Consider the following 132,642-nt stretch of genomic DNA (forward strand, 5'->3'; position numbering starts at 1 on the left):
TTTTGATTTTAGGGGAAACACACTGCAAGTAGAAAACATCATCTTCGAGATATATTTCTGTCGTGTTTTACTTTAGAAGGTAAACCCCGTATTAGGGACAAAAGTCATAAAATAAATATATAAACCGGCGAAACAACACACCCAAAACGCCTTTGCATATGGTTTGTTTTGTAAAAATATGAGGTTTAGATTAAAATTCGTAATACTCAAGGTGTCAAAGTAGTTATAATCAGTGGCGGCGCCAGCATTCCGAGACTTGGGATACAAATAGGGGGCAGACTGACTCAATGGGGGGGACAACTGCTGTGCTCAGGCTGTATTCAAATTGTAGCTATTCTGTGGCGGTGTCATAGTCGCAAGCCTCTCATAATGCATCTTAGAGGGCTCTCTCATGAAGATTTTTAAAAAAAATGGATTGATTTTGTGCATTCTGAGAAAACATTTTGGAGAAAAAAGATAGACATTTAGATTTGTTGAAAATTAAGTGGGGGTACTATTGAGGGTGCAAACTACTTTTTCTGTACCCCCCACTGATGCTGCCACTGTTTATAAGTTTTCTACGTACATTGATATGAAATGTCACCATTATAATAACATTCTAATTGTTGCCTATCTGTTATTATCGCTATAGATTTAATTGACTCGATGGCAATCAATTAATTCGTAATGTTTCTGTAATAATCTTCACAATGCCAATTTATTACGAACTTCGTCTAATACCTTGACTGCAATAGTCACTATTTCCTTTATCATAGAATACAATTATTGGATTGGTTGGCAGCCAATCAGAGCTAAGAATGTAATCATTTTGGTTTATTGTTTATAAACTTGTCAAGAGCTCTGATTGTCACTAGCATACAAACTTCCGTGACACACGATAGGTGGCTGTTGCTGTCAAGGTATAAGATGAAGTTTGTAATAGTTAGAAATTGTGAAGATGCTATAATATGTTCCTTAATATTTCTCTCACTTAAAAAATACTACAATAAAAAAAATGTATAAAAAAATAAAATGAAAATTCTAACCTGAATCTGATATGTTAACTGTATCGCAAACAGAAAAGATTTCGCTTCAATTCAATGGACTGATCCATGCTCGAAATCAAACTTAATGTTAAGGTAAATTTAAGTTCGAATATCCATTTACCAAAGCTTTATGTCAGTGACAAAGGACATCAATATAAAGGTATTTTATTGTCAGTTGTGAAATTTAATATTATTACCAGCTGATTAAATAAGAGACGTAGCAGATGCCTTTGTGTGGGTGTTTATATCTAAATAAAGTCTACAGAGGGGTGAGTTAAAAACATTACAAGAAACAGGTCGGTTTCTGCCAAGACTAAGTAATCGCCCAGATTACGTCGGATTCTCAATCTGAACAGTTACATCAGCTGGTAAATCAAATTAAAAAGGATGCTAAGATCTACCTTTCAACAGATTCTGGTTTTTCAACTATGTCCATTTAACTGTTGCTTTCTACTTCCAGAACTGGACTTTTTCCAGAAAGTGCCCCATTGAATGTTTTTATCAACTTTTCGATATGGAAGACCATTGGGAGGAATTATTGCCACAGAAATAATTAATGATTACATTGAACTTTCTTGATATGCGGAGTAAGATTAAATATACATTAATGGCTAATCGTTGAATACATTTTTCAAGTGAAATGCATTTCAGTATATTTTTGGGGGGAATAGATTTGAAAGAACTATTCCGGGAAGGAATGATGTCATTGGGGTTGAGAAGCACTGGTCTAATAAAACAACTCATTGAAACTAACGAACTTCGGAAATACACTGATATAGGGACATTGATAGTTATACAGCCTTAATAAGTGTTATTGAAAAATATTATACAATATAGCCCAATACAAATAATCACAATAGAAAAGTCAATAATATGAAATTTGAAATATTGACATAACTTTGATTGATGGAGTTTGGTCACTAACAGAAGCAATCCATTTTATAATATTTTGAATAGATTTGACAGGTGAGACAGCACTAGGTCAAATAAAAATAAAAATCAATTCTTTAAGTACAGTTTAAAGAATGAATGAATATAATTTATTGTTTATTTAATGACCTACATATCTGTTCCTGTTCTTGTAGGAGATCAGCAATGTGCAATTAAATGGAATGGCCCCTGAATGTGCACAAAATATCGTCCCTGTAATTATCTTTATAATGTGGGTAACCTCTTAAAGGTTGTTATCTTTATAATGTGGGTAACATCGTATAGGAAGTTACCTTTAAAATACGGGTTTTATCTTAAACTAAAGTATGTTAAAGTATGTTATCTTTAACATGCGGGTAACATCTTAAAGGAATTTATCTTTGAAATGTGGGTAACATTCTAAATGAGGTTATCTTTATAATACAGGTAACATCTTAAATGAGGTTATCTTTACATTACAGGTAACATTTTAAATGATGTTTTCTTCAAAAATGGTGGTAACATTTTATAGTACGTTACCTGAAGGATATTTACATCTTAAAAGGTGCTATCTTTAATTTGTGGGTAACATCTTAAAGGAAGTTATCTTTAAAGACAGGGTAACATATATGTTATCTTTAAAACATCCTTTTAGAAGTTTGTTTTGAAGTTTCGACAACACAAACAAAACTATTAAATACCTTATGGTAAGTACGTGAACTTCGGTATAAGTGCTTATTTATAATAAATACGGTAATAAAATGATGACCAATAAGCGACAAACATATTAATCTATTGTAATGAACTGCAAACCAATTAGCAATTTAACAAACAGAAACCGCAGCAATAGCCGCATTAATAGGACTTTTAATAACTTACGGTGGCTATTTTATCCAAACCAACAAACGGAGCAAAACTAATAATTTATAAATTTATTTTGAAATCTTTTTATATCATTACTATGAATGCGTAAGAACGTTGATGTATTTTGTCATAAAGTATCTTTCGGCAACCTATAGAATAATGGATTAAATCATCCTTTTGTGTGGTTGGTTTGCTGATGTGTAAAACTATCCTACCCATAATTTGTTATTAATTGAAGTTGGAGATGGTTTTATCTAATTATGAGATTTCCCGAAGGATGCTCACCATCGAACTACTAATTAAATTGTAGATTTCAGCCAATTATGTGACCTTCGGGCGTAAACCGGGATTTTGGGCGTGCGTAGTCGCCGGATAATTAGGTTCTTGAAGCATCGGCGGCGACATCAAGGTGGTAGGTTACTAGAGTTTAGATGATATTTGATCATTTGGTCGTATCAAACAGTTTTAGTTACAGACCTTGGGCAATGGATGATGATAATGAACGTTTCAAATTGATACTTATCATTTACGTGGTGATAGAAATACTATGATGTCGCATACGTGCAAATATAATTCCGTGAAACGACCTGACACCAAAAGTTTCAAAAAGTAACGTCGTTCACTTTGCTGATCAGTCAAAAGCTCCAATTTTGTAATATTAACTATCATTTTCAAACCGGTTGTTCTGATGAAGCAGCATGAGATCTTGTCAACTAGAGATAGGATAATCTTAATTTAATCATTAGTTCAGAAATACATGGAGTCACTCCACTAAAACATTTTATGCAAATGATTGTAATCCAGGCTATTTTTAGAAATCTTCTTTCTCTCCCCCTTTTGGGGTTTTTGCATGCCTATTTTTGAGTAATTTTTGGTCTAGATTTGGAATTTGATGTCTGAAATGGCATTATCTTTAAGATTTGGTGAGATAATGAGAGACCTAAAGGCGGAAGGCTTATTCTAAAAATAGTCGTTTTGTGAAGTGCCAAAGTCTAGCGGATGAGTATAACCGGTAGTAGTCTACTTTCAATTTTAGTAGCTCCAAATTTTCATGGTCATCATATATTGAATTTTTTAGGAGACTTTGAGAATTGGTCAGGCTTTCATTCGACATATTGGAAGGCTTTCAACGAGATTTCTGGAAAAAGTTGTAGAAGGTTGAATTTCGTGTTTTAACATGGGAAGAGATGGCAAATGAATAAGTGGAGTGAGTCCAACATAGAGTGAATCAAGGGGAATAACTAGCTTCGATTGAGACTTTAAACTGAAAAATGAAATGAAATGAATGGAGTTTTACGTCCTACTTTTCTGCACCATGTGGGCTAATGAAGACGGGCAACGCCATGCTGGGTGCGATGAGGGAAATTTTGCCAGGACAGCGGCATTAGCCTGCTCTTTTTCAATTTCCAACTGTCTCTAAACTGAAGCATTTAGTCTGAAACATATGGACTCACTCCACTAAAACATTTATATTCTTTCTCTCTCTCTTTTGGGGTTTTTGCATGCCTATTTTTAGTCTAGATTTGGAATTTGGAGTCTGAATTTGCATTATCTTTAAGATTTGGTGAGATGATGAGAGACCTAAAGGCGGGAGGCTAATTCTAAAAATAGTCGTTTTGTGAACTGCCAATATCTTGCGGATGAGTATAACCGGTAGTAGTCTACTTTCAATTTTAGTAGGTCATCATATAATGAATTTTTTAGGAGACATTGAGAATTGGTCAGGCTTTCATTCGACATATTGGAAAACTTTCAACGAGATTTCTGGAAAAAGTTGTAGAAGGTTGAATTTCGTGTTTTAACATGGGAAGAGATGGCAAATGGCAAAAGTCCATATAAGAAAAGGCTGATGGTATAGCGGATCACAGATATTTTTCCGCATCAGGGGAGATTCAAGACATAGACATGGAATTTTTGTCTTTTGTGTGGGTAGTCTATGGGTAATAATGGCTTCAATTTCAAATTGACTATAATGAATCAGCCTCGTAAGGGCACAAATGATTCATATGGCTTTTATTAGAGGCAATTTAGTCCATAAAATCTTTGGGTAGGTTTTTAAAAGAGAGCTAGATGCATGGTGACGCCGGAAGACATTCTGTGTAGTGCGTTGTAACTGCGCTTAATCGAGCAAGTGCTCATATAACAAATAACCCAACATATTGATATACATGTATAGTTTTTAATTCAATTGTCTTCAAGAAATCCATTATCTTTTATAATCTTTTGATATGCAGAAACGGATTTTCTCGGTGTACGAGGTCGATTGGGATCTGAGAAATTGACTTGATGGACACCAAATTTTATAGTATAACCATAATCCCATTCAAAGTTGTCCAATAAACTCCATGCTACATAACCTTTAAGATTGACACCGTCATTCACAGCTGAAATCGTACAAATCGTTAAATTTGTTAATAAAACGGAAAGACAATGTATTGATCAAGAGGTATTGGTACTCTATAGTGCGCTAAGGTCGCCTGGCAATTCACGTCATACCATTGTGAGTGGGGTACATATCGAAATTTTGACTGACAACCAGCAAGTTGCGTCAAATGAATGTTTTCAGATTCCTACCTCTCAGATCAAAATATCAGTTTCACTTTTTGATACAATCCTAATTTTTGATAGCATCCTATCTAATTAAAATAAGAAGACAATTCTGTTTCTTTTTTATGTCCTTATATTTCTCGCCTCCATTATTATGAACTTTTTGGTACCATTATCTAAACGTATAATGTTGAACCCAATTTCTTGATTGTGATTTGTGGGGCCCAATTCTTAGTAGATTTTGATGAAACTTGGTAATATTATTAAGTATCGCCCAAAAGTTCAAAAGAAGTATATGACTGAAGGTCGAATATTCCATACTGGTAATTGTTGCTATACTGGCAAATATTTTTATTTAAAATCAAAGCTGCCAGTGGGCGTATATTACCTTGCCTGGCTAGTTATCTTAAAGAAACGGGTTCAACATGATTTTTTTATCGGTTAGAAATTACATCACTAGAGCGGGGCTGTGGTAGAAAATTGGTAAGATTAAAATGGAGACGAACATGTTAAAAACTAAAAAGAAACACTAATTTGAATTATTTTCGGTGGCATCTCAACTGAACCATATAAGGTGTTGCTTTAATTATGAAAAATATTAATGTAATTGAATACACCAACACAGCAATCACACGAAAGCTTTACCTTTCAAGGCTTCATTCATATATCGTCTGTAGAAACTGATCCTTGTTTCATCATCTAATTCATTATCAGGTATACCATTCTCAGTGATATAAATAGGCGGATTATTATATCTTGTTTTAACATAGTTTAATATCTTTCTCATTCCCCATGGATTTACTGTTTCCCAATCAGCTAGTGTTCTAAAGACAATAAGGATGCATATCATCTAAACCTGTATGAGGAAGGACCTACATAGGTAATCTTGTTTACTATGTATTTTATCCAAAAGAGGTGTTTCAACGCATCCATTAGCTCTCCTGGACATAATATTAAAGTGAAAGTGAGTGAAGCTTGCTTATTCCAATGGGAAAGATCATTTCGAACCGTCTTAAAGAATCAAGGTAGCCTAATATTTGTCCAAATGGTTGCCAAGGAACGAATATGCTGAAGACTAGGTCATCTTGCTGAAAAAAGGTTATTTCTAATTAGTAAGAATGCAAACTTACGTTGGCCAACATAGATCATCAATAGCTTTAGTATCGGCATCAACTAAATAACCTGGTTTGGAATAAGGATCAGGGTGATCTGATATCAAAGAACTGCCATAATGGTTGATTCCAACAAAATCAAAGGTTCCTGAAATCATATAGAACGTTATCCTGCTTAAAGAAATTATAGCATGTATGACCTAAAATTGTTTCTTTTCAAGGAATTGATATATTCTACTGGTTCCCTGTTAGGATTGTCAAACTGTCAGCCAGTTCAGGAGTTTTTGTAATCAAAATAACACTTATCAATTTGATCATCAACCAAATGTTCAAAATTAAAAGGCCAGAGCTTTGGGCAGTACTAAACAAAAAACCCCAAAAACTGAAAAGACACATGTTAGTTTTCATTTTTATCTGATGAACAAATTTACCTTTATTATAAGCCTTTTCTGTTTCTGTGAATTCAGGCAGACGAGATTTAGTGTATCCTTGACGACGGCTTTTCTCACCAATATATTGTTTCATAACATCAGGATAATCACCATTATCTAAAATGGCGTTACCATGCCATCCCAGCATAAATTCTAGAGCTCTATATGAAGCATCGAGATCTACTGAGGATTCTGTCATAGGTTCCATCCAGTTTATATTCAGAGTGATACCGACTTGACCTGTAAAGCAAAATTATATTTATGACTTCATAAAATCAACGTGTTTCTCTCTAAAACGAATATTGTGCGCATGGTATTACCTTTCCTTTTTTGACCTGCTAAATTCTCTGTTTCAATGGGGTAAGCCCACGGCCACAACGATTTTCACGGACTTTATTTTCTATTTTCTCAATACAAATGGCTACAGAATAGGAGTAAATTGCCAATGTTATGAAAAGTTACACTCTGGCATGTGTCTCCCTGAATAGAATCGAAAACCAATGACCAAATCGCTCATGCGGTTGAGTAAGAGCTTCATCGACAATTGGTTGTAAGGTAAATCGTTTCCCCTGTCAGTGTTGCAGGTAAGAGGGACTGACATGGAAAAAGAGTCAAGTCGTTCGGATGGGACAATAAATCGAGGCCCCGTGTGCAACAGGCTGTGCACGTTAATTAACCACCGACAGATGGAAATCGAAAAAAAGCAGTTTAATGGCCCTGTCCTTGCAAATGTTATCGCTCATTGCAAACTGCAAGCCGTTGCCCGTCTTCATTAGCCCACATGGTGCAGAAAAACTATATTCATTTTATTTTTCATTTTTGAAAGTATATCAATTTGATTCTCTCGCTACAAAGAAAATTTACACTCTACCTCCTTGTGTTGCTCTGTATTTACTATCATAAGTATGATACACAGCAGCGTGCGATTTAATAATATTATGAGAACACATATATCCACCAAAACCAGTATAATTTATTCCTGGGGCAAATGTACCATATTCATAACCATTAGAACACGTAACATGGGGTTCATTATGAGTTATCCAGCTCTTCACCTACAGAGATCAAACAGAAATCTTTCATGATATGACTATCAAAATGTATTGATAAATTAATCAAAAATAAACCAAACGAAGTGCAAAGTGAAGTTATTGGGCTGAACACTACCATTCAGTGGAATTAATGATAGGGCAGCGGCTGTAGCCTATTACAAAATGTGGGGATCTGTAAAATTAACAAAATGAACATAATACATACCGAAAAATGAAGATATCACTAAAACCAATCACATGAAAACAAGTACCAAAACATGGAAATGTACATTCCAAGATTATTATTTAGTGTTTTGCAAAAGCTATCATTATACGACAAATCATGATGAAATTGTTTGCTCTGATTTGCAGAAATAGTCCACCTCCGAGTTGTTTAACATATAAAGTCTACACTATAGTTACAAGAAGTTTCTTTGATTCACCTTAACCAAACCAACTACCGGAACGTTCTTACCGAATTCTCATTGGCTCAAAATTATCAATATCGAATTACGTTCGGCTATTGGACACTGAGTTAAAGTTCAACCTGATTGACACTGAATGGTGATTATTGGTTTAATTAGGCGGCACATTCTGAGGCTAAGAGTTTTTTTTTCGTAATTACTCGTATCTAACACGACAAAAATAAATAATTTGGGACCAAACAAATTTTTGTTTTCAGAAGTGCAATTTCTGTTGAAGAATTGATTTACATTAGTTTGAAGAGTCCTTAAAAATTTAAAAATTGAGCCTCTTGTATTTTTATTTCATGACCTATTGGAAAAAATGGACTGTTTAGTTGTCGAATTTTGCGGAAGACCATGTTCAATTACTTGTACGGAGTGACCACGATTGAACAGCTCAATATAATACAGAGCTTATGTTTTAAATGGTGATAGTCGCTATCGCCTAGTCTGAAATTTTTGTTCATGTCGTTTAATTTCTCTACCCAAAGCAAAAAGTTTTAAATATAATCAGTTGATATAATAAACAACTGAGGTCTTGCATGACAACTTACTTTGGCGTATACTCAAAAAGTATACAAATTTGACAGGTGTCACGAGCAGAACCGAAAGGCTCATTCCTAACAGAGCATCTGGTAATCTTTGGTTAATGTGTGAAGACAATGATTGTAGCTTTCTTGGGCAGGAATCGTTTCGATTCAGGTCTCTCTCTGGTACTAAGGGGCGTATGCAGCGCTCTTACCTTGACTAAAGTTGAACTTTGGCTAAAGTCGAACTTTACAAAGTTAGGATTAAGGCTTTTATTTTCTATATTTTGATAGAAAAATTTAAGCACGACTTTCGTAAAGATCGACCGGTGCATACTTTAAGTATAGGTAAAGTTTAGGTAAAGTACGAGCGCTGCATATGACCATAAGGTACGACGTATTGGGTAGGTATCAAACATTAATGGAATGAATTGTTCAAGGATTCAGAAATTTGGAGAAAAGTCTCCAGTTGGTTAATCAGATACAAGTAGTACAACACCTCCCATATCCAAAGGCAGCTCAAAACACTTATACTTTATCAGATACAAATTGTACAACATTTACCCTATAACAAGACATCTCATAGTCATACACTTTAACTTTATCAGATACAAAATGTAAAACACTTACCCAGACCCAAGACAGCTCAACAGACTTATACTTTATCAGATACAAATTGTACAACACTCACCATGATTCAAGACAGCTCAACAGACTTATACTTTATCAGATACAAATTGTACAACACTCACCATGATTCAAGACAGCTGAACAGACTTATACTTTATCAGATACAAATTGTACAACACCCACCTTGATTCAAGGCAGCTCAACAGACTTATACGTTATCAGATACAAATTGTACAACACTCACTCTGATCCAAGGCAGATCATAACAGTTAAGGATTATGAAAAACAATTTGTACACTCACTCACCCTATCTCCGAACAGCTCAAAGCACTTATCAGCATAATTACGGAAATCGTCCACGACTGATTCATTCAACCAACCACCATATTTGGCTTGAAGAGCTTGTGGTAGATCCCAGTGGTATAAAGTAACTAATGGTTTGATGTTGTACTTGATGAGCTCGTTAATCAAATTATTATAATAGTCTACACCGGCTTGATTTAAACTTGCAGGAGTTCCATCAGGCATTAACCTTGGCCACGAGATTGACAATCTGTAGACAGCTACCTGAAAATATCAGACATTCACGTCAACACGTTTCCAATGCTTCAGTGTCGATGTAATTGAAGAACATATCCCAAAACAAAAGTTATTAGTTAGTTTTATCCGAAACGTCCAACCACACCAACCGACAATACCGGAAGTTAAACATTCTGCGAATTTTAGTAGTGTTGATAGTTTGGTGCGGACAATTTCACATAGCGGTCTGTAACTATTAAATTTCAAGTGATAATCGGTGGTGTCGTTATCATGAATATTTGCTATAATATAGCATCTTCAACTTGTCCAACCCGATTGTCCAGGGTTCAATCCTTCAAACCCGGCAAAGGTCGAGATAATACCTTCAGATTTTTTTTTCACCCCCACCTCTCTGTCAGTCAGTGATGCTGGTAAGAGGGACTGACATGGAAAAAGCGTATAGCCGTTTGGATGGGAAAATAAACCGAGGCCCCGTGTGCTACAGGCTGTGCACGTTAAAGATCCCTCGAAAGTTGGAAATTGGAAAAGAGCAGGCTAATTCCACTGGCCTGGCAAAATGTACCTCATTACGCCCTGCATGGCATTGCCCTTCTTCCTTAGTCCACAAGGTACAGAAAAATAGGACGTAAAACGTCATTCATATCATTGCTTTTTCAAATTGTCTGTAAAGTCTTAAACAAGGGAGGTCATGATCAACCTTCCGTCTTTTCGTAATTATCAGAACTCCAATGATAACAGTATGTATCAGTTACAGAATGAATACTTAATGATGAACTTACACCAACATTGCGTAACAACTGTACATCTTCTTTATAATTATGATAACTATCACAAGTAACATCAGCTGTTTCATTCATATAGATCTGACCTGATGTATGTACAAATATATCCCAGATACTGGGACCTTTACCTGTAGAGAAAAAATATTTTCATAGTTCCAAATTTAATGAAGTACTACTGCTAATATGATGGTATTTGCATGAAAATATATTGATAAAAAACGGTATCAGTATGCAGAATGCTTAAAAAATAAATGTTAGATTATTCCATTAAGAGAAAGGTCTGCCTCAGTTGATGAGTTAAAGACAGATGTCGTACTTATTCTGTCTCGATGTAGGTGATTATTCATTTTCTTAGATTTGACATGTGATCTATTCTTATTCGATTGTGAATTGTGCATGCGGACCAGATCAACCGAATTTAGATCCGAAGATTTTGTTTACTTACCATCTTCGTTCCAAGCACCCTCAACCTGGTATGCTGATGTAGCTAAACCCCATTCAAATCCCTGTGGAAACTGACCATACACAAAATCATCTCTTCCTTTTGGATCTAAAAAGTAAATTATTAATTGATACTAATTGAGACTGAGAGTGGTTTTGTATTTAATCTGCCCAGTACCTCACAATTGTGGGTGTTTACTATATACTTAACCAAAATCTTAAGTAACTATAGCATTACTGTTTTAAATATATACAATAGAAAGTCTTATTAACTTTATTTCTATGGATGTATGTGCTATCTGTCATGTGTCATGTACCATTGGTATGTTTAACGATCTTTACAATTTTCAAGTTATTACGAACTTCGTCTTATACATTGACTACAATAACTACTGTTCTTGTATCTGTAAAATTGTAAATGCAGCGATTTAATTAGATTATACGATTGCCACCAATCAAGAGCCCTCCACAGTAAATAATAAGCCAACATTCTTTCCGTCGAGGGCTCCGATTGGCTGTATTCTCTAACGTACAATCCAATCAAATAGCCGTATTCTGTGATACAAGAACAGTGGCTATTGATTTACTATATAAGTCTTACATGATCTGAAGTCCAAAACAGCCTGATCAAATCCCCGTGTTCTGATCAATGTGGCGTAGAAGAATGCTGAAGATCGTGGATATCTTGAAAGATTCGGATCAGTGAAGTCGACGTAAAACAGACCAAATCTGTCTTTATAACCCAACCACTCAAAATCATCAATAAGAGTCCAAACAAAATAACCTTTAACGTTACATCCATTATTAATAGCTGAAAAGGTTTGAAAATAAAGTGTTAGTGTTCGCCGGGAAGTCCTTGGTAGGAGCAGGACCAAAAGCATCACCAGAAATGATTATAGTATTGTCATGCAAATAGATAATAGAAGGAATATTAAAGGCCAAACCAGCCCAAACAAAAGTTCAAACTTCCGGGTACTTATGGCAGTGTACTTATTTATGCTATTTATGCACGTAAAAAGTTAATTAAGTACAATCACAAATACCATTCGAGTCAAAAGGTATTGCAAAAATCACGTCATGATCTAAACAATTTATTCTAGAACAAGGAAAACGTGAGTCATTAGACAATTAGACATGGTACATATACAAACTATAAACGTATTTAATACACCACTTATAAATCTCTTTAATGCAAAGAGTAACAATACCTTGCAAAACATTGTTACTGTAGCCTTTAATATAATCTATTCTGCCTTGATCTAACATAGTACCACAGCCATCAAAACCATTTTCTGTAACGTAGACTTCTGGGTTTTTATACATATCTTTGATATATTCTAATATATATCTCATACCCCATGGTACTGTCGCGAAATAACTTGTAGGTATACCCCTATAAGAAGAATAATGGTCGCTAAATTAAGATACCAGAGAAACATTGAGCATGATTTACCATAGATCTAAAAATCCTCATCTACTCGATTTTGTGGCGACATCCGGACGAGACAGACAGCTCAACATTATGTTTAAGATGAATTATCCAATTTAAAAGAATATCATGTTATTATAATGTTCATTTCATTAGGTTATACCTTATAATATAAAACCACAGTAAACAGTCGTAGTAATCTGATGCCAATGAGTTTTGCAACTTAGCCGACATAGTATCTGGAGTGTCAGCTGGTCACAGTAATCACAACAATTTGCTTACAGTTCGATTCATGTATTTTTGGTTTAGCAGCATACTCTAGCGCTAAAGTGTTACTACCATATTAGATGATTAAGTATAAACTACCCCAATTGCTTTGGATTGACACGAGCAATAAGGCGTCCTTGAGCTTGTATGTACCCACAGAACAAACACAAAATAATTCCTACTTGGGCCATTTTGGATCTAAACTGAAAACAGCATCCTGATCATTATAATAGCCTGGTACAGTATCTGATAACTTCTTGTATTCTACTATATTGGTCGTATAGTGGTTGATACCAATAAAATCATAGGCTCCTGAAAATATATTTAATTATTACATGGTCACAATGCAGCAAAAGATCGGCTTTTTGGTTAAAAGCATGTGACACATTCTGCGTGGCATGTTTAATTGGAATTTATCAATGATTATATGAACTTAACGTTCAATTTGGTTCGGACACTATTTCTGTATTCACTTTCATTTTTCGTGTACATGTATATTGAGCAGCAATGGTTTTTGTAGCGAGAGACTCTTCAGAAACCTGATACCATTTTTCATCTAAAGACGGGATAGTTGAGAAATGGTGAGCAACGACAGACGAGATGGAAAAAGCACACAGGAAGACTAAAGGAGAAGTGAAGAGGCTTCTGTAGGGAAGAAGTGTCAGACGGAGATCATTGCATGAGTAGATAAAACATGGAATGGAGAGACCGTGATCAGTAGAAAGAGAGAAAAAAATGGATGTGGGAGGAAATGGTCCCCTTCGCAATGGGTGTACAGGGCAGAGTGTAGAGGTATTATGATAATGAGGAACAGAATGGAGAAGACATATTAAACAGTTTAAGGGAAGAAAATGTAAGTGGAACAGGACATATATCAATAAGAGTAAGACAAACAGAGAATGGAGGAAAGGTAGTAAGAAATGGAGAAGAAGATCAGATAGTAGTGGCAGAAATAGCATGTTACTAGTTGGTGGGACTATGGGGTATTCTCTTATATTGAGAGGTACTCTTTGTACCTGCGTGCAATGCTTCGGATTACAGTACTCCGAAGACTTATTATGTACCAACCGATTTGATCTTATCTTAATCTACCGACAAAAATTAGATATACAAAGTTTTCATAAGTAGCCAGAGTGGTCAAATAAAATTGCACAGAATTCCCTCCCTTTAAATGAAACGTTTACAAAACGTTACTATCAAAATAAATTCCACAGTGGGGGGTTTGATTGTCTGAAATGTTAAAACCGAATAAAATATTGGATCGCAAAAAAGGATTATTTTGACTCGCAAATTACGATGCGATACCTTTTAAATTGAACGCTGCAAGGATACCCAGTCATCATGTAACTTTGGATACCACATACTTAGCCATCCATCAAGAATTATCCCTGAACACAGTAAACAGAAAATACGGAGCTACCGTGAAGGCATTTTGTGGACTACACATACGCCGGTTGGTAAAGAGAAATGGCTTGATCAGATGTTAAAAGTGTTCTCGATACACAAACTGAGTCTAGAAACGTCTTATGAAATCGTTAAAAGAAATTATATTTATATGGGCTTTCTCATGCCTTCATTTACCTGTGATCATTTGTCGCTCAGCCATAGTAAAATTGGGTAATCGAGAATGTGGAAAACCTTGTAGTTTACTTTTCCTATCTACAGCTGACCTCATAGATGGTGGATACTCCCCATACACAATAGGATGTAGGAACCAACCAAATTTAAAATCTATAGCTCTGTATGCAGCATCTACATCTTCTGTTGAGTTGGTTTTTGGATACTCCCAAAGGACATCGAGGGTGATACCTACCTTACCTACATGAGAAAAATATACATTAGTTCACAAGTTCTTGAATTTTTGTCACGTGGTTCTTATTTGATTCCAGATAGAAGTGATGTTCCTTAGCTTTCCACGTGGTTAGTTCCGAAAATCCATTTTCTATGTCCATCAGCAACTAGACAATGCTTAATTAACCTCATCTGGTCTTGCTTCGAATGTGGAGATTGATCAGTTTAGCAAAAGAAAAGAAAGCAATGAAACGGAAACTTCAGCAATCAACAACTGCGTTCAAAAAATATCCTTAAAAAGATTTTCAAAAAACATCTATGGAAATAAGGCAATGTCATAAGTAACTACTTTCTCGAAAGTGAAATATTTACCTTGTCCAGGATAACTATTTTGAAACAATCTGTAAGCAGCTGTATGTGATAAGAGTACATTATGTCCAGCTATGTAGACTGCTGTATTATTCTTTATTCCAGGGGCATGTACTCCACTTTCATAACCAAGATATGATATACAGAACGGTTCATTGAATGTGATCCAATGTTTCACCTGAAACGGACATATTCTTTCACTAGTTTGTAGTACCTTACTTTTAGGGACCTATGCAGCTTTCAAATCGCAATAGTTTAATACCACAAGGTTAAAAATCGAAGTGACATGAAGAGTTCAATAACAATTCCATCAAGCTAAAAGAAAAGGAATACTAAAACCAGGTTTTGAAATAGAAACCATGGACTTCCGCACAATACATAAGAAAGCAAACTTATGCAGCTTCAGAATACAAAAGCACTTAAAATATGTTTACGCTGGTATCGAATAGAAGACATTAATAAGATCACACTTACCCGATCTCCAAAACTCTTAAAACAAAGGTTGGCATAGTCGTGATATCTCTGAACAATAGTTCTGTTTAACCATCCACCATCATCTTGTAGTTTTTGTGGTAAATCCCAGTGGTAAAGTGTTACAAACGGTGTTATACCATTAGCTATCAGTTCATTAATAACTTTATTATAATGATCTATACCGGCCTGATTTATATTATCGATTGTACCGTCTGGTAACAATCTGGTCCAGGAAATGGATATTCGAATAGTTTTTATCTGCAAAGAAAATAAAGTAAAACACGTAGACGAATAGAATCACTTTGTTTTCAACTTGCCAGATTTTGCCAATCTGATAAAATATATAGATAAAAATTTACTTTTATTTTATCACGAGATCAGTGAGTGGCGAATGAGAATTGTTTTCAGCACGAACAAGTCGACCAGCCTTTGTGTCTTGGAGAGGTGCTCATGGGATCCTTATAACTTTAGCGTTCATTTCATTTCTAAGCAGCTTCAATGAAAATTCCTGCTGGCTTATTCCGTTGATCCCAGCTCATTGTTATGTTATCATTAACAAAGATGACATGGTACTCGTGTAATTGGGTTTGTGGTTGAGGGTAGTAGTGGTGGTGGGTGGCTCTTACCAATCGCTGGATAAGGGGCAATCCCACGGCGACAAACTCACAGTTGTCGAAACGTTTCCACCATTAACTATGGTCGGACTCTGTGAATGCAGCTGCAAGTAATCTGCCCTAAAGTATATTATTGCCCTAAGCATACTGCTATGGATTGGTCCGATAAGATGCTTTGAACATCAAAGATTCAGCCAACGAAAACTAGTCGACAGTATAAATGAAATGGAGGCCGTTTCTTACCCCTAAATCTTTAAGTAGCTGTATATCTTGTGAATATTTATAGTAACTATCATCAGCAACATCTCCAGTACCGTGTGTTTTACCCGGTGTGTGGGTGAAATTATCCCATATACTCACTCCTTTACCTATAATAAACAATCGATTCCAATTTAATGGAAACATACCGACTGAAGTTAATATGTTTCGGTTTTGGGCACTGTCATCCTTCCATCACGTAGAAATTGATAATATTCGTTGTATGAATCATTTTTGCATATTTACCCGAGGATCCATTTAGGCCGGGAAATTCAGGCAGGCTTATTTGGATTTTGGGAGTCATTTTTAAGGTGCCAAGATTGCAGTTGCATGTCACCGAAAATGTTATTATATGAGTTCATGTGAACCACAGTGAAAAATGTACCATCCGACCCTTTGTCCCACCCCAACAACTACACCGGAACTGCATGACAATGAGACCATTCCCAAGATTGATAAGCACTTTTCCAACGAAGCTAACTTACCATCCACATTCCAAGCACCTTCTATCTGATAAGCCGCTGTTGATACCCCGAACATAAAATCAGAAGGGAATTTCCCTTGTATCAAATTATCTTCGGGATATGTCGACACTCGGCCACATATCAGCAAGATGACAAAAATCCCAGCGTTCATCTGGAACGGAAAAGCATGAAGCAATGATTTTGATACAGGTTAATCGGTCGAAGATTTCGCTTTTCAGTTGCACATTGTGTTTAGCAACGGAAATGAGTTCTTTTATTTTGTACTGAAAATTGCAAGTTTTATCCACTTGAAGCGTATGAAATCAATATATTTTCTTTATAAGCAAGGGAGAAAAAAATGCCATAAGCTCACCTTCACTCCTGTCTATCAGATAGACACTAACTTCAACATAAAGATGATAACAAGTTTTATCGGGGATTATTTGATTAGGTTATTTTAGGTACTGGACTAGTTAAGGATTTGGTGAATATCGTTTTCATATCTTTATCTCAAGGTCAAACTGGCCACATATCATTGTATCTAATGTAGTTTAATTTGTAATATATCGACTAAAATATATCAGGCCAAGGTTATAATTGAGTGATATATCAAAGTCAAAATGAGACTGAGAAATTGACCCAAGCAATCTTCTTTGCGAACTGACATTAAAGGCGTAAAAATATTTGCATGAATTGTCCCTCGTTGATTATGAAGTCACTGCGCGACTACTCGTTGACCCAACTTGTAAAATTTATCTGGATGTTGTCTACAGTCTAGGACAGGAATGAACATTGTCGCTATTGGGCTATAAGTATGCCCTATACATATTAAAATGCTTAAATTGTTTAAATCCTCGGCATTATACATTCTTTATTAAATCCTCTGCCCGTGGGAGGTCGGTATCTTTTCAAATTTAATACGATTCAGCATAGTATATGAATAGCTAGATTAGTTTGATTATTCTGAAGCATGCGGACCCTTATCAACCTTTTATTAATTGTTTGACGCTTATCGGTTCCATTAATTTTTTTTACATCTACGATGGACGTTGAACTATCTTTCAATGGCTGGTGAGTCACGAAGTTTTGCACATGATTTTCGTCGCATCTGATTTGTGGGTCTCAGACATGTTCAATAATGCAGCATTTCTCATTCCATATTCAATAGTGTCATTCCAGGATCACCATTCCATTATCAGGCGTGTTGATATCCTGGTCTATTATACTGTACGGCAATGATCCATTTACCTCCGAGTGATATGAATAATACACAGCAATATCAGTATACAGAAATACCGAATGTGATTTATTAAAAACAATAGTCCACAGAAGAATTACATAAGTAATAGACGAACTTATTATGACACCACAAAATTCTTAATAAATTCAAAAAAAAATATTTGTTAAAACTTTGGCCCGGTGCTAAGGGAGGATGTATAACTTGCCCTTCTAAACAATTAAGTCAGACTACGGGCCTGGTTAAAACTATGATAAAATTAACCAATCAGTGTCTCTTTTTTTGGTTTATGATTCTGATTTGCTTCAGCTACAAAGCCGTTGTCCTTGATTATCTTTGTATACATTGCTACCGACTTTCGCGGGGTACGAGCTCTGTTTGGGTCATTAAAGTCGACTTGGTGCATCCCAAACTTGATACTATATCCAAAATCCCATTCAAAATTATCCATTAAACTCCACGCCATGTAACCTTTCAAATTAACGCCGTCTTGTACAGCTGAAAAAATATAGGATAGATTCAGATCAGTTCTTCAGATTCAGACATCAAAACTGTGTAACAAGGGACATTACTCTTTACAATCAATTCGTTAAATGGTTATTTTGAAAATCCCTCTCTACAGCAGTATTACCATTTTCTAAGAGGTCCAAATATTCTGTCGGAATGAATTCTTTCGCTTGGGTACCTGAAATCTCCCAGACATGGAAAATATTACAACTGTTAAATTGGCAAACAGTCATCAAACCAATTATCATAAAGAGAATTAAATTCAGTTTAACGTTCAGTGTTGATGTAAGTTTCAAGAAAAATGCAACCAACATCTCGAATTCTAATTTTTCAGAGGTTACAAGAGGGGAATTGATTCGTACTTCGCACCACGTGTATAACAATTAAGCCCGACCTCGTGTTTTACTAAAGGTATATTTGCACATATACGGGTACGATTTTTCCTCAAATTCAACTATACTGTTCGTGTATTATTGATTCATCCGTTATGTCCGCCGATAAAGACAATAGATATGTCGGCTATTCTAATATATTGGTGCATCTATTTACTTACCCTTTAAAGCTTCATTAAGGTAACGTTGATAGTAGTTAATTCTCTGTTCATCATCCAATTGATCATCAGGTATACCATTCTCAGTGATATAAATAGGTGGATTATTATATCTTGTTTTAACATAGTTTAATATCTTTCTCATTCCCCATGGATTTACTGCTAACCAATTGGAATTTGATCTGAAAATAGACATCAGTTCGTTTTGTTTTTGTCGTTTGCATTGTTATTTTTGTAAGCAATTTGAGCACATTTCGCCAATCGAAAGACTAAATAAATTATCTTGAATCATGTGGTAAAAGGGAAGGGAAGTGAACGCCATAAGCTAAATATTTTAGTCCATTAGAATGCACTACTGCATTGTTCCCAACTTTTTCAGAATTTTACCCTGCCTATACCGATACCCCTTCCCATTTGTCTAACCGAAGGATTGAACCTCCAGCTTTAAACTAACCTTGGCCAACTCAGATCCTTGAAACTTTTAATATCTTTATCATTTTCTAGTCCTGGTTTGGAATACGGATTAGGATGATTAGAAATTAGGTTACTTGTATAATGATTGATTCCAACAAAGTCAAAAGTTCCTGTAAATACGAAAATTTCAATTCAGTTCATACAATCGTTCAATCTCCCCAACAAACAGATCTGCGATATGGAACTGATTCAGACCCTGTGTACTTATCGAACAATTTATTTGCTTATGATGGCCAAAAGGGTCATAAGCCAAGACATTCCATTACGTGGAATTTCAGACATAGTAATTGAACATGCACTATCATAAGTTCCACATGCTCGACCTAGGCTCGGAGTACTCCGCGTATACTCCCAGACGCTATCCGGGATATACCCAGATGGTCCGGGTCTGATCCGTGGCGAAAATCAAGTGCAGTACAGGCTCGTCCCCGGACAAATAATTTCGTGTCATCCGGGGTTGAACCGGGGAAAGATTAAAACTGGGTCTTTATTTCTACGTCCGTGTGTACACATTGACTTCTCCGTGTATGCTTCGGAGTCTTCGACCATAATCTGGGTCCACTCCTTGCCTCATCCGCGTCTTGCCTGGTCTGGTATATACCTGTGTATTTTGTCCGGGGCTACTCCGGGCTGAAGTCCGAGCATGTGGGGCTGGGGCTTTATCAGGTACGATTCACGTACACCGAACGTTATATCATATAGTTGTTACTAAATCCTAACCTTTATTATATTGTTTTTCTTGCTCAGTAAATTCTGGTAGTCTCGACTGAGAGTACCCTTGTCTGCGACTCTTTTCACCAACATACATCTTCATAACGTCTGGGTAATCGCCATTATCTAATATGGCGTTAGCAAACCATCCCAACAAAAAATCTAATGCTCTGTAAGAAGCATACAAGTCGTCTGGAGATTCTGTCATTGGTTCCATCCAATCAACGTTAAGTGTGATTCCAATATGCCCTGAAACATTTTCCAGTAACAATCAAATGGTATCTTATAGTTCATAAGACACAATTAACATGTGCTCTAGATGTTGTTTAACCAGCCAACCGTTTGCGAAGCTACATTTTATAATGAAAAGAGTTGAACTGGGCTCTGTGAAATGATTACAATAATAAGACGATCATATAGAAGGGAAATAGTAGCCTATAATAACATTTCGATTTGGCCACACTAAAGTAAATAGGACAGTCAGCTAATTGGAATTTTCATATCGACTTCAGCGAGTGCAATTTTGAAAAATCAGAACAATTCATTTTAATGTAATTCAAACATCTAACTATCAAAACGGGAAACATATTTCAATGTGTATGATGGATTATAAGATTTCAATTACAAATATCAACCGAAAGTCAAATTACCTCCCTGTTTAGCTCTATATTTACTATCATAGGTATGGTAAGCGGCTGCATGAGATTTGATAAGATTATACGAGCACCGATAGGCACCAAAACCCGGTTGATGTATTCCAGGAGCAAAATTGCCATATTCATAACCACTGCTACATGTTACTGGTGGTTCATTATGGGTTAACCACATCTTGACCTGAAATTTGAAAAGCGCAATGACACATTCAGACCACAGGAACTTTTCACGGTGCTAGCACAATTCTCCGCAAAGTGCAGAACACAATAGTTTCTTGGATTTTTCGAGTGTTTGTCGTGTGCAGTAAACGTTAAAGATCCCTCGACAGCTAAAAATCGAAAGCAGTGGGCTTTTATCATTGTCCAGATAAAACTTCTCCTTTACCACACAATAGAGAATTTTGTTATTTGGGGTATTTGAAGAAACCATGAAGTTCCACTTTGTTGTATTTTAAGGCATGTTAATTTCATTTAACAGTTTCAAAACTTTCAAAAATGAAACACCCCAGTTCACAAAAAAGAGACATTTATTTTGTGAAGCCTTCATGCTTGTAGAACTTGAGGCATCGGATACTTACACGATCTCCAAATAGTTCAAAGCATTTATCAGCATAATTTCGGAAATCATCTACAACGGAATCATTCAGCCAGCCACCATATTTGGTTTGAAGAGCTTGTGGTAGATCCCAGTGGTATAAAGTGACAAAAGGTTTAATATTGTACTTGATGAGCTCATTAATCAAATTATTATAATAGTCTACACCGGCTTGATTTAAACTTGCAGGAGTACCATCAGGCATTAACCGTGGCCACGAGATTGAAAACCTGTAGACAGCTACCTGGAATAGAAAATATATTCGTGAGTCCTATGATTGAGCAGCTTATAGCATCGATGTGTAACAATTTTCCAAACAAATGTCCTAGTATTGTATAATATATATCAGCATTGCAAGCACTGTACATCATATTTCCAAATGAAGCCAACAGCTTACAAAGTAATGTAAAGATGTACACATACCACAGCATTAAACCCAGAGGCGTATCTAGAAAATACCTGTGAAGGGTGCCAAACATGATAGTTGCATCTCCCGAAAGGCCGAAGCCCCTTGAGGCCAGGGTCAATGCCTACCGATTATACCCCCAAGTTACCCTGTCATCGTAATAAAATTTATATAACAAATGTACATCAACATAAGCAAATATAATGTAATAAATGTTCACTAGCTTACCAAAATACTGTTAAAAGGAATTGAAATATACCACGACACAATATAGAATTTGACTCACATCGGCATTATTACAATTGTACATAATCTTTATATAATATTTGTACATCAACTTACTCCAACATTGTGTAACAATTGTACATCAGCTTTATATTGATGGTAGCTATCACATGATACGTCTCCGGTTTGATTTTGGTTGATCTTACCAGATGAATGAACGAAGACATCCCAAATACTTGGACCTTTTCCTTAAAATATATACTTATAATTATCAGCCGGTATATATTTTTGGGATCTGTGAACATGCAGAAGGTTGGAAAGGAGAAATTGCTGGATTTAAAAAAATAAACCAAAAAGTAATTCTCGATTCTTTCCAGTTAGTATGACGGCTTTACTCAAGTCTTAAAGTCAAATGCATGGCATTTTACTTCACCGGATCAAACTTCAATTGAAGAATTTCTACCCTTTTTTGTCTATCTGCATCATGTAAAGATTTGATAATGACTTACCATCAGCATTCCACCCACCCTCTATTTGATAAGCTGATGTAGCCAAACCCCATTCAAACCCTGGTGGAAACGTGCCATAAACAAATTCGTCTCTTCCCTTAGGATCTACAATATAATAATTGTTTGATTGAAATCATATTTCTCGTTTAAGGTATCACACAAAAAAGGAATGCGTCATAAAGGTATAATGGCAAGACAAACAATATGAAAGAATCATTCTAACGACTAAAATTCCTGAAACATATTTGCAAATTTCTTAAAAGATTATAGCTGCTTCGAACTTTCCACAAAAGTATTTTGTCTACATCACTGGGATTGTGGCTAACAGAAAACATTTTGGAAGGAAGAAACCACCAAGATGATCTGAAAGCTACAACTTTTAAAAAAATAGACAATCAGACATTGTAACAACCTAAATAAACTAACATGCTCTGAAATTTAGAATATCTTTATCAAAGCCTCTAGTCTGGATCAATTTGGAGTAGAAGAAGGCAGATGGTCGTGGGTATCTGGTTCGTTCAGGATCATCGAAATTGACGTAGTACAGGCCAAATTTCTTTATATAATCAACCCATTCAAAATCATCCATGAGAGTCCAAACAAAATATCCTTTTACGTTACATCCATTATTAATAGCTGAAATAATTCAATCATATCACAATATATATATGTGCGTTTCATTTCTTCATTTTCAGACTGGGGGTACAAAAAGGGATCAGGCTGACTGAATGGGGGGACAACTGTCGAGTAAATAGATGGAGAAGAATCTGAAAGGGTTCTCTCAAACACATTTTTGAACTGATTTGGTGCTTTCTGACACATATTTTGAGGAAAAAACATATAAAAATCATATTTTCAAAATTAAAGAGGGGTTGAAAGTAGGAATAGAAACAATTTTCCTAAGGTGAGTGCACTGGGGCCGCCAATGTATCTGACGATGTAATACGTAATACATGTTAAACAATCAATTGCAAAAATGTTCATGGGACATGGAAAAAATTACTTTTGCCCCAGTGCTGCCTACAAGGTTTTATATTTATCGGTGATAGAACCTGACAGTGTGTACATGATTCACAATTCTAAAGTGGTTTACTGGTCACATTTCAGAAAACTCAATTCAGCCCCGGATTTAAAATTACCTTGAAGAACGTTGTTACTGTAATTTCTGATACATTCTATTCGGTTTTGATCCTGCATTGTTCCATTGTCCACAAACCCACTTTCTGTGATGATCACCTCTGGGTTCTTATATGTATCTCTTACATGTTCCAATACAAACCTCATACCCCATGGTACACTTGGGAAATCACTGGCTGGGTAACCTCTAAAATATAAAGCAGCTAATTACAATAATTCTGAGCATGTGTATAAGGGCAATGGGAATACATATATTACATTTTAGGGAAGGGAAGCTTTTATTGTCCCAAATGTAAAGGCCTTCAAATTTGTAAACTTGGCAAAAATGAGTCTTAGTTCATCAGTGATAAAGCACATTTCCCTTTAATAGCAGTGCAATAGTGATAACTTAAACATTACTGGAACCACAGACATCTGACGGAAAATTATGAATTTGCCAAATTTTAATTAGTAAGAGAGGAAATAACTTACTTGGGCCATTCTGGATCGAAACCAAAAACAGCATCCTGATCATTATAATAACCTGGTACAGTATCTGATAACTTCTTATATTCTACTAAATAGGTTGTGTATTGGTTTATACCAATGAAATCAAACGCCCCTAGAATATATTACATACAATGAATATCCATAATCCCTTTGTGCTCTAGTATCTTACGATGAATCAAGTCAGATAAAAGCAAGATTACAAACAATTCTACGGACCACTTTTAAACAAACCTTTTAAGTATTATAGAGTTAAGGAATAACATCCCAATAGAGTCCGAATTTCAATATGAATTAGTTAGACACATTAGCTCAAACCGGTGCAGAAAAAGTAGGACGTGACACTTCATTTCATTTAAATGGTATCAGTTCAACAAATTTACACAATAGGCGCGTGTATATATGATATACCATATTATTATAAGACACCATATACCAACCCAAAAGTTTTGGCCTAATGTTTTATACCTGTTATCAATTGTTGTTCGGACGCAGTAAAATTTGGTAACCTAGAATGTGGTAAACCTTGTTGTGTACTTTTCCTATCTACTGCTGACCTCATGGATGGTGGGTAATACCCATACACCAGTGGGTGTAAAAACCAGCCCAATCTAAAATCCACGGCTCGTTTTGCTGCATCTACATCCTCCGACTTGTTTGTCTTAGGATAACCCCATTGGATATCAACGGTGATTCCAATTTTACCTATAATAGAAATGAGATTTTATAATTTACTCTTTTGCATCAGCTGTCCTGATGAGGATTTTGTAACCGCAAAGAGATTTTTGAATTTCAAAATGACAGTGGCAACTGTGAACAACAACTTCATGAATTTTTAGTTATATGACTACATAAGAACAAAGGGGCTACTTTTAATGCCCCACAACACATATAAATCCTTTACTATTCAAAATTGAAAAAAAAACCTAAGAATGCCATTTTTGCCTTTGCTGTAAGTTTTGCTATTCATGACAAGGTGGTCCAAAAACCTAAACTTTTTGATTTTTGCATTTGCATCCACTTATTAACGTATCTTCTGGTATCTCTTCCAATGTCACCCAACTTATATCATATTACATATATCAACTTCCCTAACCTGTTCCGGGGTATTTCTTTTGAAACAATCTGTAGGCAGCAGCATGTGACAGTAAAACATGGTGACCGGCAATATATACTGCTGTATTGTTTTTAACACCAGGGGCGAATGATCCAGCTTCGTAGCCAAGATATGATATACAGAACGGTTCAATGAATGTTATCCAAGATTTAACCTGTAAGATAGTTTTGGTAGATTGTCAAGGTTTTATAGCAGTCAGCAAGGAAAGTACCAGAAACACAATTACAGTATTACCTTGTGTACCCCTCAGAAATGTCCAAAGAAGGCGACAGAAGGGTGATTTCCTGGGGTTATAAAGAACAAGCCATAGAAGCTTGAAAAATACGTCACTATCTTATCGTCGTTAGGTAAAATTTCGGCACGAATTAAAGAATAATTTTAGATCTGCATTAGAATGCTGGAGACTGACAAAAAAGAAAAGAATTACTCTATCACCAAAGCTCTTAAAGCACAGATCAGCGAATTCTTGATATCTCTGAACAATAGTGCTGTTTAACCATCCACCATCATCTTGTAGTTTTTGTGGTAAATCCCAGTGGTAAAGTGTTACAAACGGTGTTATACCATTAGCTATCAGTTCATTAATAACTTTATTATAATGGTCTATACCGGCCTGATTTATATTATCTATTGTACCGTCTGGTAACAATCGTGCCCAGGCAATGGATATTCGCACATTCTTTATCTGAAAATCAAGAAAAACAATATAAAAAACAACTAGACATGTTAGCCAGAATATTATGTACACGATAAGTCCAAATATTCTTTTGGTGAATATTTACAGTTAGCACCTACCCTCAGTCATCATTATTTTCTCCATGACCATTATTATTCAATAGATGGATCGTCGTTCACTTTATCAAAATAGCTTCGTATGAAACGACGTTAAAACGGCGTGTTCTACTATGTCTTAGATAAACGTTCACTCCTAACATCCTTACCCCTAAATCTTTAAGTAGCTGTATATCTTGTGGATATTTATAGTAACTATCATCAGCAACATCTCCAGTACCTTGTGTTTTACCTGGTGTGTGGGTAAAATTATCCCAGATACTCATTCCTTTACCTAGAATTCATTAGGAAGTAAGGATCAAGAAAGAATACTAACTCGGAAAATATCATATTGTACTACTTGTAAGGGGGGAGCAAGGCGATTCAAAGCATCTCATCGGATTGGTCGATGTTGGAATATCGCCTCCTTCTAACCGTCAACAAGAAGGCATTTAAAATCTGAACACTCGGCATGACTGTAGGATTTAGTTTGGAAAAGGGAGTACAATACGAGAAACTGGCATTAACAACGATTTTCCAGTCAGCGATATCTTCCTGCACCATTACAGCAAATTTCATCAACAGTAGTTTAAAATCAAGATGCTCTCAGCTTATTCGTGTCACACAATCGTCCACAGTGCCAACATAAAAAGTTTACACACGGCCATTTCTAGATGGAGTATCTACTCCACCATAGTGTTCACTAAGGGGAATTGAGTCGTCCCTTCTCCGTGATCTAAATGATTAAAAACCTATTTTAAACCTATCTGCAGCTTACCATCGACATTCCATGCACCCTCTATTTGATATGCTGATGTAGAAATACCAAATATAAAGTCAGAAGGGAAGGTTCCCTCTATCAAATTATCAGAAGGGTATCCTGCAGTTCCACCGAAAGAAATCGTAAGGATGATGATCAAAAGGAAATTCATCTGCAAATATTATTAAGAAATACATTAGCAACATTTTTGATTGATGTTAACAATTTGGACTAAATTGGATTAAATGATAGAAACGAAGAAGCAATAAATTATCGGTATCTTCTGCTGTTCTTAGTAGTTTTACTCCTTGTTATCATGGTTCTTAACTTAAGCAAGCTTGGTATATTTGAATAACAGAATGCAATCTTTCGAATCCTAAGAGAACCATTACAAGTGGCAGCAACAGAGACAGGATATTGCAGCACTATCAAATAATTTAAACAAATTTACCTTCAAACCTAGACGACGACTACCATGATCAAAAACCATCACCATATGTTACAAAAACTGCGTCAATAAATTAACATCAAATTTATGAAATTCTTTACCGTTTACCCAGATACACAAATATTCGTAGCGTACTGATAATCAAATTTGGGTCACCCAAGAGTTGAACAAACCCATTTACCAGTGCACATTTCTGTTGTACGAAGGTAAGAAAATCAAAATTTTTATTAAATTTTCCATTAAAGATCTATAATATTGGTCAACGAGCTGGTCCTGAGATTGACCACAAAAAAAAAATGTTCAAGAGACGCACAGATGAACAAGATCGGTATTATTTCAGGGTGGGGTCGAAATATTGGGACCTACTGGTCTACCATTATATGAAAGCGTTGACTTGTCCCAGTTCTTGAATGTATTCTGAAAAACACCAATGTTATGTCCGACGCCGGAAAAACATGGATTGTATTATCTACACCCCTCCCAAATACCATTTATCTTCCTTTACCTCCTACTTTTATGAAGCCGCAATAAAACTGTATGACTGTCTTCATTCTGAACCATGGAAGTCATGTTGTCATAATTTCTTATTATCTTTAGCGGTAAGTTTTTAAAAATCCTGATAATGAAGCGTCCAGACAAGACTTTACAGCATCATACCCTATTGTTCGACTTATTTATACTTTCACTGTTAAAATAGTGCTCAATACAATTGTAGAGCGATACAGAAATATTAAAACAGAACTTGAATCATGTTGTTAATCAGAGTTTCCCACCTTTTTAGATACACATCTGTGTGTTTAATTTTAGTACTGCTGGTCTAATCGATTGTTTCAAATATTTTATAAGAGGTCATGGTGTATTTGCTGCTGATATTTACAAGTGTGGTATGTACAATACTTGCCAAAAACCACACAGATTCAGACAAACTTATCTTAGGCCAGTTTCCAGATGAGTTCGCGTTTGGTGTGGCTACATCAGCATATCAAGTTGAAGGAGCTTGGAATGAAGATGGTAAGCGGTTTTAAGAGCTATATTCAGCTCATTTGCTTATTCTGCTAATGGAGCTCAATTGAAGCTTAAACAAGGAAGTGATTAACAATAATTAACAATTAACAAAATATTTTGGAGAATGGTGTTACGGGAAAAATATCACAATCCCTACTGAATGCGTGCCAGATGAGTTGTTGTATGTATACAAAATAGTGTTAACCGATACAATTTTCATGCCCATCCCATAATGTTGCCGACTTGCGGTTTTCGACTTGATAAAGGAATTTGTCGATTTGGGTTCTTCGATTACATGCATTCCACAATGGTGAAACTTTTTGATAATCTATTTAAAGGTAAAGGAAAGAGTATATGGGATGTATTTTCACATACACCTGGTAAAACAGTAAACGGTGAAACTGGTGATGTCTCTATTGATCAATATCATAAATATAAAGAAGATATTCAGAATATTAAATGGCTCGGGGTAACTTATTTCGATTTTGAAAAATAATAGTTCAATTATTATAATTATATTCTTTATCATCACAATTTTTTTCTGTTATTCACAAAAGAATAATCAGAAGAATTAGTTCATTACGACATGATTCGGATGATCTCAAAGTAAGGCTCTATCGATCAAACGATGCCTTCAATAATCACATTGTCCATCACAAGTTCATCTTCCAGCATTGTTTTTTATTTTGTTTTAAACTCCGACAGTTTTTTGGTTATTCCTATTCGTAAATGAATTATTGTGCAGTACTCATGTGTGGTAGCTTTTATTGTTGTTATATATAACTATTTTCAATATTTCATTCATTCTACATATTCAGGTTACTCACTACAGATTCTCAATAGCATGGACTCGACTGTTACCAGATGGTACTACAAACAACGTTAGCCAGAAAGGTATAGATCATTATAACGATGTTATCAACGAGCTGTTGAAATATAACATCACCCCGTTCGTCACGTTATACCATTGGGATTTACCACAAGGTCTTCAGGATCATGGTGGATGGGCTAGTGACACTGTTATTCAGCATTTCGCAAATTATGCAGATTTATGTTTCAAATCGTTTGGAGACAGGGTAAGCACCCGCAACATTTTTAATTCTTTATGGATTCCTTTTACTTTAGACTGGATTTCTTCCAAATTGAGGTATATATGATTACGTTTTAATTATTATTTAATAAGACAATCAAATCCTGTAAAAACTGCCACCCCTTTTTTGTTTTCGATCTGGAAAGTGGAAAGTGTCCATAGGTATTAGAAACCTCTAGAGTACTAATAGACACGGTATACATGCTAAGTAAGAGTGTATGAAATTAATTGTTGAGAAGATTTTGTTAAATCTTAAATATTTCAGGTTAAAAACTGGATAACATTTAATGAACCGTTTATAACATCTTGGATGGGACATGAAAATGGTGAAATGGCTCCTGGTATTAAAGATTCAGCTGTTATGTATAAAGTAGCTCACAATCTCATTAGATCCCATGTAGAAGCTTATTATTTATATAATAAAACTTATAAACACGTACAGAAAGGTAAGGATGGGAACGACTAACTTGCGGTATTTAGCTATTAAGGACTTCGACAGCTAAACCTGGTTTGGTGGCACAGTGGCATCAGGTGTCATAGATAGAGGTCAAAGTGATCAGACTTTTTTGATTTTGAATAGTACTCTTTGAAGGTATAGTCGATATAGTAAGTACTGAAATATGCTTGAAATTCCCTTCAATATCGTTTATTATGATAGTACATAATCCACAAATCCATAAATGAATTATATTTTTACTCTTAAAGAGTTTTCAATACATCAAATGACGAATGGAAGTCTTTCTATTACTTGTTCTTGATTCTAAAAAACAGGTCAAGTTGGTATTACCCTAGATTCGGAATGGAAAGAACCAGTTACAGATAGTGAGAGGAACCAAGCAGCAGCACAACGAGCTTTAACTTTTAGAATTGGGTGGTTTGCTGATCCATTGATCTTTGGGGACTATCCAGATCTGATGAAAGTGATGATTGCATTGAAGAGTAACGCTCAGGGACGAACTACATCTAAACTTCCACAATTTACTCAGACGGAAATAACCAGAAATAAAGGTATGAATTGAATCTATACCATAGCCTCATGTTCAGACCGGCCAGCACACGTTTTTATCCAATTTTACAAGAACTTTCCATGGTTCCAAACCTTTTGGATTTTTTTTTACACCAAACGGCAGTAAAATCAAGAACTAAAAGGTTTAAAGAAATCTTACGGGAACCAAGTTCAATACGAAAACAACTGGCACTTTTTGCAGGGCTGTGAAGGTTAAAGATTCCTTCGACCGTTGGAAGAAATAAGCTAATGTCACTGCACAGGCAAGATTTGTCCATTATTGCGCTCTGTTTAACGTTTTTTTATTATCCCATTTAGGTATACATATGTTTCAGGTTTTACGAGGTAGTCGCAGCTTCTTATAAGCTTGTTCTCTTGAGGTCCAATGTTTGATCTCGGCTCGGATAGCCTGTCATTTTATCTGGGGTGTTGAATTAATAACGCTGCCTTAGCTGATACTATTTTTTTTATTATAGCTCGTTCACTGCAACATATATATATATATAGGTATAAATATAAATAAAAGATATAATACATACATGATATAATTATTAATACAGCTGACTCGATTATACTTGATATTTTCAAACACTAATAATAACATTTTATAATTCCTTTAAAGTTACACTAATAAGAATAGATAACACTAAATGAATTTACAAACTATTGGCACCATATAAACAAACACCCCAAAGAACATACAAAACTTCTAATATTGTAAAGTATCCTGGAAATTTTAATATATTACCTATTAAGAATCATCTAATATATAGCTTACTAAAGTGGGAAATAACTTAAAAATAGTAATAATCTTTAAGCAATAGACGCTAAAAGCAATCTAAAGGTTGAAATACAGATGTAGAAACACCGAAGTAAGTAGCAAGAATGATAAATTAAAATACTTGTAAATAGTAATAACAAAAAGTAATCAGGAATAGTAATGAGTAGCAATAGAATAAATCACGTGATTGACATCTAATTACTACAGGACATAACGATAGGCATAGTTATCCAGGTAAAAAGAAAAAAATAACACTCAACGATCGAGGCACAGTCTCCAGAAATGACATAGCCCTTTTCTGAGAAATGTTTTCATGTTATGTCAATGTGGTTTCTTCCATGTTTCAGGAACGGTAGATTTCTTTGGAATAAACCACTACAGCACAAATATCGTAGAACATCAAAATATCGATAACACGATAAATGGATTTTTTAACGAACAAAATGTCAAAGTTCTTTCAACACAGTAAGTAAACAGAAGTAGTGTTTTTTTATAAATCGGTGTTACATTATGATGTCCTCCATTTACAACAGCATATAGAATTAAAATGAAATGAAAAAGTTTTACGTCCTACTTTCTGCACCATGTGGGCTAATGAAGCATTTAGAACGGTCCCTTATGACCGTCATCGTATGATCTCGAATGTGTTCATGTAAGATTTCAATTAAGTAATCAGTCCTTGCTCGTGGTAACAATTTTGTGATCGGGTATATTTTTTACGCCACTCAGAAATGTCGTCCCTTGCAATACAACTGTGGTCAATGACAAGATGACTCAATGGTGGAAAAAACATGGAACAAAGCATCAACATCTGCATTTTAATCAGATTGCTTTGAGTCTCTAATATCTTTAAGATATCTAACCTGACAACCTGGCCCTACTTATTTCCCACACTCGATACACGCTGATGACACGCCGAATATTACGTCTTGGTATGGTCAGAGTTTGCTTGTGGATATCTTAGAGATGGCTCACTGTTGTAGCTTTTCCATCTGCTCTTTAGTTTTGCATCATTTGGTCAAAGGGTTAAATAGAAATGTGGTGTTCTTAACCCTATTTGCTCTAAATATGTAATGTTTAGGAATTATGCATGGGGATTAAGAAAACTGATGAATTATATGAAGAAGACATATGGACATATTAACATCTACGTCACTGAAAATGGACTAGCAGAATGTGGAACAACATGGGATCAACAAAGAATAGACTACATCAAATATTATACCAATAACTTGTTAGAAGGTATTGCTTCAATCCTGTATAGGAGAGTCGTATTGGAATTCTCTCGTCAGGATCAAGTCATAACTCAAATCGGTCTCCCTAATCACATTCGTATTCTATCGTAACGAAGCTCACCTGTTATTGATGAACGCATCGGAATGTTTCTGTAAGTAGCAGATAGTCCTGAATTGAGGAACCCGATCGTGTTGATCTTTTCACATCGAGAACCAATCGGGGAAGTTAACCAAACAATCCTATTCGGAACGCATTTTGTCCCCAGATCATACATTGACACCGAGAATTGACAAATCGTGAACAGATCGCATACGAGCGTAATAAATCGTTCAAAACATATTGACTCGTATCACAAGCGGGATTTCAGTGGCGTTGATACCTAGCTTAATGATTAGTAATGCGGACTGAGTTATTTTTAGTTACCAGTCTTGATAATTACTATACTTTCAGCTATAAATGATGGATGTCCTATAAAGGGATATTTCTTGTGGAGTTATTCCGATTCCTATGAATGGAATTCAGGATATGGTGTTAAAATGGGGTTATTCTATGTAGACTTCACTCAGCCCGAACTACCCAGATTTCCAAAAGCATCGGCTTACTTCTACCAGAAACTGTGTAAAGCGAAAGGGTTTACTCAAGAAATTCTAGACTTCAGAGTCAGTAAGTGAAAAATAATAAAAGACGTGCAGTATTCAAGTCTTTGAAAGTTTCTAGGTTTTTTCATGACTGGTTATTCGAAGTGCATCATGTCTTTCTACATTACTACATATTAGAATGAACATAAAATTTAAGTTCTCAAGAATGGTCAATATGAGTATTTATTCATCAGTGAACTTACCTGGTGTCATAAAGTTATAATAGAATCCCTGGAAAATCTAGAAAATTGTAATTATTGAAAAATCTTAATATTACACGTTTTTCGATATTTAATTGCATTTGTATGGATAATTACAAGTTTTTTGGATTTATCGTATTATATAAAGATCCTGTTATGTTATTTATGACACCAGGTATATCTACTGATGAATATATGCTCTTATCCACAAAGTTTTATGTTAATTCTAAGATGTAGGATTCCTTTAATATATAGCTTCTTTTCGTGTAAACTGGAAGGTAAACTAGGCAAATGTGTTTTGACAACACATTGCATGGATTTGGTCACCCTGCATTGGCACTTTCTTTTACTTTAATTTTTGCCTTTATCATTACATTGCGGGAAGAAAAGGCCGTAACCAATATTTTAGCGAAATGTGAAGCGAAGTGTTTCTGACATTTATAAAGTAACTTAGCTAGCTGTCACATCAAATTTATCTCTATTTTATCAATTTTAAGCTCCAAAGGATGCAAATGAGTTCCTTTATGGTCAGTTTCCCAAAGATTTTATGTTTGGCGCCGCAACTGCTGCTTATCAAGTAGAAGGTGGATGGAATGAAGGAGGTAATAATCTTCCCAAAATATTTCTCTTTAAAAAGTGATATATGGTCATATTATGATATTTGATAAACACAATTCACAAGCAGTTGATCCTTCTAAAATTCATTGAAAACTACTGACTTTTTTGTCAGCACTATACTGTAGACTCATCTCTTTTACAAAAACTCATTTTACGCCCCTAATACATGTTTCATAACATTACTAGCAGGGAAATGGGGCTAGCTTTCCAACAGTAGAACTTAAACATAACAATAACTTATAACTATAGGTAGAGGACCAAGTATCTGGGATGATTTTGCTCACCAACCAGGTCGAATAGCTAATGGATATAACGGTGATGTAGCTTGTGACAGTTATCATAAATATAAGGAAGATGTGCAATTGCTGGTTCATCTTGGGGTATGTTCTGCTGGGAATAGTTTCATAGATTCAATCTGTAGACTATATAAGAGGTTCAAAAGAGATTCCCTAGCCTTTTATATCTATCAGGAACAACGATATCTTCCATTTTGGACCATTCTGAATAGCTATTTGCGATATTGATGTGATAATCTGGTAAAGTTTACAGAACATGATGTATGAAGACATACCTCAATTCATTATTTTTTCTGTGTAGGTCCAACACTATCTGTTTTCAATATCGTGGAGTAGAATTATGCCCGATGGTACACCATCATCAATTAATCAGCAAGGAATAGAGTATTATAGTAATCTAATAGATGAGCTGATAGCCAATAATATAGAGCCTATGGTAAAACTATATCATTGGGATCTACCATCAGGTTTACAGAAACATGGTGGTTGGCTGAATGACTCCATTGCTGATTGGTTTGATGCTTATGCTAGGGTCTGTTTTGAACAGTTTGGTAATAGGGTAAGTTTGTGTGTGAGACTATTTGTTTTAGAAAGAAAAATGATGAATGATGAATGAATCTAATGGAATTGTATGTCCTTCTCCTGGTTGACGGATAACATCATGTTATGTGCACTGATGGGTATTTTGCCAGAACAGCGGTATTAACCTATCCTTATTCGATTCAATGGTATCTTATACGTCTGCCTTTATGTCTCCAAGATGTTGCGTTTCCGGGATGGAATCCTGAATCCCTGATTAACGACTCACTGGGCCACCATGTTAATTTGAAGTCAAGATCTCGAAGATATTGGTGCATGGGTTTGTTATCGGCTGGGATCACTCCTGTGTCACAAATAAAAGTTTGCCTTTAGTCAACAAATGCGTTCATCATGATCATAATATTATTCAGGTTAAATATTGGTTGACGTTTAATGAAGCTTATGTTGTATCGTGGTTAGGATACGGTAACGGTATATTTGCACCTGGTGTTCATAGTCCGGGTGTTGGCGTATATCGAGCAGCACATAATATTATTCGATCTCACAGTCGAGTATACCATACTTATAATAACCATTTCAAAACAAGATATCACGGTGGGTGCTATTTTAACATTTACTTAAACCGTCCGTAGAGCTATTCATTTACCATTGGGACGCTTTCTGGTACCACCAGCAGGTTCTAGTACTCCCGATTTAGAACCAGGGGACTAGATATTTTTCCCTGAAATTTTCCTAAATAAAAAACACATAAGCACCCAATTCAAGTTTAATCTTTACCATCACATCAACAATTTTGAAAGCCATATTGTATCTTATCCACAATTTTCTTATCACAGGTCAAGTAGGCATAACACTTGATATCGAATGGAAGCAACCTCTGACTATGTCAACTGAAGATGCTTTAGCTGCTGAAAGAGCTTTACAGTTTAAACTTGGTTTGTTTGCTAATGCTATTCTGGAAAATGGGGACTACCCACAGATTATGAAAGATTATGTTGGGAGAAAAAGTCACGGCACGTCCAGGTTACCCACATTCACAGAAGAGGAAAAGAAAATTAATAAAGGTAACCTGGGTCATATATTAAAGAATAACGAAGGCTCGTGACGACCAATTTGCCTTCAAAATGGCATCTGTATGAAAACAGTTGACGTTACGCCAGAAATGGTTCATAACGCATAAGTACGTTATCATCCATTAATAAGATGGCGATGCATGAATAACCAATTTGACATTATTTAAACACTCACACACAGCGAGAAACTGGGCTTTACACTGCAATTTCTCGGAAATGTGTGGATGTAAAATTTATGTTAAAGTATCGTAAAAAAGTTTCATCAATTTTAAATTTAATGATGCAAAATATGATTAGTTTTGAGTTAGTGGGGATTGGAGAAGGAAGTTTTAAAGACGTCAAGTTGACGATGTTATTCAGTGACATAACCTTACCGTTTGCGTTATGAGCTTCGTTCTTGATTCAACATGGCCGACGCTTGAATAAGGTCTGTTGCGACATTTATCCTTGAAACAGCAGACATGTGTCATAAAATATGCATTGATCCAGGATGTAGTTTTCTACCACTAAACTTTATCCAGCAACATATTGATATTGATATTGATTTTGTTGAGACCCATCTTCTCAAGGTATAAGACGAAGTTCGTAATACCCTGACCATTTTGAAGATGGCACAGACTATGATTTCCGAAAGCTTTTTTTCACTACATATACTTGATGATCATTGATACTTTACAGGTGCTTATGATTTTCTGGGTATCAACCATTATACCACTCATATGATCTCTAATAAACCAAACCCGGATTCTGAACCGGATTACGAACAGGATCAAGAAATAGAAACTCGATATGATTCATGCTGGGGAAAGTGAGTGCTGCTTCAGTGTCCTTTTTGAAGTTTTTGGTATAAGTTTGTGGATTCGATTCACTCTTTTCGCACCAGTCGTGTACTCACACCAGTATGACAAATCAATCTCAGTTTTTGATTGGAACTCTAACCTCTTCACCTTTTAGAAGTCAACATATTAGATATTCCTTCTGTCCGCTAGAATCCCCGAGCCCGAAAAATGTTCTAGTTCTAGCAAAAATTGATTTGTTTATCTGAGTATTCTGAATCTGAACAGTTGAAAAGGATTGTTACTAATCAGACAAATGATATTATGAGCATTTCGATGGTAGCTTTAAATCGCAAGTCGAACCAAGGAAAAGGCTAGTAATATATAAGGAGGGATAGTGGTGCATGGTTTTTAGTTGCAGTAATGGAATTGGTCGGTTTTCAGTATTTTTCCTCAATGTAGCTACTCGACGAAGTCGAACTGTGGTTACCTTTACTAAATGACGTCAACGATGAGTGGTTATGTTTTGTTATTATTCAGAACGCCAGCAGATTGGTTAAATGAATATCCCCGTGGTATAAGATTGTTATTAAATTATGTGAAAGTGAAATATAACAACCCGCCTGTTATTATAACTGAAAGTGGTAGACCAGATATTGAAGGTTCGAACGATAAAGGCAGAATACATTATTATACTTCATATATCAATGAACTTATGAAAGGTATGTATATTAACGTTATTTACAAATTGCTTCTAATAGCTTTGTTATGATCCATATGTCATAAAACGATGTTAATTTAAAATGTCATCTGTATTCTATTTATCAATTGGCTAAAATCACAGAGCAATAAGCCAGTGATTTTGCTGGAAGCTAAGACTGTCAATAATTCATATCTTGAGGAGAATTTTGTCGCCGAATATAGCCTTGTCTTGAGTTTGAGCTTGAACGACTGGCACGGGCACACGAGGAGACAAAAATCTCCAGTCGATAATCACGTACGGACCATGCAATTGACAGCAAAATGAATCTGATTGGACGATGGCGGTCTGTCTTGCAAACTCTCAGAGACAATTATCAAACTTGATTATAAATCATGTGGCGCGAGATAATCTTGTTATCACGCGAGATTTTACTTAATATTTGAGTCTGAAACAAAAATCTCCTACCAAGACTGCTCGCGTGCCCGCACCTTTAAGATCCCTATCGGAACTCTTGAACCAGTATGCCCTGGTCGTACAAAATACCTAGTGTACCACCGCGATAAGATTTGTTATATTTTTGACTCTGTACTACATAAACTGTAGTGTTCTTATCAAAGCATGACATGCTCACTCGTTAAAAACATTGATTATCTAAACTCTTTGGTCGCATGAAAATACCAAATGCAGCTCTGATGTGATCAAATTTTCAATTCCATTTCTAAGAATGCTGTTGAATGATATTAAAGTTTAACGTTTCTTCCTTTTCAGCTATAAAAATAGATGGTTGTAATGTTAAAGGGTACACTGCCTGGTCTTTGATGGATAATTTTGAATGGTTAATGGGCTACACACAGCGATTTGGATTATATTATGTGGATTTCACCAACCCAAACAGAACTCGTGCACCCAGAAAGTCTGTAGATGTTTACAGAAATATAATAAAAAATAATGGATTTGTAAAACCATAATAACAAATTAAACATTGATACACCATCGCTTTGCTTCTCATGAAACCTTAGATCTTTACAGGTTGGCAGTATATGTCCAAACAGAAGAAAACGGAATTTGAGTGCGAAGCAGAGCATGCTCACTCTTTTCGAAACACCTGATGGTACTTCTCTTCGGAGAATATATAGAAAACTTTTACTCTCGACACTTCAAAATAATTTGTAATTGTGCTCATTTTGCATTAAATACCGTTGAAGAGTTAAAAGATCAGCCGCATTACAGTGGCTTAAACTGGGCTTTATTATAATATGCATACAGAAAATCATATCCCCGAGTATTCTCCTTTTGAAATAATTAAGCTGTCGGCCTCCTATGAAACCCCATAATGACGTTATAGCAAAAATCCATTTCCATTCCGACAAATATAAATTTCGATACAGACAGGACACACTCCGGTAATTCATTTGCCATCTTTCCATGTTAAATTTCTACCTTTTTCCAGAAATATCGTTGAAAACTTTCCAATATGTCACCTGAAAGCCTGGCCAAGAATTAGTTTCTTGACAAAAATTCAATATATCAAGACCGTGAAAATCCTGAACTAGCCAAACTGAAAGTCACCACATTTTATCAACATCCATTTGATTGTACATGCACACAAATCACTATTTTTAGAATTATTCTTCAGCATGAAAATCTCTTATCATCTCACAAAATCTGAAGAAAATACAATTCCGGGCATTAAATTCCAAATCAAGACCAAAACTTAGTCAAAAAAAGGCATGCAAAACCCCCAAGAGGGAGGAAGGGAAAAAGAGGATATCAAAAAGAGCACGGACTACATAATTAATTGCTGTAGTGGGTCCTATATAAATCGCCTTTCTAGTTTAGTTTCGTTGATAACCTCTCTTCATACTACAAAATCGCCATCTTGCAAACAAGGTCATATGAAGTAAACCATATGAAAGTCATATTCCATTCTAAAATCAATTATATTCTATACCTTATAACAATAATAAAAACTGATTTAAGATCTATGACGCATATTATAATTGGAATGGTACGTGAACCAGGATCTAAAATGACCTGACACGAGGTTTTTAAAGTATATTGTACAATACGCCTGTATCGTATTCCTGATGACCTTGCTTTCCAAATCACGATTCTTACACAAATATATTGGTTAAAGGAAGGTTATTTAAAATTCTAGAATTCATTATGCAAATGCACATAAAATAATATATATTTGATTATGATATTGGAGGGGGATATGAAAATATTCATTTTATATTTGGATAATACTAGCACTGGTTTCTAAATCGTATTTTGCTTATTAATTTTACATTAATCTCCTAATTAGTAAGCCTACTAAAATCTTAGAATGGCTTTTGGTAAAGGAAAACTACTGAAGAAAGGGGTAATTTTCAGAACAAAACATGGGCCATAATATCCCTTGTTATGAAATGAGGGGAATGCATGCGCCTCAAATGTAAAATCGTAAATTCGTTGACAAATACCCAAACTAGGAATTCTTCTTTTTCTATTTCTATATGACAGAGTCTCAAGAAAAGACGAGTCGCCATTTTAACTTTCAAACTCGGATGATTCTCTACATACATAGATTTGAAAGCCTAAATATATTTGGTGAGCTGTGAACACTATTACTGATTAACTTAGCTAAAAACAAATACTTTTCTGAGACTGAGGTATGATTGCTCAAACAGATGGCGAATCTGTTCCCTTAAGTACTTCAATTCGGACCTTTAAGAAAAATCTTGACCTTCATTCTTTAATAATGGTAGCAAATTACATATTCACAGGAAATAACCATGACATCATAAGTTTTCAAGGAGTATATAATGTCATATTACAAAATAAACAATTAGTGTTTTCTATTGTAAAATCTTAGTAGTCGGGAACAATGAAACTGTCGTTAGTAACTGTAACGTTCTTCTTTTTAGGTAAGTCTTTTCTTTCTCATATATAAAAAACAGTTATCAAATTGTTGAAGATGGGTACGGATAATCTGGGAAATATAAATGCCAAGAAATTTTGCCAAATACCAGCTATAGAAAGCATCTTCATCAACCTGGAGTTGTTATCCCTGTACCGTATCACTGAGCTGCTATTTTATATGGACTGCTGAGGCATTATAGATGCAATAAATTATTATTAATTATTTATTATTAATATATGGACCGTAATAACATTTTGCTTTCCAACTTTAATACACATTCCTATATTGTTTAAAAAATATTGTCCCTGACTCTGCTGGTTCCTGATTCCCTGTTTGGAATGATTTTAAAAAAAAAGTACAGCCTGAATCGCTCCGATCGTATTTTGACTTCTATATCATATTGGCATGTTTTTGTATCTCCCTTCATTGGGTTTTAACTAAAGTCGATAATTCTTTTTTCAGATTGTATACACATTGGTAGTACAAGAAGTATATCGTCCGACAAGAAAAAGGTATATTATACTCGAACCCTGAATCATGATCCAGATCACGCATCCGTTCAAAACAGTGTTCCTCCTCAGTTCTTTATTCACCGAGCATTTCAACCACGATCACCAAAGAAACACCACAAATTATTTAAAAGATATGCTCATCGACCTTATTATCGCCAACCTTCAAGGCAAAATAGTTATCAACAGACATCAAGGAGATCATACCAATATTATAGACGACCGTCAAAACCACGGGCCAAACCGGCGGTGACCAATAATTTGTGGGATACCGTATCAAACCTGTGGAATAAATACAATCCATTTAAACGAAAATTCAATACTCCATATATCTCAGGACTATCATATCCAGGATTTAAATGGGTGTCTTCATACAAAGCACCCGTTCGTGTAGTTCGTTTTGTCTATCGATATTCTCCTTTCATACCATTGGTTTATGGTGGTAGGCGTTTGGTTTTCATAAAACCTCGGCGTCGGCCCATACCACCTAAAAAGACACTTGACAAATTACGATATAGTTGCACAACTTGGTCGGACGTCTGCGATAATGCCTGGGACAATCATACAGAAACGCTCAAACAACAAGGATCAAAAGGTCCGTCTCAAGAAGACAAAACACCTGCTAAGGAAAAATCTACAGTTACCGAGAAAGACAAAATTTCCCAAATCGCGGCTGTTCCACCATCATCTGCAACTTCAAATGAAAAAACTCCCGAAACTGACAAATTTCCAAAACCAGATGAAACGAATGAAAACATTCAAACAGCAGATGAGAAAAATAATTCTATGTCATGGACAGAGCTTACTACAAAACTGATTTCAACTACCGACACTAGAATGCCTGACGAACATACTTCAGAAACTGTCCAATTGATTAAATCTACAACAGAAGCAATATCGACAACTAAAGCTACTCAATATACAGAGTCGAAATCGACAACCGAATTAACTGAACCAACCGAACTTACAACAGAACCAATGTCGACAACTGTAGTAACTGAAACTACAACAGAACCAATGTCGACATCTAAGGCAATTACAACTACAGAACCTATTACAGAACCAATGTCGACGTCCGAGGCAACTGCAACCACTGAACCCACAACAGAAATTTTATCCACAACTGAAACTAATGAACCTTCAACAGAACCAATATCGACAACAGAGGCATTAAAAACCACTGTGCTTACAACAGAACCAATGTCGACAACCCAGGCCACCGAAACTACCGAAGCTACAACAGAACCAATGTCGACAACTGATGCAAATAAGAACACTGAGCCCATATCAGAACCAATGTCGACATCCGTAGTAACTGAAAGTATTCAGCCCACAACAGAACCAATGTTAACCATCGGTGCAACCGAAACTACGGAACCTACAACAGAACCAATGTCAACATCCGAAGCAACAGAAACTACTGAGCCCACAACAGAACTAATGTCCACAACCGAGGTAACTGCAACAACTGAACCTACAACAGAACCAATGTCGACAACTGAAACTACCGAATCTACAACAGAACCAATGTCTACAACCGATGCGACGGAAACTACTGAAACTACTGAAACAACAACAGAACGGACAACCGGTGCATTTGAAACTACTGAATCTACAACAGAATCAATTTCGACATCTGAGGCAACTAAAACTGTTAAGCCCACAACAGAACCAATGTCGACAACCGTAGCAACTGAAACTACTGAGCCCACAACAGAACCAATGTCGACAACCGAGGTAACTGAAACTACTGAACCCACAACAGAACCAATGTCGACAACTGATGGAAATGTTACCCCCGAGCCCACAACAGAACTAATGTCGACCACGTGGACAACAGAAACTACTGAACCCAAAACAGAATCAATGTCCACAACCGAGATAACTGAAACTACGGAACCCACAACAGATCAAATGTCCACAACCGAGATAACAGAAACTACTGAACCCACAACAGAACCAATGTCGACAACTGATGCAAATGTTACCCCTGATCCCACAACAGAACTAATGTCGACCACGGGGACAACTGAAACTGCTAAACCCACAACAGAATCAATGTCGACTTCTGAGGCAACTAAAACTAATGAGCCCACAACAGAACCAATGTCGACAACCGAAGCAACTGAAACCATTGAACCCACAACAGAACCAATGTCGACAACCGTAGAAAATATAACTACTGAGCCAACAACAGAAATGATGTCGACAATCGTAGTAACTGAAACTACTGAACCCACAACAGAACCAATGTCGACAACTGATGCAAATGTTACCCCTGAGCCCACAACAGAACTAATGTCGACCACGGGGAAAACTGAAACTACTAAACCCACAACAGAATCAATGTCCACAACCGAGATAACTGAAACTACTGAACCCACAACAGAACCAATGTCGACAACTGATGCAAATGTTACCCCTGAGCCCACAACAGAACTAATGTCGACCACGGGGAAAACTGAAACTACTAAACCCACAACAGAATCAATGTCCACAACCGAGATAACTGAAACTACTGAACCCACAACAGAACAAATGTCGACAACCGAGATAACTGAAACTACTGAACACACAACAGAACAAATGTCGACAACCGAGATAACTGACCTTACCACAAATGAAGATGAACAAGCAAGTCAATCAAGCAAATCGGCAGAACAAACCACTGGTCTTACAAGCAACGAAAATACATCAAAATCGTCTACTGCTTCAGAAACAGAAAGTACAGTTTCGCCATTTGCTATCTTTCCGCCTCCCGAGGATATCGCTTTTGTTCACGAAAATGCTGCTTTTATACCCTTAATTTACGGTGCCGGCAAATATCCATTTAAACCACCCATGTACCAGCCCTTTCCACCAGAATCTTACCTGGTGAATCTTAAAGTTTGTTGCATCATGTGGCCTAGTTTATGTGAAGATGCAATTAAAAAAAGAGAGGAAGCAATGGCGGAAAACAACTCAGAAGACGGATATAATTTCTCACAACCCGATGAACCTGAAGACTATGATGATGGATTCAGTGTAGAAACGCAGGACTTTTCAAAGCCAAATTCTGGCTGAACATCTCAAACATTGCGTTATGGAAATGGATTATCATGCATGTCATTGTACAGTTAATCTGTTGATTGTGAATTTCTGTCTAAAAACATCGTGGAAATGGGCCAGATGAAAAAGTACTTATGAATGATAGATTAAAAAAAAGTTGTTTTCGTTTTTTTTTTTTTGGTCTTTTGATGCAACACCTATTTTTAGAATCTTTCAATTTGATATCTCATGCCATCCACTAATGCTAATTGCTAATACAATAAATAATTCACGCATTCATAAGAATTGTTCAGAGGGGACTTGCCCTGTGTGCTACAAACTGTACATTCACTAAGGATTCATCGACGGTCAAATTTAGAAATATTGTAGGGGATCATAAAACTGTACTAGTGGAAGCCCCGGTGACTCAGTGAGTTAGACGCTTGCTCGCTAACCTGAAGGTCTAGGGTATAATTCTGCTTTGGAAAAAGCGTCTTGTCGATCGGATGGGACAATAAAGCGAGACCAAGTGTGCTACAGGCTGTGGACGTTAAAGATCCCTCGACAGTTGGAATTTTAAAAAATGCTGGCTAATGCCACTGTCCTGGCAAAATGGTGCAGCAAAATAGGACGTAAAACTCCATTCATTTTCATTAGCCCACATGGTGCAGAAAAGTATATTTTGTAATCTAAGGGAGAATACTCTTGTTACTATAAAAAAGCTCTAAGTTTTGGTAAGACAGGGCCGAGGGAGGCTACATTTGAAAACAATCCTTTGTATAAAATGTTTTAGTGGACTCGGTCCATATTCAACTGGACTATAGAGAGGTGAGGTAACAAAATTGGTACTGAATGATAACTGCACCGACTGTATGTGCTATTTATTTATAAATATGATTTTTTACAAAAGAATATTCAGTCAAATGTGGCTCATTTTAATTAAAACCTTTAATTTACAGGGACCCAAAGACATTTTAAGATAAATTTCATGGAAGTAAAAGTTTTATTATGAATATCAAGTTGAAATCCATAGAAACACAAAATGCGCACTACAAGACCATGAATGCATAGAATTGGAAATTCGCAGGTCGTGGTAAGGATCCCACAAATCACCCTTGCAAATCACGTTTTCGCAACGTCTTTGCCACGCGTGTACTAACGTTACGACGCTTGTCTAACGACTTTCTCAATTCAAAACGCCAACGCGTTGAGAACGCCACGTGACAAAGGCGCTGCAAAAACGTTAGAACGCAAGATACTCGCATCACTTTTTCCCTAGTTTTCCTCACGTTTGATCGCGAGCTAGTACATTTCCGGTCGCCTTAAGATCGCAAATGGTCGCAGTCCCGTGTGGAGGGGTTATTACGCCCAAACGCAAATTTTAATCTTTGAAAAATGAAACGAACATATAGAGTTCGGTCTGATTCGAAATCATTGTGATTATATTCATTATACAACTTTAAAACGAGAAAAAGAAAATAAGCGCGAGACGACTTCTTATCCCACATTATTGCTACATGACATGTTCGGTGTCCTGTACAACATTGCATATTAAATAGTTGATAACGATTTTACATTGGCCTTGTATCCTTTCAAACATTATCGTTGTGAGAGTTAAACAAAATGGATGTTCCTAAACATAATACTTTGATATTTTATGTCAATGGAGTTAAGGTAGGAATTGAAAATTAATTATTTTCATATGATGGATAATTTTCAGCGAATGTTATGCATGGTTTCATAACCACTGTGTTAAGGATAGATTCGATCTCTACGTGAGTGACAGTGTGCACAATTACCGTACATAGTTAAATTATAAGTTATAACGCCTGAAAATTTGTTTATTTGCACAATAAAGACTACAGTTTTCATCTGATTTCAATGAAATTCAATGTTATTATATCTATATTGTGAGAATCCAAGGACTAGTTCGAATTGGGATTTTTTCAATGATATCTTTTTAAGTTCGCATCTGACTGATCTTTTTAAATACTTTATTTTGAATTTACTTATACTAAATTTATGAATATTATACACCAAAATCTATAGAAATGTGTCCCTTAATTATGCTGATGTGTTGATTAAAACAGTCCTGGCGGTTATTTTTTAACACCAAAACTTTAAAAGGTTTACGTAAACTTTTAAAGATCGTTATGCCTTTTGGAAGTTGATGGAAAACTGCTGTACGGATTTAAGCAAAATAAGCGCTTAACTGTAAGCGTTTTACAGCCTGTCACTTTTTGTATTGAACAATGTGTTTTGATCTTATTTAGATTGTAGAAAAAGATGCTGATCCAAAATGGTCGCTGTTGTTTTATCTCAGAACCAAGTGTATCCTTATTATTTAAAAATGGGAAATCAGAAAATACAATATTTTCAAAAGTCAAAAGGTTTCCGTCATTCAACTTCATAATCCTATTAATATTCAGAAGTATGCAAAAAATTATTCTTGGTTTGTCGGTGGACATAAGGTTTATCACCAAGTCGACAAAAAGTCATATGATTGACGAAAGTTTCACTTTAAGTTCTAGTAACATCTTTATAATGGCAGATTAACGCTGAAAATTAGATTTAGCCTGTTGACAGTGCATAATAAATGGTTATTGCTCCACATGATAAGATACTATGTTACAATCACATTTTACAAGGTTAGTAATGCATAATAAAGGTACATCGTGACATTCTAGATAAATTATATAGGCTACATGTCTATATACATGTATATCGGTGGTGACTCAACAAGTTACATAATTGCATAATAAAATACCCAGTTAGATAAACTGATACAAACTCCTAGTCATTCAAAGAGGACGAACAAAATGCATTTCCCCAAAAAGATATTCCGTGCAGTTTTGCAATCAGAACTCGAAATTTAACAGTACAATTTCCCTTTGGCTATCTATGCAGCTATCTGTAAACTGTTCATTTTTCTGTACAGTTATCTGCAAACAATCATTCATCTAACTGTTCATCTATCTGTAAATCTATCGTTACATCTAACTGTTCGTCTATCTGTACAATTATTGTTACATCTAACTGTTCGTCTATCTGTACAATTATTGTTACATCTAACTGTTCCTCTATCTGTACAATTATTGTTACATCTAACTGTTCGTCTATCTGTACAATTATTGTTACATCTAACTGTTCGTCTATCTGTACAATTATTGTTACATCTAACTGTTCGTCTATCTGTACAATTATTGTTACATCTAACTGTTCCTCTATCTGTACAATTATTGTTACATCTAACTGTTCGTCTTTCTACACAGCTATTGTTACATCTAAATGTTCATCTATCTTTACAGCTACTGCCACATCTAACTGTTTATCTATTTGTACAACTATTGTTACATCTATCTGTACAGTTATATCTAACTGTTTATCTACCTGTACAGCTATTGTTATATCTACCTGTTTATCTATCTATTTAGCTATCTGTACAGCTGTCGTTTCATTGAACTGGTGTTCATTCATCTATCTGTGCAGCCACTTGAATACTTAGCTGAACACCTAAAGTAAATTTTTCGAACCTTAACAAATTATCAGTAGATTTAACTGGAAGTAAAGTAGTCTGTAATGAAGGTGGTTGTGGGGCTTGTACTGTTATGATCTCAAGATATGATCCTGAACAAAATACTATAATGTATCCTTTTAGATTGCTAATGAACAAGTGTAATGAACGGTATTCAAGGAATATATTTTGTTTTTGACTTCAAATCATATGTAATCAATATTTATAATAATAAACATTTACTTGGTTTCATTGTAAAATATGGAAAGAATATATTTTTAAATTGCATAGAATGAAAGATTTGAGCCTTTTCTGTTTTTACAATAGTTTCTCATCTTACCGCTTAGAATGGATTCGAGAAAAAAAACTTTTGCGGTGGCCCAATCCAAAGTCCTGCAGCCGTCACTGTTTATGTGTCCATTCATGTTTATCTATAGATCAAGTTGGATGATTTCTTCTTTATGGAAGTTCTCTGTAATATATCAACGTTTGATGTTATGCCAAATTTACTAAGTTGTTTTCGTCTTTGATTTTTCTGAATAAATTAATAGACATTATTCGGTGAATGCCTGTTTAACACCAGTATGTTCTGTACATGGTTTAGCTGTTACTACAGTAGAAGGTATCGGCAGTTTAAAAACAAGGTTACATCCAGTTCAGGTATGGATATAGAATATACATCAGATGTAGGAGGTGTAGCCTGCTTGCGATGGTTGGATTATGGTCTTCAAAACCACAACTCTCATAAATAGTAGACCAATCCTTGGTTCATGAGGCAGTGTATTTTAACCATCAAGGTGACCCTTTTCATACGAGAGGTGTTTCACGTACGCATAATGACGGATCGTTAAAACCGTATGTAAACATGTGTGTTGTTTTGTTTCTAAAGTAAAACAGAGCAAGTGATTGTTTGAATATTAAAGAAAAGAGAACGAGAGATGCTTAGGACGAGTCATCTTCACAATATCAAGCTAATACAAACTTCGTACTTATACCTTGACCGCAATAGTAACCTTTCACCGAAGTTTGTAAATGAAGTGATTTAATTGGATTGTACACCCAAATTGAGGGCTCGACAGAAAATCTGTGCATACAAAGCCATAATGTTTACAGCCTTTTCCTGTCGAGGGCTCTGATTGGCTATATTCGCTGACGTACAATCCAATCACATCGCATCATTCCGTAATACAAGAATAGCAGCTATTGCAGCCAAAGTATAAATACGAAGTAGGTAATAGCTTGACATTATAATGATGCGAATTGAAAGCAAGTTGAGTCACAAGCAGAAAGAATTGGATTGATTTTTACCCATTCAACCTATCATCTATCTCACTTCTCAATTTTATCTTCATCACTAGGAACAAATAGCTAAAAGCCATGGATCTCAATGTGGTTTTTGTACACCAGGTATGGTTATGTCTATGTATTCATTATTGAGAAATAATCCACAACCTTCTATGAAAGATATCGAAACGTATCTCGAAGGTAAGAATGACCTTTAAAAATTAGTTTTAATTGCAAGAATAACTCTTAGCAACTGTCACTTTTTGAAATGAAAATTCGGAAATCTCATGGAACATTTTTATATATCAAATTTTTTGAATTGAGACTGAATTTGACACTTGAGGTTTTTAGAATCTATTAATTTTGCTATTTCCTTAAGTTTTTTTTTAAACTATGTTCAACACTTCATGGGATTATAACATAACGATTCTATACAAATGAGTATTAAAAAACGTCTTGCTCTTTTTATGTTCAAGGTAATTTGTGTCGCTGTACAGGCTACAGACCAATATTGGATGGTTACAGATCTTATACCAAGGTACGTTGTACTGAATTAATAATGTAATTACGTACCCTGAAAATCAGCTTAGTAAGTATAGAAATGACAATGTGAATTAAATGGAGATATGGATGTTGCTACAAGTCAAATTCTGGACCAAGAGTATCAAAAATTAGAGTTAATTTAGGCTTACCAACACTAGAGTCGCCAGAGGGGTTACAGGGGAACAGGCAACCCCAATTGTACCTCCGATTTATTTTTGATAAATTTAAAAGATGTGTCTACGTTTTTGTCTCAAAATGTGTGTCAGAATGCAGCAAATTCATTCAATTTTTCCCAAATTTTCTAAATTGAACCCTCTCAGACGCTCCATTAGAGTCTTGGTCCAAGGTGCACCCACAAAGTCACCGCATTTGGAATTCAGCCTGGACAGTTGTCCCCTCATTGAGTTAGACTGCCACACTTATTTTTATCCCCACTCTCGGGAGGATGACACCGCTACTGCTTACTTATCTAAAACACTGTTATTTGTTGAGGCATTCTATGTTCAATTTTCAGGATGTTTGCTCAATGGGGGAAAACTGCTGTAAAAATAAACCACATGAACGTGACAACCAAGATGTACAAATGGTAAGTAACTCAGTAATATAGCCGGTCAAAGCCACAAATGTCTATTATGAATTTGCCCAAATGCCCAATATTGAAGTGATGTTTCTTCTCACATTGGTCAGTAGATCTCATTTGACCGATTATTTGAGAATTTAAGATCAATTCAAAACTTTACTGTGCGTAAATGACTTTATGTTGATAACAGAAGTTTTTGTTTGATTCCAGAAATGTAGCAGAATAGCGTATGATCCTACACAAGAACCGATATTTCCTCCAGATCTAAAGGTACAAATTTTATGTCAAGAATAGTTAAAATACTTACTCATAAGTTACGTCTTCAAAAAAGTTCGTGGTTCAAGGTATAAGCCACGTAGTAACGCCTCCAAAATTCCAACATGGATGTTCATAACTACAGAAATTATTCTTGGAACAATCGAAGTTTTCAGTCGTCAGATTATTGATATTAGTGATTAATCATATTTATTTAGTCTTATAGCCCATGTGGAACTTCCTAAGTGACGGGCATATCTATCTGCTAGATCGAAGCTACATTCTTGTGTTCAATACGAGCAAGAGGTTTCTTTTGTGAATTCCTTATTTAAGATTTTCATTTGTATTTTAGATTAATTGTAAGAAATATCAGGACAGCATTTTAGAGTTTAAGAATGACGAACAAACATGGTACAGACCAATCTCTTTATCTCAACTATTAGAACTCAAACATCAATATCCACAAGCTAAACTTGTAGTTGGTAATACAGAGATAGGTAGGTATTATAAATTGTAGTTGGTAATACAGAGATAGGTAAGTATTAAAACTTGTCGTTGGTAATACAGAGATAGGTAAGTATTATAAATTGTAGTTGGTAATACAGAGATAGGTAAGTACTATCAAACTTGTCGTTAGTAATACAGAGATAGGTAAGTATTATAAATTGTAGATGGTAATACAGAGATAGGTAAGAATTAAAACTTGTCTTTGGTAATACAGGGATAGGTAGGTATTATAAATTGTAGATGGTGAGATAGGTAAGTATTAAAACTTGTCTTTGGTAATACAGAGATAGGTAGGTATTATAAATTGTAGTTGGTAATACAGAGAAAGATAAGTATGTAAACTTTGAGGTTGGTAATATAGAGATAAGTAAGTATTATAAATTGTAGTTGGTAATACAGAGATAGGTAAGTATTCAAACTTGTCGTTGGTAATACAGAGATAGGTAAGTATTAAAACTTGTCGTTGATAATACAGAGATAGGTAAGTATTAAAACTTGTCGTTGGTAATACAGAGATAGGTAGGTATTATAAATTGTAGTTGGTAATACAAAGATAGGTAGGTATTATAAATTGAAGTTGGTAATACAGAGAAAGATAAGTATGTAAATTTTGGTAATATAGAGATAAGTAAGTATTATAAATTGTAGTTGGTAATACAGAGATAGGTAAGTATCAAAACTTGTAGTTGGTAATACAGAGATAGGTAAGTATTTAAACTTGAAGTTGTTGATACAGAAGAGATTTTTGGTTTTTAGATTTGTTTTGCTTGTACCAATTATTGTTTGGTAAGTATTTGAAATATAATGTTGATAATTCAGAGATAGGTAAGTATTTAAACTTGAAGTTGGTAATACAGAAGAGATTTTCAGTTTCTAGATTTGTTCTGCTTGTACCGATTTTTTTTTGGTAAGTATTTAGAATATAATTTTGGTAATACAGCGATAGGTAAGTGTTAAAGACGGGATATAGTCGGTTAGTAGTTAGAACGTCGGAATTAAAACATTTTGCAATGTTACGTCAAAAAAAAGTGTGATCGTATAAAGCTGTAATGGATGGATAATCCGGGGGAAAAATCCCAACATGTTTGACCGAGGACCAGCTGGTAAAAAGGGGCCATATGAACTATTGCACTTTCTGCCCAGAGCAGGAGAAGTAGGATGGGAAGAATAGTAGTTTTACACACACCCCATTGTAAATTCAGGTATTGAAATGAGACTAAAAGCGATGAAGTATCCAGTACTTAATGATGTATCTAATATACCAGAGCTGATACAAGTCAAAGAAACAGACACAGGAATTTATGTTGGGTCTTCTGTAACATTGACTAAACTTGAAGATGTTTTACGATCAAAAATAGAGACTGAAGCAGGTATAAACCTTTTCCTGTTTGAATAGACATTTATTATGTATATAGTTGTACAGTATTAGTATTTGCTTTCCATCTTAAAGAACTCAATTTCAACCCCGTAGTACTTTTGAGATAGTAAATCCGACGTCTGATTTTTCTTTAATGGCTGAAGTGACTACATGTCTCTTGGCACCGATCGTAAGAGTTTTAGACTGTGAACGTCTTTCTTTAAACACAGGGATGTCTATAGCGTGAATGAGTTGAAATGAAATGATTATCTCTATATGTTCTGAAGTCTTATTAATTAATTGTGTATATTTCAATCCCTTAATGCAGAAGAGAGGACGAGATCATTATCTGCTGTTATTGAAATGTTAAAATGGTTTGCTGGTAAACAGATTAAAAATACAGCAGTAAGTATTCACTCGATATGATAACAATAAACCCAACCGATATACATGTACTTATAAAATATCCCGTAGAATGTGTTTCTTCTACCAAATATCAAAACAAGTTTGGGTTGAGTGGATCAATCAATATACCATCTCCGATAGGTCCTGCAATTCCACTAAAACTAACCGCGAAAGGACTTGTGATAAAGTTTGATATTATTTTGCGATGAGTGACGTCCAGTGGCGGAGCCAGGTTTACGTCCGAGCGGGGGCGAGATACCTGAGGTTGTCCGAATTTCTAACAAAGTTACGATATTTTTGCCAGGAAAACACGCCTTTGGGGCTGCTCCGCCACTGGTGACGTCATGAAACACTTCGTTTTAGTGGAATTGCAGGAACCACAAACGTTGAATGGTGCAAATTGATACTGTCAGTGTCACCGATACAAATAAAACAAATCAGAAAACTTTATAATTAATATCTCATATTTATATTATACAGTGTATTGGTGGAAATATTGTTACAGCAAGCCCATTGTCAGACTTAAACCCTGTTTTACAATGTCTTAATGCTAGTTTGGTACTTTCATCCAAAGGTATTTTATATTTATTATTTTTTTTTTCATGCGTTTATGGAATTTATACCCAACAAGATGAATGCACATAACTAGAAGTTTCGTTTTGGTTTTTCCTGAAGGAAACTACACTTGACGTAGGCCTACTTGGTCTGGCGTGGGCCTAATCCCTCTTAAAATCACGTTCAGTCGAACTTTGACCGAATAGCATCAAAGGTTATCGTTATACGTACAAAAATCCATACACACATTCCGTAAAAAAAATCTCATCCAAAATATGGCAAAATGAAACATCCAGATTTGTAGAGACAGTTCGGCATTCGTTTGACCAATCCTACCTCAGAAATGGGATTTTGAAATATGAGCCTTCAAATCCATGTGTATCCGGATTATCCGCGTTTGAAAATTGAAATGATAAATCATATATGCCATGTACAAAAAAGACACAATAGATAGAAACAGAAAGAAAAATTCCTAGTTTGAAGTATTTTTGAGGAATTGTGGAACATTCCGCTTTTTTGTAGGTCGAAAAATTTTTTTTTGTTTAAATTTGTGAAAACTATAATACACCGCAATCTTAAGAAATGTGTCCTTTAACGTAGTTGAAAGTTTTAACTATATCCCGCCGTTAATTTTTTAACGCCAAAACTATTATAAAAGTTTACGTAAGTTTGCGTAAATTTCGTTATGCTGTTTGGACGCTGTTAGAAAACTACTGTACAGATTTAATTTAATAATATCGAGCCATTATAAAGCCAAACAGCAAAACTAGGTCAAACTGCTTAATTAACAATTAGTCCTCTCTGTTTTTAATTACCCCTTTTAAAGCAGTTCGGTCAAGTAGATACATAGATATAACTTGCATACTTTAGAAACATTTTCAGATATAATTTACGACATTTTTGATAATGAAAATGTTTTACAAAAAGCGCAATACCCTTTTAAAAAGGTCATTCCCCTTTCTATTTCAAGGACAATTCGACATGATGAATATTTGGGTCAAGGTTTTAACTCTTTATTTGTACCTCTTTTTTTATTACGAAATATTATATTCTATGTTGTAGAAATATTAAAACATGACCTAAAAACATGTTGTTGTTACTCAAAGTTTCATGCTATGCGATCTTCAGACAGCTGACCTATTTTCAGTCTGCTCATGTTTTTGTTTAGGTTCTGTTTTAATATTTCTATATCGCTCTACAACTGATGTATTGAGCACTATTTTAACAGTGAAAGTATTGTATTCTGTGTTGTATATAATATAACCCACTAAATCTATTTATTGTTATTTATTTACCATATTTTGTATGTCTTTATTTTGGTATTTGGTATTTGGTATTTCATATTACTACACTTTTTAGACAACCCTCAAAGGGAGGTGAAACTAGATGATAAGTTTTTTACGGCATACAGAAAAACAGCTATTAGGGACACGGAGGTTTTGTTATCTGTGTTTATACCATATTCATATAAGGTACGCTTCACTAACATTAACAATAACATGTATGAATTTTATATCTTCGAAAAACGCTACGTAGTGTGTAACCAGTTAGATTTGCCAAAACAGTAGCATTAGGCTACTCTTTTTAATTTAAACTGCCTCGTCTGCCGTACGCACAAAGCCTTCAAAGGGCTTCGGTTTGCATTTTGTATCAGTTAGGCTACTACTAGAAGTTATTGAAAGATGGAATCTGCAGGTTGAATAGTCGGTTGGTTAGATGTGACAAGTTAAAGGGATTGTAATGAGTTTTGCTAAAAAAGTTATGTGTACCGGGGACTCTGATAGCATCAATTTGCACGGTCCCAATTTTTAATCAGACGTCTGTGGTTCCTGCTATCCACTAAAACTAAGACGTCACCAAACACTTAGTGTTAGTGAATTGCAAGATCCACAGAATTCTGATTGAAAATTGGACTGGTGCAAATCGATGCTATCATTGTTCACACTATGCATACAAAAGTTAAAAAAACATGTTTACAATCCCTTTGACGCCCGCTTCCAACAGCAGCTGATTTCGTCAACTACGTCCATTTGTGCCAATGCCATCTTTTAAACTTTAAACCACTATCTGAGTTCCATAAATGTCCATTGCAGAATGAATATGTGTACAGTTACAAACAAGCTACACGTAAAGATGATGATTTAGCTATTGTCAATGCTGGTATGAGGGTGGTATTTGATGATAATAGTAACATCATAAAAGAACTATATTTATCTTATGGTGGTATGGCGCCGACTACTCTCATGGCAACTGGAACTATGAACAAACTAAAAGGAAGGTAGACTGACTTATTATAAGATTATATTTTATCCCATTAGTATATTTTCATTTGTTTTCATTTTATTGAATGGTTAAATCGAATTCCATATATTACTTTTAAGAAATAAGAACCTACTTAGAGTCCGTCTGTAATTAAGTAAATGACCTTTTCACTTTTATCAACATACTTGTTTATCTTTGTAGAAAGTGGGAGAGTGCTATAGTACCTATTGCTTGTGATTATTTAGCTCAAGATCTTCCACTACAACCTGATGCTCCTGGTGGTACCATAGAATTCAGACGTACCTTAACTACTAGCTTCTTCTTTAAATTCTACCTGGCTGTCACTCAGCAACTTGCTTTACAGGTAAGACAATTGATCAACACAGTATTGAAGGGTTCAATGTTGTCTCAACAAATTTTAGTTTTGACTAATCAGTTTATATTTTGATTCGCATTTCATAAAAATTCGAAAGCAATTCAATATTCTCTGGTTGTAGATTCTAGATTGATCTTGTAAATGGCGTTTAACATAATATATGTAATAATAAAACAATCACAAAAGTGTAAAAAGAAAGATACAATGGATCCGGCCATTTTTAGACTAAGACTAAGCAGTACACTGGATCCAAATATTCCTAAACTGAAAGGACCATATTTTTATTATTAGCGTTTAGAGACCTAATATTTCAAAATTATCATGAAAATTATATAAATGTAAATTGATTCGCAATTAGTGATAAACTTTAATTTCATGTAATAGTTGTGGGTATCTTCAATCATATTTCCCACTTTGAGAAGTATCGATACATCGTGCCAGCAATTATACGGAATATCGAAATTTAGAGAGAGAAAGAGGAGTATTGCGAAGAGCCAGGATGGATAGAGGAAAGTGGACATTAAGGTTAAGTAGTGGAACAATAACCAGAGGAACAGGGGATGGAAGAAGGGAAATGGCTAGGGTAACAGGGGAAGTAGAAGAGAAACGATCATGAATTAAGGTTTTGAATGATGTAGATTATATATTGAAGTGTGGAGAGGAAAGAGTGAGATTGTTTGATTTCGGTCAGGGGGTCCATGGGTTGTTCTTTTATATTGGAAGATACTCATTGTACCTCAGTGCAATGCTTCGAATTACAGTACTTCGAAGACTTATCATAGCGTGCCATATCACCATCTCTGTAATCGACAGGACAAAAATTAAAGATATTTCATAATTAGTCTCAGTGGTCAAAATATAAGATTTTGAATTCCCTCCCTTAAGTAAAACGTATATAAAACGTTACTATTTACTACTATAATCAACTCCATATCGATCTCAATAAAGATGATTTCTAATAATGATTAAACTATTATATTGAAAAAAAAAACAAGATACACCCACATGTACTGCTATTTTAAAACGCTCCATGATCGTTGTCGTTGGTTGGATTGCAAAAAGGGTTATTTTGGCTCGCAAAATTACAATGCGATAGCTGTAAATCGAAACCTGTCTTACTGTTGTTACATTGTCGAAGAACAAATAAATACAGCTCGCATGAAAACCAACCGCGAAACATCTCCGAAGCTGTTATAAACGTTGAGGTACATGGTAGTACATGGAACAGGGGAAAAATGTCTTGCAATAGGGGATTCTTCAAGAATATAATGTTTTTTTACACCAAAGCAACGACCCATATATATTTCCATACTGGATTACAAACAGAAATTATTAGGCCTATTTCTTTGTTATTAAATGCATGTTATTAGAAAGTATCAACTTGTCATTCTTAACTGTGTGTATCAAACCCCTACTAAGCACCATCCCTTAGTAAGCAGCCACTTTTGAGCATGCTAAATACAAGTTTAACTTATAGTCATGCTTTCTTTGCTATGTTGTCGCTTTACTGCTGCCTTCCTACAAACTGGGCACCGAATTTTATTTTTATTTAAATGCTCAGGACTAGCTTTTTGCATTTTGTATTCAAGAATATAACTCCGGTTCCATTGGTATTATAGGGTATTATTGAATCTGTACCTGACAGAGAGATGAGTGGGATAGCTACACCAGATTATGGATCCACTGAAGGGAGTCAATTCTATGATAAAGTTCCAGCTGCCCAAGCTGTAGATAACCCAATAGGAAGACCAATAGTACATCAAGCTGCTTATCAACAAGCTACTGGTGAAGCTGTTTACGTCAACGATATGATTCCATTAAAAGGTTTGTATCTTGTACAATTGCTGATTTTTTATTGATACTGGAAATGACATTTTATAGAGTGCTACTGTTCTGATAAAATCAGGCTGCCTATAAAAAGACATGGTACGATTTAAATCAATACAATAATTAACATTAATTAAATAATTAGCTCTGGTTTGACCCATTAGGGTGCAGTTCATCAACAAACGCGTTTAACGAGAAACATCACATAATTCAAACTTCCATGTCAGTAACATGTTGTTTTTCTTCAGGAGAGTTACATGTGTATCCAGTTTATAGTCATAATGCCCATGCTATACTAGAATCAGTAGATTTCAAGCCAGCTCTAGGTATACAGGGTGTTGTAGGTTATATTGACTATAAAGATGTACCTGGTAAAAATATTCTGGAAGATATGGATGAACAATTACTAGCTACAAACGAGGTAAAATCATATTGTAACGGAATTACAAAACGAAATATTTCACTGGAATATAGTGCTCAGAACACCAATTGTAGTGTGATTTAGAACAGAACCTGAAACATGTACTTGTACTTGATCTTTTTGTGTTTCGAAAAACAGTAATCAACTTCATTAAAGTTTCCTCTAGATCTCCAGTTCCAAACCTGGTGTGTTTTCACCCCTGGGGGTTGGGACTGGGTGTCAGGGGTGTGGCCAACTGGTGTAGCAGAATAATTCATTTTGAATTGAGAGAAAACCTCACATCATCACATGCTGCAAATGTGAAATATTTGAAAGGTCTAAATGATTGTTTCAGGGGTGTGATGAAATATGTTGGGAACCACTGCTCCAGATCAATACTGGAATGTCTCAACTGAAAGGTTTCATGTCCAGCAAGCGTTTAGTTTTCAAACCTGAGTTAAAATTCAGCATGATTGATACTGATGGGTGATAATCAGTTTAATCAGTCGGCACATTCAAAATTTTGTAGTCGTAGGTTGTTCGGAAATTACTTGTATCTAACTGGTCAAAAATCGGCAACTTATTTTCAAAAAAATTTTGATTTATTGTTCAACATGCAATTGCTCGTTGGTTCTTTAAAAATCAGATGTACTTGAAGATTAGCTCGGAGATATAAGAGGCATAACCAGGTGAAAATTGTCCTTTGTCGAGGTCATCATGATAGGTTTTTTTTTCTTTTGATTTTTGATTTTTCAGGACTAAATTATGACGCCCCATACTCATACAAAGCATCAAAGATTAACCTTTGCGTGGAGGTTTAGACTGTTAAAAGTTAGCGGAAAAGAAACTTCTAACTGAAGATGATATCAAAATCCCACAAGTAGACATATCAAAATTATGTTTTTGCTTCCTTTAAGGTAACAAGTGTGGGATGTCTAATTGGTGGAATAGTAGCTGATTCTCATGAAACAGCTGTACAAGCTAGTCGTTTAGTGAAAATAGACTATAAAACAGATGATATACCTGTTATACTAACTATACAGGTAATAGATTAATATTCCTACAAACCATATAGAGTCTATTAACACCATCCTCAGATATCTGGTTGTTAGTCTGTCAGTTTGCCAGCAATTTTGATAAAACCCTTTCTAATTAAAATAAGGTTGTAATTTCGTATTTTTTTCTTTTTTTTCTGATATTTTTAGTCTACATTGTAATCTAAAGAGTTTTCTACCAAGGGCCTGTTCCAATGATGTTGTTTTTAACCAATCAAAGCGAGTCATGTAAAACTGGTTTCTTTATCAAATAAGGAATTGTGGGATATGGATTCAAGTAGTGAAATATGACAGCCACTTTAGGTTTCGCTATCCCTCAATTTCCTGCTTGGGAAATATTAATACTGTCCTGGATACTAAGAATGTCTTCACTTCCGTTGATACAGCTCTTTCATAACAGACGAACTAGACGTTGAACGTGGATGATTAAAGTCTTAATCTAATCTTTATCTAATCAGGATGCCATTGAAAACAATTCATACTGGAAAGAAGAGCCTACAGTACTATCGTGTGGAGATGTAGAAAATGGATTAGGATATTGTGATCAAGTGTTAAGTGGTGAAGTTCATTGCGGACCCCAGCGCCATTTTTATTTGGAGAACCAGTCAGCTAGAGCTGTACCTAAAGAAAGAGGTGATATAGATGTATACTCTTCTGCACAGTATCTGGACTCTATACAGGTAGGTGTACACACAGTTTATATATAGAATGCTTTCAATTTCAACTTTGGCACATTCTTTCACCAATAGCCTCCTGCCTAATTATATTGTCTCGTTCCAAGAAACCCTTTTATTGTAAACTACATAAAAAGAATATGTAATCTCTCTATTTACAGTCTAACATTGCCACGTGTTTGGACGTTCCTTCTAATAAAGTGAATTGCTTCACCAAACGTGTTGGTGAGTATATTTCACGATACGATATGAATTAATTAAGCATTTGAATCATTGTTTTGAAGTTGATTTTGGTTACGCAAAAAGGCATACCCCTTTTCAATCGCCAATAACTCAAATGTTATCATGGAATCGCATTTTTTGCCATCCAGTGAATACGCAGTCTTCATTATAATTTCTCGATTTCTTCAGGTGGTGGTTTTGGAGGGAAAGTATGCCAAAACAACTATACAGCATGTCTTGCAGCCTTAACAGCCAAAAAGTAAGTCATTTACCTCTGGCTTTTAGTGTTCGCTTTGAAAATTTCATTTTGCAACGGACTCCAACGGATATCCTATTAACCGGAGTTTACAAAATACTATTAAGTGAAAGACTACAATTTATTTTTTAAGCAAATACAAGAGAAGGGGGGGGGGGGAGTAGGTCTACCATGCAGATGCTCAGGTGACATTTCTGCACAGTATTCATCGAATTTCTGGATTCGCTAGCAGATCAGATAAGGTTCAAACTAAGCCCTCTAAACTTGCCCGAGCTGTATAATGATATATTTGACTCTAAGTTACCTTTTCTTTCTACACACTCCAAATTATAACACGGGCTACCTTGGAAGTTCCACAAGCGCCCCACATCACATTCAATTCTGCTGTTAGTGTCGTTGATTGTCCAGTGTCGAATAATCAGTGGATTTCTTTGTATTGTTGTAGATATGATAAGCCAGTGAGATGTATTTTAGAAAAACAAGATGATATGGTAATAACAGGCGGTAGACATCCAGTTTACGTCAAATACACTGTAAGTAGGATCCATGTCAAAAATTGACAACGCTCTATCGACTTCCCTCTTTAAACAATGTGCTTAATTTGGAAAATATTTCGATGGATGGCTTTCGAATTGTTTCCCTTGACGGTAACATGATGATGCACCCATCCAATGGCCAAAGGAGGCCCTAAGAACCATCTCATGAAGTTATTAGAAATATTCCGACTAATGATTCATAGGAACGCTAGTGATTTGGTCTGGTTTATTGGTCACAAGCCTGTTTGGTTGAATCGTAGTTTCAATTCAATTTGATAGAAATCACATTCTAACACGATAAGTTCAACATCATACATTTCATTTGTAGGTTGGATTTTCCAATGAAGGGCGTATATCAGTGTTAAATATTGACATGTATTTGAACTGTGGAGATTCTACTTCTTTATCTGATACTGTGAGTATTTCACATGATCACTCTCTCAGCTTAGTGACCTCTATAAATATTAAAATTTTCTGTTTTTCATATACTAAAGGCGTACTTACTATACGCGATCCAACATGAAACGACGAGAAACGTAATGAAAATGAATAGAAAATCTGCAAAACGACCAGACAACAAGGAAAGACGCCAAGACGATACTTCAAATACAAAATAAATGGCATGTCTTTTTGTTCTTTAAACAAAGCGGCCATATCTTTGCGCAGCATACTCTATGTATTGGGCTAGTTGAAACATCTGCCTCTGTTCCAGCCCTGGTAGCTATTTTGAAACCTGGGCCATGTTTCATGGACATTTTATTTTATTTAAATCAGATCCGCCAAACCCAGATGCACATGTATTGCAAAGATTGATATTTTGTTAGTTACCATCATAATTCCCCCAACACCATTTATCTCACGTCTTCGTTTTTCTGACTCTACTACAGCCGATAACTGACAATTTCTACCAGAAACTGAAATAGAGGCAGAATTTGGCGTGTTTTAACTACTCACAGTTTTTACATTCAATTTATAGTTAGAGAGCAACATAATTGATAGACTAGATAATGCATATAAAGTAGCAAATGTGAAAATAACCTCACATCTGTGTAAAACCAATGTTAGATCCAATACTGTGATGAGAGCTGCAGGTTGTGTTCAAGCGACGTATATAATGGAAAGCATTATGCAACATGTTATAGATCATTTGAATGCTGAACCAACCAGGGTAAGTTCGTTTTCCATTTACCGATGAGAGGCAAATGGTCTACCACGAAGGCTCCTCTTTACGGACATGAGAAATGCCGAGAAATGGGTTTTTTTTTGTGTGAGGTTCTAAGTTGGTTCGAATCTGATTTAAATGTAAAGATTTAAATGTTTAGGGGATTTTTTTCTGCAGATGACTCTAATCACCTTGCGTGATCTACATTGTAATGCATCGGTGTCATTTGATATTCAACCGATCGAATGCCCTGTTCTATATATGATTGATTTACTGAAGATAACTTGCACATTGCTTGCTTCGCCATCATCAGGAACTTTCCTTGCATCGCCCAAGCACTTACTACAAACGATTCCTTTTGTCCAATACCGTTAATATATCACTATGGGAGAAGTTGCATGCGGCGTGACGAACTGCAATTAATTTGTAACTCCTTCCGTCCGTACGTTTAAATTGCATTGTAGACAAACCTATCGTCGTCGCGTAGCTAATATTGAGCTCTGACCAAACAATTGATACATTATTTCAGATTCGAGAATTGAATTTTTATAAAGAAGGGGAGAGAACCCCTGGTAACCAAATTATTGAAATCTGTCTTATTGAAAACTGTTGGAAGGAATGTTTGAAAACATCAGATTATTATAACCGGAAGAAACAAATTGACCAGTTTAACAGGTAAATAGGTGGCTCCACAATAATCCGTTTTCTTTAATTGAGTAAACCCCGGTGTGGGGTCTTCAGACAGCAGACAAACTTTTTACTCTTAATCCTTGGACACTGACTAACGTTACCTGTCTTCAAACAGTTTCATTGATTTTACATTTACGTATATCGTTTAGTTCACATCTGCTCAATATCGAGATACACAGGGGTGGCCTAAAGGTTGGAAATTGTTTTTTGATTTAAAAGAATCTGTGATTGCGTTGCATTGTAGTGAAAATCGGTGGAGAAAAAGAGGTATTTCTATTGTACCAATGTGTCTAGGATCTGCCTTTGGTTTGAAAATGTTAAATCAGGTAAGAATGAACCTATATATCTGGACAATTATGTGGAACTTTGTGAGATATAGTTGCCATAAGACGCATCGAACTTCAGGGTGTACCGTTCTATTGATTAATGGAATATTATTATTATTATGTAAAAACAAAAATCTGCCATTAGTAGAGTTTTTGTAGGAAGACGATTTATTTTTTGATAATTATTTCACATTCTTGAAGTAGCTTCAACTCGGTCAGTTACCACGAGTTGTGGGAACATGGTCCCGTAGAAGCTCAATTTCAAAGTGTTATCAAGTGCAGGGAACAGTATAAATGATTATGTTTGTATCTTTTAGGGAGCTGCTCTAGTAAATGTATATAAAGACGGATCTGTATTACTAGCTCATGGTGGAGTAGAACTTGGTCAAGGATTACATACCAAGATGATTCAGGTACATTATACAATCTATTTTTTATGCGCCCATGTGGATATAAAATATTCTCTGCACCCATGTGAGTCCGTTTATTGATGAAATTTTGTATTTGATTATAAACCTATAGTGAAGATCAAGGTAGAATTTTAGCGCTTTCCGAATAATAAGAAGTGAAAAAGTCCCTCGTTTTACCAACCTCAGTTCAAGTGTGCGAATTTGGAAGTGATCTATAATCTTTAGATAAAAGTTTAGTATGATCAACTAAATTTGCAATACGTAAGTTGGTCATATGTTTTGAACAGTTTAGTTTAAGCATGTGTCGTGGTTTACTTAAAGGTTGCGTGTGCTACACTTGGTATACCGTATGATATGATACATATTGATCAATCTGCTACTAATATTATACCCAATGCTTCACCTACTGCTGCTAGTAGCTCATCAGATCTGTTTGGTATGGCTGTCAAGGTAATAACACTTTTGTCACTATACTATGGACAGTAGTCGTAAGTAGGATATTACTTGGTAGTTTAAGTATCCTAGTGGAGTCGAAATTTAAGTAACAAAACCCTTTAATTTCTGCATTTCCAATGGTTTTGGTTAAGCAGTTTAACCATTACTTGGCAAATTTCAGATACAAACCAGCCCAGTTTGTCCTTGCTTAGATATGGTGGTTTCAATCCTGTTTAGTTTATTAAACAATTTTAAATTTCGAGTATTAATTTATTACATTCAGATTGCTTGTGAGAAGATAATGAAACGATTAGAGCCGTTTATAAATGAAAAGGGGACACATTGGAAGGACTGGGTAAGGCGAGATTCTAGCTAATGTAATCAATAATAGTTAAATTTGAAATAACGACTTTTCTTTAGAATCCACAATATATATAGGTATATATCGGGTTTCCCAAAAAATGTCCAAAAGTTCGACGGACAATGACGTCTTGAAGTATATCTGTGAGAATTTTGAAAGAGATCAGTTTACCAATAGCCAAGAGCCAAGATATCCAATAGCCATCATACTTTGGGACGTTTTTTTTGGGACATCTGATATATTCAAGAGATTCTGCATGTATCTAAATATATTCAAGACCCAAATCAACCCCCGAAATTTGCGAACATTGGCATTTAAGCAGTATCGATCTCCGTCTCGCAGAAACCAAATCACAATATCAGATTAGGAACATGGTTGATTGTTGTCGACGAAACTCTTTTTGTTTGTAATTTAATGCATCTGAACACCTTGAATAACAAGAATTTAAAGGGATTTATTTGTGTAAATACTTATTTTTCCAGCTGAAATGTGCTTTCGCAAAGAAAGAAAATTATAGATCAGATTATTATTCTGAAAATTGTACTAATTTGCTGAAAATTAAATAGCCTAATAAGGGCACATAAACACTGTATTGGTGCTTAAAATGGTTTTCTTTTCTACAGGGCGTTCGTACATGTTTGATATTTTTTTCTAATTTGTAGGTTATGCAAGCATATTCTGAAAGAATTGGGCTATCAGCTACTGGCTTTTATTGGTAAGAACGCAATTCAATTACGAACATCAGCATTATTGCATTAACTTTGATAGGGTGTAATGACGTATTTATCAAGGAGTTGGGTACCAGCCAGACACTGTCTATATATTATTACACAAACCCATCTTAGTATAGTTGCCCGAGAGGGCAGGGTGGCATGGCCCAAATATTACCGCCCCAATGCGTATGTTACATCTTTTCCAATTTAGCCATGAAAATTTGGGATATATGGCTGAGACAGACAGTTATAATAAATTCTTCTACTATTCATTTGGTGCTGGTTGTTCGGAAGTAGAAATAGATTGTCTTACTGGAGATCACAAGGTTAGTGCTTATAATGCATTATATCAATAATTGATAAAAGAAAGAGTTACATAGTCAAAACGTTGTAAAACATATTTTTGCATGTAGAGGGCTTTCAAAGACTAAATTAATAATGCTAGGGTTTTAGTAGGCCTACCTATGCTAGTTCGGCAGTTGCTTTCAGAATATGTCAGTCAGTTCTTCTGTAAATAAGCACTCTTACAGAACGCATTCCTTTCAGAAACTTATCAATGCGAAGGATGTCTCTTTGGTATATTAATTACAAACAATTTATAGACCGATGACTCTGTTGGTAGACAAGAAGGTCCCCGAGGTCGTGCCTCGTGAGTCCATGTCTCAAAATTTTCATTAAAATTGAGCTTTAATATCATAAGTATTGTAGTCAGAATGTGTCGCTATGGCTTGACGATACTCATAGACTTTAGAGAAGGATACTAAATAACACTCTGTGGTTGTCAACTTGGTGTCTCTTTCGTAGAAACAATGTTATTTGTTATATTTGATTACAGCTATTGAGAACAGATCTGGTGTATGACTGTGGAACCAGTTTAAATCCTGCTATAGATATTGGACAGATTGAAGGTGCCTTCATGCACGTAAGTAGCATCAACATCATTCAATAATCACTCTGTATCTGTCATTCTGGATGAAGTTCCGGTCATGGAAGTAGGTTTTCATGATGGATAACCACCATTTCAAGAATCAATCTGTATCACTTCTATCATTCTGGTTATGGAAGGAGACTTTCTTCAAGCATCACATGCATTTCAAGAATCAAGCTGCATCATTTCTGCCATTCTGGGTGAGGTCCTGGTCATGTAGGAGGCTTTCATGATACATCAACATTATTTCAAGAATCAACCTTGCTTTCCATACTGATTTAATGAGGTTTTTTTTTATTTATGGAAGATAAATGTGATAAGTCGACATGGGTAGCCTGAAATCTTTGTTTTCGCGAACAAGTTGGCATCTAACTCCTCAAATACCTGGCAGTCTGTTTGTCTGACATTTTGCAAATGCTTTATTGTTCTCAGGGTTATGGTTATTTTATGTTAGAAAGATATAAGGTTTCGCCAACTGGTGATGTATTAACTCGAGGACCAGGAGAATATAAAATACCTTCATTGGGAAATATACCTAGTGTATTTAACGTTTCAATGTTAAAAGACTCGCCCAAGAGAAGTACTGTTTATTCTTCCAAGGTAGGTTTACGGTATTTCATTTGATATTTACCGAAATGAACACAATTGATACACACTGTGCTCTTCAAATACATGTATTTGTGTTGTTTGGCGTGGTATACATGCTACAGTACGCTTGTGTGAATTGTTATTAATACTTGGAAGGGACATTTGTTTCATCAGAGAAAAGTGAGATTTCAGATTAACTATCTATAAATCTTTTCAGTGTGTTGGTGAGCCGCCATTAATTCTATCAATGTCTGTTTTCCTGGCGACCAAACAAGCTATCATGGCCTCTCGACAGGAGACTGGTATTGAAGGGTACTTCCGGTTTGATTCTCCCGCTACACCAGACAATATCCGTATGGCTTGTCTTGATCAATTTACGAAGCAGGTAAGTTAGTGGAAATTGTAGACATAGTTGGTCATAGGATTGGGGTATATAAGTATAGCCAACAGCTCAACTGAACAAATTGGTCAAAATGGACTGCTAAGATCAGATGATATTATGGAAATGATACACTTTTAAATATAATAAATACTATCTACCTGAGTTTCATATGAAAGTTGATAAATAAAGCAACACATTTATAGACTAGTCAGTTTTGTAAATCCAATTAAATATAATTGAAGTAAGAGGCTGTATCCACAATTTATTTTTAACAAATTTAAAATTGTGCTTGTTTATACGTTTTTGCCACAAAATATTTGTGATGATGCACCGAATCAATTCAATTTATCTTGAGAAAACCCTCTCAGATACCCCATGAGAGACTTTCAACTATGACGTTTCTATAGTGTTGCCGCATTTTGTATCCAGCCTCGACAGTTGTAGTCCCCTCCCCCAATTGAGTCAGTTTGCCCCCTATTTGTACCCCAGTCTCGAGAGGGTGGCGCCGCCACCGTGATCGACCTGTGCTGACTCTCACCTACAAGTGAATGTTCATGGAAGGTCACAAATGTTATTAAGTTAAACTTTCATTTTCAGTTTCCAATGATGGAAGAGAATAATGTAAAACCCTGGTTTGTAAAACTCTAGTTCAGTTTTGTGGCTGGCAGAGCGAGTCTGAATTGTTTTTCCTTTGAGCTTAGTTATATAAATCCTATATTATATATATATATTGTATTACTATGCCTTGAAAATATGAAATTGAAACATGTTGGCAGTAAAAATTAACTATCTTTATCGGCGTTATTGATCTAATTTAACTATATTCTACTTTTGTCAGACTTCTTTTTGGATTTTATGTATACCTTTATATATAGGCTAGTTTTTCGAAACATATTCATTCCCAGAATTCATTTTGCTTTTGTTAAAGTCCCAATATGCAGTTTTGATTTATGTAGTTATTTTAGTTTGTGTGTTTTCATGTGATAAAGAATATATTTTGTATATTGATTTGTAAATTTCCCCAAAAGAGATACATTGTATACTTAAAACGTAATATAGGCCTACAATGCAATATATGAGTCGAATTATTGCGTTCTATCTGTCCCCTCCCCCCAGAAAAGATGCTGGTCCGGCTTTGCTCCCTCCCCCACTTTCAATTTTTTATCAATTTATATAGTGAAAGACTTGTCTATGGCCTCCCTGGAAATTGTGTGGCCCCTGCTCGGTCCCTCACCTGATGTTTCTTAGAAACGCCACTGTAGGCCTAATTGGCGATATTTCAGTTGTCGGCGAGCTCTGATCGACATAGTCAAACAATTGATCAAATTCTCCCAGATTTCGGCATTTGCTACAGTTGTTGATAATCCAGTTGCTTACAATTTCTATCAGTTGCAAAGTCTACCTTGATATGGTGATGTATCTGCTTTGATCACTGTTGTTAAGATTTTGAGAACACTTGTGGCAATAAAATGAGATTTATTTTACACTAGGTACAGTAAATACAATATAACACTATTCATTCAGACATGTACAACTTATTGTACAACTGTTGTACAACTGATTTTAATTAGATAGTCTTGCTCATGGGCAATGGAGAAATGGGCTTGTTCTTGCTGAGAAGCCACAGAAAATTGTGAAAGAATTGTTATCCACGTATCAAAGGGATATCTTTTCTAGTCAAAGAAAAAGCGGGGATGATATGGGAATATTTTCGTCTGAATACATGCTTAATCAGTTGAAAAGCAGCATTGAAATGAACTGAGTAAAAGATCTACTGCCTAGTGAAACAAATACGTCATATATTTTGACAACTTTAAGCATATATCACAGGGAGATAGTCTGTGCTTTCAGAGCAGCGGTGTTTCTGCGAGGTGGGGTGGTGCATGCCAAGATGGAAGCGTGTTTGGAACTGAATCAGAATAATATACATAAAACGTTATATACAACATGTGCATGCAATATATGGGTCGAATAGTTGAGTTCTATCCAAATAATAATATAAAACAAAGAAAGGTTTTGTTTAGGATATGGTACAATTATCTTTCTTATCATTTACTTCCACACAGACAGACACTGGTCTGGATTTTCCTCCCTTGGGTTCAGACTTGATGCTTTCGGGGACTTTATTCTCAACTGCAGCAGGGAACGACTTAGGACGTGCTTTAGTTGTTGCGGATTGCTTAATCAATAGTGGTCTTCCCGCATCTTTAACTGCTGTTTGAGGCTTTTCATCCAATCTTTTAACAGGTGTATTTGATTCCTTAGCCGAAGTTTGGGCCTTGATCCACCCAACCGTATCTTCTTCAATATGTATAGGGTTTGGAGATTCTGTTTGTTGTCTTGTTGGTGATGAGTGACCACTTGACTGATTGGTCTGTACATCATCTAAAGATATAAATGTAAGTGACTCAATAGTAGATAAGTTGGATAGTGAGGAAAGTTACTGGAAATAATTTAAGATGGAGTCGAAATAGGATTAACGTGAAATAGTATAGGATGGCATGTTAAAGGAAATAAGGTGTACGAGAAATGTGATGGGATGGAAAGTTATTGGAAATGAGATGAACTTGACATGAGATAGGATGGCAACTTATTGGAAATGAGATGAACTTGACATGGGATAGGATAGAAAGTTATTGGAAATGAGATGAACTTGACATGAGATAGGATTGCAACTTATTGGAAATGAGATGAACTTGACATGAGATAGGATTGCAACTTATTGGAAATAAGATGAACTTGACATGAGATAGGATGACAACTTATTGGAAATAAGATGAACTTGACATGAGATAGGATGGCAACTTATTGGAAATGAGATGAACTTGACATGGGATAGGATGGCATGTTGTTGGAAATAAGGTGTACGTTAAATGTGATGGGATGGAAAGTTATTGGAAATAAGATGAACTTGACATGAGATAGGATAGAAAGTTATTGGAAATGAAATGAACTTGACATAAGATAGGATGGAAAGTTATTGGAAATAAGATGAACTTGACATGGGATTAACATGCAATGGGATAGGATGGCATGTTGTTGGAAATAAGGTGTACGTTAAATGTGATGGGATGGACTTGAAATGGGATAAGATGGAAAGTTTTTTTGAAAATAAGATAAACTTGACATGGAATGGGATAGACAGTTATTGGAAATAAGATGAACTTGAAATGGATAGAAAGTTATTGGAAATAAGATAAACTTGAGATGGATAGAAAGTTATTGGAAATAAGATAAACTTGACATGGGATGGGATAGAAAAATGATAGGAAATGAGATGAACTTGACATGGAATGGGATAGACAGTTATTGGAAATAAGATAAACTTGACATGGGATGGGATAGAAAGTTATTGGAAATAAGATGAACTTGAAATGGATAGAAAGTTATTGGAAATAAGATAAACTTGAGATGGGATGGGATAGAAAGTTATTGGAAATAAGATAAACTTGAGATGGGATGGGATAGACAGTTATTGGAAATAAGATAAACTTGAGATGGGATGGGATAGACAGTTATTGGAAATAAGATAAACTTGAGATGGGATGGGATAGACAGTTATTGAAAATAAGATAAACTTGACATGGAATGGGATAGACAGTTATTGGAAATAAGATGAACTTGAAATGGATAGAAAGTTATTGGAAATAAGATAAACTTGAGATGGATAGAAAGTTATTGGAAATAAGATAAACTTGAGATGGATAGAAAGTTATTGGAAATAAGATGAACTTGACATGGGATGGGATAGAAAGTTATTGGAAATAAGATGAACTTGAGATGGGGTGGGATAGAAAGTTATTGGAAATGAGATAAACTTGAGATGGGATGGGATAGAAAGTTATTGGAAATGAGATGAACTTGAGATGGAAAGTTATGGAAGAGCATCTACGGACCTGATTCTAAACTTTTATAGCTGAGTGATGAATCATTTATGTGTATGTATTAGAATAAAAAATCTTGCCTTACACTACCATGCTTTGACCATGCAGTTATACATACAAATATAATATGAGCACATCAATCACTTGCTTGGTAAAAACTAATAACAAGCAATTTCTCAAGTGATATGAATTTTTCTTGTAAGCGAATATTTTAACAATGATAATACCCGCTATTGTATCCATGGTAATCACAATAAAAGGGATTGTAAAGGATACATTGTTTTGCGATTAGTGACATCATCAAACGTCAAACATTTCATTGGAATTTGCAGGAACCACAGATGTCTGATTGAAAATTGGAAAGGTGCAAATTGATGCTATCAGTGTCCCAGATACACATTAAATTTTGAGAAAAACCTCTTTACAATCCCTTCAATGTCCCCAATACACATACTATGACTACAAAACTCCCTTTACAATGGCTTGAATCCTAATTAAGCAGTTCCAGCAAATTCGACACTTTTCTTCAATATATTGGACTCTTGAAGACTGGCAGCGCCACGGTGTGTTCAATCAGCGGTGACACTAAAAAACTATCGTATTGATTTTGTATAGCTAATGGAAGCAATATTTATTTATAATACAATTTACAAGTTAATATTTTATAATACAAGTCATTCACTACATACACTTGGTTAGATCTTATAATATTTTTAGGATTTTAAGGAAGAGAGCAAATTGAAAAACATAAGACAATTCTGTAGTTCAAATTTAATAATCTATCACAAGACAAAGTACTAAATATCATGTCCAATTTGCACTCAGCCTGGCAGCGCTTTGTCATCAGAATTCACAGGAAAATGGAAACTTTTGAATCAAAACGTAAATGGTTGAATTACAAATCAAGTCGAATAGAGTTCAAGATATTTTAGTGATCAAATAGCAATGGAGTTGAAATGTGTACATATTGCGGTATGTACAATTTAAAAACATTGTGTACAGAGACATGTTTTTCTTGTTCTGAAAATAGACCATAGAATTGTATTATGTCGTTTCAATGATAAGATCTAAATATAACCGAGGGTTTCAATATAAATGCAGCATAACATATCCATACCAAAATTACTAGTACCTTACCAAATAAATAGTTTTATATTGTTCTTTTGTATAATGCATTTTCCCTTTGGAATTCATTTAAAGGTAATTGCATACCACGAAATTGATTCATTTTGTTTGTTTACTAGTACCTTAAGGCTAGCAAGCACGAAACTAACTTGTCTATCAACTAGACTAGCTAGTTTATTGTCTACCAATAGACTAGCTAGTCTAGTATTAAACTAATTTGTCTATCACTAAACTAACTAGTTTACTGTTAAACCTGATAGTATACGGCCTGTATACCGCTAGGCTAGCTTGTCTTCCAATAGACTAGCTAGTCTAGCATTAAACTAACTTGTCTACCACTAGACTAACTGTTAAATCCGATAGTGTACGGCTAGGCAAGCTAGTCTACCATAAGACTAGCTAGTCCAGCATTAAACGAACTAATCTATCATAAGACTAGAAAGTCAAACTAACTAGTACACCAATAGACTGACTAGTCTATAAATAGACTAACTAGTCAAGCATCAAACTAACCAGTATACCAATAGACTAACTGGTCTATATATAGACTAACTAGTCTACTATTTGACTAACAAGATTACAGTTGAAGACAAATGGTGTACCAGGAGTCAACCATTAGAATAGCTAGTCTACCACTAGACTAACTAGTCCAACATTAGATTAGCTAGTCTAGCACAAGCCAATTCACTAACAAAGTACCATTTCCCTTCTAAAGGTTTTTACAAACTACAACAAGGCACATAATAATAAATATGTTAAAGAATTCCAACTTAACAAATAGAGTCTGTTATGACAAATGTCCCAAAACCACTTAAATTGAAAACAATAGCAAATTATATAATGCATAGCAATATAATGATCTTTTAAAGATGTTCACAGAAGTATTGGCTTGGGTATTTAAGAGGTTTATTCAAATTCCCGTTGGCCTTAAACAGTTTTTTTCTCCGCATCTTTGGGTATTCCAAGATCTTGAAAGTAAGTTGTTTCACCAAAGTCATTCACTTCTCATGGTCCACAACAATGTCTTTGCGATCCAAAACATTTCATTAAAAGCAATTAAAAACCTCTTCATTAACTATGAGGACCATCAATAAAGAGGAAAATGTGAAGGCATAGCTAAAACACTATTAGCAGCACCACAACAAACACAATGGACCAAATCCACACAAAACACTATTGTCATCCTAAAAACTGATTGCCAAATTCAAACAAAAGCAATGACCAAAGTAAAACACACTCAATAACATTCCAATTTAGACTTATTTGTAAAATTTACACAATCATTGGTGAATTCTTGAAAATGTTTGAATGATCATTTACGTCCATGTAATTGGTGATCCAGGTTGAAAGTTGACACAAGGCAGATTAACGGAAGCACTGGCGGTTGCACCAGAAATTTTCTTACTTTGAGGAGGTTATAAACCCTTGTCACATAATCACTTTGCAGACAACATTCCAATGCCGAAGTGGAGTTAAGGATGATTTCTGTTTATTGAAAAATTATTAAAAATCAAAGTCTGTCAAAGTACTGAGGACACAATTACTGAAATAAGTATATTTAAATACCCGATCTTATGAACAAGGCAAATATTACACAACCATAATGTAGATTATATAATGTACCAGAGATAAAAATAATGAGATTTGAGGTGAGCTTATGTTCCATTATTACTTTTATAAATTACAATATGTGTAGTATAAGACATTGTATTCTCAATCCCATATCAAGTCAATTAATAACAGTCTTTAATAACATAAATTGTTACATGTATATTAATCTAATCAAAATTCCATTACAATTTCGTTTGTTATATTTTTTTGTCAGTCTCCAATGTAATCTAAAAAAAATTATATCAAGATTGTGTTCTGTTGACGCTCATTTCAACCAATGACAATGCATCATGCTGAATCTGTATTTAAATATATCTAATATGACTTGTTGGATAGAGAAACCAGAATGAGATGAAAATATTTACTCTCTTGTTAAAAAGATTCTGATTGGTAGGGGAGTGGCTTGTGGTTGTCTAATATAAATAGCTTAAAACGTCACCAGTAAGTGACCTTGGTAGAAATCACGCTAAGATTACAATGGAGACCAACAAAAATATAAAATAACCAAACAAAATTGTTGTCTAATTTTAATTACATTATATGTATACTATGGTGTTATTTATCTACTAATGACAATTAATTAGTTTGACTGTTAAAATAAAATACACTAGTTACTAATGACCATATACTACTCTAACTTTCAATTACTACAAATAAATATAAATAAAATTACTATTATACACTTTTAGAAAATAAAATATTATTATACAATTATTTATAATGCTTATAATATCTGATTGGCAAATGATGTCAAAAGTAAGGATTTGAATTTTTAAATGGTTCTTTTTGATTCAGGTTACTTTTTTTGAATGAACTTAAAAGATCTTTCATAAAAGTAAGATAAAATATTTTTTAAAGTATTGAAATTACAGTGTGATATTTTGATATTTCCGTAAGCCATCATATTGAAAATGTTTTGAGAGCATATACAAATATTACCATGTTGAAGAACTTTGAAACACACTATGACTACAATAGCCGCCTTTGTTGTAACAACGAATACAGCTGTTTGATTGGATTAAATGTTATGGCTTAGACTTTTTTTCAAGGCCTCTGATTGGCTGTATATGCTACCATACAATCCAATCAAATTGTTTCATTTACAAACTTCAGTGATAAGAGAAAGGTGTCTATTGAAGTCAAGGAATAGGATGTTTTCAGTGTTACATTCTGGTATACCTTCAGTCCTTTGAATGAAATGAAATTGAAACCAGAAAATGTTCTGAATTACAAAATTTAGACCAAAAGCAGCAAAGCCAATCAGAATTCTGTGCAAGTTTTTAAAAAATAACTTTGCATATAACTGCATATTGAGCGTTTAGATATTACAATTGACTAAAGTTAAGGTCCTATTTATATATATATACATAGTATAGCACTATTCAATGCATTGCCACATATTGAAAATTAAAGCTTATATTATAAACAGGGGGAATAACAAATTTCAGAATTCAAATTACAAAATCTGCCTGAATCAATTTAAACATGTCAGCAAATTTGCTTATATTTAAAGCATATTTGGCTTGTCCCAAACTAACAAAAGTAAAAAAAAAAATGTAATTAACATTTTTTTTCCTTTTAGAGAATTTTTTAGACCTCCTGATGCCACAATATTTTCTTGGATGCCAACTTGTAAAATTTACCTAAATGTCTGTGATACCATGGAAACATGGCATTATATTCCAAATGAGATGGACAGATCCACTAGAAATCTTGAATTATTTACTGAGATATGAATGATGAGGCCAGTTCAAGATAATTTCCAAAGATAATATTGAAGGGTTTCTTCACTTGAACACTATGTAAGATTCTGCAAGCTAGAAACAACCCAATATGCTTCAAAACATAAGAATTCAGTTTTGTTTAAAAATTCAGGCAGATTTTCTAAAAATTGTCTATTTACATATTGTAGGAATCATTCAAGCTGAACTTGGATAAAAATTTCATTTATTTACAATTATTTCATATCTTATTTTATATTTATCTGAATTATTTTATATTTATCTGAATTATTTTATATATTTTTATATTTTTCTCAGTTAGTGGGCAATATAAACATTGAAATTAAATATTTAGGTTTATATTCTTGTCATGTGTACCTTTCTTCATAAAAATTTTAATAAATGCAAAAAATCATATTGTATTTCCATATTTCCATATTTCCAGCCAAAACGTATAAAACTTTTTCAAAATTTTGATCTTTGGCCAATATGATGTTGAACCATACACAAGAAATTAATTTTTATTACTAATTCATTTGATTTAAATGCAAACTAAAGCTACCAATAAAATATTTGAAATTTTAAAATAGCTATTTTACCCTGAGATTAGTAATTAGAATCCATTTTAACTTAAGTATCACCAAAACATAACAGCACAAACTAAGTATTATTTAGAGTATTATATTTTTGATAGGCATATCATTTTTTGTCTTGCAAAACACATTACATTGACTTTCTTGAAGTGTAGTTGTAGTATACACTATTAATGTGTCATAATGTCACACAAGATGTGTAATATTGTATTGACACAAAAATGTGTAAGATTGTATTGTCACACAAATGTGTAATATTGTATTGTCACACAAAATGTGCAATAATGCCACACAAAATGTGCAATAATGTCACACAAAATGTGCAATAATGTCACACAAAATGTGTAATAATGTGACACATACTGCGTTACATTGTCACACAAAATGTGCAATAATGTCACTCATACATGTACAAATTGTCACTCATACATGTACAAATTGTCACAAAAAATGTGCTATTTTGTCACACAGTCATGATCAATGTGTCATTACACATATGATGTGTTGAAGTAATCACATGTTTTAGATTGACATTTGAAATTGAAAACATAATATTACATTATTATGTGCTATAATGACATTTTTTTTCATTAGATGATATTATGCCAAAAACCTACACAACACAATGTGTGCTCTCCTATTGTCTCACTACCAATTTCTTCTATTTTGATACGAACCAATTAATCCAAAAGATTAATATTCATCTTTTTTGGGGAACAGAATTTAAATATTTTCCTAAATGTAACTATAACATTTTGGAGCCATAAATATGATGAGAAATCACAATGCTTCAAACATCACAGTTTAAACATCATGCAGGAAATGATGTCACAAAGGGAATGATTAGCAACAGATTTAAGTATGATGGAGGCAGCCATTTGCAATAAATTTCATCAGAACATTTGATCATCATCACAATCTTCTGTGCTGTGACCGAAAACTGAAAATAAAAGAAACATAAGCTATATGAATGATTTGTTACAGTGGCAATGAATTAGTAAAAATAGTAAAAATCATGTTGACTGACAAGCTTATTTCAACTATGTTTTGTATCTTTTCTTGTGGTTACTATACTAAACCTGTCATCCATGATCTGCAGATATTGAGAGGAACATTGATTTCTAAATGACAACCAACCGATGTGCTGTGCTCTTCTGAGGGATTCTGGTTATTCTTGGATGCATAACCGTAAAAGTTTGATAGGTTTGTATCAAATATAACACAATAAAATTTTACTGAACACAATGTAAAGATCAATTTGTGAGATCATAAGATGGAATGTGTTGGAACTTGCCAAAAAAACTTAAATCAATCTGCAATTTTTGCAATTGTCGAATAGTAAACTTAGTTGATGTTTTACTCATCCCATAAATGGTTTAACAATGAATGAAATAAACTTGTCCTTTAAGTGGTTCAGTTGTTTAATAATTCAACTTTAACTTGGAAACAAAACTGACTGCTACGCATGATTTAATTTGATATTGGTCGTTCAGAGCCTTCAATTGCCTTGGACTTGACAATGAAGGTCTGGGAAATTAAGATCTAATTAAATTTTTCAAAATTTGTTGTCACTTCTACCAGTCGCAATCGTTTATTATTATCTAATCATGAAAGAACCAAAGGTTCATCTTTAAAAGTGATACAGGCAATTAGTTTAAAGTGATTTTTTACACGACTATATCTCTTGATACATACATACATAACATTGAAATGGCATACTTATAACAAACATGCTGTTATATTAATATAAATCATTTCACAATGCTTCAGATCCAATGACAAGAAAATTGAAATAACATGGACATAACAGTCCTGATCTGAACAATTATCAGTTACAAGTCTGATAGATGCTCATATCTGAATGTCACAAGATACACCAAAAAATAATGCTCTGGTTTTAGAGCATTTTTTTTTCAATTGGCCAAGGAAATGTTTTTCTAGCCCATGTGTGTATGTCTGTGCCAATTTTTAATTCTTTTTGCACCATTTTTATCTCAGTAACTAGAAACTCTTGATTATTTCCAATATTAATTATCTTCAAAAGTTTTGCAAAAGTTGCATTATAATCTGCTGAAATTTTAATTGAAATGCAAAAACTACAGACATCTGATAGGGAAATTGGATTTTGAAAAAAGAAACTCTGACACACAAAAAGGCAAAAAACGCTGCATCTTAAATAACAAAAAATAAAGAGATAATTTTACCTTCACATGTTTCACAGTAAGGTCTATCAGATTCTCTACTACCATGATGCCGAGATGGTTCCGGACTCTCAGACATGGCTTGAGTAGGACAATCATCTGTATCATGTTTATCAAAAATATCACAAATATCACAGAATAATCGTGGCGCTGGTTTTTGTCTGGTTGGTCTGAAATAATTGTCAATACTATATGAATAAACATACCACATAGTTATTTTTGTTAACTAAAGTGAACCTTTTGAAAGGGATGCACAGATGGTCAACTGCATTTCAGACTGGTATTTGCCCCTTTTGAACTATCCTACAATTCCTTATGTTGTTAAGAAACAGGTTCTGCATGAGTGACACAGTTTGATTGGTTTAAAATAACATCATTAGAACTGGACGGTAGTAAAAAAACTTGTTAGATTACAATGGAGACTAAAAAGATCAGAACAAAACAATGTTGTAAGCTAATATTAATTAGATTTGCCATCAATATAAAACAACATGGAGAAATTTGGACATATACAAATTATTTGAACGTACGAGGCTTCCTCCATTGAGATTTCTCCATTACCATTACTGTAATTACCGCTCTCCATAGCTTGTAATCTAACTTGTAAATCATGTATCTTAGTTTGTTGACCAACTATCAAATTATTGAGGAAACTGATTTGTTGTGTTGATGATTCATTTTCTTCTAGTAGCTTCACTTTAACTGGATCTACAACACCTAAATTATAAATACAGCACAATTATGTGTACAGTGCACAATTTTTACCCTAAAAATGGTTTTGGGTATACCCAGGCTATATCATTAAATTTTGTTAATGGCAAGAAATAAGAAACTTACTAATACTGTTTTACAATGGATACTTAACGCTTTTTTCGATTTCGTGTGGGCCGATTTGATTAGGTAGTACGATTTGGTGCATTTTGGTTTAGATTAGCAGTGGTCCACAAATGCGAAATTCAAATCGGCGATTTGGCAATATGGCTGCATCCGCTGACAACCAATGAAAGACCGCTATTTTGTTAGATTAGCAACTTCCACATGCCACATCTTGGAAAAGCCTAATCGAATCACCTAACCACATCCTGGGACGATTAGGACGATTAGCCAAATCAGATTAGGTAAACTGGCTCACAAATGTACCAATTAACCATATCGTCCTGGCCCAATAACGCGCAAAATGGCTAATCTACCTAATTGAATCGACCCACAAAAACGTCTCTAAGTTGTCTTCAGAGTCATCTATTCTGTTAAAGGAGTTTCAGAAACATCAGTATTAGAAAATCATAATTTAATCACTGATTAGGCTATTATTTTCTGTGTTTTTTTTTTTATATTTTTCTTCCATTTCATCATAAAACAATCATCTGAGAATATCAAGTAATTTGTGATAAATTACCTGAAGCATCTGTATTCAGTAAGATATTAGATTTTTCTTGAGATTCCTTTAATTCAGTTTCTAATTTCTCTATCTTCTTATTTAATGTTAACTTTTCATCTTGATGTTTCTTTTCTAACTTCTCTACTGTATCTTTTAAATCTGATAATGTTGTATTTTCATTCTGTAGGTCACTTATCTGTAAAGAAACAATATAAAAAAATTTGTTATCACATTTTACACTTACCATACAATACAAGACTTTAAAGGCTTAAACCAAAGACACAAAATATATTTTCCAAAAAAAAAAAGATGAAAGAATTTCTATTTGTGTCGCTTCCAACCCCATATGCAAACAAGAGTTTTGCGGACCTTGCTCGTTTGAGATAGCAAATCTTAAACTACAAATTGCGTAAATGTCATTTATTCAAATTTAAGATAAATGACGATAACAATATGCAAGTAAATTGTAATGCAATTTGAATATAACAAAAGAATTTAAAATATATACAAAGCCATCGAAAGACACAAAATATATTTTCCAAAAAAAAAAAGATGAAAGAATTTCTATTTGGAAAGTTTTGAGTCAATTTGAAAACCTTTCCATGGCACATAGTCTCTATTGTATATAGAAAATCAGAACATTACTATAGTTGATAAACTTGCATATTACAAGATTGTTGTGTTATTTACTATAGTTGATAAACTTGTATATTACAAGATTCTTGTGTTATTTACTAACCTATTGTTGATAAACTTGTATATTACAAGATTGTTGTGTTATTTACTATAGTTGATAAACTTGTACATAATAAGATTGTTGTGTTAATTACTAACCTGTTGTTGATAAAATTGTATATTACAAGATTGTTGTGTTATTTACTATAGTTGATAAACTTGTATATTGCAAGATTTTTGTGTTATTTACTAACCTATTGTTGATAAACTTGTATATTACAAGATTGTTGTGTTATTTACTATAGTTGATAAACTTGTACATAATAAGATTGTTGTGTTATTTACTATAGTTGATAAACTTGTATATTACAAGATTGTTGTGTTATTTACTAACCTATTGTTGACAAACTTGTATATTACAAGATTGTTGTGTTATTTACTAACCTATTGTTGATAAAATTGTATATTACAAGATTGTTGTGTTATTTACTAACCTGTTGTTGATAAACTTGTATATTACATGATTGTTGTGTTATTTACTAACCTATTGTTGATAAACTTGTACATAATAAGATTGTTGTGTTATTTACTAACCTGTTGTTGATAAACTTGTATATCATGAGATTGTTGTGTTATTTACTAACCTGTTGTTGATAAACTTGTACATAATAAGATTGTTGTGTTATTTACTAACCTATTGTTAATAAACTTGTATATTACAAGATTGTTGTGTTATTTACTATAGTTGATAAACTTGTACATAATAAGATTGTTGTGTTATTTACTATAGTTGATAAACTTGTATATTACAAGATTGTTGTGTTATTTACTAACCTATTGTTGATAAACTTGTATATTACAAGATTGTTGTGTTATTTACTAACCTATTGTTGATAAAATTGTATATTACAAGATTGTTGTGTTATTTACTAACCTGTTGTTGATAAACTTGTACATAATAAGATTGTTGTGTTATTTACTAACCTATTGTTGATAAACTTGTACATAATAAGATTGTTGTGTTATTTACTAACCTATTGTTGATAAACTTGTACATAATAAGATTGTTGTGTTATTTACTAACCTGTTGTTGATAAACTTGTATATCACGAGATTGTTGTGTTATTTACTAACCTGTTGTTGATAAACTTGTACATAATAAGATTGTTGTGTTATTTACTAACCTATTGTTGATTAACTTGTACATAATAAGATTGTTGTGTTATTTACTAACCTGTTGTTGATAAACTTGTATATCACGAGATTGTTGTGTTAACTGTGAAGAAGAATTATCTATCTTTGATTGTAACGATGTCTTCTCTGTTTCAATTTTATTCAACTCTTCACTGTGACTACAAAGTAAATTACCAAAATATTCACAAACAAAAACACAATTCTTTACAAGGATAAAAACTTAGGCTTAGAGAATTTGGTTAACCAGTTGATACTTAGCCAAAAAATCAAGAAAATGACTGGATAATCAGTAACCAATTTCAGCTAGGTAGACTAGAATTAGAATTTTTAAAATTTGACTGGTATTAATACACATAACCACTACATTTTGAAAGTAACGTCATCTTTTGCTACAAGCAATGAGTTCTTTAAAAAAAATTATTCTCAGCTATATAATGCTAAACAGATGCTTTCTTCAGCTGTTGCCTTTCTGACTTTTCTGGATATTGTCAACAATCTGTATGACTTTTCATAATGAAACTTCAACATATGACTTGTCTACAATTGCAGTAAAAGTGAACCATTGTAATTGGACGATATGATAGTTTAAACTAAAAATTCCTGACCAATGTCAAATTCAAATGATGTCAGTTTACAGTGATCCATTATTAAATTTGCTTCTACTTTCCAGTCTAAAAAGTCCCTCTTAGCCTTAAAGATGGGTTTCCTTATTTTTTTTAGCGTCAAATTAAGCAAACTATTTGATTAATTGGTGTTTATACTGAATTATTATGTATTCTTAATCATATCATTATGTTCTTACTGCATATAATTAAGAATTTTAACATATCATAAATGTCCATGTATATACAGTCTGGATAAAAAAAAGATTATTTGACCTTTATTGATCGGTCACTCATTGGAATTCTGTTAGTAATTCTCTTCTAATTTAGATAATTATGAATTAATTATGGACATGTGAGACAAACTAGTATTTTTCCAAGTCATTAGAACACCTGCACTTTCAATTCATATAAGTATTAGCATTTTCATAAATGAAAAAAAGGGAATCCATCTTTAACTGACAATTGAATCAAGCCACTGACAGCAAAATTCATTAATTTGAATGGCTACATATATAATATGTTTTCCACAACCATGCATTACAACATGTAAGTTTGAGAAATGATATTTGTAAACATTTAGAAACAATCACAATAGACTAACGTTGTCAATGTTTCAAATCCTCCAGGATTTTCACAAATATCTTTGTCCATAAACACATATCAAGCTAAATTGGACAATTTTTAATATGCAAGCTTTGTTATGCTGGCGCTTAATAAAATATAAAATATATACATGTACTACATATATAAAAAACTATTACACAATTTTCTTTTGTATTACATCTAGATACATCATGTATGATCAGTTTAGACACATAACCAAACTAATAATAAAATAAGTTATATCATGTTCTGACGAAAATGTATCCAAATCCATATTTGAATTCTTTTTATGTGATGTTCATAGTCCATACAAAATTAGCACAGACATAAAAGATCCACTTTTAAGGCTCTTGCATTGATCATTAATGATTCAAGATACTCTATGCTGCTAGTAAGCATTATTAAACTCTTTAAATATATTCTAGTTAGTAACCCCTTCTCATATCTACTATAATTATGATAGTCATAATACTAAAACTTCCATCCACACAAGAGGCTAAGTATAAGAAAATTCTCGCCGAAAAGCTCAATTAACATCATTATAAACCTTAACATTATAAAAATCTACAATGTTAATATGTTAATTTGAACATATATGTGAATTAGTAATAACCATACAATTGAAGGCACAAAAAGAATCACAATAATTTAGTAATGATCATTATATACAGAATACTAAAACTAAATTACTAAGCAAGTGTTGTTAGTCATGCAGTACATGATAATTTTTACAATGTCTTACCATTATAATATATAGTTTAGTTGTTAAAACATTATGCAGCCAATCGAACAAAACAAAACAGAACACATAATGTTAGTTTTTATTACACATGACACTCAATATCATACGCTAGACTTCATTATTATATTATCCTAGCTAGCTGATAGACAGAGAGCTATATCACTTTTCACCCAGGGGGAAACTCTAAATTGTACCCTCATGTCACTTTTGAGAATTTGAAATTTTTATACATTTTTGTCCTAAAATATGTGTTAGAATACACCAAATCAAATCTTATTTTTCTTTTTTTTTTCTGGGGGTGAAATCCCTCAAGGAGGCTTGAGTTTGTGGCGTTTCCCCTATTTGTACCCCCAGGCTGGTTATGTCAGTGACTACACAATTATCAACTTTTTTTTTACGTCAAAATAATTCTAGTGAGAGAATGTCATTAACAATTTTATAAATTTTTATCATTTCCAGGGGTTCCATAGAAATCATACAGATCTCTGAGATTGAGCTCTATCAGCTGACAAGGCAAAAACATTCATTGGAAATACAACAAGATTCATTTCTAAGTAGTTGGAAAGAATTTGCATGCAGGTCAGTCAATATTTGGTTTAATGGAATTATCAAAACTTATTTAAAAATATAAATCTGTAAGAAAACTTCTCTTATATTATATGATATATTGAAAAAAAGACTGGTTATGGGTGGGTTAAATGTTATGTTAACACAAATACATCAATTAAAACAATCCAGTCTTGTACTGACCTTTTGTTAGTTTCCTGTAGTTGATTTAATAGTTGAGCTTTCTCGTCTTCTAACTGTAAAATAACAGGTAATAGATTTGAATAACTTTAGAGAGGTATATCATCTTTCACAGTTTATTTTCTTAGCTTAAAAGAATAAGCTACTCTAAGAATGAACATAAAATCTAAAAATTTTAAACTTGGCCAATAAGAGCATATATATTCATCAGTAGATATACCTGGCTACGTATTCTGGAAACGATCTTAGCGCTAGGATGTCTTAGAATCAATGTTACAAGATTAGAACCTAGGACATCCTAGCGCTAAGATCGCTTAGAAAATATCATAACAGGATCCTTATATAATATGATAAATCCAAAAAACTTGTAATTATCCATAAAAATATAATTTAACTATTGAAAAGCACTTAATAATGATAAAGCATTTTTCAATTATTACTTAGTTTTATGAATTTTTGGGATTTTACAGATTCTACAGGGATTATACTCATATTGACCATTCTTGAGAACATAAATTTTACGTAGTATCATCTGTGATATTTGGGCCGAAGTCGTAAGAGTTTTGGTATCAAGGCCATTATTAACTTTTGCACATAATGCATTTTTTTAATAGATATGTTCATTGCATGACAAGGCATGATTTTTCAATGATTTTTGAACTTTTCTAACAAAATTGAATCTATTAAAAAGCAAAACATAGAACGCAAAAATATTCTGATCCCAAAGTAACTAAGAAATTATCTTGTTACAGAATAATATTTTTCCAAAATAATTCCTTGAGAGTAACACTTGACAGCAAAATGAGCTTCACTTCTGCTTTTAACAAGCTCTATTTTAAATTTTGGTATTTGTTCAAAAAACGATAAATACCTTTTTACGTTGTTCTGATACTAAATCTGCTTCTTGTAATTTCACTTTTAATTCATTTCTTTCTGACTGTGTTTCACTTAATTCCTTCTGTGCTGTTTCTAATGCTTTCTCTAATTTATCTCTATAAAAAACAAAATCAAAGAAACTTCAATTATAACTTTAAATATAACTGAAAAATATAAATAGTTAGTAAATTAACGATCGAGATCTATTTTGGGTGTTTCTGAAAAAGGCAGTAAGCCGAAACGTCAAATAACAGGACAATAATATAGTGTCAATTATAATTTTTTAAAATAAACCAATTTTCATATATTTTTCACCTTACATTCAGTTTGGAACTCTGCTTAAAGTCAATTCCCAGTGTAACATGAGTGTGTTTGAATTTATACTTACAATTTTGTTGCTAATTCTGAAGATTCTGATTCAGTTTGAGATTTCTCCATTAGCATTTTAGATTGTTCAGCAGATTCTTGTTTTAATTTCTCAACCTAAAAAACAAACATTGAATATATACACATCACCATAAAAAAATCCTCATGAATAATTCTGAGATAGCATCATGTCCCAATCTAAAGTTTGCGACATCAATATTTGTCATGACCTGAAAGATTCTGTACGAGTGCCTTTCAAGATTTCTCTTTAAGATGGTGTTGCAAAAACGTTAAAATATGACATACACAGTATTATATTGTGCATAAGGAAGACATACATCATATCTGAAATATGATGTTTCCCTTCTTTAATTGCAGACAAATCAAACATTAGATTTGTATTCTGAAAAGTAATATGCATAGCTAAATTGACCTTTAAAATGTAAGTTAACAAACCTCTTTTTGTAAGTTTTCAACAACAATATCTTTCTTCTGAATTTCAGCTTTTAAGACAATAACTTCTTGTTTAGCTTCATCTCTTTCTTCTGATATATCATTCTTTTCTTTCTTTAAGTCATCCCTTTGTTTTTCTAGCTATCAACACAAAACCAGGAATTATACAGTTGCATCTTGTTATTGGTCCTTCCTTACAAATATATTAGAAATACGAGACAAGGTACTGAAATCTATAAGACTGTAAGTCTTGTAAGTCTTCCCAGGTAAGGTCAATTTTAGAGCATGTTGTCTTATGTTGGTCAATGCAGGAGATTTAAGAAATGAGTTCAATATGCAATATTCAATTTTTCAGGGCATAAAATCATAAATCATGTATAAAAACACAGATATCATTTACCATTATTCAACAAAATCACCAAAAAATAGAATAGGGAAGTAGAAATAAACCAAATCAAACCTCTGTTTTTAATTTTTCAAGTTTATCAACTGATTTCTCTAAGATCTCTAGTTTTTCTCCTGTGGCATCTTTTTCTTGTAAAATAGTTTTCTGTTCTCCTGCTAATTTTGTCATTTCAACTTTAATTTGTATCAATTCTTTATTCATTCCTTCTTTCTCTCCTTCCATTCGTTTGATGTTCTTTTCTAACTTTTCTTTTTCAAATTTCAATGATTCTTTTTCTAGTGTGATTTGTTCAAGTACCTACAATTATAATATATATCGGTTGTGCATAAAATAATTTCAGAAATTAAGCAAGGTATCAAATATTCTAGTCATTCAAAAAAAATATTCTTGTCAGTCAAAGAAAATATTCTAGTCAGTCAAAAAAAAAAAATATTCTAGTCAGTCAAAGAAAATATTCTAGTCAGTCAAAGAAAATATTCAAATATTCTAATCAGTCAAAGAAAATATTCAAATATTTTAGTCAGTCAAAGAAAGAAAAAATTCAAATTTTCTAGTCAGTCAAAGATAATATTCAAATATTCTAGTCAGTTCAAAAAAAATCTTCTAGTCAGTCAAAGAAAATATTCAAATATTCTAATCAGTCAAAGAAAATACTAAAATAGTCTAAACAGTCAAAGAAAATATTCAAATATTTTAGTCAGTCAAAGAAAATATTCCAATTTTCTAGTCAGCCAAAGAAAATATTAAAATATTCTAGTCAAAGAAAATAATCACATATTCTAGTTAGTCAAAGAAAATATTCTAGTCAGTTAAAGAAATTATTCAAATATTCTAATCAGTCAAAGAAACTATTCAAATATTCTAATCAGCCAAAGAAAATATTCTGGTCAATCATAGAAAATATTCTAATCAGTCAAAGAAAATATTCAAATATCTTAGTCAGTCAAAGAAATCATTCAAATATTTTAGTCAGTCAAAGATTTCTAAAATAAAAGGAAATCAAGGCAAAAAAAATTAATTTCAGTGAAATGAAACCCTACCATTTTGTTGAGTGCTTTCTTAGACCATATGAACAATGAAAATAAAGTTATTATCAAGGTAAAAGTTTCTAGTGAGCATTTAATACCAGTGTAGCAGACACACAACTTATTATTAATGAGGTATCAATTATCATTAGCTGTATATTATTATACAATATAAATAATGTAATAATATTATACAATATTTATACAAGGTGTATGAAATTTATTAGAGTATAATAACACAAGAAAACTGAATTACTAAAATATTTAAATATCAAAAAATATAATTTAATTAGATCTTAACTAAGCATCAAATGGTAAAAAAAATGCTTACAAGCAAAATTCATCCTGTAACCAAACAATCCATCCAAAGCATGACAAATTCAGGAGTAATAATAATATATACTATATAATACTATATAGCAGTGGACTCCTCACACTGAGAAGTATAATTAGGTGTTTCAAAAAGAGTAAGCTTGGTAGTTTTTAAGAAACTTTCTCACTGACAAATATTGTCAGTGCGCTTTTTCTAATGAGAAAATAAGATTTTCCAAAAGGTTCATCTTTGAACTTGCGTTAAATAATTTCTTAACATGAGATGTGATAACAACCCTTGACCAAAACTAATTGTCTACAAACCTGTTTGTGTGCCTGTGTCTGTGTTTCTTGTTTACCTAATGCCTCTATACTGGTAGCTATCTGGTTTTTAAGATTACTAATCTCATTGTCTTTACGTTGCATTAACTCATCTTTTTCTTTATTAAAATCTTCTGTTAATTTATCTACACGATTTTTAGATTTATCAAGTTCAGCTTGCTACAATAAAATAGATGCAAAGACAGTTATTAACTTCCAACTCTTACAAAATTCTGAAAATAGCAGACAAATATGAAAATTGTTCTATTAATGTAATTTATCTTCTCAATGCATTGGAATATTGCTTAGATTCAATAGTCTGCGTTATATTTTTAGGTGCCAAGACAATCAGATGATAATGTGGATTTAGATATGCTCTGTATATATTTTTCTGTGGGTTACTACACATCATCATTGAACTGATCTCAAAATATCCTGTTCAGTTGAAGTTTGATCTAAAAAAAAACAGCAAAATAACTTGACAATCAAACATCTTTACCCATTTACCAAGAGCTGGCCTACTCTTTTTTTTAAGTCGAGGGATCTTTAACGTGCACAGTCTGTAGCACACATATTTTGCCATATAAACAAATAATTGACGAGAGATGTCTACTTACCACATCTCCTAACTGTCCTTGTAAAACAGACAGTTCCTGATTATGTTTATTTACAATATCTTCTTTTTGTTTTTCCCCCTCTTCCCTTAAACTACCTAAATCTTCATTAAGCTTTGAAATTTTTTGAGAATAACTGGACAAGTTGTTTTGTGCTTCCTCGAGCTTTCTGTAAAGGAAAATGAATAAAAACTTTATGAAATATACTTTTTTAAGCATTGTGTGTAAAAATTACACAACAAAACACATAACATGAAATCGCAATTTTTACAATTTCCACAAAAAGTCTAATCATGGACACTCTGTTTTGTGTTCTCTCACAGTGTTATTTTAAGGGATCAAAGGGATCTTGCTTGAGTAATAGGAACACCTATATCCTAGACTTTTGTGGTTCTTGAAATTCCTGAAATAACTTTGTCACTACTTTAAGATTTGACTTGAGTGATATTTGCTGTAATGACTTCATAATCAGCTCTAGTGACTTCATTATAAGCACTTGGCTTCCTTATGAGCAATTGTGACATCTGATTACTGATATTTCATGGGCTTTTACTTAAAGGGTAGCCTCCCCCTCGCCCTCTTTAGATAAATAACTTGAATTTCTTAATCACTCTGAATTAAAGAAGTTTTGTATATATAACCTATGCTTGTATTCACAACAAAATAAAAAAAAATATTATTAACAATAAGCTTACTGACAGTAAGGGTAAACTGAAAGAACAACATTTACCATATAAGGTAATTCTGCACTTGGAAAAATTAGGGGCAAATCTTTTATTTTTGGAGTCACAGTATATTCCACATAGTTTATTCAGATACATATTCTCAGCCCAATTGTAAATTAGGCAGCCATTCTCGCTAAGCTTGACAATAACCTCGTAAGAGGCTGCCGGATAAATCAGATTACTTTTATATTAGGTCATGTCAGCATCTGAAAAATCAGGCTTGTCTTAATAGAATAAGGAATTCACGTCAAACTGCAGTTAAGTGGACAAATGTAAAGAGTGCCATACGTTTCCTAAAATTTGATATTTTTACCCTTTTTCATTGGACAAATTGTCTCTTAAGATTTATACAAGTCTGGATGCAACTTTGAAGACATTTGATTAATGCTTCTTTGTCAAAGACAATTTTAAAAATCACTTCCACCACAAATATTAGAAAAATCAATTGACAAATAAAATAGACCAATAGACCAATACATTACTAAAATATTAGGAACTGAAATAAAAATATGAAACACCCACAGTACCAAAGAAAAAATGGGTATTATTCAATACATAAGAGATACAGAAAAAAATATAACCAAAACACCAAACATAACACATTATAAACAAACACAAAACACCACAATCAAATATTGTTACAGATTAATATTATAGGATATATAAATTGAAATTAATTCAATGGGCCCTTAATATTGGATACAAATTTAATCCAGAACACCAAAATCACTAAAATTTCAGGTAAAACATATATTTGACAAAGCACAAAGAAAACTAGTGGGAAATATAACCCAATATAACCAAAAATAACATAAATATTGAGCACAAGAATGTGACACACACAATAAAACGAATGAAATATAACACAATATAACCAAAAATAACGCACCAAAAGAGAAATATTGAGTACAAGAATGTTACATAATAAAATGAATAAAATGTAACCCAATTTAACCAAAAATAACACATAAAAAAAATATATTGAGCACAAGAATGTGACACAATAAAACAAATGAACTATAACACAATATAACCAAAAATAAAACACACCAAAAGAGAAATATTGAGTGCGAGAATGTGACACAATAAAATGAATAGAATGTAACCCAAAATAACCAAAAATAACACACCAAAAGAGAAATATAGAGAAATATTGAGCTATAGAATGGGACACAATAAAACACTGAAATATAACCCAATATAACCAAAAATAACACACCAAAAAAAGGAATATTGAGTACGAGAATGTGCCACAATAAATCAATGAAATATAACTCAATTTAACCAAAAATAACGAAATTAACCAATTCATTGTGCATAAATACAAAAATGAACAAATACAAAAATAACGACAGATAATGACTGTGCTACTGAAATTATCTTTGGTGTGATCAGTTTTCAAGTTTCCTAAAGCATGATCATCTAGCTATTTGTACACATACTATACTTTATCTCAATTCCCTGAGTTTTAATGTCAATAGTCTGCCATACTGCCAATGTTCCTTAATGGACAGTAATTTTTTTCATGAAGCAAATGTCTAATATGTGTCAATGATTTTTTCTTTTTCAAGCTACCAAATTCACATCAGCTAAATTTTCTAAAGAAAACTGTCAAATTAGAGCAAGACCATTAAGAAGACTCTTTTTCTATTCATTGATATCTAATATAAGAGAGTTCAATATACTAATTCTTTCAAACACAATGATGACAGCAGCTCCATGCAGTGTGAAATGAGGGACAATTTTCATTTTTTTCAATTTACAGCTATTGAAAGATCTTTAACATACAGTAGCTCACAAGTCAATTTCAACAAAATCAGAACAGAACCATGTCATAAATTAGATTTATTACAAAACATACCGGTAATTGCTTCAATCATTGTCCTTGAAAATCAAAGCTAACTGCCTTCTGAACGATTATATCATTTTACATGATTTATTCTCTTAGTTAACAGATACAAAATCATCCTTAGTAAAAGATGCATTATTTAAAATTGACACTAGTAAAAAAACTAATTGTTGAAAATCGGTATTAGAAACTGCATTACAATAAACAAAATAGAAAAGAAATCACATAAACTATATCATCCCATGGTTTAATCTTCAACTAAACAGATTCAATACCATTAATAGGAAAACATTTCTTATATTAATAGCAATGAAAAAACTTGTTGTTGAAAATCCAAAAATGAAAATGACCATTAGCTAAATTGGAAAGTAATGACAAAAACTATATCATCTCAAAGAAAACATGATTTATTCTTCAACTGAACAGATTCAATCTCATTCTTACAATAAACAATTCTTGAAATTGACCAAAAACGACAACATGACCTAATTTTACTCACCAATGACATCAGCCATGACTAGTTACTAAATTATCCATTCTAAGTGGCAGCGACGTACCGATACATAGAATAATTCCATTATACAGTGTGTGGTACCAAAACCTAATTCTGGCATTTACCCATTGATAACCTGACAGAATTCAGCTGAGAGGCAGTAGAAAATCAATAACAACTACTTGCAGAAGATTCCAGTCTAAACCATATTCAAATACCATATAGCAGCACTCTCAGCAACTCTTATAATATAACTCACTCTTTTCTATATAACAGTTTATCTTGTAATAGCTTTTTAGTTAAAAGGCCTTCAGGACTTAGTAAGATTTCAGGAGAAGAAGATGGATTTTTCACTTAGAACGATTGATGATCTTTCTCTGTGAAGAAAAAGATTTGTCCTATAGGCACATTGTCGTCTGAATATATGTGCTTCATCTGCAGATAGAGCTCAATGTTAGATATCCTCAGAATTTTTTCTAAATTTATGGGAAGAAAAACATGCCATAGAAAGCAGGACCATTGCCAATTACAGATCATTATTATTCAATAGTTATAACTGATGGTGATCATATATATTCGTGATGTCAAAACTATAACAATTCAAACAAACTCCAAATACCTTTTAATGTATGTATCATTATTATGTGTCATGGTTTTAAAATGACAGCTATTTATCTATCATTAACATGCATCATGATATAAAATTGAGAACAATTCCAGCCAACTACATGTGTCTGTATAATACATCATTATCATGTATCATTTTGTAGGCCAAAAGCTATAACAAAATTTTAACAATTCAAACAAACTCCAAATACCTTTTAATGTATGTATCATTATCATGTGTCATGGTTTCAAAATGACAGCTATTTATTCATCATTAACATGCATCATGCATCATGATATAAAATTGAGAACAATTCCAGCCAACTATATGCATCTGTATAATACATCATTATCATGTATCATTTTGTAGGCAAAAAGCTAAAACAAAATTTTAACAATTCAAACAAACTCCAAATACCTTTTAATGTATGTATCATTATCATGTGTCATGGTTTCAAAATGACAGCTATTTATTCATCATTAACATGCATCATGATATAAAATTGAGAACAATTCCAGCCAACTACATGTGTCTGTATAATACATCATTATCATGTATCATTTTGTAGGCCAAATCTATAACAAAATTTTAATAATGTGTGTCTGTAAATATGCATCATTATCAAGCTGTAATGAGAACAACGTATGAATCTTTATCATGATATCAAAATGAGAACAATTCATGTCATGTATTTGACATCATTATCATGTATCAGGAGAAAGTGAAATTAATGATACAGTAAGTCTCAAGAGAACATTATATAGTAACAATAACAATCAGAGATGGTAATAACAAGAAATGACCGATGTATAAACAAATAAAATATAATGAAATAATCAATAAGTACTTCCAATAGTACCAATTACTAACACCAACTAATGATTAACTGGTATCTCACTCTTGACTAGTTTTGTTCATGATCAAGGACTCAACTGTTTGTAAATTGGCAAGTTTAACTTGGATATTTATCAACTTGTTGTAAGTTTTAAAAAACATTACTGTACCAAATTGCCAACTTTCATAGCAAAAACCCTTAGAATTGAAATTTAATTTCAAACCCATGAGACTGATATCAGAAATTCCATTAACCAATTACTGACTTTTCCAGGTCAAAAAATGGATCTCAGTAAATTGAATCTGCATGCTATAAATTTACAATTGAGTCAGTTAGGGCAAAATAAGCTAAGATTAATTTTCCATACACCTTAAAGGGATTGTAAAGAAGTTTTTTTAAGTTTGTATGTGTATCAGGTACTTTTTCATTCAGATACTGTGGTTCCTGCAATTCTACTAAAACTAAGTGTCGTTTCTAACCTTAAAAAATAATAAGCAGATTTGAAGAAAATCTTTTAGCCAAATTGCAGGAATTGGAATGGTGTAAAGCGATGTTATCAGTGTCCCCGATACACAAACAAAGTTTAGAAAACCTCTTTATAATTCCTTTAATAGGAGAAGATATCAGAGAATCAATTTGTCAAAGAAGTATGTCAAATGAAGAAAAGGACAAGTTGAATTGATCTCATTTTTCAGACTATTATTGTCATTTATTTCCAAATATAAATTATTACACTAGAAATTCCAGTTCACTGACATTTAATACTTCGAACATTAAAATATCAAAATTCCAAAGTTACATCAATTATAACATTTTATGCTTGAGAGGTGATATTTATTACACTTACTACTTATAACCCCTTTTACAAATCAACAATGACTTTCCTTAATAAGCTCTTCTAATGTAAACAGAGAGTTCCAAATTAAGTTTATCTGTCAAAATGAACATTTTGTGATCCAATAATTCCAATGATAAGCTAAATTATAATCAAATTTAATTCTATATTTTTTTTTCCTGTGAAATTTCTGTTAAATCTAGAAATAAAAGTGATCTATCTTTGATCTCTATAACCTTTAGGCACTAAAGTCATTAGCAAGATCGAGCCGAAGTCTACAACTTATACATGGTGAATTGATACCAAATTCATATGAATTACGAAACAATGTAGATAGTCCTATTTGGTCACTGCCCTGTCAAGAATGAGTAAATAAAAAGTTTTACAGTGTTAAAGGGGCTGTCACTGGTGTTGAAAGTGTTAATCACACAGAAAACGTTGTTTTTTGCAGTCAAACTTCATATCAGATGTATTTTAAAGAAAAGTGACATGTGTATGAGTAGCAATGTTATAAGTCTGATCCTTGTAATGTTTTACTATCTACATATTACCATAACTAATACTCTGAATATCAACATGATTCAAGTTCTGTTTTAATATTTCTATACATGGCTCTACAATTGATGTACTGAGCACTATTTTAATGTTTTACCCTCTTTATATGATCACTATCATGTTAATGATTAAAGACATGCCTTGCCCAAATAAATTAATATTACATAGTTTATGCTGAAGATACAGATATGAAATTCTACAATAATCTTAACTACACCAAGGAATGGATGTATCTGATGCCTTTATAAGTGTTATACACAAAATTCCATTTTAAGCAATTAGTGGTTTAGACACACATATTTGTTTTACCAGTTGTTTTGCTAGAACTTTACAATTTCCCCATGTTGAACTCTATCAGCTTGTAATTCTTATAAATGCACATTTGTTTACAAAAACCTCTTGTTTCTATTCATTATTAGCAAGTAATTGGTATTTGACAATGTTAGTATGCTAATCAACTAGGAATAGTATTATATCAGGTACTATTCAAAATAGGGTCTATCTCATTAAGATCAAGGTCTATTTCAAAACACTACAGTATACTATTCTAAAGTCAAAACACCATCCCTGGTTGCATTTCACAAAAATTCACTCAATTTCAACTAAAATTCACACTACATTAATCAAATAAGATGTATATTTTAACATATTCAAAGACAAGTTATTTATTGGTTCCATGTAGATAAATTCTGCATTAATGATCAATTTCAAGAAGTATATTTTTATCAGTATTAACTTGTAAAAAGTGATCAAGGAAATGAAGCAACTTATTCCACCCTAAAAACAAAATCTATAACAAGATGCACAAAAGGTTATAAACAAGGTTAAAATATGGCCATATTCCTTGTAGAAACTATCGTCAAAATTTCACAGCCTGCTCATATAATATCACATAGCTGTTAATATTGATGAAGAAGTCCAATTTGATTGTGGAGAGATTTTGACAAGGTTTACCATATTTTTAGGTTTATTTGGGTCTTGAATACATAATTTCACATTTTTTCTTTCACTAATACATCCTCTGTCTGAAATGTGGGGTAGGTCTACCCGAAATTCTCTTTCTTGTAGATAAGGTCTATAAAGGAAATACGGTGTATAATTTTTCATTATCCAGTCCTTAGCGTTCTACATTATGGTAAATTCTTGAAAAAGGCAGGTCTTAATTGTCAAACAGTTTATAATTTCCATGGTAAGCTGTAAACACTATTAATGATTAACTTAGCCAAACAATTCCTATTTCTGAGTCTAAGTTATGATTGACCTCTGAAAATGGTAAACCATGGCCTTTGAAAATTACAAATTGCTGCTTGTAAGATGACATTTTTCATTGGTCGAAATATCCTTAGTTCTAATAAAGAATACAATCAAGTTAAACTTCCTCACCAACAAAACTATGTCCAAATAGCCACATCTATGACATTTAATGAGAAGGCCATAAAATTTTGAACGAGTTGGAAACTGACAAAATAATATAATGAACAAGCTGATTTGAGAGTGCATCCATCGCAACTAAATGATATGAGCAGGCATATAGTAGAATATATATATATAAAGGATTTCTATGGGTATTTATGTATCACCTTTAAACTCGAGGTTTCGCTGCAGATTTTATTCGCTGTAAAAACCATGGAAATGTCAAATAAAATAACAATACAAGAAACAAAATTTTAAAATTCAAATCTAGAAACTCTACTGACTAAAAGCTGAAAAAATAAAGCCTTCACCTAATAAATATTATAGCTTTTCTTAAGCTTGTCCAAAGCTTCTACAATACTGATTCTCATAATATTTTAAGTTTTTTCTGTCAAAAAGGGCTTGCTCTGGGGATCTTTAATATTGATGGTCAATTTTTTCATACTAAATTATGGATTTGGAGGATTATTGATTTTGGTGATAAAGCGAGTGCTTAGAGCAAGCCCATAGTTAGTACACATTTTAAATTTTAAAAAAAATTGTTAGTCAAAACAATCAACATAAAAATTTGTGATTAATTTGCAAAAAAGCGTTCAAACAAATAGTTCCAATTTGCATGCAAAAAGATCTTCCCTGGAAATAAATCTTCAAATAATATTACAGTAATAAATGAAAAAATTAATTAAAAATTAAAAATAAATTACATAAATTTAATTGATATAAAAATTAGTGAACATTTAACATGTATCAAAGATGCTTTAAATTCTCCAAAACAAAAATAAACAAATAAACAAAGAAAGAATTGTGCAGAGTATACTAGAAGAGTAAGCAAGCTTAGTGGAAACATGCACACATTTAAACACCAAACATTAACTGTCATTATAAAGTACTTCATTCCTTAACAGAATACATTTATATATAGAAAATATACAAAAACATGGTAGGCATATATAGAGATACTTTTCCAACATTCCAAATTTAAATACAAAAACATGGCTGATTGCAACTAACTTTGGATCATTTAATTGAAATTTTTTTTCATTTTTAACATATTCAAAAAACATCAAAAATAGTTCTAATTTGGACAAATTTTTGGTTATTTAAAATTTTTGATTTGGACTTTTTTGATATATACAAATTTTTAAGACTAATGACAGTTAATATTTGGACTTTAAAATGAGAGAGGTCTTTTCAGTAAAGGGAGATAACTGACCTATTTTTCTCGGTGAGTTCATCATTAAGTAGAGACAATTGTGTTGAACTGTCTCCAGAATTTTTCATCAAATCAGCAAGCTGTTGCTCCTTTAAGCAAGGAAAATTAAAAAAAAAAGAAAAAAACACTTAAATTTCATGCCTTGTGCTATATTTATTTTCACTTTAATAAATAAATTTCAGGAAAAACAAAGGAAAAATTTATAATATATAAAGGAAAAATTTGAGAAATTTCAAAATGAACTACTTGTTTACGATATATAATAACAACATTGAAATGTGCATTATATAAGATGAAATGGTGACCGTACCATGCCAATGAAATTTGGATGTCAATAAAAATGGAATTATTTCAGAAAGTCTATGAAGTTAAGTGAACTGAGTATAATAACTGATAAAAGTGTTACAATGACCAAATCATAAAATAAAACCTAAAACATTGCAATGATCAAATTCTGAATAAAACATTGAATGATTGAAAGATTTACAGATATTCACTCGCTTATCCCCATGTTTCAACATTTGCAAAAATTTTTTTAAATATGCACAGACTATTGGTCGGATGTAAAGAGTTTCTTCTAATTTATCATTGGACATTTCCATAATACCTTTTTGGTGTCCATTATGAAATCATAACTGACAAAAACAAAATGGAACCGAACATATATGTAAAGGTAAAGGTTCTGAATTTTCAGTAAAACACTGCCATCTTTCTTTCTAAAATTAGCAATTGCCTTTTTCTTAGGGCGTTTTTACCATAAAAAAAATTGGAAATATAGCACAATGACATGAGAGTTGGTTATAAACCAAATACAATGAAAGCTTACAACAAAGACTAGAAAAATAAAAATAATTTGAGGAAAATGACTTTGTACTATCACTCTATGATTATGGTTATTTGTAAAAATATGAGTCTGTATAGATATTTTATCATATAAACTGAATGTCACAATGTTTAAAATTACATGCTTTATTAAATTCAATGAAAATTTGCTAGGTTTGTAGTAAGGAGGCTATGAAGTCAAGAGTTTTTGCGTTTGTGTAACCACCATTGCGTTATCAACACATTCAGAAACAGATCACCGAAACTAACTCCATGACTTGACGATCATTAGGAAAATGGACAAGTGTAAGTGTGTATAAGATACTTTATTAAGGAATTTGAATAAAACAATTAGATATTGATCAAAAATTAGCATTAACAGTGACTCATTCTCAGCATTGGGATTAGTTACATATTTAAAATTTGTTTGACCAAAGAAGCATATTATTTTTGCAACTTGTTTTCAAACGGAAAGCACATTTAGATGTCCTTCAGAGCAATATGCAGGGAATAGCCAAAAATTTCCGAATAGTCCACGAATTTCTTTCACAATTTCAAAAAACAGAAATTCTAGACAAAATAAGTTTACAATAGAAATATTGTAACAGATAGACATAAGCTCTTAACAATATCTAATAGTACAAGAACATTGTGACACTCTACTAGACAGTTTATATAATCAAATATTCATACAAACTGTTACAGAAGCTATTCACTTCAAACCCTAGATATTAATTATTTAAAATTTCAGACATGATTTACCTAACAATCTAGAAAAATCACTTCTATACATTACAATAAAATATTTTTAAGATCTAAATCAAATTGCATTTTTGATGAATGAATGATGAAATGAAAAATGAAAAATATATAGATGAATGAATGATTGACTGCAAATGAATGAATGAATGATTGAAAATGAATAAATGAGTGAAGGAATGAAAAATATATCTATAAATGGATGAATGAATGATGGATTGCAACATCTAATTTAATGCAAGATGAATGACTACATGTTTGAATGAATAAATAACTGAATGAATGAATGGATGAATAAAAGCTTAAATAAATCAATAATTAAGTTAAGAACGAAATAAATTAGCAATAAATGAATAAATAAATCACCATAATAATTCCTGTCTGACTAAAGTACAATATCTAGTTGAAGTATTAATAATAGAATAATTTAGTCAGACAAGAATTGGTCAGTGTCTGTAGCCACTCTAAGCCGCCAGTTGCTCTAAGAACCTACAGTATTTATATAAAGATGTAAGAACAAGCCACACAGACATCTAAGTGATAAAACATGATTAAATGTGAAGACCAATGTGTTTGTTAAGGTTCAACAAGATTTTATTTTAAATATGTTTTTTGTTTTCACAGAATAATGATTTAATCAAGTTTGACAGTGTGCATAAAACACCTTGAAATGAAATAATCCTATCAAATTTTTTTTAACCTGATGATGAAAAATGTAAATTGTTGAAACATTGTGGACAATTAAACATATGAGTAGTATACTCAGACACTGAAATTGTGTTCAGTTATTTCATCGAAATGAACTGGAGTCCTACGTCCTACATTTCTGCACCTGATTTAGCTAGTGAAGACAGGCAACACTAGGTGTACAATGAGGGAAAGTTTGTCAACCTTATTCTGCATGCGGCACATGGGGCCTCGATTCATCAGACAGGATTAAAGCAGGAAAAAAAAGCATAAATGTTGATACGAGAATACACGAAATTCTGGATTGGAAATACAAGAAATTTGAAAGATTCAATTGCGATTTTCTTTTGCCAAATCAGAAGTCTTCGTACTGGAGTAATATTGGAAAAGTTTTTCCAATATCACTTTGTCAATAAAAACTTTATGAAACATAACAAACACATGTGGGAGATAATGCGTGATTACGATATATATATATGAGATATTAAAACAGAGAGCACTGTAGACAATATATAATAATAAATGATATCTAATAATGGTATTATTATACTTACTAGTTTATTTCTATCATCTGCTAGTTCACCTGCCCTTGTATTACTGGTATCTAGTTGTCTTTGTAAATCTGAAAATAAGAATTACAAAAATTAAGAATCTGACAAAATAATGTCTATGATTAAGTCTTTAATTGACATTTAGCAATTGTAATTATAATATATAAACACATTAAGTGTCATTCATTAACCATTTCCACCCTAGCGCTCAGTTTACCGGCCACACACCAACGCAATATCTCCACGAGCAGCCAGTTGTTTCAACATTCTGTCATACAACATTAACATCATACGCTTTTACTTTTATTACTTGGAGTTCAGGGTATATGACGTTATATTACATTTACACTCAGGGTTCAAATGGTTAACCATCATGTAACTGATCAAGACACTTGATATCACACTGCAACTAGGTTTGTCAACCATGCATTCTTCAAATAGTTCATCCATAAAGTCTTTAAACATCTTCCAAAAATATTAATTCAGAACTAGATATTCTATTAAGAGTTCAGAAAGTTGTTTCAAGATGTAAAATCCATTTGAAAAGTAATTTACCTGAATGATTTGATCGAACTGTTTTTAATTCTTCACTTAATTGGTTCTGACTTGATTCATGTGATTCCATTTTACTCTTCATTTCTAGAGGGGAGAAATAACAATAGAACATATAATTTACGGAGGGACAAAACAACAGATATTTGTACAGCAGGTTATATTGCATCATATCAATAGATGTAGGCGAAGTGACCTAAGTGAGGTCAGTAAGGAAACCACAATGAATAATAAATTGGCGTTGACGTTGAAAGTGTATCACATAACAAATGGAATCTTGCAAAACTATATTTAGCAAGAAATACATTCTTAGTCTATCCCTTTTTTTTTTTTAGGTTAATATTGTGAATTAAAAGTGTATAAAAATATTCTTGGTATAATGTCAGTTGTCAACGAAAGTGACAGGGGAGGACTGGTAGTATGAAATAAAGTTCTTCAGAATAAAAGTTCATACCATCTAATGATACTTGCATCTTCTCTTTCTTTTCATTGCTAATCTTTAATTCATCTAGCTATTTAATAAAAATAAATATTTTTCAAGATTCAAGCAATTGTAAAGATAGTTGACCGCGTCCAACTATAGCCACTTATGCTTGGACTTCCCTTCGAGAATAAAAATTTACCCAGTTTATGAAAACCATGCCATAGCATTTACAATATTGTGGTCACAGCAAATTACAGCCAATATACCAGGTATTTATTTTATATCTATGATATTTGACAAATCACTATCTTACCACATCATTCAGTTTATCTTGTAGTTGTTTAAATTCCTGGTTTTTAGCTGCTAATAAATCTTCTAATTCACCAACACGGTTAGTTTTCTCAGCTAACTCTATACCAACTTGACTAGTCTGTAAAAATAGTGTCAAGAAAATATTTATATAAAATATACTCAAATTTTTGAGTGTAGCAGCACATGAGGCAAATCACATGACAGGCAACGCAAAGCTGGGTACCTAATCTTTTTTGATTTCCCACTGTCAACTGTCAAGGGATCTTTAACATGCAGCACACACGACTTTGGTTTATTGTCCCATTCAAACGATTGGACACTTTTTCCATGCCAGGGGAAAACTAGGTTGAAAAGTCCCAAGGTATAGACAAATCCAATCTTTTTCTCTTTGAAAAGGGACATGGGTGGCTGAAATAGAAACTAAATATCAATAGAATGATACTGATAAAAATTAAAGAAGACAATTTACCTTTGCACCTTCATCTAATTTACTGGCCTCATAATTCTTGATTTTATTTTCAGCTAAAGTAAGTTTGTGAGTTAATTCTTCTAACTGATCTAAATATGTCAACTGTGTTTCATCATTTTCTTTCAGTTTACTTGATTTATCCTCTAACTCACTCTAAATATAATACAATTGAAATTCTGTAAAAATTTGGTGACTTGCTACAATTTCCATTGACTTGCAAAATTTGTTACCGTCCAATTTTTTTTTTGGTAAAATTATAGGACTTTTGATGCTGTTGGACATTTTGATTGAACATGATTTGATGAAAGATTACATCAGATCAAAGATACTTAAAGTAATAACTTGACAATTAAACACAAAATGAAATATCTATGTAAGCATTTTAAACAAATTGGACTACTAATTAAGACAATTTAATTATCAATTACCTTTAATGTAGCTAGTTCTGTCTCAGCCCTCTCAGCCCTCTCTTTTTCTTTTCTATGCCATCTTTCTAATTCTTCTACTCTGGCTGATTCTACTTCAGTACGACTCTAAAACAGAGTAAACATGGAAGTTTTAAAGATTATAGAAATCTATCACTCATGTTGCTTGAGCATCTTGTTCTGTGCATGAACAACTGGACACAATTATATGGAAAACAATTACTTTAATAAAATACTTTGAAATGTTTATCAAGCAATGATCATCCAGTTATTTATTGCCACTCAAGGAAGTTCTGTTCATGATAAAACAACTTTTTGTTGAGGATAAGTTGAACATCTTCAGCCTATATGCATCAAATCAGTCACAATATCAAGATATTACAAACTTTGTCTTATACCTTGACATCATAATTATAGAAGTTTATAAATTGATTTGATTGTATATTTTCACCAGGTGTGAGATCCCACGATGGAGAACTAGGAAAATATATGAATTATAAATACATGATTATACTCACCTCTAAATCATCTTTATCAATGACTTCTTCTTCTATTTGAAACTGTAAATCTTCACATTTTCTACAAGAAATAATACAATGATTTCCGGTTACATGAAGGCTTCCTGCTGTGTCTAAGTCAGTAAAAGGCATCTGTTTAATCAATTATTAAAATTAAGGCAAAAAATAAAGAAAGTCATATCCATTTTACTAGGATCTTGGAGAATCTGTTTACCAGCGTGTTCTTGGCATTGACTTTTCCTGGAATATTGGTACCCATTTACAACTGGGTTAACTGAAAGCTTCTTTTTTTATGATTAAAGCCACCAAACCAATGAAGTTAAGTTTTCAATACTCATTTCCTCATCCAATTTTTATTTCAAACATGTCGAGCTGCCAGATGCCGAATTTTCATTCTGATAAGCGATGAAGATATGTTTTAGTACTCACCTTTTTTCATCTTCTAATTGTCCCTTTATAGCATTATTTTCTTTCTCTAAAGCTGTAACTACAGCTCGTAATTTTAACAGCTGTTCATCTGATTCTTCTCTGTATCTGTTCTGATCTGTACATAATGCTGCTATCTTTGTTTCAGCCTGTAATATAAAGAGGATCTTGAACAGTGCTGATGGCATATTGTTTTTCTGAACCAGCTTTATGAACCAGGAAGCAGTACTGTTGTGTGATAAAATCTGTTGTGTAGCATTCAAATCTTTTTGAAATATTATGAACTATTAGAGGAGTAGGGGTCACCTGAAAGAATTTGTGACTTAAAGATGGGTTTCCTTATTTGAATATAAAGTAGGGGTGTTCTAATGACTTGGAAAAATACCAGTTTGTCTCACAAAAATAATTCATCATGAGCTGAATAAGAAGAGAATTACCAGCAGAATTCCAACGAGTGACCAATCAAGAAAGGTCAAAAAGTATTTTTTTTGTTTATTGAGACTCTACATAATAGGACATATTGGTTAAAACTCTTAATTATAACCAACAAGAATGTAATGATATGATTAAGATATGGGTTGAAAATACTGACGGTCAACCTAAATGACAATTAGTAGACTATGCCCTCATAGCAGTCAGTTCCCTCACAATTTGTTGCTGTATCTATTGAATTTCAAATATAATAAAATGCTACATACATCATCTGCCTGAGCTGCAGCTCTAGCTACTTCAGCTCTCTCTAGATCTCTTTCACGTAATAACTGTTCTATATGATCTTCTTTTTCTTTTAATGCTTTCTACAAATCATAATACAACTGTGTTCATAAAACAAACATATTTTAGACCATTTGATTAAAATGCAATTTAGTTTAGTGTATTTTCTCCAGTTGACTCTACTCGTCATCCATGATCTATCATAGTTTGTTAAAATATCTAACCAATCAAACATACTCTTGATAAAACTTTTTGATTGATTATCATAAATTAAGGCAACCATTGATGCTTTGTGTCAGAACTTGACTGTACGTGTATAAAGATAAATTCTGCCTGATCATGGATTTTTGTGTAGTAACCCAAATTTGCATTTGATTAGGTCTTTAAATGAACAGTTGTTGTTCCAGAAAGGTGAATTAAATTAGTTGAAGGAAGACTCTAACCAGAAAGATTTGTTATCAGAAATTGGTCACCAAAAAGTTCAGTTAGAAAAGAGAATAGTTAAAAATAATTTTAGTTTTCTAATAGATTGTACAACCATTTTACAAACCCTTCCATTCAACTCTGTCTTACCAAGAATGGATGTGTGTTCAAGCCCAGCTCAGAAATTAAAAGTCAGTAATTGCTTCAAAATAATCTTTGTATAGCCAATTCAAGGCATTGTAAGGCTATCCCAAGGGGAGACAACTTTGCATTGCTTACCTGTAGGGCTGATGTACTGGTGGATAAGCCTACACCACTGGATCTTTGAGCTGACTTCACATTCTATATATGAGAGTAGTTAATAAGATTATATCATAAATACCTAATCACACAATAGATAATAGAAGAATATGTATCGCACATCAAAATATTGATCAAGCAGTGGAAATCGTGATTAAAAGCGTGATTATCATAATCATTGAACTGTGATTACAAGTTGATATTGTTGTGATTAAAAAGCTTGATTATCACTTGGAATATTGATGTGATTTACAATAGTCCATAAGCTTCCTTAATTTGTTTTATTTTTTGATATATTTGCAATGCAAACAAGATGGATGCAAACAATACATTGTTTATTGCAGAAGATAGATTAAGATTGTACACTGACATAAAGGTTTTTCTTAGAAATTAACTGAAATTAGTCAAGACTAAACCAAAAAAAAAATTATGGTGCTATTTTTTAATCTAAATCATGTACAATCAGCACTTTCAGAAACTTTAAGTCATCTATATTCCTTTTCTTGCTGACAAATAGACCAGTTCCAAACTATTCTTTTCGGACTTTTATAGAGCTGATTCCTTTGGGATCAATTCAGCTGTGTCAAAGAAAACCTTATATCAATGTTATAACAATTTGATAATAATATAATTTATAACTATAAATAAGAAATAATTATAATGAATAATTGTCATGCAATAAATAACGAGAAAAGTTGTCAGAATAAATTTTAAAAATTCAATAAGCTTGTATATTATTATGGGTTCATTAGCTATCTTGAATTAAGAAAAAGTCAAACATTTTTACAGAGATCAAGATTGAATTGATAATGTTAAGTTAAATAAATTGCTTTTTTAGTCTTTAAATAAGATTTAGTATTAAATTGTGAGTATAATATATAGAAACAGCTTTATGGAACAACAATCACTGGTTAATGTTATGCAATGTTTCGATATGTTTCCCCGTTGTCCTCTGGTGATTGATGTTCTATCAAGCTGTATCTTTAAAAAAAATGGCTTTAATGTTTCTTACAGACATGTCATTTAATTTCATCACAGTACTTAATCCTAGTATCTTAATAAGAGGCTTATTTTTACATCTATAACATTGTGTAAAGACAATTTACTCTTTTAGACCACCAAATTAATAGAAGAAAATTTCTTTAAAGAACCTGTCAACTTTAGATGTTCACTGAGGGTAATATATAAATTTGGTCTGTATATGATCTTATCTTTCTATCGGATATCTTTTATGCCATTTTGAAATGCAAGTTGAAAGAATTGTGAGAGAGTCGTTTTTCTTTTTCAGACAGATCGAAAGAAAAGATTTCACTGGATATTTCTTGACGTTTGATCAACTACCTTCATTAATTTTTCATGCATTTAGTCTGAAGTTATTGTTTTGAAGATGGAAGTAATTTTAACCTATAATAATCAATATCATTATGTCAATGTTTTGCTGTTTAACTATTTTTTACTTGGTGAAACCAAATGCATTCCAATTTGAATATCTTAAGGTGATTGTAAAGAGGCTTTCTAAAATTTTAATGTGTATCAAGGACACTATTAGCAGTGAATCTGCATCATTGTAATTTTCTGTCTGACATCTGGGGTCCCCGCAATTCTAAAACTAAGATCTACAGAAGATTGACTGAAAATAGGAATGGTGCTAATGGATGCTATCAAAGGTCCCTGATATACATAAGTTCACAAAACTTTTTACAATCCCTTTAAGTTTGTTATCAAAAACAAAAAGAACAGAGTAAATCAGTTATTTCAACAAGTCAGTAATATTATTCACTCCAGAAGATAATAATATTGAAGAGGGAAAATAGAAAGCAGCAGGTTAAAAAAGGTTGGATATTTTCAGGATATATAATAGTATAATACAGTTTAGTAACTATATAATTTAGTACTATAGTGTTGGCATGCTGCTTACTAATGACACTCATTCATGGTGGTGATAGGTGACGAAATTTCACAATCAGTTTTTACATAGATTTCAAAATCATAAAAAAGCAAAAATAGATAGGGGACCAGCTTTAATTTTTTTTTTGTACAATGAAATGAAATGCAGTTGTAATTACTTATTTTCTGCTTAGAATTTGGCAAATGAAAATGTACAACACTATACAGTGCGAAATGAGAAGTTTAGCAAAAGGCTAGGTTTTTTCAGATTGCAACTGAGATTTTGTCTGTGCAAAGCAAAAAAAAAAGATGCTAACATCTGGTAACATACTGGTACCAAAATGGCCATTGGCCAAGCTGTCAACAATCCAAAATGTCTTATTTGTCTGTACAATGATCCAAAGTGACTCATTTGCCACTTGAAATGATCCAAAGTGGTTCCTTTGCCATTTGAATGATCCAAAGTGGTTCCTCTGCTACTTGAAACAACCCAAAGTGGTTCCTTTGCTACTTGAAACAATCCAAAGTATCTTGTTCTCCAAGAACAAAACTTGAACATGGGCAATTACTCAAATGTGTCGCATTGTCAATGCCTCTTTGCCACAGTAAACAATCCAAATACCTATATCTTTTGAAGTGAGTCACTTTTATAACATAGCCTAATTGAGCCTTACTCTGCGGTAGAGTTAAATAAGTAAACTAGCCACACAGAAAGGCAATATAACAATTTGTTGTCTAAGATACAATGAAAATGAGATTTTTCTAAAAAATCAAAGCTGGTCAGAAAAAGGAAATTAACAACAAGAAATCAATATACATGTATTTAGCCAGGAAAAGTTCATTCTTCAGAATATAAAAAGACCAATTCATAGATGACTGCCCGAAACAATTACATTGCCAAATAAATAGATCTGCCAATTATAATACCTAAATAAATTCTTTGAAAATAAAATGAAAGCAAAGAAAATATGACATGAGTAAGCGAGCATATACCTTACTTCCTAATGTGGATACTCCCAGTCTTACCCGACTTCGTGATACACTGGAAGCCGATGAGCTGATAGAACTGATGGAGTCTTGGCTACCACTACGATCTCTTGTACTACGTAGACTTGTATTCAAGGATCTAGTCATGGCATTAGCATTAGGTACGTAGTTAGCGGATATCTTGGTTACTTTGTGTATAGGTGCAAATAATCCGAACATTGGTTTACAATCAAAATATCTGAAATGAGAAGGAAAAAAGAGCTAATATATCAATCTGAGAGCGATTCGTAATATGTGACATACCGTACGTATGTAATTAACCATCCGAAAAATCACAATCCAGTCAATGAATGTCTGGTACCGTAATACTTTTCCAGGGAATAACCGGACGTCATTTTTGCTATTTTAAGCTATTTTGTAAGTGAAGACTTTTGCTTCTACGCAATACGGATAAATAGGAGTGATTTTTTCACTAAGGAATACCAACCACTCTTGCATCACTACGGACAAAATGAGTCTGGCCTTAAAAACATACTGAGTTATACATCCTTGGCATATATTGAACGTTATCTTTCCTGTTCTGACAAGTTAAAGAATTATATAGCTTTAAATATCAAAATTTAGAGATGAGAGATTTTAGCCTTTCTAAGCTTCTGCTTCAGATGATGATCTTGAGTCTCTTGAGTCAAAATGATCTTCTCTGATATTTTCCTCAAAAAATGCATTGGAACAGATGGTTCTCAATTAAGAAAAATCACAACCAACCTTTTACCAGCCACAGCGCCATCATTTTTGCCCATCTGTTCATCTAGCTCTACACCTGCCCAGTCTCCTTTCGCAAACTCAGTTTCACCCATAAATCTCAATACACCAGTCTTAGATCCACTCACTAGAACTCTATCACCAATCTTTACTCCACCTTTACCAGGCATAGGTGTGGATGTAGCTTTAGGCACAGTTGCAGACACAGAATTATTCAGACTGGTAGTAGAACTAGATGGTGCCTTGCTACCAGCTAAACCAAGTCGACTTTGAGGTCTATGAGGTGTGTTTAAAGGTAAAGCTCCATTGGTCATTCCACCAGAACTATTAACAGAACCAGCTGGACTTTCTCCTCTTGAATCACCGGGTTTAGGAGTTGAAGGTGGTATTGATACTGGTTGCCGGGTTAATTTAGACACCCGGGAAAAGACCCCTTTCATGGGTTCACATTGAAAGTATTTAACACCGTTAACTGAACCGTCATTTTTACCAACCGGTTGATCTAACACTACACCGGCCCAATCACCAGCTGCAAACTTAGTCTCACCAATAAAAGCTATACGTCCTGGTTTAGTTCCTCCTAACCACACGCGATCACCGATCTTAAAATCATCTGTGGAATGGGTTTCAGCTGTACATTCAGGACCTAATCAAAAATAATACCAATCTGTACCTTGACAAATACTAATCAAATTTAATTTTGGGTTTAAACCTGTGTGCTTTGCGTGGGTAACATTAGAGCAATTAAACTTTTACAGTAAATTTAGATGCAACTGAAACAAACTTGAATAATAATTATAAATTTATATCAAGTCATTATGGTTTATTTTAAAATTCAAAGATGTAAATTTCCAGAACAACCTAAATTTTGTATTCTTCTTATAATTGAAACAAGATCAAAATTATTTACTCAATGGATTGAGGTTTTTTCATAAATTTTGCCTAATGCTAGACTGACACTATCCCGAACTTAATCAAATCTCGCTTTTGAAGAATTCAAACATCAAATCAAAAAGTCAAAGTTTAAAAAAAAAGCAACTGGCATGTATATAGATTGAAAGCAAGGGATATAAAAACATGCAGGAATAAAAAGCATATCTACTTGCAAATAAAATATGCCAGGCACAATAATGCAAAAACATACATGCAATCCATAATAAAAATTTTCAGAATAAAATATTTCACCCATCCCGTATTCTAATTGCAATTGTTGGACCCTGATATTCTAGTCTAGGCCTTAATAGAGTTTGCAGTTAAGTTCCAGCATTTCTGTGCTTGATCCTGACATGGTATGCTTTAAGCATAAAAAATTTTATGTATATATTAGCTACAGCACATTTCTATTTAATTATAAGAGAACAGAAAGTCTGGTTGTAAATTTGAGAAGTAATACTGTCAGCTGAAATCATATTCTATCAACTGTTTAGAACAAATACTTAGATGATGTTTAAAAAGATGTTTCAAGTCCCAACCCAGCCAGCCTGTGAGCTACAAGTCACTATAAACGTGTGAAGATCAAGTCAGTCTACCATTAAGTAAGAACAATCCTAGTTTTGTATAAAGGAATGTACTGGCCTGTGAAGAATAATAATAAGTATGAATTTTTTGTATAGACTACAACCCATAATATCAATATTGACCAAGCCATGTAGATAAAAATAGATATACTACCCATCACCTAAAATCTACAATTATCTCAATTTCTTTAGTAAAAATTCTATCCCCATATGTCTCATTTATAAGAGAACAGAAAGTCTGGTTGTAAATTTGAGAAGTAATACTGTCAGCTGAAATCATATTCTATCAACTGTTTAGAACAAATACTTAGATGATGTTTAAAAAGATGTTTCAAGTCCCAACCCAGCCAGCCTGTGAGCTACAAGTCACTATAAACGTGTGAAGATCAAGTCAGTCTACCATTAAGTAAGAACAATCCTAGTTTTGTATAAAGGAATGTACTGGCCTGTGAAGAATAATAATAAGTATAAATTTTTTGTATAGACTACAACCCATAATATCAATATTGACCAAGCCATGTAGATAAAAATAGATATACTACCCATCACCTAAAATCTACAATTATCTCAATTTCTTTAGTAAAAATTCTATTCCCATATGTCTCATTTATGATTCAGTGTTCATCTTCACAATCTAACTAGGTACCGTACTTTTCTTGAATCACAGAAGAGTTTTTAAATGCATTGATCTTATTGGATTGTATGCTACCAAATACAGCCAATCAGAGCCTTTGATACAAAGACTGACAAACAATATGGCTGAATGCCAAATCGAGGGCTATGACTGATTGTTTTACCAAGTGTACAATCCAATCAAAATGCTGCATTTACAAACTTTTGAGATACAAGAAAATAGCCTCATTTTGCACTATTCCAATTTTCGATCAGACGTCTGTGCCCTGTGCTTCCTGCAATTGCACTAAAACTAAGAAGACCCTATGTGATCAAGCATATTTTGCGATAAGTGATGTCATCAAACACAGATGTCTGATTGAAAGATTGGAATGATGCAAATTGATGATTTAAGTGAAAGATTTTAGAAATCTCCTTTACAGTCCCTTCTTTCACTGAATAATTATAAAAAGAAAATTGAGATTATTGAAGACTAAAATGGGGTGAAATGTAGACGATAACTTGCCTTTACTTGATGATGAACCTACAGACCAAAAAGTCTTCATGATATAATGATGTACAATGATAATGACACTTCTTGAAAAGGAGACCAAGCAAATTTTAGATCTGAATTTTGAAATTTTTTTTTGTAAATCAAACTTAAATTAGGTTTGTTCAAGAATATTTGTATAATAGTGGTTCTTACAGTCAGACGTTTCAAAAGAAATTTCAAAAATTCCTGAATGGACTATTTCTGTTTTCAATAATAGAGAGCTATATTGACTGGTAATTTAATTTGCTTGGTCTCAATACAACTCAGAATATATGAAAAATATAAATACTACCATCAATTGAGTGCCAGTATATATATATATACAATTATACCTCGTAAATTCTGTATGGCTACATTAGCATAATGTTCAGCATCTGTAACAGATAGTCCTGCTGCTCGGGCACTCTTAGCTAAAGCACCTAGGGTAAACATACATCACAATATACATGCAGCAAGCTAGGGTAGGCAAGGAGGGGTAGGGATAAGGTAGGGTAGGGAAGGGTAAATAGGGTTGAGGGACAAAGATGGAAAATATATATAATTTTTTTTAATCAGAATTTTGTGGGGTCATAGGTCACTTATATACGACATTTTTCTAATAGACAGCTCAGAAAATTGACTGAAAAAGTTGATTTTCGAAAATTCAATTTCATCATGATCTTCTCATTTTTCACAAAAAAAGAGAAGATATTGCACAATGTATAGAAAACTAAAAGTAGGGTACAAAGAGTAGGGAAATTTGCACCAAGCCACAATATTACAATACTCATGCTATATCAACATAAAAACACATGGAATATTTTAGGAAAATTAAATACCAGCAAAATATCCGCCTGGCATTTTCATTAAAAAAAAAAACAATAGTCACATAGCATCATCTCTGACATGTATCTGATCTCAGACAATAAGCACAACATCAGCATTCAAAAAAATTTTCAAAATTCAAAATGCATCACAAAAAACTACACTTTTTGCACAATAAAATCTGCAGATGCAAATTCTCTTTTAAAAAACAAAATGGATTTTTACACAATGCCGGGTGTCAAGGAATTTATGCAACGGAAGTGGAATCAAGGCTGGACTTACTTTGTGGTCTGGATCCAGGGGCAGGTAATCCTGATTTTTGTGGAAGACCAGTTCCAGTTCTAGCAGTTGTCTTTGATGGCGCCTTAAGCCCTGTTGGGCGTGGCAAACTCATTTTTCACTTTTCAATCTGAAATAATGATTTATGTTGACAATTATTAACATGACCACCAATCTAATAGCAATATTGAAAACACTTAAAGTATTCTAATACATAACTCAGTAGTTTTATGGATTTTTCAGTCTATAGAGGGATATTGTTGTAAGGTTATGACACCAGGCAAGTTCACTGATGAATATAAGTACCGGTAAGCTTTTAGTATAAGTACTTAGTTCTCTTATTGGTTAAGTGAGAATTCAAAGTTATGTTCATTCCAAGGTAGTATTCCATTAAGAAACGCTGGCATGCAGTAGCTGTTAACTGCTGTAATATATAACAAATAAAAAATCCTCTCAAAAAGTTAGCTAGACATTTTGTGGTAAACTCATCTTCCCATCCACAATCCAATGAAACTGTTAATGCAATGCATATATTATAATAGGTCATCGAGTTCAAGGTTCCAACCAGATATATTTTTTTCACATGCAGTGCTGGAAACAAGCCCAAATAGATATGGCAGAAATTCCATTTATCACATCAAAAATCATCATGTTAAACAGAATTTTTCACATTACAGCTTATATTTCCATCAAACCATCAAAGAATACTAAAATATCTTTAATTAACTAGTATCTTAATAGTACTGAGTACAGGTGAACTGCAGTAATTAGTAGATCAAAATAGTTTGTAAGGCAGTGTACAGACAAGATTCTGGACTCAGAAAGAAAAACGGAAAAGATTATGTCTGAATAGGCTAATACAAAATAAAACAAAGTGACAGTTTCAAAGTCAAGACTTATCAAAAAAAACTATTTCTAGAATATTTATACTTTATGCCTCTTTTGGTGTTTGGTTCATACAGGATTGATGAGCTAATCAGTCTACTTTCCGTTCAAACCATTCCCATTTCCAAACATTTCTTAGCTCCTTGTCTAAATTCGTCGTATCAAATTCGCTATCGACCACAAGAGAAGCCATTTTATCAACAAGACGAGCTATATCGTAGATGCTATCATCCAAATGACTGTAATGGATGTGTATCAATGAGAAGTCTGGGTATCAAAGACTACCGGTACTGAAGCTTCAGTAAAATTTTGGAAAGCTTGTAAACAGAAAACGAATCATTTAAAACGAACCGTTAAAAATTGGGATTTTATGACAGACGAAAAATCGGAAAATCTTTTTAAAAATCAGAATCAGATTGGACAAAAAAATTTTTTAAAACGGAAAAGAATCATGCCTGAGTGTAATATATGCCCACACAGCACTTCGAAAATCTTGGTTGACCACTCATACGGCCCCTCACCAACCACACATAAGAAAAGGTTTAACTTATAAATTTGTCAACAATGAACATGAACACGTTCTAAGACCTACGATTGAAACAGGACAAATAATTATCATGATAATCACTGTAAGTTGATGTGCTATAAGCTAATAAATAAAGAAATTCCATCTAAAAAAAATATGCCATACATGTGAATTTAAGCTTATAGGGACTGGTGCACCATTTTGGGGTTTGATTTGAGTCACAAAAATAGTCTTCAGATGTACTAGAAATGTATGAATACGCATAATTCATTCAAAAATACAACCTAGGAATTTTACTCACCATTTCTATAATATGTCTTTTCTATAAATCACAGAGTAAGCTTATCTTAAAATTTGATGGTAAGCTGTGAACACTTAGCTTAGTTCGGATGGGCTTAGATAAAAAATTCCCATTGCTGAGACTATAAAGTATGATTGGTTAAGCTTATCAAAACTTTGTGCTGCATTTAATGAACTCTAGTTTTTTTAAATTATGACTGCACCCTCAGATTCATGTGAACATATCAAGTGAAATTACAAGTTTATGTAGGATAGTCTTGTCAACTTTACTCAAGTTTAATTAAGTCAACAAGTAACAAGACAATGTTAAATGTTAACAACATATGTTAAATATATCAACTGGACCCTTGACATTCTCACTTATTCAGTACACTTTAATCATGTATATAATATAACATGCAGTTAATGCAAGGATATCAATTTCTTACTTTTAAAACTTTTCTCCGATATCATGTTTAGGAGACTTTTACGTAAATTTTGCAATAGTGACGTCATCAAACGCTGAGTTTTAGTGGAATAGCAGGAATCACAGACCTCTGACTGCAAATTTGAATGATGCAAATCAATGATACCAGTGTCCCCGATACGCATGAAAAGTTTACATAAGCTCTTTACAATACTTTAATTTGCATCTACTTGTGCTGAAGATCTTTACACAATTTTGTAATAAATTTAACAGTTTAATACATTTTCATGTCTACACTACTTGTCTGGAATTGATAGACTAAACAGTCCAGTCAAGCTGCATCTTCATTTAAATGTCAGGCTATTATGAACTTCGTATTTATACCTTGACTGCAATAGCCACTATTCTTGTATCACAGAATTCAGTGATTTGATTGGATTGTTTGCCAAGGTTACGGCCAATCAGATCCCTCGACACAAACTTAGAAAAGTTGTAAACAATATAATCTGTGTTCACAGACAGACAGAGAAATATATATTTAGATATGAAGGTGTAAAAACAATAATTAGCTTAATGGAGCTGCTATCCTTCTCAGCTAATTATCTTGATATTTTTTAATATACCAGACTAAATGAGGTTTATAAAACAAGAATAATTCACTCTATATTGACATTAATGTAAATTCCATATTTCATTTCACAATATTAGCTAAAAGGGATTGTAAAGAGGTTTTCTAAATCTTTTATGTATCAGGGACACTGAGAGCATCAATTTGCACCATTCCAATTTTTCAATCAGACGACATTTTGCAATTAGTGATGTCATAAAAAACTTCTTTTTTGTAAAATTGCAGGAACCACAGACAACTGGCTGAAAATTGGAATAGTACTAATTGATGCTATCAGTGTCCAAGAAACACTTAAATAATTGAGAAAACCTCATTACAAACAAACATTAATGGCCATTGATAGATCATATAGGAATTATTATTCCTGTTAAAATAAAGCTGTCACACACTCGATTTAAAAAAAGTAAAGTGTTCTGTAGAGTAGACTTTTCTACTGACCCACAGACCACCCGAAACTAAGTTGTTTTAAGAGTTGACATAAGGTGAAAGAAGAATAAATATTATAAGTTTGTTAATTATCTGTGTAAATGTCAGTATTTCTATAAAAAGATCATAGTGTAATTAACAGTCACCAACACCTTGACAATTTTAATAACATCTATTCACAAAACCTGATGACATACCAGGTAATACCTTCTCTGATCATCTTCACTAATATCCAGTCTAATTAAAATTAGATTTTAGACCTCTTAAAAAGGTGAAAGCATATTCTGAGAAGCATTAAACCCTGAATGCACATTTTAATCGTGTCACAAAATCCCAGAATCGGACAGGGAAGAAATTTGATTGGCTGGTGTTGTCATTAAATGATGAATGATCAGGAGGCCTGTTTTTAGACCCTTACTGAAGTGGCTAGATTCGCATGAAAGCTAGCAAAAATGGAACGAAAGTTTGGTCTAATTTTAATAAGACTGTGCTGATGAAAATACATCGAGGCCACAGATGTTGATGTTAGCTCAGTGGATACCAGTGCATGTTAAGTATTGCTTATTATCCCTGCAGCGATTAAACACATCATCAATTAACCAAGATTCTTCCCTTTTTATTGATGCATTGCATTGGATAAAAATAATGTATCAGCAAGATTATTACTTAACTCCCTTTAATAACAAATGAGTCCTCAAGAACAGATCATTATTAAAACTTGTGTCATTCATAATAAAGGAAATAAGCTTATTTTCAACAGTTTCAATACAAATAGCAAAGTTTCATTCTGCAAGATTAAATGATACAAAAAATGCACTAAACAAGTCTAAAAAAATAAATACCAAAAAATCTTCCATCACAATGAAGAGCTGGATGAATCATTCTGCAATCAACAGATCTTACTGGTAGATGAAAATGTTATGATTAACAACAGATGTAAACTATCAGACAGACCTACTATAAGATATATAGCAGACACATACCACACTCTCTCATTGCCAGCTGGTTACATTTTTTACCTAGTATCATTACAACTTTAATCCTTTTCTGAACCATGCATGCTGGCAATTACTAGAGCTGGAAGTCTCATTCTTAACAATCATCAAGTCAAATTTAAAATGAGCCTTTTTCAAGGTCTTGTGTGCTACTGGCTGTGCATGTTTGAGATCCCTAACAGTAGGGTAACTGAGAAAAATGCTAAGTGGATCTTTTCTCTCCTTGCACACTGTGCAAACTGAATCACCAGTACCAGTAGTCAAAATTAGCCTTGGAGCATGTCCTAAAAAACGATTTTTTGTTGCTAGATCTAAGAAATAAGTCAAGCTTTAATTATGCTTATTTATATAAGCTTATATCATTCAGCAATTGTTAAGTGAAGCTTATATTTAATTTCAGTATTGGAATCAGAATATGCTCATAAACTCAATGTTTTTAAGACAGAACAGTCACCAAAAAGTCCCTGTAGAAGTAGGTTGGGAAACTACTATTTTCGGACATTCAAATAGCAAATGATTGTTGTCTGATAGGCAATAAGGTGCTTTGGGTTTGAATCCTTCAAATGAAAGTATGTGTGTCATGACCAGTTCGTGAGTCAACATTTTCTTATCAATATGACCTCAGAATTTTAGTCATCAAATTTAAATATGTAAATAAACATTACAAGAGCTACAAATTCAACTTTAAAACCAGTTTATCATAGTTTTAACCTAAATACTGTACAGGTTAAAGAGTCTTGTTGCCACTGACTTCAGGTCAATTATCATGACATTGTTATAACTTAATACCTTAAACTGCTTTCAGTTTGAACAAAAGATTCAAGTGCTATGCTTTAATCAAAATTGTTTTATCAATTTTTTCTTCCTCAACCCAAGACTGTCCATGTCCATGTCTTTCTTAAAAGTCAAAAAAACAATATTGAATATTATTTAGTAGCATTTAAGATCCAAAAAGAGCTTTATTTCAGCTATCTGTAATACTTTTCAGATTGAAATCTGAAGTATGGTTCCTTTGTACAAGTCAACGACAAGAACACTAGTACTTCTACAGAGAAGTGTAATATCATTATAATATAATATAATAGTAGTAGTATTAGAAGCTTATAAAGAGTACAAAATTCTGAATTGCATCTTAATATCAGTAATTTTGCAAGAGAAATTGTTAAATGTCTGATACATCCTACATAAAGATATCATGACAGTACTTCTTATAACAAGCCAAGAACTAATGTCTATTTTGCATACCTATGTATAGCCAGGCATACTTTTAATTTCAATTCCAAATGTCACCCTGAAGTAAAATTTTTGAATTGCCTGTAACCGAAACTTTCACTAAAATCTAATGAATGGGCATAAGGTCAGACAAGGATTTGACATGTCTATGGCAATATTGCATGCAAGAATCTCCTGACCTGAATAATTATTAAAGTTATTCATTCCAACCAAACACAATATCAATATGACTAAGAGTAGATACTCCACACCTGACACGATTATAATTTTTAATAGGCATAGTGACCACTGATACTTTCTGTATCTTTCAATCACTTCCATTATTCTCTATAATCAAACAAAATTGTGTCGGTCAGACGGTCAAGACACTCTAACCTTACAGCCATTGTACATTTCATAGATAAAATTCCATTCATTCATTCATTCTGATATCATGTAGCTATTTGTAGCTACGTCTACGTAGTTCAGGAAGACTCAGACTGCACAAGAAGTTTTGGTTTTGTATCGTCAGGATAATAAACAGTTCTTGGACGTCTGGATAGGCTAACCAAATTTGTCATTTAGCCTGTAAAAGGGACAAAACACTCACCTATCTCAATATTATTCCATTACTCTGAAATTTGTTACAATTTACGTAAAATTATAAGAATATTTCCAGACAAAATTCCTCACAATAAATCGGTTATGTTATGATGGCCGATGACTAATTTGCGCATGCGCAAAACATTTCAGGTATGTTTGTTGGCGAACGGCACTTATTTTTGATTTTCGATACTAAAATCACTTTTTCTATGATAACTGTAGACACAAAACAATTCAGGTAAGAATAACAAATATGCACAGAATGGTCTTTTACTGTCTAATACGTTTCAAATCTAAAGTGTAACGTGATACACTTTTAAGCCATAATCGATATTGTGGTTTCAATTTTACACTCGGATTTATCAACATGATTAATTGCAGAATCAAACAGCTCAATTCGCACCTTTCTATTGGACCACAGGGGTCCGATATTAATAGCTAATTTAAACCTTATTCGTGGTTATAATTGGATTTATTTACAAAAAGGATATAAATTAAATTATTAACAGCATGAGCAAACCCTGAAGTTTGATTTTTTTTTTTAAATATTGCAATAAAACAACCAGGTAGGCTAATCCGTTAAGTTGCACTTAGTTTTTCGGTGTTAGCTAATCGTGTGCGCATATAGGAAGGCCATGCGACCTCATTGATCTCAAAAAGTGTCCCAAGTACCCGTTGACTTTGCGGCTCATTTTATCGGGGTTATTTATCAAAGCGGCCACATAGTCTACTCATGATGGGCAATTGACTCTAAGGCCATTTCCCGCTGGCCAAAATATGTCGTTGGCCGACCATCGTGTCAAAGGCCAGGCTTCGCAATTTTCGAGCGTTGAATTTGGATCTTAAAAATAGTCTTCAGAAGTGCTAGAACTACGAGGCTTCAAAGTTCAAATATACGTAAACTAGAAATTTAACTTTCTTTTTCTATTATGTCTATGACGGAGCCTCAAGAAAAAACGAGCCGTCATTTTAATTTACAAACGCAGATAATGCTGAATACACACGGATTTGATAGCTCAGATTTCGACGGTGAGCTGTGAACACTTTTACTGATTGGCTTAGCTAACCTTTCTTAAAATAAGGTAGGGCATATCAGAAAGCCTAACAAATTAGAAATGTAATAAACAATTTCATAAGAGTCTTCATAGCCTAATCGATAAAATTAACAATAGGCTATTTCATTAGGTTCAAATCTATTATGGACATTGGCCAAATTTCGATCAACATATTAGACTAATATAGGTATTCAAATCCAGTTTGATCAAGAAGATACATAGATATAAATAGCATACTTCAAAAATATTTGCATGCATAATTTACGATGTTTTTGATAATGAAAACTGTTTACAAAAGAGCGGAATACTCCTTAAACTTGCTGTTTAGCTTTAGGCTAATGAAAATGTTGCCAGCAAGAAATTGTTTTAAATAAATTTTGTTATTCAATTAACACTTTTCGAACCACTATAACCTCAAGGAGTTAAGGCCTATACCGAATTTGATGAGTTTTTCATTGAAATAATTGAATTGGTACTTTTTGAGGGCTGTGGAAAATATGCCATATTTTATTGGGAAAATTATCGGAAATAGAAGAAACGATTCGTGTCCACAACCGTACCTCTTACGTTCACTATTTACGTTTTTAACGAATATTCCACAAAGTATACGCACCGGACACCGTAGCCTACCTCGTCTATTTGTCTCGAAATTTGATGTTCGATTCCCCTTGAGGCTAACCAAAATTAATGTGATATTTAGGCTGTTATCTCTTCCCAATTCTTAAAATGATTGTAAAGAGGTTTTCGTAACGTTTTAAGTGTATCGGGGACACTAATAGCATCGATTTGCATCATTCCAATTTGTAATCAGACGTCTGTGGTCTACGTCTACATTTCTAGTAAACTAAGCGTTTGATGACGTCATGCACCAATCGCCAAATCTGCCTTTGCAAAAGTGACGCCATAAAACGCTTGGTTTTAAATTCATTGCAAGAAGCACGGACGTTTGATTAAAAATATCTATCAGTGTCCCCAAATACATTTATTTCTTTTACAAAACCTCTTTACAAATCCTCCAAGTGCAGTCGATTCCTTCGATGACACCCATCGCTAATAACCGTAGTAACAACAAACTTTAATTTTGAAATTTATATGGATTGGTCTTGTCACTTTTCTTCTTCCTTAATAAGTAGCCTACGTTATTTCCCTTAGCACACAATGTCATTTATTTTATGGTTATCGCCCTTTAAGCATTTATTTTGAAAAATGTTTGTGGAAACCCATACTAATTGAGGCATATTTGACATAATAAAAAACAAGTTTCACAATATTCTTTGTGACATTTATGTATTACTCATTTTTTCAACGACAACAAAAACATATCATTTTTTGCCAATGTCAATTTGAAAACTTAGTTAGTTTCAAAATGCAATTTCTGACATTTACTTCTTACTATAGAATAAATGTCAGAAAGTGAAATTGGCATATGTTAAACATTACCCGGGATCCATCTTTAAATCTCATGTCGTTGAGCGCTTACAACGTGGATTCCGTTCTGACTTCAGATTTCTACCAATTTACAAATAGGATTTGTGTCCTACTTTTCTTCCAGAAACGGGCTAAGCCAATCAGTAGGCTAATAGTGTTCACTAACTCACCGTCGAAATTTGAAGCGTTTGAAAGTCAAAAAGATGAATCTGAAATCTCCACCAGTTCGAGCTATTAAGAACTGCGTCTAATACCTTGACTGCAATAGCCACCTTTCTTTCTCGTAGTTTGTAAATTCAGCGATTTGATTGATGTTTACATTCTTTCTGTCGAGGATTATTATTGGAAGCATTCGTTAGTGTACAATCCAATCAAATCGCCGTGATAACAAACTTCCGCGTTACAAGTTGACTATTGCAGTCAAGGTATAAGACACAGTTCGTAATAGCTAGACATTGTAAAGTTGAGTCCAGATGTGCACAAATTTATCATAATGTCAAAAGAAAGCAATGTAATTTGACATAACTTTCTTATTTCAGAAACAATGCCTCGTTTATTTCACAAAGACATAAAGTATGACACTATTATTATAGACCTAGATTAAATTCAAACTTGTGATAAATGCAGCAAAATTTAGCCACGTGATACATTTCTACATTTTTTAATTTAAAAGTTTAACATGACATACTTGGAAATATACGTCGTATTAAATCAAAGATATTATACATTTTTACTTTACTCCAAATAAAACAACATCTCTTTTGTTCACGTCACTAAGCTCATTTGCATATCACCTGGAAGTGGTTTGTACATATAAAACCGTAACACAATTTGCGGGCTCATTTTGATTTTTTGAGTATCATATTATAGTTTACATATAATCAACATTATTAAATCACATATTGGATTATTCTTATCTACTTTGTACAAAATGAAGGTTTCCTTTTCGGTAACTATTCTGTTTTCGGTTTTTAACGGAGCTTTTTCAGGTAAGTGAAATTTCTTCATTATTTTTTACCGAATTTCAGTTTCCATTAATTGGGCACTCCACCCAAAAATTATTATCCAAAATACATCTAGATAATTTTTCAATGTGAGTACTATTTCATAACATTTCAGTTCATCATTCACTGAAAATCTTTCCTTTTTTTCGATGTATTTTGATTTGCACAACTTGAAGAGATTGTAAAGGATTTTTAAAAATTTTTTAACGACGACACTGATAGCATCAATTTGCACCATTTCATTTCCATTCAGGCATCTGTGGTTCCTGCAATTCCACAAAAAATAAATGTTTAATGACGTCACTAATCTCAAACTATGTTTGTATCATATATGGCCCTTCGCGATCAGTGTCCCTGATGCACAAAAAAAGAAATTAGAAAACCTCTTTACAATTTAACTGTAGCCCTTCTCTACATCCCCACCCTAATTCTGTTATGACTGTGTGTGGTTTTTAGTTAAACTTTAACAAACATTAATACGCCCTTTGACTGCAAACATTTCTAAATCCATGCATGGGTGATATTGAAGGTTTACCAGCTGATCATCTTGTTTTGATTTTATTTTCATGTTTAATCAAAGTAGTTTTGGAACAGTTTATGCTAACTATAGATCAAAGTCAAGAGAAATGTGTCTCATATTTAATTCTAACCAAAAATATCTAGCTGTTTAGGACACCAAAACTTACCTAAACCTTTTGAATTCGCTATGTTATTGGTTGATGTTGGAAAATCAAAATAAACGTCAAAATTGGGCACTGGGCCATGCCCCAACCTTCGGGCATGTAACATTTTATTTTGAAGTGAAAATTAAGCCATCTAAATGCTATAAATTCATCTGAGGCCGCCCAAAATCCGCTGGCAGCCAGGAAAACCCCGGCCTTCGCCTCTCATTTTTAACCGAACACTGATTTTAAACCAGTAATATTTCTTCTTAACGTCAAATATCAACCAAGGCTTCAATAATTATATATTTCAGAATCCTTATGTAGTCAAATGGGAGGTAAATGCCATTCGTACTATGACGTCTGTTGGACAAGAAAATATAGTTACGGTCATCATTTATGTACTAGATATGGTGAACCGCCAGTTTGCTGTTTCTATGGTAAGATTTTTAAATGAATCTTGATATAGGGATGTTTAAGGATGATATAATTCTAACCACTTAATGAACTGAGGTGCCATACAGTAGTAAACTGTAGTTTCAATTATTGGAATTAAAATTTGCAAATCAACAAAAACGTTCTTCTGTGTATAGACTGTCGTCACATCGATATAGACATTTTAGCAATTAATATTACCCATATCATGACATCACATAAAGGAAAGTTTAGACCCTCGTCACGACATCACTTTCAAAATTCTTCCTTGATTCGTTTTTGTTTGAACTCACATAAATCCACAACTATTTCCCATTTTTTCTGTTTTCAGATTATTTTGAAAATGACTGTATAAGAAGAGGTGGTACTTGTTTTGATATACGATTTTCATCTTGTACAAATGGTCGACTGGTCAATGATGGCTGCGGCGGAGAATACAATTATTGCTGTACACCGAATCATTATAGACCTTACCCATACACCCAGCGATCAACTTACAACGGGCAATATTTTAACTCACAGGCGAAATCATACCCTTACAATCGAGCCCATTTATATCATCGTCATACTTCATTTAACCGTAAACCTTCATATGGTAACACACCCGCCTCTAGGACTACCTATACTGGTTGATTCTGATTCGTCTGGATCTTGTTTCACAAATATGTTTTTAGAAGTTTTCGGGAGGGGATTTGATACTTGATATTTTCTAAAAATATTTGATAATATAATATATTCTAAGAATATTTGAGAAGATCTTAGAAAATGGTTGATAACACGTGATATATTCTAAGAATAATCGATATATTCTAAGAATATTTTATATATTTTTAGAAAATTTTGGAAAATCTTTAAAAATAGTTAATTTTTAAGAAAATCCTAGAATATGTGAAAAAATTCTTTTGAAAATTTCTTACTATATTTGAGAAATCTTTAGAATATTTGCGAAATTCCAAGCTTTTACAGTATGTTACTAAAATAGTGAATTATGTTATCGTTATTTTTTTTTAGAATATGTGCGAAATTATAAAATTATTTGCGAAATTCAAAGAACATTTTTCTAAATTACACAATTTGAGAAAATCATAGATTATTTGCAAAATTCTAAGAATATTTTACAGTATTTTACTGAAGGAGCGGATATAGGTCTTGTTACATTTTGGGAATGTCTACTCTGTCTGCGAAGCGGGTCATGCAAGTTAGGTGATGTTTCACGTTCTAAACTTTTAGAAAGCATGGTCATGGTTTTGTTATATTTTCATGTTACTATGCTAATGATTATACTATTATTTATATAATATAATGTTATATCATTCTTATTTGAAATCCATTCATTATTTTGTACATATTTACATATAACACAAGCGCCTTGTTAATTGATTGATATAGGGGAATGGATTTTCTGTCGGGAAAAATCAAACTGTTGGGGAAAATAATTTTGTAGGAGGTTCAAAAAAGACGTCATGAACTTCGTCATCATGCAGTATCTCTAACACGCCGCCATCTTTAGATTGGATTGGACTCCAGGCAAGATGGTCGCGCCCTAACGTCGACGGCGTTCAGTTCAAATTTAGTCTTCGTAAAAAGAAATCTAAGAGTATGTTGTACTCAAATGACATCGTTAAAGCCTCAGGAGTTGCGAGGTGAGCACGTCCCGAGTACGAATCGCGAAAAAAAATCTCGAGTTTGGCCCCAAATTAGGGTTTTATTGTGTTTATTACGAATATATAACGAGTGCTCAGCGATCATTACGAGCATATTAAGAGTATATTACGAATGTATCCCGAGTAGCCAAGTTTCAGCCGAGTTGACCAGGAGTGCCTTCCGAGGGTAATAGGATGTTCCCGATTTGTATTCAAATCGTACTCGGTACGTGCTCGTCTCGCAACTCTTGGTGGGAGAGGAACTTTAGGCTGGTTTGTTGAAAGATTTTACTGGGATTTATCGTTTTATGACGGTAAGTTTTTGCTTCAATACATTCTCAATCCCCTGTGTATCATACCCAGTAATAACCCTTAACCCTCCTCGTCCATGACCATATTTGTCAAGTCTTAGTGGTCTGCAAATCATGTGATGTCATATCATTATGTGTAGTTCTCAACTCACGTTGATCACCATTTATTCCCATCAATGGTCAAAATTAGCAGCTGCACCGTACTTAAGTGTGTAAAAATCGAACGTTCGTTCAGCCAACTAAAACTTCAAACGCTTGAAGACTTGATGCTGCTCTTCTGCGATCTAGATCTGACAGACACTATCGAAATAGATGCCGTAGCCGAGAAATGGACTCAACTCCGCCGTAGGAGGATAAGTTTTTGAAAGAAAAACTTTAAACCTATCGGCATCTTAATACAATTTTGGGTTTCACTGTATTGAAGGCAAAAATCGTATTACGGTGACGATAACTTGCCGTATGTTATTACACATTGTTAGAATATTTCATTTTTTTCAGAAAAAAATAATGTTTTGATTCTTGTTATTCTTTTTATGAAATCGTCAATATATGGGACCATATACATCGTCGGGAAAAGAAATTGTTTCACCAATTAATATATTTTAATTCAAATAATTTAAAAGTGTTAAGAAACTTTGAGAGTAAAAACTTAGCCTATCTGTTTAAGACAGATTTGGAAAGAAATTGGTAGACGAGTTCCATTATTGTACACCAGTGGTCCGTGGGTGGAAACAACACATTCTATATGGTGAGTAGTATGTCGTTGGTTTACAGGTACTCAGTTAGTGGCTTACTAGCGGGTTTCAGTTCAGTGCATTGAATGCGGACATGCAACCTTGTGGCGATGTGGTCGCAGCGAAATTTGATGGCCTTGTACTGATGGTCTCATAGTAGGTTGTTGGTCCGGAGTCTAGTTACTAGTTTACAGATGGATGGTTTGGATTAGTTTGGTTTGGTATTTCCGTTCAATCTGGTATCTAGAAGTGTTGAGCTTCTGTAGCATATCAGTCCATTTCTGGTTGATCTTACAAGATACGATACTGCGGAATTCCGAATAGGAGTATTCTACATGCGAATGGTGGTTGTTGTTGGTTTGGTAGTTTTAATCTTTAGTTTTAATTTCATAAGTATTTGCAATGTGAAAGCATCAAATTAACAAAAACTGCTAACAGAAAATTACATCGTGCTTATAGTTTCAATTTTATTTGCTCTTTCAAGCCATTTGCGATGTGAGAAAAAATTAACTGAAACTCGTGGTACAGTATCGTACTAAAGAGTATATTACCCGCCTCAATAGACTAACCATAAGTATCCCATCAATATAATGAATTCCACCTCTTTAACAAAATGACAAGAGGTATCTCCAGAGAAATTGAATACCAATAATGAATATGGAACTAATGATCTTACTATGTATTTTATTCACATGAATCTATCAAAGGTCAGATAGCTGATTAGTATGATGTTCTAGCAATCCCTTGTTCCATAACAGTAACACAATTCCTTGTTAATCCTCACGATATACTCTATTGTTAATGCATATATCATTTTTAATGGTGAGGTAATATGACAAATAAACCACGCAAAAATGTAAACTTGATGTATATATTTTATAGAGACGTTAAATAGGTTTATACGTCGAATAATTAAAACATGCAAAATACATTTCAATTTGAAAGGAATAAAAAAAAGAACCATAATAAAAACAACTATCCTGCTGTCTTTTAACTATGTCTTCCATTGCAACGATTTCGGAAGACTTCAAACGGCAACCACCTTTACCGTAGACATCAAATAAAAGAGATATTAAGCCGATTTCATATTTATGTTTCTAATTTTTATTTAAAAAAATTTTTTTTTTTCCTTTTTTGTCTAAATTTGGCATGAGGCATTTTCCTCGACCCTGGGTTCTGCATTTAAAACGGCATTCTGTTGTCTTTTTTGTAGGTCGAAATCTTTTTTTGTTCAAATCTATGATAACCCTTGACATATCTGAATGTTTCAACTAAAAGAATCCAAATGTTAATTATTTAACAGCAAAACTATTTAAAAAATTCATTCAACTTTTTTTTACATTAATTTGTGAAGGTATAAGTAAACAAGTGTACGGATTTTCGCTAAATAAACTCCTAATCGCAGAGAGTCTCCTACTCATTCCGAAGGTTTCAACTACAAAATATCGAGCCATTATAAAGCCAAACACCAACAAACTTCTCCGTTAAACATTATAAAACAAATTCAGTTTGATCAAATATATATACATAGATGTAAATAGTATTATTTTTTAGAAATATTTTCAGGTATAATTTACGACGTCTTTGATAATGTAAACTGTTCATACTGTCCCTTTAATCGAAACAACCCGTTATAAGTTATACATTTAGGTTGCCCATAAAATCTGACCCTACACGTTCCTCGGACGTGATGTACGGATGGAATGGGCGGGCTACATTTTAATCAGGCTGAACTAAAATATGCTGTACACGTCAATCGTATCCGGATGGGACATCGATGAGTGAAGATAGGATAATATGTAATAATCTATATATTTCCCTGATCACTCCCCTCCATGAATATTTACAATTACCATAACAATGGTAATAGAATATTAAATGAGGTATACAACGGGATTGTAAAGAGGTTTTCTAATTGTTTCATGCGTATCGGGAACACTGATAGAAAATCAATTTGTAACTTGCAATTTGCTTCAATTGTTTGATGACTAATAGCTAAGAGCATATTTTGCGATTAATAACGTTATTAAACTTGGGTTTCCTTATTTTATAGTGTCAAATTGAGCAAACTATTTGATTAATTGGTGTTTGTAATGAATTATCATGTATTCTTAATCATATACATGTAGTTATGTTCTTATTGCATGTAATTAAGAGTTTTAACCAATCATAAATGTCCATGTATGTACAGCCTGGATAAACAAAACAAAAAAAGGCTATTTGACCTTTTTTGATGGGTCACTCTTTGCTATTCTACTGGTAATTCGCTTCTAATTTAGCTAGTTATGAAGTAAGTAGGGACATGTGAGACAAACTGGTATTTTTCCAGTCACCTCTACTTTCTATATTCATATTAGTATTAGCATTTTCATTTTCATAAAAGAAAATAAGGGAATCCATCTTTAAACAAATATTTTTTGTGGAATTGCAGGAACCACATACATTTGACCGAAAATTGGAATGGTTCAAAGTGATGTTATCAGTGTCCCCTCGATACACATAAAAATTCAGAAAAACCTCTTTACCATCCCTTTAAAGGGTAAAGTTAAACAGTTAAAATTGGCTTGACTACTAGTATTAATATAGCTTTATAGAATACATACAGACATGTAGATTATGTATATACCATAAGGCCAATTTCCTTTCATAAAAAGCGTAATTTACATGAAAATCTCATTCATTCTGATTTTGATTGCCGTTTTCCGTTTTAGTTTAAAAAGCGCGGACCTCAGAGAAAGCAAATAATTATTTAACTACCGTTCTGACTAAGATAAATAGCCTTTGTGCCATAAACAACTCTCTATAGCCTTTGTAGATGTAAAAAATATAGAATTTCTGACCAATTTCATTCGGTTACTATAAACATTTTTCCTAAATCTGGATTTCCCTCGATAATGATTTGAGTCATTCCTGGCAAAACGTTTGGAACATCTCTTGAATATACGAGTAGTCAGTGTTCTGTACAATTTCTGATCACCTATTGAATTCCTAATGCATTATAGAAGTCTTTCGTGTTCATGGAAATAACATTAATAAAAAAAGCAACGCACACTGAAGAGAAAGCATGTAAAATGCAGTGCTGTTATCAAGAACGACAGGCCCATTTTTTTTTTAGATTTAGGCTACATTATTATTGCTGGAACATACGCTAAAACTCGCCTGACTTTTCTTTTTAACTCTTTTCTTACGATTTCCAATATTCTTACACTCACAATAAAAGATTGGCTTTAAAAGAAATAAAAAATCAAGACGTCAATTTGATAGTCGGCTCAATGATTTTGTCTGCCTTTGCTACTTTGTCTACTAAATTCTAATGAAATCCGTACCCAGATGACGTATTACAGCTTAGCATTGACATAATGAGACACATGTGGTCTGTAACGATCTGCTTCGTGTTTATTATCGAGTCAAATTCTGTAGTCTTTTCAAATATAGTGACGAAACGTTAATACTTTAGAGTAACAGGTCTGATGAAGTGCCACCGAACGCTAAACTCATACTGTGTTCAATTATATAACAAAGTAGGTAACAAACTTAATAGCTGTTACATCCAGGAACATTTTCTAGTGTAAAATGGGATATTTTTGAATGTAGAATGACGTGGTATATACTTACCTACATACTTACTTAAATGAATTAAAGTAAATAAGTAAGTATATGTATCCAGATTTTATTTTTAATATTTTTATTTTATTCAATGACTTTTTTCAGATTTATTTAATTAGTGGATATTTCATTCAATTTTTGTTTATAATTTGGTTAGCATTCAAAATAGCAATTTTTTGCCCAATCTTTTGCAAAACGTTCAGAATCTCGAAATGCCATTGAACTGAGTGTTTGTTCAGCAGTGGATTTACCTACTGTCAAAACGATATGACAGAATCCCTCTATAATCCAATAAATCCATGAAACTAAGTAATATTTCATTAAGCTAAGAAATTTGTAAATACGCTTAGAAGCGTTTTTCAATAATTACTTAGTTTATAGAGCTTCTATTCTTTAGTCATGACAAATGATCCACCTGATGAATATATACTCTTGTTGTCCAAGTTGAGACTTTAAATTGTATCTTCATTCTAAGAGGTAATATCCTTTTAATCTTGATTTCGTAAAATTTCAATTTCATTTCATTCGATTTCATTTGGCGCGAATAATGTTGCAGATCATGATAATTGAAACGACATGAATAGAACCAGTCTAAAATTTTATCTCAATTACCAATGCAGATTTAGATGTTATTATATGAAAAACGCTATCCAGATCGTGTTTAGAATCGGGCAGATAAAATAGAATAATTACATAATATTAGATGATAGATCGGTGACAGTATCGGTTATTGGATATAGCTCGAGTAAAATATCAGCTTTATGGACTCCGATGCAGATGATATTTAAAAGGTGCTTGTTTATTCGGTACAAAAAGTGACGGTAAGTTTTGTCCGCGAAGGGTTCTTCCACGAGAACGATACATCCCACTACAAGGGATAATCCGTCAAATGGTATGTTGGGGCCTGTAATAAGGGTCTTGGACTACTTATGGTCAAGCCGCAGGATTCCACACAAAGAAACACAACACGATTACCCGAGAAATCTTTCAGAGAATTGAAATAATGTTGTTATTTAATAGTTGCCGGGTGATTGGGAAAAATAAACATTCAGATGCAGTCAAATATCCGAAGATTTCCGTCTGGAGGACTATAGCTATGTAGAACCCTATCTCCACCTTGTTGATAGAGACAATTTTTACTATTCAGTAAAATGTTAACTTTCACGCAGCTAGGAGGCCATGTACAGCAGTTTTGAGAGAGCGCAAACAACCCAATAAGATAACTGTGTAAAATATGTCCCACGTCATTTTTTTCTCACTAAATTGCTGAATTTTTACGAGCTGGATACGAGTAATTTCGAACAAACCGTGACTCTAAGGTTCAGAGTGTGCCACATGATTAGACTAATTATCACCAATTAATGTGAATCGAGTTAATACATACTAATAGTTGATTGGATGCTGAGATTGTAAACCGATGATAGCTTAGTGTGAATATTCCGGTTCCGGTTTGGCTAACTATTCAGGCAATCGAAAATTCTAATATATAAATGAATATGTCTAATGCAGATAGGCCAGGAAATTCAATGAAATTTGAGCTCCTATTGAGATAATGTAATGAATATTTGTTCAGTCTGTGTGGAGTAATATCTAATAGAAGTGTTAAAAACCTTACAGCTAATATTTCGAATTATATTATGCGGGCCTGATAGTAAGCACTAATGCAGTTTATGTAAATACTTAGTTCTAAAGCCAAATAACACAAACTATACAGAATAAAAATTACAAACTTGTTTACCAAATCGTTTCAATTTAATGATATAATGGTATTTAGCAGTGAAAACGACATAGATTCAATTATTAGTGCATCACGCTTATTGTTACAATGGCATTTAACATTACAACAGTAAAAACTATTAATGCAGACGAATTATAAGAGACAGACATAATCGAAATTTTACACGGATTTAAGGAGATTAATTTATCCTAGATCAGGGGTTTTCAAATTGGGGGTTTTGAAAATTTTTAGAGTAAAAAGGCGTTTGGTAATTTAGCATGTAATTATATTGTAAGACTTTGATGAATTAGATGAAATCCTACTATGGTTGTCGTTTCTACTGCTATTTTTTCTTCTGTATAGTTTGTGTTATTTGGCCTTAGAACTAAGTATTTACACAAACTGCAGAAGTGCTTACTATCAGGTCTGGACTATCTGCTACCCATATTACTTTTCAGAATAAAAATGTGACTTCATAGGCCGTTATTGGGCTTTCATGGTCAGTAATGATAGCGTCATAATATCACGGAGAGACTTCCTGCTTGTTGTAAGCTTTTTAATGACGTAAAGCTTATCTGACATTTAAATGATCATTTGTGCACCACACCCCCACCCCCTCCTCCGCAAAAAATCTCTTTGACTCGGTTTCTAAAGGTTAAAAACCTCATCTACGTGTTTTCATATTACCTAACACAGTATCATGTTCTGTGTTATATAAATGCCATCTCACTGATTATACGATACAATTATTGATACGTGTGTGGCGTATTTAATTAAATAATACAATGAAAACATAATAAAGTATCCACAGTTTGCATCTGGTATACCATGTATATATACCAAACGTATTACATTCTATAGTACAGACGGAATGGGAATTCTACGTCCTCCGGCAGTGGTATATTACTGTGCTTCTATAATACAAACGTGTTTAATACAATTATCATTTATGGAACAACACACTGTAGGCCTACTGGACTAGCTTATACCTTGACTTCATTTGGCTCTTTTTTGTATCACGGAATGCAGCGATATGATTGGATTGTACGCTAGCGAATAAGGCTAATCAGAGTCTATAAACATTATGGCTAATAGTTTACAGACTTTCTGTCGAAGGCTCTCATTAGCTTATTCGGTAGCGTATACCCAAATCGCTGCATTTAGAAATACTTAATCATGCTAAAGAAAAGTTCAAGGTGTTAGACGTAAAAGCTTAACATTCTGAAGATGTTGATTAGCTGTTGATTATTTTACGTCCTATTTTTGCATCTAATAGGCTTTATTTCCAATTGTCGCGAACTTGAACGCCCTCTCCGACCTTCATCACGGCCAAGAGAAAACCGAGTTGTAATATCGGAATGCACCATCTCGATCTATGCATATGTCATAGGGCAAGCGACTGACTCACTGAGCCACTATAGCCCCGCCCACCTTAACAAATGGACAGATACTCATTACAATTTATTAATACAGTAATGGATAATCTAGCGAAGCGTGTGATAAGCCTCACGTGAATGCTGAAATTAATGCAAGTTTAGCGGTTCGAGACTTCTATTACAGGTACAATGAACAGAATCTGCATCCATAAAAGCGCCAATTCCCTTAAGTGTCTCTGAATAAAAACAGAGGGACAATAAGCTAATCGGATCTGAAATACTCTATCAATTATTTACATTGTATAATTCTATAATGTACGATATGCATATGGTTTCTATCAACATTTTTTCTATCTACACTGTAAACACTTTCTATCTACACTGTAAACACCTTTTTATCTACAATGTAAATTTATTTTTATCTACACTGAAATATCATATGTTCTATCACCATTGTCAACACTGTAAAAAACAGTATAGACTACTCTGTAGAGATTTTTTTTATCTACAATGTGAAAATTGTAAACATTCTCTACATTTTGTTTCTACAATGTAAACATTTTCTATCTACACTGTAGATATTTTCTATCTACACTGTAAACATTTTCTGACCACACTGTAAATATTTTCTGACCACACTGTAAACACTCTCATTTTACATTGTAAATATTTTCTATCTACACGGTAAACATGTTTTATCTACGCTGTAAATATTTTCTATCTACCTGTAAACATTTACAAACTACACTGTAAACCTCTTCTATCTACACTGTAAACATAACATCTTTTTTATCTACACTATAAGTATTTTCTTTCTACACAATAAGGGCCATATGCAGCGCCCTTACCTTCACTAAAGTTGAACTTTGGCTAAAGTCGAACTTTACAAAGTTAGGATTAAGGCTTTCATTTTCTACATTTGATAGTCAAAGACTTTCGTAAAGATCGACCGGTGCATACCTAAAGTCTGACTTAAGTGTAACTTTAGTCAAAGTTTAGGTAAAGTACGAGCGCTGCATATGGCCCTAAGTATTTTCTTTCTACACTCTAAACTTTTTCTGACTACACTGTAAACATTTTCTACTACACAGTACACATTGAACAAATCGAAGCGTGTCATGTTCAACTTGAAACCTGAAAGGAAATATGACCGCCTCTTTAGGTTCCGCTATCCCACAATTCCTATGTATGTAAACGTATGAGGAGTGTTGGTTGGTTATAAATTATACCTTTGGGACAGGGTTTGGTAGGAAACTTCTTAGATTACAGACTAAAAATATCAGAAAGAGAAAAAAAAAAAAAAAAAAAAAGAAACAAAAGTGTAATCTATTTCGTTCATGTTTTGTCTGCAGGTGACTTTGTTTGCCAT

General features: G+C 33.4%; 9 protein-coding genes across 9 annotated transcripts; 5 read left to right on the forward strand and 4 right to left on the reverse strand.

Annotated features, from left to right (window-relative positions):
- Positions 1 to 4,982: 4,982 nt before the first annotated feature.
- On the reverse strand, positions 4,983 to 11,377 carry LOTGIDRAFT_131756 (hypothetical protein; the record flags this gene model as incomplete). The annotated part of the gene is made up of 8 exons (XM_009066415.1): positions 4,983 to 5,182; positions 5,991 to 6,169; positions 6,476 to 6,605; positions 6,889 to 7,128; positions 7,760 to 7,943; positions 9,847 to 10,103; positions 10,856 to 10,990; positions 11,308 to 11,377. Coding segments are annotated over 8 exons (1,395 nt in total), but the record flags the coding sequence as incomplete, so codon positions are not given.
- Positions 11,378 to 11,878: 501 nt separating this feature from the next.
- LOTGIDRAFT_131754 (hypothetical protein) lies at positions 11,879 to 25,165 on the reverse strand (the record flags this gene model as incomplete). The annotated part of the gene is made up of 22 exons (XM_009066416.1): positions 11,879 to 12,114; positions 12,512 to 12,696; positions 13,182 to 13,311; positions 14,581 to 14,817; positions 15,163 to 15,337; positions 15,634 to 15,891; positions 16,491 to 16,615; positions 16,991 to 17,098; positions 18,025 to 18,037; positions 18,520 to 18,704; positions 19,267 to 19,445; positions 19,718 to 19,847; positions 20,458 to 20,697; positions 21,099 to 21,282; positions 21,680 to 21,936; positions 22,441 to 22,575; positions 22,837 to 22,941; positions 23,060 to 23,157; positions 23,259 to 23,472; positions 23,976 to 24,160; positions 24,445 to 24,574; positions 24,928 to 25,165. Coding segments are annotated over 22 exons (3,747 nt in total), but the record flags the coding sequence as incomplete, so codon positions are not given.
- A 3,241-nt stretch (positions 25,166 to 28,406) lies between these two features.
- Positions 28,407 to 33,344, forward strand: LOTGIDRAFT_131894 (hypothetical protein; the record flags this gene model as incomplete). Its single annotated transcript, XM_009066417.1, has 8 exons — positions 28,407 to 28,566; positions 28,899 to 29,029; positions 29,379 to 29,636; positions 29,916 to 30,096; positions 30,422 to 30,658; positions 31,785 to 31,888; positions 32,472 to 32,679; positions 33,124 to 33,344. The coding sequence occupies 8 exons, from the start codon at positions 28,407 to 28,409 to the stop codon at positions 33,342 to 33,344; spliced, it is 1,500 nt and encodes a 499-aa protein (XP_009064665.1).
- LOTGIDRAFT_207250 (hypothetical protein) lies at positions 33,181 to 38,509 on the forward strand (the record flags this gene model as incomplete). Its single annotated transcript, XM_009066418.1, has 9 exons — positions 33,181 to 33,201; positions 34,044 to 34,113; positions 34,379 to 34,509; positions 34,727 to 34,984; positions 35,376 to 35,559; positions 35,802 to 36,029; positions 36,717 to 36,846; positions 37,355 to 37,536; positions 38,286 to 38,509. The coding sequence occupies 9 exons, from the start codon at positions 33,181 to 33,183 to the stop codon at positions 38,483 to 38,485; spliced, it is 1,404 nt and encodes a 467-aa protein (XP_009064666.1). The 3' UTR covers positions 38,486 to 38,509.
- Positions 38,510 to 40,386: 1,877 nt separating this feature from the next.
- Positions 40,387 to 43,994, forward strand: LOTGIDRAFT_168541 (hypothetical protein; the record flags this gene model as incomplete). Its single annotated transcript, XM_009066419.1, has 2 exons — positions 40,387 to 40,426; positions 40,885 to 43,994. 2 exons carry the CDS (start codon positions 40,387 to 40,389, stop codon positions 43,992 to 43,994), a joined length of 3,150 nt encoding a protein of 1,049 aa, XP_009064667.1.
- A 1,587-nt stretch (positions 43,995 to 45,581) lies between these two features.
- Positions 45,582 to 66,573, forward strand: LOTGIDRAFT_131803 (hypothetical protein; the record flags this gene model as incomplete). The annotated part of the gene is made up of 34 exons (XM_009066420.1): positions 45,582 to 45,632; positions 46,232 to 46,289; positions 47,508 to 47,604; positions 48,024 to 48,132; positions 48,831 to 48,957; positions 49,233 to 49,317; positions 49,792 to 49,897; positions 50,090 to 50,172; positions 50,513 to 50,631; positions 51,844 to 52,011; positions 52,327 to 52,403; positions 52,884 to 52,977; positions 54,318 to 54,430; positions 55,052 to 55,236; positions 55,422 to 55,584; positions 57,216 to 57,420; positions 57,672 to 57,844; positions 58,741 to 58,866; positions 59,337 to 59,558; positions 59,714 to 59,777; positions 59,964 to 60,033; positions 60,476 to 60,563; positions 60,895 to 60,985; positions 61,547 to 61,734; positions 62,258 to 62,403; positions 62,663 to 62,744; positions 63,062 to 63,157; positions 63,476 to 63,604; positions 63,873 to 63,944; positions 64,613 to 64,665; positions 64,875 to 64,989; positions 65,499 to 65,585; positions 66,024 to 66,191; positions 66,397 to 66,573. The coding sequence occupies 34 exons, from the start codon at positions 45,582 to 45,584 to the stop codon at positions 66,571 to 66,573; spliced, it is 3,987 nt and encodes a 1,328-aa protein (XP_009064668.1).
- Positions 66,574 to 76,388: 9,815 nt separating this feature from the next.
- On the reverse strand, positions 76,389 to 78,357 carry LOTGIDRAFT_131859 (hypothetical protein; the record flags this gene model as incomplete). Its single annotated transcript, XM_009066421.1, has 3 exons — positions 76,389 to 76,435; positions 77,700 to 77,884; positions 78,227 to 78,357. Coding segments are annotated over 3 exons (363 nt in total), but the record flags the coding sequence as incomplete, so codon positions are not given.
- Positions 78,358 to 106,734: 28,377 nt separating this feature from the next.
- LOTGIDRAFT_131841 (hypothetical protein) lies at positions 106,735 to 108,200 on the reverse strand (the record flags this gene model as incomplete). The annotated part of the gene is made up of 2 exons (XM_009066422.1): positions 106,735 to 107,032; positions 107,560 to 108,200. Coding segments are annotated over 2 exons (939 nt in total), but the record flags the coding sequence as incomplete, so codon positions are not given.
- Positions 108,201 to 120,643: 12,443 nt separating this feature from the next.
- On the forward strand, positions 120,644 to 123,209 carry LOTGIDRAFT_236183 (hypothetical protein). The gene is made up of 3 exons (XM_009066423.1): positions 120,644 to 120,774; positions 121,766 to 121,891; positions 122,218 to 123,209. The coding sequence occupies exons 1-3, from the start codon at positions 120,717 to 120,719 to the stop codon at positions 122,517 to 122,519; spliced, it is 486 nt and encodes a 161-aa protein (XP_009064671.1). The 5' UTR covers positions 120,644 to 120,716; the 3' UTR covers positions 122,520 to 123,209.
- The last annotated feature ends 9,433 nt before the right edge of the window (positions 123,210 to 132,642 follow it).

Source organism: Lottia gigantea (genome assembly GCF_000327385.1).
Source record: "Lottia gigantea unplaced genomic scaffold LOTGIsca_76, whole genome shotgun sequence".
In the NCBI taxonomy this organism is placed as follows: Eukaryota; Metazoa; Mollusca; class Gastropoda; family Lottiidae; genus Lottia; species Lottia gigantea.

What these genes read in the sequence shown, in the direction of transcription:
- LOTGIDRAFT_236183 (XM_009066423.1), top strand. Translation starts at nt 120,717, where the DNA reads ATGAAGGTTTCCTTTTCGGTAACTATTCTGTTTTCGGTTTTTAACGGA. An exon ending in TTTTAACGGAGCTTTTTCAG is followed by an intron (nt 120,775 to 121,765) that starts GTAAGTGAAATT and finishes TATATATTTCAG; the next exon opens with AATCCTTATGTAGTCAAATG. An exon ending in GCCAGTTTGCTGTTTCTATG is followed by an intron (nt 121,892 to 122,217) that starts GTAAGATTTTTA and finishes TTCTGTTTTCAG; the next exon opens with ATTATTTTGAAAATGACTGT.